The sequence below is a fragment of the Pezoporus wallicus genome, unplaced genomic scaffold (assembly GCF_028554395.1).
Source record: "Pezoporus wallicus isolate ANWC-B61680 ecotype Strahan unplaced genomic scaffold, APGP_CSIRO_Pwel_v1 scaffold_7402, whole genome shotgun sequence".
NCBI classification, from domain to species: Eukaryota; Metazoa; Chordata; class Aves; order Psittaciformes; family Psittacidae; genus Pezoporus; species Pezoporus wallicus.
Window position 1 is genome coordinate 2,621,284 of NW_026641037.1, and position 144,179 is coordinate 2,765,462.

A 144,179-nucleotide genomic window follows, 5' to 3' on the forward strand; every position below is an offset into this window, starting at 1 on the left:
TCCTAGACTGATAAGCTTATTTCAAACTAACCTTTACAAGCCTCCAGTTGAAAATGCAGTATGACTAAAACTCTGAAGGTGGAAAAAGTGTGAAAGTGTTTGACCTTAGCCACTGCTTCACCTGGTGGCAACAGAACTAGATTCACTCTTTTTTCACCTTATTTTAGTCCCAAAACAGCCTAGCAGCAGTAGAAATGTGAAAAGGACATGAAGGAGAGAAAGCTAGATTTCCCTGTGCTTGAGGAGATAAAACTCAGCAAAAAAAGTTACCCTGGTTAAATTGGATTATAAATGATGAACCTTTTTCTTCAAGCCTCCGTTGAACCTTAAGAATCACTCCTAATAGCATTTTTCATCTCCTTCCAAAAAGCGCTTAAGTTGAATTCATAGAGGTTTTTCTACAACTGACTGATCTCACCTGGAGACAGATGATACAGTAAAAGATTAAAGGTACAATAAAATTTGAGTAAAATCTACTGCTTTTCTTTGCCAAATTGTGAGAGAAATATAATCCCCATCTTAATTATTCACAGCTCCCAAGCATTACAGTCTGATGTAAACCCAGAGGAGAAGGAGCCTGAGCTAACGCAGGTCACCCTCCTGTGAGGCTGTCCCAGAGATGGGTTTCTGCTGTCTGTGCTGCCTCTCCAGGCTGGTTTGGCAGAATGCTGTGAGGTCCACGTTTCTGAGTAAATAAGAAGACCTCCAGATATCACCTTGGCAAACCTGCATCTGATGCTGTTTGTCAACACAGGTGAAGTGCCAGGATATGGCATTCTGCTGTATGCAAAATTATCTACACAACTGCTTTTGTGAAAGGAAGACAACTTTTATTCTTTTCTGTCACGTGAAGTATGTATTAGGTGTAGGACTTTGTGAAATTGTCATCGCGAGCCTAAATTTGTTCTCATTAGGTGAATGGCAAGATTTGTATCTGTGACTGAGAATCGAGCTAAGCAGCAATCTGAGTTTTTGAGAAAATCCTCCTCTAAAAAAAATTAACGCACACTATTATGAGAATTGTCCATATCGCGTCTTATCCAGTACACACTTCTATTCACTTCTCTCCACAGGGTGAGGTTATAAATCTGTCAATGCAAATAATTCACAGGTTAGACAATCATGCATTTAAATTTCCTTACCTATCCTTTTTCCTTGCATTATGTAAAAGGAAAAGCACATGCTTAAAAAAAAAAGTTACAGATGACATTTTGTTCTCATTTACATCCACACAAGTCCCTTGACACTGTTCCTTTCAAATCTGCATACAGCTCAGCTATAAGAGTCCGTCAAAGAGTCCAAAAACCACAGTCTTAATTAGGCTAAATTACTGCTGACCCAATTCCATTTAAATTACGCCCACATAAAACAGAGCTGCAGCTAAGACATCTAGTGTGATCATTGCTATTGGGCAGTAATTCATAGTTATTTTGATTTACAGGTCAGAATAATATTTACATGCTAGCTTACCAGTCATATTACTGCAAAATTAACGCTAGATATTTGAGGCTTAAAGCAAATAATGCTTTAAACTGTGATTGATATTCAGTTACAAGCATTTATCATAACAATTAAATCACTTGCAAAAAATTGGTAAGAAATAAATTAGTTTAAACAGATCTAACCAGCAACACATGCATTATTCACAATCGTATCAACTGACCCTGAGCTCCAGACACTGTTTTTACTCACACTGCCTTTGACTCCTGAGCTGCCTCCTCTGCACACTGTCCTTATCTATTACAGCCTTCCATCCTGCATTCCTGCTCAATATTCCCTGGGTTAATGCTACCACAGAGCAGATGTGAAGGAGCGGTGGATTTACTGATTTTCACTTTGCATACTGCAGCAATTACATTCACTGCACATCCTAGTGCCCTGTAACTGACTCCTCTTGAAGAACATACGCAGGCAAACCTTCATACAAAATCTGTTGTGCCATCATATTTCTCCCTTCAACACAATTCAGTTCAAGGATCTTTCTCCTTGCTCCATCTACTATGGCTGCTGCAAAGAGCAGTGATCCTCAGCAGACTGCTTTAAATATAGGCATTGCTAAGTGACAGCTATACTTATATTAAGGTATCTTTAATACAAGAATTTAAGGAGCAAACAAATGAAAAGCAGTTTACATCACTGGAGGACAGTACCCTGAGATTTACATTTCAGTCTGCACTTAAGGCATAATTCTTTTGGTATTCACTGCAGTATTTTAGCTGTGATGAACACATCTAGCACTAGTAAGAAACATACCTTAACAACAGTCCCACTGCTGTCAATTGCAACTCATGAAAGTAAACAGAAAACAGTTATTTATAAAACCACTAAATCAGGAAGAGAGTTTTAAGAATCTGTAACAGACATCTGTGTGGTTTATCACTACGCGTCTAGTTTATATGAACCCTAAGGTGAAGATGAATAAACCTCCTGGCTATATGAACCATGGCACATTACACATGTGCACAGGGCAGGCCAGACAGGGCAGCATGACTGCCACAGGCTACTGGGCCAGTATCATGGGCCTGCGCTGCGGGGTGAGCTCACGGAACCATCATTTGCCCCCCATGAAACTTGAGCTACTGGTGAGATTTCAGCTCAGCGAAGGACAGTGACCGCTGCATGAAGGATGTCTGCTCCAGCAAGAAGGGCTGAAGGTTCAGATACAGCATGCATTAGCTTGTGAAGGCACTCAGTGTGGGAGGGTTAACACCACCCAGCTTCCGCCTGTTCCGGAAACAGCAGCCCTGGGAGTGATGTCAACAGTACTTTCTGCCTGCACAGAAACCATGCACATAGAATGAAATTTGTGTTCTTAAATACATACATACACATGTGTATGTGTGTATATACGTGTAGACATTATTACCCAGGTGATCTGATGAAGGTAACATTACTAAAAAAGAAGTTAGACATATCTAATCCATTAAAAAAAAAAATAGTGTCTGACTTAACGTGATCAGTCATCTGTGAGTGATCAATATGATCCAAATTACTATGCAAAAGACCCATAGGCAGAAAGATTATAAATATATCTATGATAAATATGAATACAACTTAGTTCAACTTCTTTGAAAGACTTATAGCTCCTCATTGAATTAAACATTATTTTTTTAGTCCAGCACATAAGTTTATTCCAATCATGCAAATGCTCTGCAGAAGTCAGAACTGAATTATCACATGTAGAAAGAAGGGGCTAAATTTGCAAAGAACATTCACTAATGGATGTCCATATGGCCTATTTATACAAATGTATAAACAGATTAATGCATGACACAATATTCTAGCCTTAGGATGAGGTGACAGTTTTCCTCTCTATTCATGTATGTCAGTATGTGATTAATATGTTGGTTATAATTGGCAAATACGACATGAGAAATTACTGCCTTAAGATTACAGGTTAAAAAGCAAGCCTGCAACAAATGTTCATCCAGCTGCTAAGTCTGATATCAAGTTCTCATGCAGATTGGAGCACTTCATGTATGGACTGGCAAGTACTTCTGCGAGCCGAATGTATTTCTAGATCCACAGACTTAATTTCTTTCTGTACCCGTTTTCCCAAATAAAAACAATGAAAAAGAGAATATGAGAGAGGGATTGTGACCATACATGATCATTTGTGGGAAACACCCTTAAACAAAAATAAAAAGAACAAAATAAAATTGCCAGAAATGCTACCTGTCATCTCTTGCTTTCCCCAAGTTGGACCACAAATGGAAGTGTTTAGCATATGTAGATCATTACAGAATATTAAAACTTTGACCCTGCTCTTTAAAGAGGCAGCTGAGAGACCCTTGCACTCTGAATACCCCCCCCCCCCCCCCCCCCCCCCCCCCCCCCAGAGCATATTTAAACAAATCTCTATACTACCCTTCTGAATTCAATATGCTCCATGTCAGGTTGCAAAAGAACATTCTGATTTTCCTTGTGCCTAGAGAAAGTTCAGCACAGGGCCAAAGGAGAAATTGTTAGAAATATTAAAAAAGGTGAGGAAATAAAAAAGGAAAAAAAATCTCAAGAGAGCAGATCCTAGAAATACTGAGGTTTAAAGTCTGAGAACAGGCAGGCATCCAAGAAACATACTGAGTGCAGGAGACATGGGGACTGAAGGGAACTGGCAGACAGACATCATGGGAGATGCCAAAGGAGTACACAAAAGAGAGTGAAATGAGTCAGAACCTAGAAAACAAGATACAAGAAAGAGAATCCAGCACAAAGGGAGAATGGGAAAAAGGAGACAGGATCCAGGACTTGCAGCTTTAAAATGTTAGTAAAAAATAACTGAAAAACCTAATTCGCCAAATTCAAGGCAGCAAGCTGAAGTGATGGAGCATTCAGTGATAAGCCCTTGCTGAGAAGTGGGATAAAGCAATACTCTGGAAAAAGCAACTGAATCAAAGTCCAGAATTCTTTCTGGGTAGGGCAATTTACAAACTGCAGTTTCTATCACCATTTCCCTCTCCTTATCTTCAGTCTTTGCTTATGAAAAAGCAAGTCAAGGCTGCAGGCTATGTTGCTGAGTGGAGGTGTTGCAAGGGAGGAGATAGCTTTAACAAGAATGCACTCCTTTTATAAAATTCTCTTGGCTTCATTGGAGATTTCAAACAAATGTGCAAGTTTAGACTTCATATTAAAGTTCTGTTGCACATGACTTTCAGCTAGTCACAGCTTTATTTTTACTTATGTATTTTTACCTGCTTGCCATGATTAAGAAATAAAGCCATGCCTGTCTAGGAAGAGTCCTTGTTTCAAGTGAGTTTTATATATAAAAAGGATTGTGCCACTTGTTTTGCAATCTGTGCAGCATCTGCTCTTTAACTCTAACCTCTTATTACAGCATGGACGTGCTGTCTGCTCCATTGTTGTTGGATATTCAGTTCATCTGAAATCTTGAGCAACTTCCAGGGAGCTATCTTCCATATTTTGGGCTTTGACCTTTGATCTTCCTCTAAACTTAACTCTTTAGACAAGAATAGCATGATGAATCTTTACCCGGAAATGCTTTATGCAATATGCAATCTCTTTAGTACTTGTGCTTACTTTGTTTAATTTATCAGAATTAGCACAGGCAGCTGTCTCAGATCTAGGCAGCACTATGCACAGATGAATATTCACATATACCACACAAATATACAACTCAATTGTAATTGCAACAGCTTCGCTAACTTCTCCCTTCACACCCATTCTCCCTTTTGATAGATATTTTTTTACCATCAGCATCTTAAGTACAAGTATGCTTTGAATCATTCTTGAAGAATCAAAGCTGTTCAGGAGTGGGCAGTGTAGAGGAGGGCAGGTAGGCTGGCTCTAGGTTTCCAAAACCTCTCATCTTGAAGAGCACACAACTCAGTATGACAGAGCAAGAAAAGCAAGACCAAGTAGATGTGTGTCAGGCTGCTAAAACTTCATAGACCAGAGAGAACACCTTAACACCTGGGAGCTGCTGAGAACCAACCGCAAGGAGTATATGCACGGTATGCTGCACTCCAGAGGTAGTACTGACACCGACTGTGAAACACCACAGTCCAAGCCATCTCCATGAGAGTGCAGGTATATTTCAGCCAGATGTTCGGTCCATCACATTTCTTTAACTGAACCTCAAGATACTCAAGCCATAGTGTCTGCATTCAAAAACTTGGGATACCCAGGTCATTTGCAAATTAAGTTAGCATTTGCTGTCCTCTCTCACCTTCTATCAAGTGGAACACCAGCCACTTGCCTTCATGCCAATCTGAACAAAACCGAAGGTGCAAACTCTGAACTGAAGGAGAGGGTGATCACCACCACACAACATTGCAGCTGCTGTCACCCGCGTGTTACCTAACCATGCTGGAATGAGCCTCCCTGTGACCAGCACATCACGGAAGGTGACTATATATTGCAACACCTCAGATAAAACCACAGGCACAGAAAACTGAAGGCATGAAGTAGAGGAGGCTTTCATTCAGATGCAAAGGTTTCTCTGCTTTGACTATGTTGGCATATTTCATGCAGTATAAACCTCAGAGGAAATAAACTAAAGGGCATGAAAGTGCTTGCATCAGTGAAATTACTTTCAACAGAGGAGTATGTTCTGTTTGTCTAGGCCCATTTATACCAGTATAACTTCATCCACGTGAAGGAATGAATCCCTAGAAGAATCATAGAATAGTTAGGGTTGGAAAGGACCTTAAGGTCATTTAGTTCCAACCCCCCCTGCCATGGGCAGGGACACCTCACACTAAATCATATCACCCAAGGCCTCGTCCAACCTGGTCTTGAACACTGCCAGGGATGGAGCATTCACAACCTCCCTGGGCAACCTATTCCAGTGCCTCACCACCCTAACAGGAAAGAATTTCCTTCTTATATCCAATCTAAACTGCCCCTGTTTTAAGTTTTAACCCATTACCCCTTGTCCTATCACTACAGTCTCTATTGAAGAGTCCCTCTCCAGCATCCTTATAGGCCCCCTTCAGATACTGGAAGGCTGCTATGAGGTCTCCACGCAGCCTTCTCTTCTCCAGGCTGAACACCCCCAACTTCCTCAGCCTCATATGGGAGGTGCTCCAGTCCCCTAATCATCCTCGTGGCCCTTCTCTGGACTTGTTCCAACAGTTCCATGTCCTTTTTATGTTGAGGACACCAGAACTGCACACAATACTCCACGTGAGGTCTCACAAGAGCAGAGTAGAGGGGCAGGATCACCTCCTTTGACCTGCTGGTCACGCTCCATTTGATGCAGCCCAGGATACGGTTGGCTTTCTGGGCTGCAAGCACACACTGCCAGCTCATGTTCATTTTCTCATCAACCAATACCTCCAAGTCCTTCTCCACAGGGCTGCTCTGAATCTCTTCTCTGCCCAACCTGTAGCTGTGCCTGGGATTGCTCCGACCCAGGTGTAGGACCTTGCACTTGGCATGGTTAAACTTCATGAGGTTGGCATCAGCCCACCTCACAAGTGTGTCGAGGTCCCTCTGGATGGCATTCCTTCCCTCCAGCGTATCGACCGAACCACACAGCTTGGTGTCATGGGCAAACTTGCTGAGGGCGCACTCAATCCCACTGTCCATGTCAGTGACAAAGATGTTGAACAAGACCGGTCCCAACACCGATCCCTGAGGGACACCACTCGTTAATGGTCTCCAGCTGGACATTGAGCCATTGACCACAACTCTTTGTGTGTGGCCATCCAACCAGTTCTTTATCCACCGAGTGGTCCATTCATCAAATTCATGTCTCTCCAATTTAGAGACAAGGATGTCGTGTGGGACAGTGTGGAACGCTTTACACAAGTCCAGGTAGATGACATCAACTGCTCTACCCCTGTCCATCAGTTCTGTAGCCCCATCATAGAAGGCCACCAAATTGGTCAGGCAGGATTTCCCCCTAGTGAAGCCATGCTGGCTGTCACCAAGCACCTTGTTGTTTTTCATGTGCCTTAGCATGCCTTCCAGGAGAATCTGCTCCAAGATTTTGCCAGGCACAGAGGTGAGACTGACTGGTCTGTAATTCCCTGGGTCATCCATTTTCCCCTTCTTGAAAATGGGGGTTATATTTCCCTTTTTCCAGTCATTGGGAACTTCACCTGGCTGCCACGAGTTTTTCAAATATGATGGACAGTGGCTTAGCAACTTCATTCGCCAGCTCCTTCAGGACCCCCAGATGGATTTCATCGGGTCCCATGGACTTGTGTACATTCAGATTTTTAAGATGATCTTGAACCAGACCCTTTCCTACAGTGGGCACAAGGTCTTCATTCTCACAGTCCCTGTGTCTACCTTCCAAGATGGGTGGTGCTGTCAGAGCCTTTGGCAGTGAAGACCGAGGCAAAGAAGTCAGTCAGAACCTCAGCTTTCTCCAAATGCTGTGTAGCCAGTTCTCTCAATAGCTTCCTGAGGGGGCCTACGTTCTCCCTGGTCTGTTTTTTATTTGCTATGTACCTGTAGAATCCCTTCCTGTTATCTTTAATACCTCTAGCTAAGTTTAATTCTAACTGAGCCTTAGCTTTCCTAACTTGGTCCCTAGCTTCCCGGACAACATCTCTGTATCCTTCCCAGGCTGCCTGTCCTTGCTTCCACCTCTTATAAGCCTCATTCATTAATAAAAAAATCATTTCCTACTTTGAACTTATTAACAGATACGATCTTTTCAAAGAAAAATAATTGTTTTCCAAACTTGTATGTAAAAAATTATTAATGAAAATATCTTTCATCTAAAGCTTGCAGGGCTCAAAGTGTTTCATTACAGCATACCACTCTGAAAATTGAGACACAGTCTGAATCTATTGAAATTGAGACACAGGCACAATCTAAATCAACACTGTAGAAAGGGTGACTTTGCATACTACAGAAAACCTGAGAATATTCCACAAGGATGCTACAGAAAAAAAATTTTTGCTTTTCTTGCCATAGAATGTTGTCACTGGCGTGATCTTAGTCTCTGGCAGCTTCAAATGCCTCTGCAAAGGTTCACCTGGACTACCTTGCACTTAGCCTTTTTTTTTCCCACAGGACCCATGGTCTTAAACAGAACAGTGATTTAGTACTGATGACAAGCAGTGGTATCTATGGATGTGTCTCATTAGCCTGTTCTGAATTTACAGATGCATCCTTTGAGATAGGAATCCCAAACTGTTAACAGAATAGCCACCAGGCAATTTGTGTGGTTTTGTTCCTATTCCATACATCATAAAGCACCAAAATCATGAGGTTAAATGAAATTCTTTGAAGAATGTTTTTATAAACCTTTTTGATATTTTAGGAAAAAAATATTTCTGAGGTTTTGGAGATGTGATTTAGAATTTTTACAGTGTTTTAGAATCATCTTCATACTGTAGTGAGTTATTCAAAGGGCTGTCCTGAAGAATGCACATCATTAGATTCACAGTTTACTCACTGTATAAAATAAACAGCCCAGTGACAATCTACTCTTTAGCCACAACCTTTGAACATATGTACTCGTATCTAGGATCCTTCTACAGAGAGGGGCATATTAATGTCCTGTTTGTAACTGGGTTTTTTTTTTGCCCCCAATATTCAAAAGCAGCTGGAGGCAGCCCTTTCCCCATCACACTCTACGTCCCCTTGGTGCCAGTCACTCTGAGCCTGCTGCTAGGGTAGGAGAAGCAGGTAAAGATGCCGCTGGCAGATGCAGAGGAGCGCTCCCACCTGCTGGGCATTACCTTCCATCCCAGCACTGGAACCACCTCAACTCTTGACCTTTTGGCATACAGAGAACAGAGTAATGGTATTTAAAGATCACAAAAAAATACCTATACTTTTATAAGTATTACTTATACTCACATCAGGTGAGTGCACAGCTAGCCCAGAATGGGGAGTTTCCCACCTCCAGTTTTTTGGCAGGGTCCAGAATAATTTACCCATTTATGTGGTTTTGTTAAGAACTATGCAGGGAAGTACCATGGAACTTTCACAAAACCTAAACCAGAATGACATCTGGTCCTGCAAGGGTTCCAGCACAGTACAACAGGATTGTGAGCATGAGATGATTTTTGAACATCAAGCACCAAATACCATGGGGGATGGGGGGCGGAAGGGGGAGGAAGGAAAGTGCAAGGCCTTACACATTACAACTACAGGGGTGGAAAAGCATAAGGGATTTTTGTTGCTCCAGGTGAAAATTAAGTAAAGGCAGCAAATCTTTTAGAAGAACTAGCAGAAGATGCATGGCAGAATATGGCTTCACGTGTTTATCCAGTGTCTCTCCCAAAGTACTCAGAGCCTTTGCCATGTGCAAAAGCAAGCCAACCATCTATTTTTAAACTCAATTGATTCAACACATGTGGGCTGAATTCTGTTAGAAAAAATGACCTTCTGATGCAGTTATTGAAATTGCCACTAGACAGAGCTCTTCAACTTATTCTTGACTTCAGAAATGTTTAGAAGCCCAGCAATGTGCTAGAAATCCAACAGCAGTTTGTATTACAGACTCCTTCAGAAAAATGGCACGTGACTGTAACAACTGCAGGGCATTTGCAGTCAGGGTGTAGTTTTTGCACTACACTATATATAATCTCATCACTGGAGCTGAGGGCTGCATCTGTGTCACATAAATTCTCTAGTCATTCACCAAGAGCTAGCGATAAAGAGATGACAGATGAAAAAAAAATCTGTTTTTTCCTTGATTAAATGACAGCGTATGTGTTGAAACTGAAAATAAGCAAAACATCTGGAGATCTAAAAGCACTGTGACAAGGCTCTAACTGTAGAGTTTACTGTCAAATACATTTTGTCAGAGTTCTGGAAAGGCGCAAACAATGGTACCTTTGAAAAATATAACCATTTTGATTCCAGGTAGGTAACATGCATTCAGACAGTCATTAAGGGTGAATGACAGCAGAGTGGATTCAATAATTAAGACAACACTAACTTGTTAAATACAGTATTGGAATTTAATCATCGAGTAATGATACTGCATATGCTTTAGTATCCACATGCCTTACTGCCCATCACAAAGCAGCAGTTCCTCCTGCCAAGCAATGCAGAAATTACCACATGAATTAAATGCTCGCTGACATCCATGGAGCTATGCCAGTTTATATCATCCAATTATCTGATCTTTTCTGATAAATTCAGGGTAAAACACATTTTGTATAAAGAAAAGTGAACGCTCCTTTTGGAACAAGCAGAGAGAGGTATCAGTATTAGCACTGGTTCTCCTGGGCTCACACCCTGATTTGCATTACAGGCAACCTGGAGCAGGAATTTCTGGAATTTCTGCAGCTGTAGCTACAGCACTGATTTCATCTTGTGATTGTGACTTAAGTAGCTGTGAAACCACAGCCAGTTCTTGCAGACCAGCGTTCCTGTACAGCCCAGGAACAGGGTTGGTATAAACATTATCAGCCTTTAATTCATTTCCCTGCTTGGTATTGGGTGTGGGCTTTTAGGTTCCATTTCCATGTCAGGCACAGTAAATGTTGAGGCAGGTAATTGCCTCTGCTAGGCCAGGGACTCTCTCTAAGACACATAAAGGCTACAACAGGACTTAAACTCTCTACATATCACACTTCAGGACCTTAGGTAATGCATTTGTTGCTTAAGACTGTACCTGTGAAAACTTGGCTCTTTCTTTTCACTTACTTAGCTAAATCTTACTTCCAGGTTCTTTTTTCTATCAATCCTTGCCCTGGTGCCAGACCAGTGTTTCCTTCATGTGCCTCTGGCATGGCTGTATAGGGCAGCTGCACAGCAACCCACATGAATATACCATTAACATCTAATTTTTCTCCCAAACCATCACTTGCTGACACCAGGAGGCATAGTGACTTGAAAAGAATGTTGAAAGACAAAGTTGGAGAACGGCAAGGTCTGTTGTGTGAAAACAAAACCATGGTGGCAGAGCTTCACCAGTGCCTGGTAAAGTGCTCTGCCCATTCTTGGAAGGCTGCCTGTATTGTGTCAGACACACCATGCTGACCGTACCATGGCAGGCCCTGCCTTTGACACTGTCTGTGTAACTTGGAGGGTTCCTGTCAGCATTAACCACTGCCATTTTTACACTAAATTTATTTGGCAAAAGATGGCAATTAAAGATAGCCTTGAGATTTTTAGGACTCTAAAATACTACTGTATTTTTAAGCAACAACTGAATATAACATCAAGGAAATTTTTCTACAAAGCTTTAGTGTAAAGTTGTGTGGATTTTTGAAAGACACTTTTTACAAATTTAGTATTTCAAATTGTATTTCAATATGAAATGCCCAATGTATTTTAAAACCCAGGCTTCTCCTTATTTGTCGTCCTATCATACTAAAGTCATGCTCAGCAATAACTAGATGTGAGGTAAAAGTACGTGGTCTGACTCCGAGTTCCTTATTCACCTTGAAAAATAAAACAGGCACTGAATACACAGTTTGGTTTTGCTCTGTCATCATTATTTCTCACCTCAACCACCCCCAAGACCTGAGGCCAGGACATGTACACCCTATGCCAGTATTGATGCACACAGGCAGAGGGGTCACGGAGCCACGCTCACTGCTGCAGGGAGCAGCAGGTTATGGGGCACCTGGCAAGTTCCTGCTCTGTGCCCACTCCACCTTCTGCCTTGGGCAAAGTACAGGGGCACAGCCTAGTTATTAGTACATCAAATGAGTGTAATTTAGTTTTTGCAGTTTTCAGCACTAGTTATTTCTGTAAAGCTTCTGAACTGAGATGCATTTCTTGCACCTGTTATTTCTCACCTGAACTGAAAGCAGTAAGGGACTGGTCACACTCAGGTGGAGATTGAAAAAAAGGAAATTATGATCCCTTTGTCAGTTCCTCTGATGATCTTTGGACAGTGGCAAAGGGTTAGTCAGATTTTGAAGATGTGTAAGACAGAAAGAAGCATCAGCAGGTGTGGAAGAAACACTGCAAGAAAGATACAGACAGGGTTATGTAGCCCATAGGATCAGAAGGCAAAACTGTTGGAATGGCCAAAACCAGGAGCTGGGGCATTCAGGGTAGACAGACTGACCAAATGAGACAGGATGAAGATACAAAAGCAAATTTGTTCTGCAGCACTAGCAGAACTTCAAAAACCTTATTAAAAGGCTTCACAGAGCAATATGAACTTGTTTCTAAATGGATGGGTTTTACTCCCCAAGAATTTGAAGACTAGAAATTAACACCCTCTTCTGTTTCTTTCCTTCCTTTTCCCCAGATTCCAGCAAAAGTCTGTGGTACTGACTTGGAGTTTATTCATGTTAAAGTATAACATGACTTAGAAACTGTGTTTTCACTTCGGCTGGCTTTGGTTCTCATATTACCAAACTGGCACAGCTGCCATGATGTACAAGTCTTGCGATCTTCTTTGAATACAGATGATCCAAATGATTTTGCTACTTTTGCAACTCAAAGTATGATTTTTTAAAAAGCCTTCAAACATCTATATTTTTAGAGATCTATTACTTGTAATAAAATTAGAAGCCAAGGCCAGATCCAGTTCTTTCATATTAATGGGAGACCTTTCCTGAATGTGGACTGTTCTGACATGATGTCCAGAAACACCAGCTAGAAGAGATACAGAGGACAGAGGCCCTGCTGCACATTTTCTTTTCTATGAAACTCTCTTTAAAGAAATAAAAAAAAACCACCAAAACAAACAAACAACAAAACAAGAACCTCACACATACACAGAGTTTAACTGTGCAACTTGCTGTTTCTCCATAAGGGACCCCAGGTTTCCACTCAGCTGTTTCCTGCCTGGCTTTTAGCTTTCCCTCTGTAAATGAGTAACTGTCTGTCTCAATCACCTGTGCAGATGGATACTGCTTGCAGGGATGGAAACATAACTGTGAGAGGCTGAAGAGACTGAAATAAAGTCCAGCCTTATTCAATCAGAAGGATTGTTTCCAATCATTCTGCATTCTGTCAAAAGTTTTTACCTTTGTTGCCATACTTTTGTGGAGGTTTGTGAAAATAAAATTTAAAACTGCTAATCCTGGTGCCAGAAGCATTTGCACATATAACCTTTTGGAAAACATACTTGCAAAAAAGACCTTGGAATGAAGGTTAGATTTTGCAATATGGACACAATGAGTTTATTTTCTTCATAGCTACCCAAGACATCAGATGTTCATGAACCTCAAGGAAGATACAAATCTGGGGGTATTTTGGCTCTGTGACATAGCCAAAAATGTTGAAACAGAAGGTTGTTTACTATCATAATTTAAACTAATAACTCAGGAGTCAGAATTAAGTTAGCCTGGAACATTTCTGATTTCTTATTTGAAATCAAGCTACTGATGTGTTTCTCAAAACCTGATCAAAGCACAGTTGCCTAGCATGTTAACTAGGGAAGAAATGTTTCACTTTATTGTAGCTTGTTCATCCTCTGGGACAGCTCAATGGAACTATGTCAGGAATCTACCATTACCTTGTGTGCCCAGGACTTGCTTTCCTAAAGTTCAATTCTGCTGTGGGACTTCGGTGAGGACGCAAACTCCTGATCCTTGGATTTCACTCACAAGGAAGCACTATAAAAGCATATGAGGAGATTAAATCAGTAGCAAAATGGAATTATTAGAAATACCTATCTCAATTCCAAGCATTATGGTGACAATCTGACTTAAAAAAAACCTTGCAAATGGTTTATAAAGATACACATTCACAATCTATCGGGTTATGGCAGTTTTTTTGCATTAACATTATATGTGTATATGAGAAAATCTTAGTCTCAGCAACAAAATCTAGACTGTAATATAAATATATATTTCATTATCATCTTCAGTGAAACTCTGCATTTCATACTAGGTCAGGCCTTGCTGAGAGTATGACGTAGCAAAAACCAAAATCTTTCACTGAAGTCTGTCAGCTAATTGCACACATGACTCTCTTGATGTAGGATTCAGAAAAACAAGAAAGAATGAGAATTTTCCAGCAGTTTATGTGTTTGTGCGCATTTGACAAAGTTAAAGATTGAGCACACATCTGTATGGACTATGGGGGCTGTACTCTTCTGCCCACTAAATTATAGGCTATAGGACCCAGATCCAACTAGTCACTACTGCACTGTAGAACTGTTGGGTAATTCTTAAAGATAAGACGTTTCTTTGTGACAATACAAAATTAAATTACAACATCCAACTAACAGCCTCCTGCTTTTTCTCTAGTGTGTGCTATTGCCCCATGCATTCTCCCAACACCCCCCTCAATGTATGTTTTTGCACCTGCATATCTACCATGATATGTAGTTGATAACTAGACCTTAGAGTCATTGAGACGAGATCAGTATTTGATACTCGCAAAGACCAATATGGGAAAGCAGCATCTCTAGATTCTCCTATAGCCTCTGGCAAGAAGTAAAATACAATTTTCACTTTGAACAGCCTCAGCAGCTATGGCTGGGGATTGCTGTCCTTTGACAATTAATCTCGGGCACTTTGTTCCAGATTTGCCAGCAATCAAGACTTGATTTAGGCCACTTCTCTTTGGCCATCAGACTACAACGTATCTATCTGGTTGTTTTCTGTATCACCTATGTTTTAGCAGGCTCAAAGAAGACCCAATTTTCTCCCAAGGTATGACTGTGAAAACAGGGCAGTGCACTGAACTTTGCTTACTGGTGCCCTGAATCTACCCATTCAAAATGACATTTGAATGCTTCTGGAGAATGTAACAAAACAATGAGCAATGTATATGGTATCTAATCTGAAAGACAGATTTCACATGACTGGAAAACAAACCACTGAAAGCAGAGTATTGCCATGAGAACAAGCAGTTCCTCTTTTTATTGTTTTAGAAGCCACCTGAAATGGCTTGGTGGCTGAGCTAGATCAAACTCTGCTGCACATATGAGAGCACAGCCCACCAGTAATGCTATAACATTTATACTTAGAGGAAATGAGGCAATTTGATCTTCTTAGGAAATGCACAAGACACACTTTCTATTTTAAAACCTAGAAAGAAGGCAGTATAATGGACAATCTGCTGGCACCTATCTCAGCACAGTGCTCCATGGCATCCTTCTACTCTCACTTCATAGTAATGGGAGGCACTGAACACAGCAAAGTTCATGCTGCTCCCTAGAAAAGCGACAAGAAGAGAAAGTTGTGTACAGGGGGTACAAAAGGAAAAATTTTATAAAAGGTAAGAAAGAGTGCAGAGAAGGCCACAGAGATGCTCAGAGGAGTGGAGCACCTCTCCTATGGAGACAGGCTGAGAGAGCTGGGGTTGTTCAGCCTGGAGAAGAGAAGACTCTGGGGAGATGGTAGAGCAGCTTCCAGTGCCTAAAGAGGCTGACAAGAAAGCTGAAGAGGGACTTTTACAAGGGCATGTAGGGATAGGACAAGGGGGGAATGGCTTTCAACTGTCAAGAGTGAAGACTGAGCTTAGATATTAGGAAGGAATTCTTCCCTGTGAGGGTGATGAGACACTGGCACAGGTTGCCCAGAGAAGCTATGGCTGCCCCATCCCTGGCAGTTGTTCAAGGGTAGGTTGGACGGGGCTTTGAGCAACCTGGTCTTGTGGAAGGTGTCCCTGCCTGTGGCAGACGGGTTGGAACTGGATGGTCTTTAAGGTCCCTTCCAACCCAAAACATTCAATGATTCTATGATTTGGCCAAAGTGCCTAGAGATCATTCACCTTCTGGCCAAAGATGGTGACCTTTCTCAGTGCAGACCTAACATCAGGGGAAGGGGAGTCACTGGGCTCAGAGATTAGGAGCATCAGGGTGCCCAAGCTGAGCACAGTTAAATCACAAGTCAGAATCTCAGCTTCTTGTTTCAGTAACTGTTTAAGTGTAAAGTTTATGCGTATCTGTTTCTCATTTTCACCACAAAGTGGCACTACAGCAATTGCCATTCATTTCAGTGTGTGATGAACTTCTGACAGCCAGGTTTGTTAGTTTTTTCCCCTGCACTGAGTCACCACTAATTACCCTCTGCTCATACCATAATAACTCCTATGCATATGTACATATATATACACCTACATAAATACACAAACTTAGTGGCTGAGCTCCAATTACTGTTGTATCTGGGCTATAATGTGTGGTCGCAGAGACATACCTGAACTAGCACTGGTAACAGTATAACTCTGTGGAAATGCGGAGCTCGAGAAGGGCTCTGTCCTACAGGTACCTGAGATAAGAAATTTAAATCTGAGCAAACACAGAGTTTGGTTGTATACCACAGGTACCAAGTCCTGTAGTGCTTTAGACTCCACTCTACTAGAACTATCCCTGTGCTGGTAGGGCTGTCAGAGCCTGTGCAAGTGTCCAGCTGGCAAATACCATCAGCTGGAATCACCCCAAAAGTGAGGAAAAAAAAAAAGCAATTTCTGAAATAGTCAAACCCATCATACCTTTGTTCTTATTCATTTCCAGTTTCAAGGCAATAATCAAGCAGTCTTTTTGAAGACCTTGTCAGCAATCCCAGATTTTACTGGAAACTTTGAGCTCCCCTTGGGAATTTACCATCTTCCAACTACCCTCATACGGGGTAGCTCCCCTGAACTGCTAAATTACCGCAGCAGGGATTTTTGGCTTGGGCTTCACTCTATTCTGTTACCTTCCTTACTGCCGATAGCTGGAGATACAGCTAACTGTAGCAGTCCTGCTCCCCCAGGCCAGCTGGCAAACATAATTCCCTACCAGCCTGAAGTTATCTTCTCCTTCTCATCCAAGAACTGGTTTTGGACGAGTTGTTGCCACTGAAATGCTGCTGCTCTCAGCAACTGCCTGCCCTATCGGTCAGCCGGGGCCAGCCTGGCCTGACAGGCTGATACAGTCCAGGCTTGGCTAGGGGACCCCAGCAACGCAGCAGCTGTGATCCCAGTCACAGTCTCCCTGTAGCCACGAGAAAATAGCTTTCAGTTGCAGGGGGGAAAGAAGTGGAGTGAGAGCTAAGGAAACTAAAAAAGGAATGGAGAAAAGGGACAGAGAGCACATGCCAGGTGTCTTCAGGAAAAGTTCCCAATAAAAGGAAGAGTTTATACTGAAAAGAACCCAGAAATATGTTGGGTTTTTCAATTGTGTGAGATGGCCCATGGGAGAGCTGCAGGGCTTGAAATGCTTCCCAAACAGCACTGCTGTTCACTTACATTTAACTATTTTCCAGAAGTCACCGTAAGCATTTGGCACCCCTCTTGGAGGCTCTCTGCTGGAGTGTGACTTTACATGTGGACCTCAAAGCAGCTGTTCAGCTGTAGCATGTCCTATCAGGCAGAAACCCCACACACAGTGCTGCAGCAAGAGCTGGGCAGCCCCATAGCTGAGGGAGCAGGAGGAAAGCTAGCCAGCATCTTCAGTGCAAAGCTCAGTGGGGAAAACCAGAACAAAAGCAGATGCTGCCCAGGAAAGCCCAGCAGAAACTTCACCTGGTAGCCTCACTTCTTGTACACTGTCTTATACACTTCCTTTGGGAAAGTTTTCCTTTATTGAACCTTGAAATAATCAGCAGAATTCAGAGGTTTGTGATGTGTTGGAGGTGTGAAATCCATAACTGCCCAACTGAGTACCAACTTTTCTTTCTCTGGCAGAGAGGGACTATTCTCACTTGTCCTGGGTTCAGCAGTAGCAGCCATGTTTTTTCCTTTGTGTTAACTGGTGCAGTGCTGTGTTTTGACTTCTAGTTTGAGAACAGTGTTGGTGAAGCCGATGTTGTCGGCTGTTGCTAAGTGATGTTTACCCTGACCAAGGACTCTGTGAGGCTCATGCTCTGCCAGGGAGGAGGGGAAGCTGTGAGGAAGCAGAGATGGGGCGCCTGACCCGGGCTAGCCGGGGAGGTATTCCATACCACAGCACGTCATGCCCGGGGGGGGGGGTAACTGGGAGTTACCCGGAAGGACAGGAGCTTCCGGGTGGAACTCGTTTTCTTGGCCGGTGGTATCGTATTCTCTTCCCTTGTTATTTTCCCTTATCATTGTTTTAGCTGATAGTAGCGGTGGTGATTTGTTGCTGGACTGTTCTTGTCTCAACCCGTAGGAGTTGCACTCTCTCGATCCTCCTCCCCGTTCCTCCGGGAGCGGGGAAGGGGAGAGCCCCGGCGCAGGGGCGGGGGGAGAAGGACACGGACCTTGATTGTTGTCAGCTCGGCACCACTCACTGGGAGTGAGTGAACAAGTTACCTGACTGGGTTTAAACCACGACACCACTATAATATCACACCGATATGGGTACAGTACGCTTTTGAGGAGATAAGTGTTATACAGAAGTGCTGTAGACGCTGTTCAGAGCTGGTTCATTACTGAGTTGTAAATAGGTAAGACAGCGTAACCAGTTTTATGTTATTAATCACCCTATTGTAGTAAATAATCCATTTTTGCTATATATGAGTAAAGTGAGTGCAAGCTGACCCTTACTCCTCAGAACAACACAGTGTCTGAAATAAAATCATATGGCTTTGGATGCTTAGGCACCTAACTAGTAGCTCAATTCACACTCCCTCTTTCTAGAGCTCACTGTTTTAATAATTCCAGTTACACTAGTGGCAATTTATCCCCAACCAGTCATTTTATAATTGCAGTTGATTAAGATTCATGGTTAGAGTTACATTATGATGATAGTGTTATGACAGACTGATATAAAATAATTATGTGAAAAGAAAGTTTATCTCTAAATAAGAAAAAAAACACCCACTATTAAAAATAAATGCATTAAACATATGTATTTAAATAGAAACCATTTTCAAGTAAATCAGAACATTTAAAAATTTCAAAAATACAGCAGGTACGAGAAAAGATTAATATAAAGGCTACAGACACTATGAAGATAATCTAAAACTCTGTTGCTTATACAGAATTAATGTGAAAACAGTCATATGAGGCAATAATTGCGAGTGAAAACTGAAGGGACAGGCATCTATACAAATTCTCTGAGGGAAAAAATGTGCCGATGCAGTTTCTAACACTGTCAATATAAGATGACACAATGCCTTTTGAAAGTGAAACAGGAATCAAGAGATCGCCTTTAGGTGACTGATCTTTTGATCGGACTGTTCTGGTCTGTGAATCAGATACCAATTAATCAGTACCAGGTACTTAAGTACCCTGTAAGTAGTTGAAGAAACAGAACACAAGAAACGGAATATATGTTCAACTGAGTGGGGAGAAAAAGCCCTTTGACAACTTCTGAGAAGACAGCAGGCAGAAAGACAGTGACACTTTTGGGCTGGTGACCATTTCTCTGTTCAACTTCGTACAGCACCTCACCAACTAGCTACCTTGTCTGGAACTAAGTCTTCCTGGATCTCATAATTGAAATACACACTAAAATACAATTATTAACTAAGGAAAAGTGCTGTGTCTAACATACCTGTTTACTGTCCTCTGAGCTAAAGCAACTGCAATGCAGACAGTTCAAGAATATTACAGAAATTTATGATGGAGAAATACATAAGAAGATGTTTGAGCAGACTCTAGACTGTTACGACTGAAAATGCTCTATAATTAGTCTGAGATAGAGAGAATGAAAGAACCAACAGAGTTCAGCAGCAAAAAGTGATGTATTTCATCCCACCCCATGTTCTTCTAATGCTTTAGCTTGCTCTGAAATGTATGATTTAATTTATCTGCAGTAGCAGTTTGAAATGACCGAAGTGTTTGAAACAGAAGATGAACTGTGTGGGCTCATCCTCCCATGCTGCAGTTAGAATATAGAAACACAAATGGAGTGATCTCCTTATGAATGAAATCTAAGTCTGAAACCAAAAGGCCAAATAACCAGTAAAGCAAAAGAGCCAACAGACTTATTGCTGAGGAATATCAAGCAAGAGCAAAGTACAACTGCTTATTCAACCTTACTATTTATTTCATACACATCTGTGACATACATCACTTCACAAGTAAGCAACATGTTGCACTGTATATATAATGAATGTGACAGACTACACTGCCCTGCACAATGCTCAGTAGGAAAACTTGTCTTCCTTGAGATTAAACCTTCACTTGAAGTCACCCTTCAGCCCGCTGCCCAGCTGTATGCATTGCCAGGACAGGAATCTGCAGGGTTGACTTCAGGAACAGAAAGACCGATAATAATCTCTTGTGGAGATTTATCCTAGGCACCACCTTACTGGCTCTTAATGGCTCCCAAGTGGTGAGGTGAAATTCTGCATGTACAGCTGACGTGAGAATCTAACCCTTGATGTCCACTGCAGGGCATACCCTGACACTATGGAGAAACAGCCTTCTGGTTCAGAGTCCTACAAAATGTTTTCCAATTGAAAACAAAATGCAGTAAGTTTTGAAAAACTCTGCTTAGATTAAAGCTTTGTATTGCAACAAACTGTCTATGGGCTACAAGAGAAACCTTAACTCGGAGCTAATCTGTTTTTCTGGGTTTCAGATCCCAGATGTTATTTTTATACTTTAGTAAACCTGGATGCATTGTGGACATTTGTGTTATGTAACTGTGGCCTTGCTTGGGTAATTATTTGAACTAAACAAAAATTAACACAGAAGAACCAAGTAATCGATGTGCCCATTAGACCTGTCCTTTGGCAGGCTTTCTGTCAATTCTGGGTTTTCATGGGAAATTCAGTTTGTGGAGCCAAGCAAACCTCCTGCTCTTCACAAACCTCTGGCCTGCACTGGCCTTCTTTTCGTTAGAAAAGTGAAGAGAGATTAGTGACTCCCTGAGGTGCTGCTCTCCCTATTCAGAAAGCACACACTCAGTTTTGAAATATTAGATCAATGGAAATGGCTGTAAACCTAAACGGCATCATGCCAACTTTTCCTTTCAGCTGTAACTAGCTGGCTTCCTGTAGCAGAATTTTATATTGCAGTTACATATGAGTATCACCAGCTGAAATTCTAAATTCATTTTAATACACATAAGACTTGATTTTTCCTGCTTTCTGGCAAGAAGCCATAGCTCCCACAAAGTGTAAAGCTGGAGCAAAGCAACATGATAGCAGATTACTCACAAACCACCATCTATACTAAACTGATATTATTATCTTTTTTATGAATGTGACACCTTTATAATTGTATTATCCCGGATTAAATTTTACTCTGTTGGAAGATACTTGAATTTTTCTTCAATTCATATATGCAGAATGAAAACAGTGGAATATCTGACTAAAAGTAAGCAATTTTTGTAACCTTTATCAAACAAGGTCTTCTCAAATGAATCCCAAATTTACTTTCCAGTTTTTCCTTGAGTGAGACCCCATCTAACACTTCACTTAGGAATTCCTAGCATGTAATAAATACAACAGTAAAATAACAGTGCAACTAACCTGGCGTAAGATTTCTTACAGGGTTTTGACCTCTCTGTCAAGCTAATTAGGAAGATCAGCCAACATTAACACCACAGTCCAGCAGGATCCAGGACATGTTACTAACACTGTATGATATAGGTGCGTGCAGTGGTGTGAAACTCTAGAGCGTATCTCTGTACCAAACTCCACTGAGTGAGAAAGCAGCTCTAAACTTGTTCATCATAGGCTGCACCTCCCGTGTCAATCAAGATGCCGTACAGAATGAATTACTCAGAATCAGCAGCCCAAGAAAAGTAGTCATCAACATCCATTCACGTTTCATTTGTAACTACTAACCTTATCCTCCCAAACAAGGAAGATATGCCCTCTGAAATTCTTGCAGTTGGAAGTGTGCTAAAACACTAAGAGCTTCAGGAACTGAATGTGATCACCGTGAGGCTGTGGAAGGGGAGAGGGAAATGACACCTATGCTCTCTCTCCAGTGTCAGCTAGCTCGCGCACCTCCAAGGCTGGGTATCCTGCAGGGCAAGCACAGGAAAATATGATTTCTGTTCTGCCTTCTTTTGCCAACCCATGGGATCATCTCATTAAAACTTAATCTAGGCTGTCTCAGATCCATCTGGAGTGGGCTCTTCCACTCCTTCGTAGCAGTAGTTAAATGGCACCAAACACTGAAAGGACAAAAGAAGAGGTGCCAGAGCAAACATTTATTAATGAATAGTCCCTAAGCCTAACTGCTACACACTTGGAGGTTTGGACACTGGAATGGCTGAAAGCTTGACATGTTCCATTTACGGGGACTTTTTGGTGATGATGTAAAGAACAAAGGATGTTGGGGTGATTCTGCCTGCAATGGTAACTCTGCAGCAGCCAAGCTGCTGTCAGAGCAACTCGGCAGGCAGAAATGTCCAGGCAACCAGCACAAGTGCAAGCAGTGGGGACAGAGGCACTGGGAGGTCAGGACTGGATATGAGAAAGTGGAGAGAAGCTTTGGGTGAGCTCTTAGCTGGCATCAAAAGCTGCTGTCATTCAATATGCTTTGAAGCCCTTGGTGTTAACTTTTTTTTTATTAGGAATGAGAAAAGCAATATTGTTTTTACTTACTATTGCTTTGTTACATTTGCCATCTACGCTGATTCATGGTAATCCTTTTACTACAGCCGTCTGCCAATTTGCAGTAAATTACTCAGACATGCTGAGCCTCTTTGGTCACACTAGAATGTTAATCTGAACCATCTAGGCCTGCTTTTCATTAGCCAGAGCAGTCTGTGCCCTTTCATTGTCACTGCTGAGTACACTTCCCAAAATGGACCAAAATGAAGGACCTACTGTACAAGGCTTTCCTTTTGATATAGCAAGAATGCTTTATTCTTCCATTCTCAATGATTGAGCAGACCCTGGGATATGCTATTCTGACTTTTTAGCTCAGGTTAAATGTATTTTTAGTTTCAACTTACTGTAAGTTTCTGTAAATAAGCATCCTTTTGCTTTAGTTATTTTCTCCATGTCATTACAAAGCAAGATTGATCTCCAAAGCTTTGAAGACAAAAATGATAGTGCTCTGGATATTTAAAATCGTTTATTGTTCAGGTAGTTAATGAAAGTGCAGATCTACTCCTTAAGTTGAAGTTGTTCAGGGCCTGCTATGTCTTTGCCTTCTCCCTCGTTTGGAGAGACAGGTTCTGACTTATATCCCTAGAGAAGTGGGAAAGATTTTTTTTGTCATATTTTTATCATCAGCAGTTGAAGACCATTGGGAATTGCACGAACCTTCTACAGAAAACAAAGGAGATTTCTCACGTCAAAACATGGCCAAAACTTTGCTTCTGATTAAGAAGATGTCTTCCACATGAAGGGGGTCTTCAGAGATGAAGTGGGAAGTGAAGACTGTCTTGTGCAGCAGGCACGCCAAGAACAGGGCTGACATCTGGAGCTGAGCTGTGAGGGGCAAGCTTTGTTCTGTCAGCAAAATTATATTGAAATGTATGTCTGTATTTCTGCGGGATCAGAAAGCAAGGACAGTTATTATTCAATGATTAGGGCCTGCAGAGATGGGAGGGGAGATGGAAATCTTGTTTTATTTTTCTGATTTAAACTAGTTTAGTATAGGGTAGTGCAAAAGAGACTGGCTTCATTTAATCCTCAATCAACACTGAAACTCCAGTGATATTTGAATAATTCCATCCTCTACTAAGTTCCCACTCAGCGCAAAGGAAGGTTTTGGGCATTCGAAAGGAGAAAAGCAGCTCTGGCCCAACATGTAAGATTCATTAGCTGTATTTCTGTGTATGCATGTAATGATGAGTGATTCCTGTACCAAGCAGTATCCAGGGATGCTGTCTGAGACTGGAGGGTGGGATTAATCTTTAGCTGCCTTCCACCAGCTCTGGTCAGGAGGTTCTATTCACAAAAGCATTTCACTTCCTAATAAAGCAATTGCTAATCCCAAGCAAATCGAACTGAGTAGGCAAGAGTGCCTGAGAGGCTTAGCAGGAGATGCTGCTCCACTTTACTTCATGGGAGGGATTACTGACGCATCAAAGTTGTCTAAATGGCTTAACACACCCTAATGCCACTCAAACCTCCAGATACATGGAACACTGCAAGACCTACACAGATGAACATTATGGGATTTTCAGTGTTAGAGGGGGAATAAAAGGAAACAGCAAATGCTTTCCAGCTGGCATATTTAAATGCTCTTCATCGTCCTCTGGGACCTGAGCAGGTAAACTTCAGCTGATGACAGATCTCTCATCTAAATATTGCTCCAGATAACATGAAGTTGTTACACTTACCCTGCAGTGAACCTAAACAGGGGAGCATTCTTAAAGTCCTATGTCTGTATGACTGCAATCATAATTTATTTAAACATTTTAATTTTAAATACAGAAACAAGGCACAAGGTTCGAACCCACTGCCTTAAACTAATTACACACTTTGATAAAGAAAGCCTCACAAGTTCAGTACTGAGAGAGTTTGCACTTTAGAGACCAGCTGGTTTAGGTCATGCTATCTACGCCCTGCTGCTTATGATAACAATAAGAAATCATCTGGCTGCTAGAGCAAAGTGCCAGATATAGACCATATGGCAATGACACAACATACGATTAAGAATAATGTATACACAGAAAATTAATGTCCTGCAATTGCCAAAGGCTCCCCACACACTGAGGAGGAAACAAAATGGACCCCCACAGCCATTCAGTCCCTTACATTATGTTCATTCTCACATTTTTGCTAGCTGTCAAGCTGTAAGTTCAGTTGTGGTGTTGACATGTTGGTTACCCTGTGACAGAGGAACAGCCAGGGCTTCCAGAACTGAGTCTGTACTCTTTAAGCTCATGAAATTCTTCTTCAGCAACAAAGTCAGGACCAGACACCTGTGTGGCACCTCAAAGCCCTGTGTCAGGGAAAAGGTCCTATATCACACTGCATTCACCAAACCTGTACAGCCCTTTGACCAGTGATGGGGCTTCAGCACACACAGTGGAAACCTGGTGAATTCACAGGGATTAAGAGCACTGGGAAGTGAAGCACATAAATACTAACCTGAGAAAACAAAGAAAGTAAGACCAACTAGTTCTATTATTTATAAGCATTATTTTAAAAAGTTGTAAACTTTTAACCAGCATTTAAAATGGAACTTTCAGAAACTACAAAGGCTCCTGAGACAAATCCCTCTGAGATAAAAAATACAAGGTAGAAACACAAGGGGTTTTACTGCGTTCTCTAGTCAGAGAGAGAGGCAGGTTATTTATTTTTTATTTTGCTCGGGAATTTTTACCTTTACACTTATACTGAAGATGAAAACATTTTCAGCAGTCAAGGGGAAAGAAAGTTATAGTTTATTAAATATGGGGTTGATAAGTATGTTCCTGTAAGAAAATAAGAAGTGCCTTGAAAATTAATGCTAAATGACCAAATGTTTGTGCTGGGACACACCTATAGCAGCAGCCACAAGAGAACTGTGACCAGTGTATTGGCTGTGAAGGCTGCTCAGGCCCTAGAGCTGTCCAGGTGAGGACTCTCCAGAGGATCTATTAGCCAAAGATCAACTAAATGGTCTGACTTAGATTCACAACTTAAACTTCAGTCACAAGTCTGAGTCTACAAACTGTGTTATAAACCATCAGCTGTATATTTTCATAAACGCATCGCATCATAAGAGGTAGATAATAGAGGGTGTTTTCGGCAGTATGATTTGAGGTATTCCAAACTCTGAAGCAGATGTCCACAATTAGCTGCAAAATGGCTTTGCTGCACATAATTCATTAAAACAGACATGGACTAGTGCAGATGAATGTCTTCTAACTCTGAAAAGAAACGGTGTTCTAAGCTCTGTGCTTGCCTTGAAGGAACTGCAAGAAGACTCTCTGTTGCTATGTATGTACTTTCATGTGCTCAGTAGCATTCAAAATCAGAAAAGGTGACACTGTCAAGAGCAGCACAACAGGAGCATGGCAATCCTGTGTAGGCATGACAATTTTTAGGAAACCTCTGCCTTTGTTTCACTGTCATGTTCTCTTCTGTGAGCCAGTTTAGGCAAGAAGCTCTTCAACACACGGACATGCAATATCCATCAGTGCAGCTGGGATATCATCATGTTTGTGTAACAGACATCAGTGAAAACAGCCAGTTCCTCCCAGGACAAACTAATACCTGTTTGCTTCCACCTACAAAGAGACTGATGCATCACATCATATATCCTGATATATGCAACTGCTGGTACAGATCTCCTCTTTCAGTGTTTTCCTAATGGAAGTTTTTCTAGGTATATTAACTTTTCCAGCTATTAAAAGGCAGAATCAAGATTTATCCTTACATAAAAATGAAAGGTAGTGTTCTTCTGATCATTTGTCTAAATAATAAATATTAATAAATTGATCTTAGCCTACAAAGATAAAACCTCTAATTACAAGAAATAACACACAACAAAATGCAACCCTGTTTATCAACCAGTTGCAGACTTTTCAGTAATGCTGTAAACTATGATCCATCATGTGCCAAACCAAAGAGCTACTGTAACTAATTCAGGTGAGGCATCCACTAGAAAATGTATGGAAAAGAACTGAAAAGAGAAAACATGAAAAATGTTATTACTTTCAAACTGAGCCCACTCACATATAATTAAAAAAACCAAACTCCAAGCGGAATGTAACCAAAGTACATAGACAGAAACAGAAAAAGCAGCAACGCAGAGACAATTTTATATCTAGCAAGGTAGCTAAGATTAGCTAGCTGAAAAGGAATGTACTCCTGGGGAAGGAGCAGCTTTTACAATTACCACTTTGTCATGCTCTTCGTTAAATAATTCAGAAATGTGTAACGCCATTTGTTTACTTTAAGATTAAATTAAAAAATAAATCCCTGAGGCCAAAGCAATCACCCATGTAGCCCTATAGTTCCTTTTATAACTCCAGGGCATCAGATCTCATTATAAACAGCAACATATTTTTAAATGGTCCATCAAAGTTATTGTTTCATAAAGTCTGACTAATGACTCCATGGTAATAAGTGATGTGCTCCAAAGAATCTGGTGTCTGCACAAAGGAAGCAGGACGAAACGTCTTTCTGGCTGCCTGGGTGAAGACAGTACCGGACATCCTGAGGAACGCTAGGGAATTCCCCTCACTGTAGTCACACAGGAGAGCAAATGACATCATTAAGAGAGATGCAGATGTAGCCCTGAATGGCTCAGGGGCTTGAGGTGGAGGAGAGTGACTGGGGTGATGTTCCCAGTGCTTCACCCACTGCCAAGCACTAATGATAAGGAGAAAGAGCTGGAGCTACACTCCATTAGAGAGAGGTGAAAAGGGAGAGTAAACCAAGTTCCTAAGAGATTAGTGGACAAGCAGCTGGGGTTGGTATGGCTGGCAGTAATGGCAAGGGAAAGCAACCCAGGCCACTGCTAGATTTGACATGACAAAAATGGCAAAGCTGACAAGGGGAGGTGTCCAAGAGCCACCCTGCTGCTGCTGTGGTGTGGGGAGCAGTTCAGCATGAGTACAGTGCTGTCCTGATGGCAGTGTCTCCACTTTGCCCAAGCGCTTGCCCATATCCTATGCTGGGTGCTCTGAGACTCAGTCAACATGACACTCTCTTTGCCTTTCGTGTGCCCTCAGTCTCACCATCAGCTGCTGCAGTGGGTGCGTGTCTCTCTGCCTACCTCCCAGAGAAGAACACTAACAAAGGAGGTCTTGCTGCCACTTCTCCCCCAACTGCTCCTCATTTCCCACTGCCTCACATTCATGCAAAATACAGGTCTCAGCCTCTTTGCTTCCTGCAAGGCCTTCAGGTTCTATACTACACAGGTTAAAACTTTCCTTTCTAAGTTTAAGTACATCTTTGTTTAAAGGGGCATTGTGGAATTACTAATTGAGCAGTGAGTGGTATTGAAGCCTTCCAGAGGAGACTTTCCTCAATGCCTCGGTCTGTGCAGATCCAGCCTGTCAGAACTGAATCCCACAAGGCCTTCTCCACTGCTCTATTTCCAAAAGGACAGAGGGCTATTACGCACTGCTTCTAAAGCGACCTCAGTGCTCTCATTTGCACAATGCTCTGTCGCTTGCCTGACCAGCCCACTGTTAGAGCTCCAAAACATTTGAATCCTTCAACACAAGGCTACAGGCAAGCATGCAAATATGAAAAGGGTCACCTGTCCTTATTGAAATAGGCTAGAACAGTACTATGTACCCTGAAGTCATGTGCCGTTAAATACTGTTAATAACAGAATGGCTCATGTCATCAATCTTTATGCAGTGTCTAATACTATTTCTTTGAAAACCAAGAATTAAATGGTGTCCTGGGTTCAGCAGCAGCAGTCATTTTTCTCCTTCTTAGTAGCTGGTGCAGTGCTGTGTTTTTGACTTTCAGCCTGGGAACAGAGCTGATAACACCAATGTTTTTAGTTACTGCTCAAATGCTTAGTCTGACCAAGGACTTTCCGAGTCTCATGCTCTGCCAGGGAGGAGGGGAAGCCAGGAAGAAGCAGAGACAGAACACCTGACCCAAACTAGCCAAAGGGGTATTCCATACCACAGCATGTCACGCCCAGTATATAAACTGGGGGGAGTTACCCAGAAGGGCGAGATAGCTGCTCGGGTCAGGCTGGGTATCAGTCGCCGAGTGGTGAGCAGTTGTATTCTCTTCCCTTGTTATTTCCCTTATCATTATTATTATCGGTGGTAGCAGCAGTGATTTGTGCTATACCTTAGTTACTGGGCTGTTCTTATCTCAACCCGTGGGAGTTACGTTCTTTCAGTTCTCCTCCCCATCCCTCTGGGAGCGGGGGGAGGAAGAAGGGGGAGTGGGGGGAGTAAGCAAGCGGCTGCATGGTTCTGAGTTACCAGCTGGGCTTAAACCACAACAAATGGGAACAGTGAAAGATGATGAAAATAATTAGCTTTACAATATGTAAGTAGCTACAGTAAAGCATATGTGCTGTCGTCAGTATGAAAAAGTAGTCTGTCTTCACGTACTGAGTATGAGCCAAGCAATAGAAAATTTGGATTGTGGGGTTCCATTTTTCCAAGAGAAACCCAGAAACACAAGATACATAGAAGTGTTTGTCATGTATTGTCTCTGCTAGTATAGATCATGTGGGCTCTTCGTCTGTGCTCTCTCCTAAGGGACTAGTGATCATGAGACTACATGAAGCTGAAACGCAGGTGTAGCACTTTATTTCTTGTAGAAATGCAGAGCAACAAGAAAGTGGAGCAGAGAGACATGGGCTGCACTTTGGGTCTTCATTAAATTCAAGAGGTACTGAGGTCCAATTCACAGAAGGGCAATATATCAGTCACAGATGTCTCTATCTGTTATGCTAACTGTGGAGATTTGGTAAGACCAAGAGGAGCGTTAACGAGGAAGTCTAATGTGACCCTGTGGCAGAAAAGGTGCCGTAGCTGTAGGCACCAAAAAAAAAAAAAGGCAAGGAGATGGTTCTTTCAGAACAGGAAAGGGAAAAGAAAAAACTGTATTTGTCATCAATTTAACATTAATCCTAAACTCAAACTGCCAATTAAATATTTTTAAATGACTCTTCAGTGGGGATTGAATGTCCATGGGGAATAAGCAATAGGATTTGTAGACTACAGAGTGACATTGTCATAGTCTGTCCCAGGGGGTAGTAGCAGAGAGTCATTTCACAGCTGTGCAGCAATCTATTTGAAGTATCTATGACTGCAGATAATGGACCAGGTTTAAAGTGAGTAAACAAACAGGCCCATACAGCGGTGTGATGCATCACATAAGATGGGAGGGCTCCTGGGAGGACATTCAAATGTAACATCATGATGAAAGGCACCACAGCAACTCTACTCCTGGATATTTTTATTACAGTGCATTTGGACAGAACTTCATGCTACCCATTTGATAATTGATACATAAGGCTTTATGACAACAATATCTACAATAATGATTGCTGTTGTATTAGTCACTAAACAGAAGCAAATGAGAAGCCCACTGTATTTCCAGAAGACTTCACTGTCTGACTTTATTTCAACACACATAAAATTATGTACCCAGGAAACAAAGATTTTTTTAAGCAGCATATTTTAACAGAGAAACAGACAACTGCTATTAAATGTACTCTTCATTATATGTCTTCTTTAGTGTTCAGTGAAATCAAAGACACAATTCCTACTCACTGCAGCAGACAGGATCATGCTCTCACAGCCCAATCCAAAGACAACAAAAGCCAACAGAAGATGTTCATAGATTTCATCAGACTTCAGATCAAGTCAGGATCTCAGCCACTAACCATTGCATATAAGGGAATTTTGTCATCAAAATGGAAATGAAATCTCTTTTCCTTCCATATCATCAGGGGAAATTCACAGCATAATTGATGAAAAGGCAAGATTTAGTCAGAAAAAATATGTTGTCTTTCAGGGGGGAAGAATGGTATCTTGGAAACCAAAACTCTAACAAGAAACATCCATAAGCAAAGCACTTGAAAAGAAATTTGACACTAATTATGTGCTAAAAAAAAAAAAAAGCAATAAGGACTAAACCCCTCCTGTCTATGCACTTGCTGACTCATATAAAAAGCTATGGTAAGATGCTACAGTATTATTTACTGCGTGCTTAACTGCAGCGTACAGAGTCATCACCTAAATAAGCCTCTTCTAAGCAAAAGACTGTCTTTGCACTTGACTGCTTTGTTGGAGAAGCAGCTGAATAATTAATACCAGAACCAGAGGTACTACAGTGTTAAAGGAACTTCAATACGAATAATGAAAAGCTAGAGAATTATCAGAAAAATTGAACTACATCTGAGCACTTTACGTTTTCTTATATAGTATCTTAAATCGTATTTTATCAAATAATAATTTTATCAAATAATATATTACAAATCATAATTTATCCTACAGCTGTACATAAAACACCAATATAATGTAATATGGATTCTGTGTCTCACTTAATCCCTAAAGGATTCACAAACCTGTAGCATTTGCATCTTGACAGCACTCTTGTGTTTGCATCTGCCTCCCCAAAACTTTCATGTCATTGCTCCTCAGACAACTGGTGCAACAAATCCTGGCAACCTTAAAAGGAACTAGTGCAGAAAACAAATTTCTCACCAAAATTATTTGATATCTACACCTAAAGATTATACTATAAACTCTTTGCTGCTCTTTAACTGCCATGTAGCTAAACATTTTGTCAATGTTGTCAAATATAGGATAGGACTGTGAAAGGTAAACCCCACACAACCATCACCAGTGGTGCTAGGCTCAGGCCCCTCCTCATTTTGTGCTATTTGTATTCTAACTGAGTCAAAATTCATGAGCAGATCTTCCACACTTAAATGCCCATGTTCTCATCTATGGCCATGGGACACAGCTCCCCATAACAAGATACCCTTCATGTCTTCTCCACGTGAGGATGCGTTGACAAAGTACTAACAAAAGTGTTGCTGAAGCTACTGTCTGACCAGTACAGACTAGGAGGTAAAAGCTAGATGCTAATGAAGTTCATTAAGAGGAGGAACTCGGTTAGATTAATTTCTTCATAACACTGATTGACTTGGACAGCACATTTCACTAACATTTATGCTACAGTGAAACCTAATTATGATTCCACTGAGTGACAGGATGACACAAAACATACAACCAAATTTTGAAAGGGCAAATTAGCTCCTGTAATTGCTTGATAATTGCTTTTCAGTGTTACTTGAGCAGTTCAATATATACGCAATCAAACGAAAATCTGAAATTGCGTCAATAAACACCATTCAAAGGACCTTCTTGCACCTCATGTCACTGTTTCCACTGTTTGGAAGTGATAACAACCTGGAGCTGTAGATGGCTCATTTGGATCGCCCCCATGGGAACTTGGCCTGTGTTTGCCTGCCATGGAACAGTCACCTGTCTTTGATGCCCCAGGGCAGCATTCTAATGTATTCCACACTACCAAAGCTTTTACTCCGCTAATGCTTCTGTGTATTTGGCTCTGTCATTGATTAAGGGATTTAAGGCACAATTTTGTCAATCTGTAGGCTGGCAAAAGGGACTCCTGTTTCTTAGGGCTGACACTATTTTCTACTGAGTGGCTCAAAAGAGAATGTGAATGAGTGTGAAACATTCAGACATATGTGTCATCTTACGGTTTTGATTTCAGCTGTAACAAAAGCATCTGTGAATATAACAGAGGGATGAAGAGAAACGTAAATGTCGGCAGGACTAAATAATCTCAAAGGGCACAAACCAGCACAGTTCTCACATTGCACCAGATGAAAGAATGGCTGCAGAAAACAGCTTTTTACTACACCTCTTGTCCTACACATATTAAATGCAGTCAGTATCATCATCAAAGAGAAGAAGAGACAGAACAGCAATACAAAACTATATGAACTTTTTGTTACTGACTGAGCTAACAGTTGTCCTTTACATTAATTGATAAGAAAATATTCTCTTACAGATAAACTTCTGGCTTCATGGATACAACGTACAGGATTATGATATAAAACAACATCAAAATTTAATGCAAAATGAGAACTGATTAAAGAGAACTACAGAATAATTGATCAGGTTAACATCTACAAGGGCAATTTATGTCAGACCTCAGATGCCACTGAAAGACTCCCTGCTGCAGCTGAGGCAAAACAAATCAGGCAGAAAGATGTTTTAAGGAGGCAGCAGTGGTTGGGGACCCACCCTGTGCCCCACTACCCACCTACTACCCTCTCCATGTGGGGCAGAGGCCGGGCCCAGGGGAGCCGGAAGAGCTAGGCAGGGCTATGTAGGAGGAAGCAGGGAGCTTTTACCTGCTGCCCAGCTGGGGCAATCCTCCTGTGGGCTCAGCAATACTGTTTCCTGGATGCTCTCTTCAGCTCCAGCATTGCAGAATCCATGCTAACACATCCCAGGATATTACAGTTCCACCCCCACCTGTAAAGTCCTGCTACATTTATGTGTTTGGACGAGTATTTTAATACTATTCCTACAAATGGTCAATAGTGGTTTGTTTGGTTTACATTTAAAAAGTAAAACATTATAAAATGCATGTGAATTTAGCACCCAGCATTAAAACAGTATGTATTTGATGGTGTTTAAAAAACTGTCCCTATCTCAAGTTCAGAACAAAATCTGAAACCAAGGGGGTTTGGGATCAGCAAGAGCACTGGCTTGGAGTAGCTGATTTGTAAAATTCAATTTTGACAAACATTACCCTGTGAATCTGCTTACATTAGAAAATTTACTTTAGTACTTCTTCAAGTATCACATCAAGTACTCCATCTTTTCAAGTCAAAGTCATGCACATCTTGTCAAATAAATCCTTATGCATCATGAGCTGAATTTGTAATAAATATTCTAAATACTGCCTTCTGGGCAAGCATTTGTTTTGTTTCTTACAAACCTACCTTCTGAAAGGCTTGCTCCTCCACCAGAACCCTGGCATTTTCCATGGTGACAGCTATGCGGACTGGAGCAAGGCCACAGCCAGCAGCCTGCCAGGTCAGCTCACGTTCCTGGCTCCCTGAGCAGTTATCCCAGTGGCCAGGATGCCAGCTGGCCTCTGACTTTGGAAGAGTCTGAGCTTTGGGAAACCCTTGGATATTGACTGAAGACTGTGAGTGAAACAACCGGGAAATCTCTTGTCTCTTTTCAGGGTTGCTGCCTCTCCACAGCACTAAGGGCAGTGAAGCTATTGCATGCCACCTCAAAGTACCCTTCACTAGCAGTAAAACACACTTTCAAATATTTTCTGTTACAGGATGTAGTAATAAAACATTGAAGTATGTGGACACCTGTTGCAGAACTCTTCTCTTGGAATAGATCTGTCTCAAGTTGCTCATGGTTTAAAGAAAGAAAACCGTATCAGCTTACAAGGAATTCCTGCAATGTGTCTGCACTTAGGGCTTGTCTGAGTTAACTGGTAGCACCAGGCAGCACTCCTACAAAAGGGGACCCGTACCAATGCACTTCCCCCGGGTTCAGGCAGAGTAATCCCCCTATGGGGTCTGCCCTGCCTCTGTTGTGCTAATACACACACAGCCCCACAGGGCACCAGCCGCTGTAGCAGCAAGTTTTTTTTTAAGTATTCATGCACTGTCTTCCCATCCTTCTTCTCATAAATCACCAATGTTAATGCATTTCTGCAAAGGAAATGAATATTCTGGGACCATCAGATAATGACAGAAGTACCCAGCTATTTGAAAGGTATCTTGGAACCAATGGAGCTAATGTGCATTTTAAATAAAGCAGTAATCAAAAAAAAAAATCCTTCCCAATTTACAGTATGCTCACTCAGAGTCCCACTCATTCCTTCACCTCAGCCTGCTTGGTCTGTGAGTTGCCTTCCAAACTCCAGTAAGCTAGTTCCCAGAATGGGGTTTTCTGAGAAACTATTGGAATAGACAGAAGAACTGCTTCCTGTGGCTGAATTCCACTCTTCTTTGACTAAAGCTTGCAGAATTGCCAGTAACAAAGGAAAGCAAAGCTCTTGTGGCTTTGCTTTCCTGCATGTGTCTCACTGCTGTTATTTGAATGCAGCTTTCCAGCAACATTGAAGAATATATTGCAGAAACTTTATCTGCTTGCCTTTGGAGCAGTGCACAGCCAGGCAAGAGCACTGACGCAGGTCAACATAGAGAAATATAAACATATTTTAAATACACCCATGTAAATATAAATATATGTAATTTAATTTTAATTTAACCTCATGTATTTAATAAATCAAACAGTATTATATCAGCAGTTACATATTATAAAAATGTTTAAGAATGTATTTTAAGGATACATATTTAATGTCCAATAGATTGTTGCTTGGATGAAAACAATATCAAGTTCATAGAGTCTAGGAAAAAGAAAAACGTAAAATGCCATAATCCTGCAACATCTGTTTAATTTGCTTTGCAAAAGGAAAAACCCTTTTCATAAAGAATGTCATCCAGACTCCTCTGTGAATCTCACTACACCTTCTACCACCAAAGCATTGTCAAGGCTATTAGAAATGTTTAAGTTTTCTTTTTGGGTATTTTTGACCTGGGAAAATGAAATTTTCAGTTGAAGGGATCTTTCTAGATCAACCTGAAATTTTATATGAACATAATGAGTATCAAACTTCCAAGTACCAATCTATCTTTATCCTTGAAACTGACCTCATCATTATCATGGATTGCTGATCTTTAATATGCAAGCTTCCTAATTTTTGAAAGTCATTGAGTAGTAATCTGCAGATTACAGAATATAATAGAACGGATACTATTTTAGTCCTTCACATATGCAAGCCAATGGAAGATGAAATAGAAGATTCTGCATTATGAAAGGATGAAATCAAATGTAAACAGACTTTATTAGATTATTTAAAAAAAAGGGCAAAAATTTCATTTTAATCTAAATCTTTATTAAAGGCAATGTTTGGAAGCCTATGTTTAAATACTGCTTAGCTCTGCTATCTTGTAGGGGCTTCCAATGCTTTAAGGAGTATCCACTTAAAAATAGAATTAGCTTAGTTCTGTAACCAGTAGAATGTAAATTTCATGCTTTCACATCAGTGAGATCAGGCCTTTCAGAGAACTACTGCTCTCAAACCAAAGCAGAGGAGGATGATAGTGTAGTTACTCCAGGCTGCTTATCAGTGTGCTCCTGCTACCTGTTAAGAAGTCAGATTTGCTCAGAAAAGCTTCATGTGGTAATGTACGTGCAATGACAGAGGGAAATAAAGGAGAGATTCCTGCTGTGGTTTGGGTTTGATCAGAGGGAACACAAGCCCTGTGGGAGAGCTTAGCTTCGCTGTCTTCCTGTGCTTCTCTGGCAGTCAGAGTGTGCAGGGGCTTTGAAAGGGATTTACAGGGGACTAGCAAATAATATTCCAAATTTTGATTTATATTGCCATTATGTTAAAAGTCTCTGGAAAAGTAACAAAGATAGCAACATATTTTGTTTTTTCATTCCACTTACTGATTTACAAATACTGAAATCTGCAGTTCAACTCCGATCTCATCTTTCTCAGAAAAAGCATTTCATATATATGGTTCATGGTAAAAACACTGATATTTTAAGAGAGGTGCTGTTCTGAGTCTCTGTTACAGACTGGAATTATATCAATAGTAAAAAGCCTTTATCTAGAATCAATGTGTAATTTTTTTACTGTTTCGAAAGGAACAAAAAGATGTCAAAGAGAGTGGATGTTAGATTATAAAGTCATGCTATTTACAATACTATATAAATTTTGGAGGAATATGAACTAACCTCATCTTGTGATGGACAAAGAGAACGACTACAGATGTAGATGCCCACCTTCCAAAGGGATCAATGACTTTAAAGGCTTCAGTTAAGGCCCAAAGCAAAGACCTTAACAGACTTGGCTTAGCATACAACTATAAAGAGCTGTTTTAAAAAACAGGTCAATATCAGAAGTGGTGTCCTTTAAGGTTGAATGTGTGATTCTTATTAATGCTGTTATAAGAAAAAATTAATTTCAGGCAGAGTTAGACAACGGCTGGAAAGGAGGACTTTGTGTGCCAAGGCAGAGGTGGAGCTCCGCAGCTCTCCCTCTTCCCCTAGGTAACTATCTCTGTCTGGGAGTGCATTCTTTCAAAATGTGCAAATGAAGATTATGCAGGTTCACTCAATGATTTCTGGCCTCTGAACTGAGACTGTTTCCCCTAATCCACAGATTCTCTTCCACCAAAGACTTTTTTTCTTTCTTTTCTTTTCTGGCAGATGTTGAACAGATGCTTTTTATTATAAACAGATGGGGAAGATTTTTCAATTACTAATTATTCAAAGTGACAAAAAGGCTTGTTGCATAACTTAGAGACAATATTGAAATAATAATTATGCACATTCAGAAAAACATTGAAACATTATTATTAATATGGATATTAAAATTATCACTTTATTTATCATGTTTGAAATTTTATAATACTCTAGTCTAATGGAAGTGGAGTACTGTACAGGATGATGATACTTCCCACTGCAGCACTGCTCCAGTGTCAGCCAGGAACAGAAATTACTCTTGGCTCTTCCACAAACTCCTGGCAGTATTCAAAAGTCAGAGGGCTTTGGTTTAGAAGCAGCACTGCTAAACATTAGGACAGTATGTACTGACTAAATCTGCAGTTCCTAAGTACAAGCTGAATTTCTCACATCCCAATACCCAACATTAGTGGTTCTGAGGAGAACAAAACCCTCACTTAACATGAAGACAGCACATTGCTCTTATCCTTTCATGGCAAGCAGCGTAAAGGAGCAGACAGTGTGCCATATCTGCCCTCTACACTGGAGGAGGTCAGAGGTGCCAACACTAAACAGAGCACCCACCATTCTGATCTGATTCCCATTCTGATGGGAAGCCAGGTTCTTGGAAGAGAGCAGCACAGCCCATAATTTTTCAGCACCACTGCCTACAGTAATCAGTATGAATTACATGGAAAAAAAAAAAAAAACAAGAAAAATTAAAAGCACTGGCTTGAGTATGAAGAGAGAAAGAGGAGAAAAGATCACAAAACAATTAGAAAACATCAATCAACAAGAACTTGCCAGTACCTTGGCAAGCACACCCAATGTACCTGCACGGTAATACTGAATCACAGAGAAGGGAGTGAACATTTTAAATCTCATGGTCATCTGGTCTAACATTAAACAAAGCCTTTGTTTGTTCATTAACCTTGGTGACAGAATGGAGGAAGAAAAGGCAATGTAACAAAAGCACCCACAGGGCCCAAATCTAACTGCTCCGGCCACTGCAGCTGCTCTGTGCCGATTCTGTAGCAGAGTAAGTAAGGTGGGAACTGGACTAGACAGAGTGCAACAGGAGAGCAAAGGGGAGCTGCTGTGAGATCACTCACCTGCAGAATCAACTGCCCATAACCGAGAATGTCCTTCAGACTGTGATGTTGTTCCAGGGGAAGTTTTCTTTTGGCATTCTATTTAAACAAATGTGCTGCGGCAGGTTTTTTTCTAGCAGCAGAAGTACTTTCATTTTAACTACACAATCCCCATACAGCTCAGTGATTTTATAAAGCTTATGTTACAGCACTGCTTTTTTCAAGCTTCTCCAAAAAAAACTTCCATTTTACAAAATAATACTCTGACCTTGATAATGCTTTGAGAAGAATGAGGAACTAAAACTTGTTCAGAAGCTAAATCAATAATTTTACTTTCAGTATTGCCATAATTGTCTCTGCTACTGTCTGGAGTATTCTGAAGAGGAAAAAAGAGATGATACATTTCCCTGTAACCTCTTAGCTCCTGTTAATGAAATTCAAATATTTTAGTACTGTAGAAGCCTGTAAGATTTTACAGGCATTGAAAATTCAGTGTATGCTCCCTCCCCCCAGTCACTAGTGGGAGCAAACTTCCAAAAGCTTCATGTAACAGCAAAGGAAAATCATAGAAAGAGACTAATCGCTTAGTTCCCAACCATTTTCATCAATGCCTCCGGCAACTCAAATTATTTGATTTTTAGCAGATTTCTTTTTCAAGTATTAAAACAAGAACAGATTTTCCTCTTGATTTCTGTTTGATTGCAGAGGGAATTCATGTGAAAGGATATTCCTGGATATTCAAATGAGCTGTTAGAAATGATGTCTCATGAAGTGTTTAGAAAACATATAAACAATGTGCATTCTTTGGAAGTCTTTGTCAGGGCAGATGCAACAATAGGCCTTAGGAAACATGAGCAGATGTTATTCTGCACAGTCCTCATTTCAGAATCTTTAGAAATTCATGAGGTCTTTTTGTAGGTTTTATGAATCTTCTAATAACAGTGCAGCTGTTCAATTCAGAACTGCAAAGACGTCCTCAGACATCAACTTGAATCTGCTAATGGCAAACGCAGAGCTGGAATGGCCACGTTTTACAGGTTTTCAAGGTATTATCTGCAAAGGTCAACCAGGTGGTGTTTGTGAATGCTGTGTTTGTCTTTCCTTCCATGACCGGGATAACTGCCATGCTATGGCTATCAACCCTTTGGCAATTTTAAGTGTTGCTTTGCCTCCATCCCTTTCAAATACACATCTCAGACAATTCAACTTTCTCCAAATATTCCCATTTTCTACACAGGCATCACTTCAATTATTTTCTGATTTTATGAAAAGCATCACTTAAGTAATCAACAGTAGCACAGCAGCTCAGTTACTGCAACACACCAGTGTATTTTTATTATATTCTGGTCAGGCAAGACGCAAATCACATTGCAGACAGTTTTACTGCAAAATGTGTATTTGATCCACAACAACTGCACTATGCTAAACTTGATTTCTAAGAGTCAAGCTGTTTTACACTAACCCCCTTCTAACAGAGCTGCAATACCTTCTGGATTGCAAATGTCCTCACGGAATGGCTAGATCTTTGCTCATTCTCCATTTTTGTTGGCTCACCTTGCATGTATTTTAAATTCACTCATAGTTTAATTTAGCTCTTTATTCTTCTGCTAATTTTGAAAAATGTTGCTTATTCTTACTCATGTAGTAACTGATATAGTAATTGAATGGTCCACAGAAGAAAAAGATATTTTAAATATTATGCTTGGCTACTCTCCAAAAGGTAGGACAGTGCACCCAAAGCTTTCATTCTTACTCTACTGTCTGAGAAATATACTTCAACTACCTTTAGTATTCCCTGAACATGGCAAATTACCTCTCTAAATGCAAAGCATCAGAGTGGTAATTCATCAAATATGGTAACCACTCAGAAGAATTCCTTCAGTATATGGTAATATGAGTTTAACAACAACATTTATTTTACCAATAGTATTGAGAGTCTGCATTTAATATATTTATCCCTCAAATTAGAACTAATCTGCTTCATGTAAAATATTAGCAGCAGAAATGTACAAATACTTACTAGTAAGTTTTAACTGAATTTGATACTCCTAAGCACAGATGAGAGACATGAAAGAAAATACATAATTCAGTTAGCAAGAGTTACTTAAAAATATAAAAAATGCTCTGAGGTGTAGCAGAGTTGAAAGCACAGAGACAATTAGATAATAAATCAGATAATTAGATAATAAATCAGATAAATAATCAGATAATAAAATTGTGGACGATCAGAATTTCATAAAGGAAACACTTTTACATCAGCCTGTAATTCAGAAACTCACTGTCAAAGTCACTGAAGCCAAGAACAGACAAACCTGAAAGATGTGACTTAAAAAGAAAATGCTTATTTAACTACCAGTATCTTGTTACCCTTAACAAAAACTAACTTAGGAAATAGCAACCCACTATTTAATGGTTTAATAATGTTTCTAAATCAATAGTTACTAAACTGTAGCCAGCTGGCTCTCCTCTGTCAATGGAGCTGTGGTAGCTGCTCTGCACCTGGTTTAAGTATCACCATTACACAAAACATTGTACGAGCTTATCAGGTCCACGTGGCTGTGCTGTTGGTTCACCTAAAGTGTTGCACCATTAGTCCAAAAATTTATAGCCACTGGTTCACAAATAAGATGAGAAAAGGCAGCACACGGTCCTCAAGCTGCCTCCCAAGTGCTTCTGCCTCTTACACGCTTGGTTCCAGCCAGCACAAGTCACAGCTATGGGAGAGGATGGCTGGCACAGGCCATTATTACCTGCTTACATTGTCCTTTGCAGACATGCATCTGTATATGCAGTGCATACAGCTTGGGCATACATATGAAGTGGAGACAGTGCAATATGAAAAGTTATCTTGCTTCTGTAATTTGGCTCCAAATACATCCAATGCAATGAGAGAAAAATCAACCAGCTCTGTACATGTGCTATTCTAAGTGAAGCATGCTTAGGGACATGGTTTAGCAGTGGTCTTTGCAATGCCTGGTTAATGGTTGCATGTGATGATCTTAAAGGTCTTTTCTAACCTAAACTGTTCTATGATTCACTACAGACATATGACACAATTCAGACACAGGAGGCTTGGCATCTGCTTAGCAGATACTATGATGAAAGAATCACAGAATCACAGAATCCTAAGGGTTGGAAGGGACCTCAAAAGATCATCTAGTCCAACCCTCCTGCAAGAGCAGGGTAACCTAGAGTACATCACACAGGAACTTGTCCAGGCGGGCCTTGAATATCTCCAACGTAGGAGACTCCACAACCCTCCTGGGCAACCTGTTCCAGTGATCTGTCACTCTCACAGTAAAGAAATTTTTCCTGATGTTCACATGGAACCTCCTATGCTCCAGTTTACACCCATTGCCCCTTGTCCTATCACTGGACATCACTGAAAAAATCCTAGCTCCATCATCCTGACACTCACCCTTTACGTATTTGTAAACATTGATGAGGTCACCCCTCAGTCTCCTCTTCTCCAAGCTAAAGAGTCCCAGCTCCCTCAGCCTCTCCTCATAAGAGAGATGTTCCATTCCCTTAATCATCTTTGTAGGTCTGCGCTGTACTCTTTCAAGCAATTCCCTGTCCTTCTTGAACTGTGGGGCCCAGAACTGGACACAATATTCCAGATGCGGCCTCACCAAGGCAGAGTAGAGGGAGAGGAGAACCTCTCTTGACCTACTAACCACTCACCTTTCTAATGCACTCTAGGATGCCATTGGCCTTCTTGGCCACAAGGGCACATTGCTGCCTCATGGTCATCCTCCTATCTACCAGGACCCCCAGGTCCCTTTCCCCTTCACTACTGTCCAGCAGGTCAGCCCCCAACCTGTACTGGTACATGGGGTTGTTCTTCCCCAGATGCAAGACTCTACACTTGCCCTTGTTGAATTTCATCAAGTTCCTCTCCGCCCAACTCTCCAGCCTGTCCAGGTCTCGTTGAATGGCAACACAGCCCTCTGGTGTGTCAGCCACTCCTCCCAGTTTAGTATCAAAGAAATTAAGGTTTTCCACAAGAAACAACCCCCCTCCAACTCCCCCCACCCCCCCCCCCAAAAAAAAAAAAAAAAAAAAGGGCAATTAAAGCCATTAGAAAGCTACAAAGATTCTATGGCTTTAAGAAAAACACTTCTTTTACTTTTCTTGTAAGCCTGGAAGTTTAGACAATAAATACAAAGACGTCGCTATACTTACACAATATTCATCCTTACTGATGAATGAAGTACTCTTTAAAGCTAGTAAGTTTGTGTTGATTTATTGCAAAACCAAAAAAAATTAACCATATAAGTCACCAAGGAAGTTCCATCCAGCCTCTGTCACAGTCTTCCTGTGTCTGTGGCTAAGAGGAAACACTCATGGATTGCTTGGCCCATGTCAGGGCTGGAATGATGTAGTGATTTACACCTTGTTTGTTCAGGCTTAACCTGGGGAACTAAACATTGCCATATGCTTATACTGTGTGGCAAAAATGTCAATCATGGCAGAGTTCTATGAAGTTTGTAGGGTTTACATTAGTTAAGGATTAATTTTTACCATGAAAGACAAAATGACAGTGCTTCACCTTACATAAGAGAAGAATTAGCACTGTAATTATCGGTCTATGGCAGCACTGAAGTATGCAGAAAACATCAAACTTGGGATTGTGTTAACTCCTCTAAGGTTATCTCAATTCAACACAGACCTTAAGGATAAAAACTCTCACAGAACAATTAAAATAGTGGTTGGGCAGATCCCGACACAACCTTAATGTACAAACCAACACGCTTGAGTGTCAGTAAATGAGAAATCTCATTATGTCTTTCCCTAGCAACCTTCCTTTTTCTTGTACTAAAATAACAGGACAGATGAGTGCAAAAAATGAAGCAATGGTTCCTGTGCTTCCTGGAGAAGAAAGCTTGAAAAGCCTGCTGATTAAAAATAGAAGAAAGAAGCAGAAAGACAGAAAAAGAGAACAATCTAGGACATCAGCCAGGTGCTGATCAAAGAGCTTAACTGAGTTTTGGGGCTATCAGAGGGCAGATTCCCATTCTTCCTGCCTCCAAGCTAGTCAAAGATGATTTCCACCCTGTTACACTGCACTGACAGTCTCCTATCTTGCTGTCCCATGGGTAGGTCATTTTTGTTGCAGTGATTTCTCAATTAAGTTTAAAAAAGGGAAGTATGCCCTGCAGACAGGTCACTTATTTCAGGTCACAACTACCCATATGTCAGATAGGTTGCAGCACACTGCTTTTTTATAGTACAAAGCTAAATAGCAAAATATCTCACTGAACAGCTTATTAAAGGGAGCAGTGTCCCAAACACTTCAGCTATGTTGATCTATAGGAAATGCATTTACATGACTGAAAGGAAATCTGACAATTGATACCTTGCATTTTCCTAGACATCCCCCCCCCCCAAGAGCAAGCTCCTAGGTGCATGTTGGATTGTATTAGTGGTGCTGATGTACAGAAGGGAATGGACTGACACGCTGCTATTTGTGGTCCCCTGAATCCTGATGGAGGCTAGCTGAAATGGTAGCATTTCTGATTAACATTCATTTCATGATTACAGAATGAGAGGAAACATCTTTTCTTTCTCCTCTAAAGACAATGCCTGCTCGTTAGAGTTTTTGATGTCCATATGCTTTCAGAACTCAGGCCGCATCACTGCATGTGGAATTGCTGATTATAGCTTTTATATCTAATTATTTGAAGATGCTTAGGCTAATAAAGAAATTAGTTTGAAGAGATTGCAGACATTGTGTCACTGAGGTGGAAGGTGAACAGCTGAGCCACCTCACAGCAGGTCCCATGTAGAGACTAGGAATTTGAGAAAGGACATTGAAGGCCAGGCAATCAGATCTAATTCAGGATGTCCCTGATTATTGCAAGTGGGTTGAACTAGATGACCTCTGAAGGTCCCTTCCAACCCAAACTATTCTATGATACAGCATACACTAATGCTTAAGGACAAATACCTAAACTCCATGGCATTCAAACATGACTCAACAGTGCAGCGTGTGACCTAGCCTCGGCTCATCTCTTTTGGGATGCATGTATGTACACAATCGCCAGACTGCAGGGAGAACCAGCCCTCAGGCAGGCTCAACCAGGGCTGAGGCAGGACGAGGACTCCGACAGGACAACTCTCAGGGCAGCACCCCTCTCCTCTGAGTTGCTTACTGATGTTCCTTTCACTTCTCCTTGTGAGGAAAATAGATGAATTTTTCATGCTTGGTATTAGTACCTGTATACAGTAGGACTGTAGTGAACTGGATGACACCTACAATTTTTCTCAACTGCTCACATAGCATTTATGTCTTTAACTGACCTTAATGTGTCCACTGTGCAAATACCAAGAAAGTACATACTCCTGTGAAAGTTAAAAAAGTTTGCCTCATAAGATGACATGCTGAAAGACAAGTTAAAATACTGTCTTGTCCAATAATGTTTGAATTAGCCTATGTCAATATATAAAATAAAACAAAAACCCAAACTTAGTTGATAATCAAATGCAAAGCCATAAAGCAGTGAGAAAACTTAGAAAGCTTTTTCAATATGGCTTTAGAGGAAATAATATTGCCCTTGAGGATGAACGACTGGCACAGCTACTACTGGAGCATTTGTTGGTTGGTGTTAAATATTTTTCAGTGAAGGAAAAAGATGGTCTTTTGACTTGTTAATTGTTACGATTATTACTGGCCTCACACATACAACAATTAGTTTCTAGAGCTCTACACATTATTTTATGTGAATAAGACTGTTCACATAAACAAATACCTGGTTATTTCCACTTGTTCTGTTTGTTTTACTTACAGCTAAACAAATAACATTTAAAAATACCTGTAGGAATATTTTTTTAAGCTAATAAATGTTTTCCAAACTGCTTTCATATTTGGCCTGTAGAGGTACACTGCTAACAATCTGTGCTTACCACAAAGACGACAAAAAGAAATTCTGCAAGGCACAGAAAATGAGGAGGATGGAGATAATGTGAAGAGATAAGTAATGGTTTTCAGTGCTCAGAATTTTTTAACAGTTTTTATGCACTTATGTCCCTTTTTCCTGTATGTGCCATCAGCACAGAGTACTTTGCAGCAGCTGAAGAGGATAAAATAAATAGGTGAGCTGTCTTTTAAATTCTAGATGTGATGGAATGCTTCCAGAGCTCAGTACGAACAGAGATGCAGTTTCAGGTATGTCCCTCCCAGATTCCTCACTATGATGCAGTCCTGAAAGGTGCAACTCAGACTTGGGTTCCCAGCTCTGACAGTAGCTCCCAGGCTGTGCTCTGGGGAGAAAGGCTCAGGGCCAGAGGGTTAGGGAGGTCACAGTAAACTCACCTGCTTTTTGCTGGAAAACTCAGCAGCAAGCACCATGTCACAGTTTTGCTGAATCTCCCATCAAACAAATACATCAAAAAATTCAGATCAGAACACCCAATCCCATTTCCAATCTCACCACAATTTAGCAGGCTTTCCGCTGCCTTCATCCAATTCAGAAAAGATCAAGTCTATAAAAAGATGTGTTCCAGTTTTCTAAGCAACAGGAAGATCAGACATGATTCACTAGGTGGCCATGATTTAACATGAATGTTGCAGCAAGCAGACTCATCAGCATCCTAGTTTCATCTGTACTGAAAGTACATCTCTTAAGCCCTTCACTAACAGTAATAACAGACACAACAATCTAACCACAAAAACTTTTTGTAACTTTGGAATTATTACAGAAGACATACTAAAGACCTCCCTAAACTTCAGGTTAACCTGGGAAGCTTATATGGAGAGTCAGAAGTAAATTCTTAACCCTTTTAAGACTGTGAGACTTTTACCATCAAATAGAAAAGACACTGAATTTAATGCAGCCAGGATCTCATTCCTGTAAATTACACCTTGGCACTCTGACTGCAGTAAATCCAACCTGAATAGAAATGAGACAGGGTTTAAAGCCTCTAGCAGCCTGAAGCTGGCAGCTGCCGTATCAGCAGGTAATCAACCTGATAGTTTTGGGCTATCAAGCAAAACTAAAACTCAAGAAGACAGATATAAGTACCAGCAATTCTAAGAGATGCTTTTCAGTCAGTGCTGACAATGGGTGCAAAACTGATTTGAGGGGCCTACTTCACACTGCAAGAAGCAAGTTGCACAGGTGAAACTGAAGTAACAAGTTTAAAAGACAGAAGAACTGTAATTACCACAGAAGTGGATCTATATCCAGATAAGGTGATCTTTTTACTCAAAATCTTTTAAAACTCCCTGTGAATTGTAACAGTTTGACATAAAGAATCCTGGCTCTGAAGTTTAAGCAAACATTTGTCAGCCATTTTTACAGTCAGTAAGATATAAATAGAACAACTACACACACACACAGAATACACAAGAATAGCACAAAGCTCTGGAACTGGCTGACACTCTTGTGCCTATGCACATGACGACATTTTTCACACTGCTGTGAGGTCACGAAGATATGCAAAGCATGAAGCTGGGGTCCAAAGCTAAGCAGGCAAGAGGCAAATGATGACACCAAGCTGCGTGGTTCGGTTGATATGCTGGAGGGAAGGAATGCCATCCAGAGGGACCTCGACACGCTTGTGAGGTGGGCTGATGCCAACCTAATGAAGTTTAACCATGACAAGTGCAAGGTCCTACACCTGGGTCGGAGCAATCCCAGGCACAGCTACAGGCTGGGCAAAGAAGAGATTCAGAGCAGCCCTGCAGAGAAGGACTTGGGGGTGTTGGTTGATGAGAAAATAAACATGAGCCGGCTTCAGTGTGCGCTTGCAGCCCAGAAAGCCAACAGTATCCTAGGCTGCATCAAAAGGAGCATGACCAGCAGGTCGAAGGAGGTGATCCTGCCCCTCTACTCTGCTCTCATGAGACCTCACCTGGAGTATTGTGTGCAGTGCTGGTATCCTCAACATAAAAAGGACATGGAACTGTTGGAACAAGTCCAGAGGAGGGCCATGAGGATGATCAGGGGACTGGAGCACCTCCCCTGTGAAGACAGACTGAGAAAGTTGAGGCTGTTCAGCCCGGAGAAGAGAAGGCTGTGTGGAGACCTCATAGCAGCCTTCCAGTATCTGAAGGGGGCCTATAGGGATGCTGGGGAGGGACTCTTCATTAGGGACTGTAGTGACAGGACAAGGGGTAACGGGTTAAAACTTAAACAGGGGAAGTTTAGATTGCATATAAGGAGAAAATTCTTTCCTGTTAGGGTAGTAAGGCACTGGAATGGGCTGTCCAGGGAGGTTGTGAATGCTCCATCCCCGGCAGTGTTCAAGACCAGGTTGGATGAAGCCTTGGGTGATAGGGTTTAGTGGGTGGTGTTCCTGCTCATGGCAGGGGGGTTGGAACTAGATGATCTTAAGGACCTTTCCAACCCTAACTATTCTATGATTCTATGAAGTGGGACTTGTGCTTGGTCAACCACACTGAAGATGTGGAGTCAGCAACGGAAAAGTACAGATGAACAGAAAGTTTCATGGAAGCGCATAAATCTTTGCATTGAATTCTTAAGGTCCTTTCCAACCCTAATTATTCTATGATTCTATGATCTTAAGGTCCTTTCCAACCCTAACTATTCTATGATTCTATATGCCTTTGTGAAGGCAAACTGTGTGCGAATGGTAGTCTGGTGAAGGTGAGGACCATCTGCACTGAGGTCTTGCCTCCTTACTTCTGTGCTCTCTATTAAAATCTTCTTTATGGGGTTTTCAGTAGATTAACATCAAAGGAGAGAACCCCTCAGTAAAGGAGAGGCTGTCCCATGAACCTGGCTTCAACACTGAAATTATAGCAGTTGGCAGTGCTGGAGTGGCTGCATTCCCTTTTTGTCAGCTGGATTCTGATGAGATAGAGAACATGAGGGGCAGTAAGCAGAGCAGGTGCTCTTTTCCTGACCTACACTTGCCCCCTACCTCCTTGGCCATGATGTGGACACACTGCTGTCCGTTAACTGCTGTTTCCAGACTCTCCATGAAGTTCTGTGCTTCAAGACAGGATGCTACGAGGGCAGATGAGACTCCCCTTCTTCACATACATTGAAAAATATCTCACAGACATTCCTCTCCAGAATGGGACCCAGCTTGTAACATTCCATTATGTATGTGCAATCTCTTGAATCTGCAACATAATCTAAAAGAAAATCTGAATGCATTTCCAGGTAGTAAGAGGAGAGTCTTCAATAAAAATGGGTTGGCAGTGTTTCAGCTATAAGAGAAGCAGAAATTAATACAACCAAGCTGTTACATGCTAAGCCTCTGAACAAATTAAAAATGTTAGTGTTCAATGAGAGCACAACAAGCCCTAAGATGTTCAGCCAATCTATTAGCAGAACAAGCACTAACCCCATTAGGCTACTTTAAAATTACCAGGGCCTAATAAAAACAATCTACCAATTCTCAAGCTGATGAAAATGAACCAGCCAGTTGAAGCAGTTTAATATTCTTTAGCTAAGGAAGAGGAGTACTAGCTAAAGCCCTGGTGTGCTGACTGACCTATAATCTGTTCTTACCAAAGACAGATGTTACCACTGACTGCCTGAGGGAAGAGTAAGAAGAGAAAAGAGAAATTTGTAATACTCAAATAATGCCTTTACTTATATTTTAAGAAGGAAACGTTACCTTTGTGCTCCAATGCAATTTTTTTCTTTCTAAGAATTAAATCCTCAATATACTAATGAAAGGCATGAGAATGTTTGTAGTTTTAAAGGGCTTTGTCCTGACTTTATTTCTGTGTAATAAGTACTGGCAAAGCTGCTCTATGATTTTGATTAGAACAAAAAATATACCTATAAATAGACAAGGGTCGTTGATGAAGCAAAACTGCATTTTCAGCATAGACACACAACCACAGAATAATAAAGAAACAAAAGACTTCATCCAGAACTTTCCAAAACATGCTGTCATTGTGCCTAGGGGCTTCAGCTGCTGGCTTCCAGTCCTCTTTCCTACGCATTCAGCTTCAGAGGAACTCCACTCTTGAGTGCAGGAACCCAGCAATCAAATCCAGATTGACTGGTTTTTGGAATGAACTTATTTTTATCATTCGCTTTCATTTCAGCCATTTCCCCCAGTCACAGACTCTACGTCTCTACAAAATGGGTCCCATAGGAAAGCCCTGTCCTTCCTGTGGTGGGCATAACCTATCTGCTTTGGACGTGGAGACATGTCTGCTGTTCCATGTGCTATTTTTAGATTCAGTCTTTCTTGAGAAAATGCCAGAAGGATTCATTAGGACGGCTCTTCATCTCTGATTGTGCTTCCACATCAGTTGTAGCTGAAATGGGTATCCTCAGAGAGTAGGGCTCCATCCAGCGTCTGCTAGACGAGTTACCCAAATCTTTGCTTAAGTTTATGAATTAAACCTTAGAGACTTAAGCATATCCTCACACTCCAAAGGAAACTCATAGTCTTTGGTAATAAAATCTAGTAGTAACTAGTAATACTGGAACAGAAAACAGTACGATTCCCAGCTCTTTTGTATGGACAGGCAAGCATTCTGGGATTACTACAGCTTTTCAGGACTCATCCTCTTGTCAAACAAGGATAAGAGAAAAAGCATGATGGGTGAGAGAGAGTATGATGGCTAAGAACAATAGCTGAACAGACATTTCTCAAGTAAGTCTCTGAGAAATAGACTATGGTGAAATCCTTGAGTTGTTGGATATTTTTTCAAGAGGTTCCTATTGACCTCATCAGAACCAGGATTTTGTCCTATTGCTTTAAAGAAGTGAGTAAGGATGTGCACAGTATTTTTTTATTATTCTTTTTTCTTTGTCATTTTGGTATGTAAATGCTTGTTCCCAGACTGAATACTGGAATGTTCAAAACTGTATTCAGGTATAATCAAATATGCCCCAGACTGTGACAACTCTGCTGTCAACAGAATAAAAATGGATATGCATATTTATCTACATGAAAAAATGCCCTTTAATCTAAGTTCAAACCTGTAAAATGCAGGTTGCATCTTAAAGTGTTCCATCCAGCTGAAACAGGTTAAAGAAAACTCCTTTGTACTCTTCATTTATCATGCATACAGCATTATCACTTACAATTAGGCATGACATTTCAGTAAATATTGCTTGTGTGGAGTTAATAGACAATACACACAGGAGACAGCTATCAGCTGAAAAGAAAAACAAGGGAAACAAAGCACTGATGAAGCAGACTTTTATGCTGACAGGAGAGACAGAGAAGTATGTGGACTATCATTTCTACCTCCACCCTGAGATGTTGCCCAGCTGTACTTACTAAGAACATTAAGAGACTCAGCCGTAGAAAAAAGCATTTACTAATCCCTTTCATCTAAATTTGTCAGTCATTTTATAAAAAAACTTAATTACCTATGGATTTTAGCTTCCTGAATTTCTTACCTTGTATATTATAAACTCTAATACTCATTCACAAATTTTATTTAACACTGAACAATTCAATAAAATCTTCCTGTTAAACATGGGCTGAGAATGATGATGTTTCTATAAAAGTATGCACAGTGATAAAACAAAAATGCAAAAATATTACCTGTATTAAACAGATCTGCTGCTAGGCACCACATTGTTTTAAAGGCTGTGAACTCTGGTAAAATCATTTCACCACTAAGGGTAAGGCTATAATCCCTTCATGCTAGATGGGAATTTACACCCTGGGGATTTTCTGCCATTAGTTACAGTTCAGTTAGTCACAGCATAATCATGCTATGAACAAGGCTACGGGCATCAGTTGTACTCAGATCTAGGTTATGAGGGCTCAGTTTTAAGGTTTTGTTAAAGAACAGAAGATACAGGTTGCACTCAATTCAGAACTGAGAACTGCTTTCTTTATCTTCACAAGTGACACAAAGAAAGAATACTTTGTCTGCACATTAAGAAAATGTCAAAACGTTCCCCAGAGGTATTCAAATTAACATGTATGCAAATTATCTGTCATTTTGATTGCTCATAACAGTCAGTGTGCATGCAGCACTAACCACTTCAAGAAGGGACATGACCCATACTTTGTCAGGCTGGCAGTAAGGGAAACCATTAGAAATAAACACTGTTTTTTTAAAACTGGACCAGAATATCCAGTGCTGGAGTTATAGTGGGAATCATCTACCTTCCTCCTTGCTCACTTTTAGATACTGAACTAACTCAAGCCATAGGACTATACGGATGTGTAGCTGCCTTGCAGCAAAGAAATGACTTAATTTTAGAATAGCATCTCCTTTGGTGACTACTTTGATATTCCTAAGAAAATGAGTTTCAAAGAATCATTTAAGCACCATCTGGACAACCCATTTATTCACAGAATACACAAACCTACAGCCTTTAAAACTTAATGCAGCCAAGACAGTAGATTTATTAATTAAACACATTATTTCCTTTGTAGTATACGCCCAATCCTGTATTTTTTCAGAGTTCCTTAATGTGGAAATTCTGCAGCATTGCCATATATAAGCACATTGCTATAAACTCTTTCACAAGACTTTCAGTAAAAATTCAGCTGTTTCTAAGCACAATATAAACCTCAGCAGGAAAAGAGCCCTGCAGTGCTCTGAATAAACATCTTGATCCGCGTCCTCTGTATATACTCAGCATGCAATACACAGTTGCTACCTCGTATTTCCAATATGCCTGGAAGTTATTGCTTAAACAAAATAGATGTAGTAAGAACATGCAGTTCCCAAGGGAAATACCCTGACATCCACAATGTTGCTCATGAACGGAGCTATTACTATGGAAAACAAGCATCAGCTTTTAAAAGGGGATACTAATTTACAGTTTAGACTGCTGTCATAATACACAGCAAAGCAGAAAATGCCTGTGATATTTCTAACATTTAAGCTCCTTGAAGGAGCATCTTTATCTCCTAATCAAAACTTAATGAGCATCCTCTCTGAGAATACAGTTGCTTGTATTTCTGTTTAATTAGGGTCCTGCCACCATCCCTTTCAGGATGCATAACTGCACACAGACACTCCAGACTAGCCTGTTTTTATCAGAAAGAGAATGTAAGCTGTTATGACCAAACACCAAAAAAAAGTAAAAGGAACTTGTGCTTCATCTCGATACTGAGCAGTTATGACATCTGGAGTTTTGTTTCCTTCATTAGCAGCTTTTTAAGGAAGGGTTAACTTTTTCCTATGTTGATCTTATGAAACTATGTGAAATTTGACACTGAACAGTCTAAAATGTGCTGTTCAAGTGGCTTCAAAGAGGACCATTCATGACACTGTAAAGCACTGCCACTGTGGCCAAAGACTGACGTGGTCTGTCAGGGCCTAACCTTTCATTTACAATGTCTAATTTGAAAAGTTGTGCTCATCTGGACAAGGAACTAAGCTATTCCTTTCTTTTGCAGCTGACAGATGTTTTGGGGTAAGTTTTGAACATTCCATTTTATAGTCTTTAAAATAAAAATATTTAAAAAATTAAAAATAAAACTTCTTGCTGGATGTTGGAGATTATTAATATACAGTTTGTAAACATCACACACATGCAGAACAACATATAATGGGCTAATGTATTTTATTCCAGTCAGCTGGTCTTGCTTAAACAGTGATTCTGTAATCTGGCTCTTTGCTTTTAGCTTTGTTTTAATCAGTTATAAATTTTACATTTTTTTTTTTATTTTTCTATTGGTAAAAGGAAGCTCCAGCACCAGCACCACCACCTTTATCTCCAACTGCTGAGATATAACACAATCATCTACATCCTAGACCCAGGTGCAGTCCCAGGGTGTGAGCCCTAGCCATCATCCCTGCAAACAGCAAAGCCCGGGTGTGAATGCACTGCAGCCCACATAGAAATGCTGCCTGGGACAAACAGCCGTGCCACCAGCTCTGCCCTCTCACATGGTCTCCCCCATCTCCCTGTCCTGAGAATGTGCAATGCAGAGGCCTTCTCTTAGGTATTCGCAGAATAACTTTCAATAAAAACCCTTTAATCAGATTGATTCCCAACAACCACTCAGCTACCATTTCCCCTCTAAAATTTCAGACTATGTCCAGGGTTGCCCAGAACACGAGCCAAACATTTGCCTAAGATCTTCCCACTTGAACAGATGAGTAAATTTTAAGACTGCGCTGTATTTCTGCTCCTGTGAACCAGAAAATACAGGAAAGACAACCAATTCCTTCACTCAAAATGCAGATGTCACTCTGACCCTAGTAACAACCAGTATCACAATCTCATACTGATTTTAAACTGTAATGGAAGGAGAAAATGACCAAAAAGAAAAATACATCTTATTAACATTTTATTTCCTCCTACCTCTCCTACCTAATTCCCTTCCCAATTAAACATAAGCACATTAGCATTAATAGAGAAGGATTTGTGTTGGAAAACTTAAGCTCACTCAGATATAATCACATTCATAAATGGTAGGTGTTTGAAAGACATAAATCGTTCCTGCTGAACTTGGCCTAGAATGTGAGGAGAAATGAGCACTGCCAGCTGGTCACACATAGGTATCACACAGGGATGGGTCAACAAAGCTTTTATAAAGGAAAGCCACTCTTCACATGCCTGTTTGGTGTATGGGGATTTTTATCAGTACCAATGTAACACAGACAATAAAGTATACATGCATTTTCAAAACACTTTTCTTCAGATCCTTCACCATATTCTTAAGAAACCTATCATGCAATAAGATTAAATGCAAAAAAATATATAACTCTTGATTCTTACTTTTTGAGCAAACTGTTCTCTAAGGGTGAAAACAAACTTGGAGAGATTTAATTTCAAAAAAGTTGCTCCTCCTAGCTTTCACATCCTTAAGAATGTTTAAGAGCCATTTGATAGATAATACCAAGTCACAGCAATGAATGAGTTTAGGATTAAGACATAATTTCACCTTGTACTGAACTCCTGATCCTGATTGTGGGGTTTCACAGGTGTTCTGAGATTTTTCTGGACTCTCAGAATGAGAGTAAGAGCAGTGTTTTCTGCAAACACTGGAGAGTTCTGATATGGATCCATTCAAGGTGCCACAGTTAAAATGTACTCCCATTTTCAGCTGATTTGTCTCTGTTTAGAAACTTGCATGTGCAAACCTTATACATGGCACAGCTCCATTACCATCTGCTTCAACGTCTCCAGCGCACAGACAGCGAGGAGCTCTGACAACTGAAGCTGGAACATACGGAGTGTTTAAAGCACGAGTCTTTACATGAAAGCAGACCTTGGAAGAAGGGTGAGACGAATTGGACTGTCCTTTCACATTAATTTCCTTATCTTCTGCTATTTTAGGTGAGTAAATTGACAGCTGAATTTAAAATCCAGAAAAAAGAAAATAAATCCTTGAAGTTTTGCTGAAAAAATGACACACATTTTCAGGTTTCCATTTTGCGGAAGAGACAAACAGGGCAGTAGAACTACCATTTTTAATGACTGAATCTGTACTTTCAAATTGTTTTGGCATATGAAATTGTTTCAAGTTACAGAACATTTGTGTTGTGTAGTATAGAGTTCTGCCCCAGCTGTGCATCTGCATGTAGCAGAGGCAAGAGGCTGGACTGTATCTCAGCACTGTTATCTTGCTTTTCAACCTCTGGAAGCAGATCATGGTAATCACTGCTGCATACAGAAGTAGAATATTTTTAGGTCAGGAGGGACCCCTGAAGGTCATCCAATGCAACCCTGTGGTCAAAGCAAGGCCATATGAACCAGTTATTTTCGTTTGGTATCAACAAATAAAGCACTCAGAGCCCCTTACAGTATGCCCAACTTGTGAGCTCAGCTCTGCTCTCTCAGAAGAGTGCTGTGGGCTGAAAAGTATAGGTGGTACATGATGAATTAAATTTCTTCCTTACAGAGAATGCCCCTTAGAGGCTGACTGGCACCCTGCTGAAGACCACATTTGTTCTTCAACAACCACTGTGGAATGTTCCCTCAAATGTCAAGCTTAGGAGCTCTGGAGCGAAAGAACCTAATGTGAGAATGATCCATTCTGTTAGATTTTCCAGAGCTTCTTCCATAGTGTTCGTGACTCCAGCATTGCATAGATTCTTCTGGAAAACACATGACCTCCAAAACTAAAAAGAACTATTTAAAGAAAGTTGGGTTTTGATTCTACAGTGGCCACTGCTGCCTCAGCAGTTATCTTGGAGCCTCCGAAAGTACACTACCCATTTTTACTTCAGTTGTCATACATGCTGACTTCACAGCACATTAATACCCTTTGCAAGATATTCAATAATATTATTTTCTGCTAAAAGTATTTTCATACTTTTCAGCATTGTTCTCATAACTGTTTTATAAAGGTAAGCAGGTCTTGCCTGTTCTTTGCACACAAAGGAAAGGTGATGACCATCTTAAATTCATACAGCTAGTTGCATGCTTTAGCCCTGAAAAGACACTACTTCTTTCTGTACATGCAGACAAGCAACCCTAAGAGCACGCAAGTTTTGCGGCACCCAGGAGCACAGGCAGGTGCTTTGGAGCTGGGCTCCCCTGGGGTTCGTTATACATCAGCTGTAGTAGAAGAGGGTAAAGTGGGTTGGAGAAGTCAGGTAGAAAGGAAAGGCAGACAGCAGCTACACAGCCAGTGCTGACAGGCCAGGACAGATTTGGCACTCTGTTAGCATCTGAGGGCTCACAGTAAGCGCTGTCTCCACAAAAATTCTGTACCTACCACATAGAACTGCATTCCAAACAGTGAGCAAGATCTGTTCTAGCATGAAATGAATAAGAAAACCAGCAGAAAGGTCACTTGTGTACATGAACTACCTATGTATCTGATACCTGCTCTTAAGGTTGGCCAAACCCATTGAGAACATTGAGCAGGGAAAAACCTGCCAGTATTTATAAGCTTCTGGAACAGCACAATTTTTTAATCATTTCTAAGCTCCAAGTAAGCAAGAAAGGACAAATGAACAGTTCTGACAACATACTGACTGACAATGTGTTAACATTTTTAAAGCACTCCTAGGGTGCTTTCCAAATAGGTTTTGGAAGGTGAAAGAAATGAACAGAATGTGGTGTGTGCAGCCAGAAGTACTGTGTGATGGCAGTTTCAGCAATTTTTCTGCAGTACTGAACAATCTTTGATTTGCAAAAACTCAAACAATCTGTCCTTGAAGAAATAGCTCCAGGATATTGCAACAGGAAGGAAACTTATTCTGTAAATGCCGGAGTATCCCATGGAAAGAGATGCTGTGTCTAAAGAAAAGTGCTTAGGAAATGCTTAAGTAATACACATCTAAAGAACAGGACTGATATGCCCTGAAACACAGAAAGCTGATAAAGTTGAAACTGCAACAAGACATGTCTGTTACCCTGTGCTCATTACAAAAGTCATCTGACTTGTCATCTGGTTTTTTTGGTTGCTTTACATTACCTGCATGTCAATGACAGAACAGCACCAGTATACTAAAATTCTGATTCAAGAATGAGAAATGGATTAAGTTGGCAGTAACGTTCAGTTACACAGGAACAATGAGCCCTAGACAGTTCTTTCCTGCAGCAAGCCAGCCTTGAAACAAGGCCTCGCAGCTTCCAGATGCCTTATCAGGTAGCCACAGCAACCTGATGGTTCAGGAAATTTAGCCATGTATTCAACTGTAAGAATGACCGTGCCAGCTCTCCTGAGGCAGCAGGCACTCAGGCAGCCCTTGGCACGTCATTGCAGGGATTTTGTCAGCCAGAGGGTCACAGCAGGAAAAAACAACAAACAGGAGAGAACTTCCATGCAGGACCTGCATGCTGATCTATGCCATTCTAATCCACCATTTCCTTCAACAAAGATGAGCTAGCTGTGTGTACCAATTACTGGTAGGAAAAGCTGCCTTTTGACATAATGTACATTCTATACACACATTGCTTAAACATTACTGAACACTTAGACCAGGGTATTCAAATACGTCACAGAAATTCGCACCTCAAGTGCTCAAGTCTTCTAACAATGGGACCGCCATGAATTTATGCAGCTTAACTTTAAACACATTCATTCAAAATGCATAACCAAAATGTAATGTATTCCTCCACACAGCTATATTACTATGGAAACATTGCATTTATCAACAGCTTTCTGCTGTGATATACTTGGATTTCAAATCCAGACAAAAGTACTGTGTTTAGAATAGTTCATAAGATTATTTAATGCACTGCAGTTTCTGTACCACTGAAGACATGCAGCTCTAACATGAGAATTGTCATAAAACATGGAAAAATATGTGAATGCTTTTCACAGCATCCTCATCTACTTTGTACACAAAAGTGACACTCATCTGTTTGGTATCTGGAAATCTGTGGTGGTCATATTTCAACTATATGAATACTGGTGAACTATATTCCTGTTTCTTGTACCTTTTAGTTATTTTACAAGCATTCTTGTGTTAATGAGTGTTTCCAATAAATCAAGTAATACTAGCATACTGATTCATTGTGGATTTCTTTTTTTATTACCAGTCACAGGATGTTATTCCATATATAATTGTGATTAATATTTAGGATTTATTTTGTATCTATGTAAGGAATCCTATATAGCCAGGCATGGGCTACCCACTGTGTTGGAAACGGCTCCAGAAACAGAGATCTCTCTGCTGAAGCTCTGCTTTATTTGCAGTGTGAGCTGCAGGGATGATATGGCAATAAAACAACAAGCAGACCCTTCACTGTGTCCCACCATTACTTTTTATGTTTAATCCACCAGTGCTTAATTAAGATAGCAACCTTTCTAAAGGGCTTTCCAGGTTACTGAGTTAAGCAGAATAAGAAGTAAAGAGCCAGTGCTTCATCAGCAGTTCTTGGTCTTGCCAAGACCAGTCCTCCCTACACTCAGAGCAAGGAATAAAATAAAACATCAGATGCAGTTCATATAAAAACCTAAGGAAAGAGCTGTTTGCAATTACTGTCATGTAATAAGGCTCCCATTTTCTGAAGGGTAGGGCACCACTGCCTCTCAGCAGGGCCACTGAGAGCAGCCCTTGGCCTGCGGACACTGCCACAACCACAGGCTATTTCCAGTCCTTGGAAACACAAAATAAGCAGCCAGTATCACAATTTGGCATCTTGGTGTAAAATCCTGTGTTCTTTTACTGTAATAAACCACAGTACACTATCAGCAAAATAGAAGATGCGATTTTTGACTGCCTTGTCACATCACAGTCCCAAATGAGCATGGGGGGTGGCTCCCCCTCACTGAAAAATAAATACTGCATATATATGTTACTTAGAAATTTTCTTTCTGACATTATTCTCAAATATCAGCACTTAACTGTATATGCAGTGTAGAATGACATTATTCCTTCAGGATGTTTTTTCTAGACAGTAAGAGTGGAAACATTTTACATTTTGAATGTTACTTTTGTACTGTTTCAAAATCCATCCCTGTGGCCTGCTGGGATGCTTGAATCCCACTCTGGTGACTGAGCCAGAAGGCATGAACTCTTCTCCAACCTTTCCAATTGGTAACTCTGGTAAATTTTTTTTTTCCCCATAGCATGACAAAAGTCAGATGTATGCATCAAGGAAAGTATCAGGAAGGTGAAGGAAAGATAGTGACTTCAAATACGCAGCAGTGCTTGTAAAGGCAGTTAGATGGCTATAAGTGCTGTTCTGTGAAAGCTGTAATGTGACCATTTTCACTGTCCCTAATGAAAATTCTGAACTTCTTCTGAGTGTTGAACTATAAATGTTGAAAGCTGTTTTGAACAATGGTGCCCAATGAAAAGGAAGTTTATCCACTCTAAGCACCAGCTGAAGCCTGTAATTCTTCTTCAGAAAATTTCCTACTGATAGCACTCACAGGCGCTTTCCCACCATTGGTATTTTTGACAATACCGCTTCTATTATCAGAATAACAAATGCAACCACTTTTGCTCTTGTGAGTGTTGCAACCACTGATTTATTCTATTAAGCTGTCGGTAACTTTTCACTGGAAGTGCTTTCATCTTCCAAAATCTGGCTGACTTCCTCCAAGTTGAGAAATGAGGGAAAACTAACCATTCAAACTCTCTGAAATCACTCACTTGGTAAATAGTTTTCATATTGTGTAACATTGGTATGTCTTCAAAATTGCTTAGCTTACTTCCCCCCTTCCAAAAACACGTGTGGAGGACTATTTAACTTTGTATTATAGCACCATCCACAGTTTTAATTACCACACTTGAGTCAAACTGATGCAAGCATCCAAGCAGCAAGTTACTAATACCTGCACTGTGCTAACAAAACCGACAAAATGGGGGTCATATTAGAATCTCTCTTCTGAAAGAGGTGTGACTGATATTCTAAAGCAGGGCCTGAAGCCTATCCACACCTACCTTTGGGTTCAGCTTAGCTTGGTGTGGCTTTTGCAGCTCTTATTAGCATTTTATGTTGTTGACGTTTTCTTACTCATTATGCCTAAAAATGCTGATGCAGAAAAGTTCTGGAATCACTTGGAAATCAGACTCTGGGGTGTTAAGTAGGAATTTTAAGAGCCAAGTAAAGGAAATCTGAGCATCATGAAAAAAACACATAATACCCGAGAGTGAAACCTAGTAAATAACAAGGGATTTTGGTAAACTAGATTGAGCATTAGATAGTGCGGCAACTTCAGTAGGGCTATGCCAAGCCAGTGTCCTGTACAGAAATCCAGGTTATATTTAATGAGTATAATTCAGACATCATATGTAGTAAGCAGTGAGTTGCATCTACAATAGCTAACAGACTATAGAAATGGCAACCTGATACACTGGTGGAAAATGATGCCAAAATAATAAAGAGGCTACTACAAAACGAGCAAAGTCAGACCTTCATCTATATTTAGCCGTTAAAATTACAGAGTCATATGAAAAAATGCCAGGTTGTCATCATTTTATGCTTCACTCAATGGAACACTGACAAGAAGAAAGCCTGCGTTGCTGGCAGCCATAGCCAGGGTCAGAGGGTATTACAGATGTTTAAAAAGATGCACAAACCAAAACTTTGAACTCAGTACAATTGGAAAGTCTGGGAACTGCCACAGCCTCCCAGGAGGCAGTGTGCACCTCTGATTGGAAGGTGTTAACACAGACAGCTAGGGTATTCCTGAGGCAGCCCCCAAGCAGGGAAGGCTATCCAGCCAGACTCAAACGCACTGTTGGGGCCCGTCAAAGTTCCAGGAAGGAGATGGGTCAGAGCACTTTCTACAGCCTGCTTGTCTGAGGATGTCAAATAACCAGCACAACCTCAGGGAAATCACTTTAGACAAGCAGAACTAATGAAAGAACTTATCGCTGGCAGACGATAACGGTCAGTCCCAAGGTCTCTGAGGAGAACTGCACATCTGAGACACTCCATCAGAAAAAGCAATTATGTGGCTGAGTTGACAGTTTGTAAGACTCCGAAATTCTTGTATTACTAGAGATTTTTAATCATCATTTAATGCTGTATGGTCTATATAAAGAAAAGGGAACTGAATCTTCAGATGGCTCTCACAAAAGCCTTTGGTTATGGTACCATGTACGTTACATCTGGTAACCACAGGGAACCATTTACCAAAGATAATTAAACCTCTTCCAAACTCAGCTGATCACTGAACAGACAGGGTGCATAAGGCAAAGTTACACCAGCTCTGCAGATGACTTTGTTCCCTCCTTTGCTCTCTACCTGTTGTCTAAATACAGCGTAAGTAAAAGGCACTAACAATCTGGCTTTATGCACGCAATTATGCACTGCCCTGCATGTTGGCCTCAAGGAGTAATATAAAAATAAAATAAATGTGCAAAACTACGTTAAGCAGAACTCAACAGTACAGATACTGAAAATTAATTTACAGAATGTGTATGCGCACTATAGTAATATACATTGATATTAATTAAATACTAATACACTTATCTGGAACCATCAGACTTTCTGTAAGATCTCAGTAATAGCAGCACTTCTCACATCTTTAATTCAAAGACTTGTAAATACTTTTAAAGTCGCAGTCCCATAATGCCCCTGTGAAACAGCTATTACTGTATCTACTTACAAAAGCATAAACACAGATTATGTGAGAGGAAGAGAGAAGTAGAATCAGAAAACAGAAGCTTAAGTTGGGACTGCTAGTCCCCTGTAGAAAACTATAAAAAATACAGAACCCCATCAGCTTAGAAAGCAAGCTGCTTTTTAAGCCTTTTCACATTTGGTATCTCTAGAACCTTGAAACAATTCTAACTTATTTTTACACTGCATGCTTCACTCTAAATATTAATAATTCTTTCATACATAATCACCTGTTACATAGCTAATACATGTATTGGGTCCCATCAAAATTTTTAAACAGCTGAGAAAACTTTTTGGGTCCATTTTCCTGAGCCATTAAAATAAGAGCAGATGACAGAAGACACAGTCTTAGTATGGCAGCATTTGTTTAAACATCAGCCTGTGAGCAAGATGGGTATATATAGCACAGTAATCCATAGCTTCATACATTATGAGATTGCAATAAAGAGGATTGATACTCAGTATTTTTCCTTTACTTTTCATATGTAAACATCCATTTTATCTTAAAAAACATTTCCTTATTTGTATAAGATTGTTGCAGTTGATGGGTTAAAAAAAATCTACCCAAATACAACTAATACCATGCCTTTAACATTGTGTTGAAAAAAACAACTGTGCAATGTAAATTACTCCCTGTTTTAAGATCACCTAACAAATTCTATTTTTAGGATCTTTATTTTTGACAGTAAAATGTTATTGGCAACTGTATCACCTCTTATTCCTTAGCATTAACACCTCCAAAGTTTGCAAGAACTCTTTGGTGAATGAACACAATTAAAACCATTCAATCTAGTGGCACAGTGCAAGTGGTAAAATCAAGAAACAAAGAGCTTTTTTGCTACCCTGATATTCCAGTGCACCAAACCTACCAGCAAGTCTGGCCTATCTGCTGAAAGGGAGACATAACAGAAGTCTGTGGTCAGTACAGCTTGAAGAATGCCCAGTCAGGCATTAACTTCAGATCATTTCAAGTTCATCTTGGTTACTTGCTGTCTTCCAAACAGCATATTCCAAGCATGCTATTAGCATGACTCATTAATCCTCACATCTACTGTGACAGCAGTCATATCTCTGGGTTACACATAAAGGAGCTGCAGTAGTCATTCACTTTAACTCCAGTAAGAAAATAAAGTAATATAAAAACCAAAATTTCCAGCTGTTTAGCCACTTAACTACCTAAAAACCTATAACACATGGCTTGGCTTGAATCTTTAAACAAGAGAAGGTATGGGAAACAGGCACTCCATACCAACATTTTATTCAAGATGAACGCTTCTGTACCCAAAATGTAGCCTGCTATGCAAAATTAACTTGGTGACTGCATTCCAGAGCCCTTCACAAAACTGACCCTTTTCAAGAATGTTCAATTGTCCAAATGAGTAAAGGATCCGAAGGAGGAGGGTGCTGAACAGACAGAGACCAAACACCTGCCTCAGAGTAACATTTGGTAGGAAATCGCAGAGAAAGTGTCACCCTCGAGAACAGCCAACAGACCTGTGGTCAGAGTATAAACCCAGTAGGGAACAATTTTAAGTCCCTGCTCTGCTGCAGTTTGGTAGATTCCCAGTAAGCAATCGTGACCATCTGACTCTTCTGGAAAGCATCTGTTCCGCTCTGCTCTATTGGAACTAAACAACAAAGATCAAATGTTCCATGTGCATTAATCAAGATAACAGCTACAAGTGGCGAACACTTAACAGGATTGCACTGGCTCTATTTTGGCCTGATTTTATTGATCACCAGAAATAAAATTTAAATGGCAGTTTTTTATTAAGATACCCTTAAGCAGCACACACAGATGGCCTGACAGTCTTGACTCCTAAGCTTATGCAGAGCATAGCATACCAGGATCCTGATCGAAGCCTCTAGACGTTATTGGGATATAACAGTAGACCTATGCAAGGCAGACACAGTGCTGAAGGTTTAGTCCATCACAAGATGAAGACCATAAGAAATTATTAAGAAATATTTTGCTTACTTCGTTACAGCTCATTTAACTTTAGGCTAAAATATGAATATTATCTCCCAAGGAGAGTAGCAATTTTTTACTGCTGCTTATAACAATAATAATAATAATAAAAAATGAGCACAGGCCCATGTCTGCATACATTTAACTCTGAAAATCTGCTTTAAAAAAAATCAGTCTAACATACCATCAAACAAGTGAATGGAAATAACGGACATTATCTCCACCATTACCCATGTTTGATTTATCTTCTAAATCAAGGTTCATAGCCTGTAGCAAATAGTTTAAAATCCACTTCCATAGCTCACGTGAGCCACCAACAACCTTATGATCATTTTAGGTACTATAGGAAGTATATAAGTTCATTTGGGAAGAAAAATGTCTCAGAATTTAAAATCTATTCACCTTTTCTAAATGAAGCAACAGTTGTTGTCAAAGAGTTTGAATGCTAACTTGAACCACAAAGGAAAATGTTAAACTAGTGTTTTAAGAATCCAGTAAAATCACAGCACAGCTATGATATGGAATATAACATGTTTTCCTGTTTCTTCCCCAAATCAGCTGCTGAGGCTTTGGCAATAACAACCATTTCAGCAGAGGATGAAGCAATGGAACCATTTTCCCCACTACCCCACACAAAATGTGGAAGCTGTTGCTTTTTCAGACAAAAAGCCAAAACCAAACAAAAAAAACCCTGCTCCTTTCAGGCAGCAGTGTTTTTTTTTCCCAGCAGTTCAAAGGCAGCAAGCTTCAGAAGCACATGTTGGACAATCCTCTGCTCTGTAGTGGGACTGTCAGCACGATCCACATGCTGGACAGCATTTACTTCAGACTAGCACTAAACCCAAGCAATCCCAAGCAATGGAATTTAAAAAAAAATCAACTAACATTGTACTAATAGACGTATGTGTGTATGGAGGAGAATTAGTCCTTACTGCAAGACATTCCGGATGTCCTGGAGCTCAAGAATCTTGCTCCCTTCTTCCCATCAACTGGACCCACAATGGATGCCATGACTTAAGAAACAGACCATGAGCTTATGGGCCCTTCTGTGATTACTGCAGACTTTGCTACTGGTTCTCATGACAGAGGTTAGATTATTTTCAGATCTAGAATTAATAAACACTGGTAACACTTCTGTAGATCTTGCTCACTTATGCCTACCATTCAGTCCTCATACACAATCACAATGTAAAAATCTTTTGACAAGAAATTGTTGACAAGAAAATGTTACCAAAAAAAAATAAAACAAACCAAAACAAAAAGCGCCTTTAGAGAAATGACAAGTGGAAACATTTCTATCATATTTCTGAATATACAAAATTGTTGTAGTTTACAGTTCTACAAAGCATATTATAGAACTATTGTACCTCTCTATGCAACATCTTGGTATTTTGATATCTATTCTCAGAAAGTTATGGGGTTTTTTTCCTTGCTAAATTCACCCCTTTCCATTTACATCACTTTTTCACCTGTATCTTCATTCATTCTCTTGTTCCAAATTTCCAGGACAATTACACTCTCTCCTACCCTGTAATAATCCGTCTCCACTGCATTCTTTCTCCCAGTGACTCTCCTCCTCCTTTTGGGTGTTTGCACTTCTACAAAATTACTCAGTTTTCTTTTCTGGCATAATTACATGTTTTTAATGCATCTCCCTCTACTCTGTGTGACAAGTGTTCCATTTCTGCCATGGCAGTTACGCTGATGGGGAAAATGCTGAAATGGAGCACTGGATAGCACTGTCCTGGAGCAACTTTGATTTTCATCTCCTGTGCTAGTTAGGCACACCACAAAAGCTTGTTATGGGAATCCAGGAAATAATGGCCTTTTCTTCTCTTGCTGAATATCTTGCAGACTATGAAAGGGCAAGAAGCATTTTCTTCAGTAGGTTATTCATTATTTTCCTACTTCAGGAATACATGAAGAATACTGCTTACTTTTTAAAAAACTCTTCTTGGGACTTATTGATCTATTTTTGACCCGTTATAAACAATCACATTCACAACAGAAAGCTAACATGTTAGGATAGTGTATGCTTAGCTATCCAATAGAGGATATCTAATCCACCGTTACACAGGGGAGGTCATGTAATGGCCACTATACACAGAAAACCACCAGTTTATTTTAGACCAAAGCCCCCATGCAGCTGATCATGGATGCATCAGCAACGTGCATACATCATTCAACATCATCAACACCAGGGTCAAAAGAGCTATTTGCACACCAAATTCACAAATTAAAAATCGGAACAGATGACAACAGAACATCTTGATTCACACTGTGCTTCTCCCGCTTGACAGTTTCTGGCAGTTACAAACAGGGACTTTGAAAAGTGCTAAAAATAACACAGATTCAGGCCCTGGCTCAGAATTCTTTTTTTTTAATCTCCCATTTTGCTTTGATACTCTGCTTGATACTGCTAATAATAAAGCTAGTATGACTCACAAAACCATTGCTATGATTTTAGAATATAAGAAATACATATTACCTATGAGAAGGGTAACAGTAACATCTAGAACTCATTTTTACAAATCACTGGCAAACATAAACAATTTATAGCAATACATCCAGCATGTATGCAATTGCAGAGGTAATAACTGCATTTCTGGCAAATTTTTTCTAAATATATGATTTGATGCATACTAATAAAGAAGAAATTAGAGATTGTTCATATACCTTCGAGCTGAAAGCAGCCTTCAGTCCTACTAATTTTTGATTTGTAATGTCATGCTAAGCACAGTATTCAGTGAACAAGCCAGATAAAAATCAGTTTCAGATGGACTTAGGGAAATGACCCTCTTCCACCTTGCAGAGCTTGTTAGCATGGTTAAATTTTGTCTCCAAAGAATTCAGTCATGGAAAGAGTAAGTATTCCAAGAATGAAGTAGCTTAGTTCTAGCACTGGATTTAATTTGAACAGAAAAATATTAGGTGAATAAACACCTCAAAAAATCTTAATGGTGTCTGCACCAATAACACCTCAATATAAAATCGATGTATCTTAGAATTTTAAAAAATAATTGGTATGGGAGGAGACAAAGCTGCAGTGCATTTGGAACACCAAGCGGTTTCTTGCAGAAGCAATAACAGTAACATCCCAGCCTACAAGCAGATGGGAAACAGACACAGATGCAAACATCTAGGTAAGACACGCTGTGAGCATGGACTATTTCCTCAGGTGTCATCAAGACAGTATAAAGAAGCATGAAACTACAAAGGCTCAAAGCTTTACTTGGGATCTGAGTCCTGCCAGTAAGAAGTGGAGACCTAATTCTTTATTCATAGGGTTAAGAAGAGGTGGTTCAAAGTTCCTTCAGTATTTGTCACCATTTTTCTCCTTTGACACAGAAGAGGCCACTCAAGGTGATACATGCTGGAATCTTTCACATTTTCTCTACATACTTCTAGAGTTTCTCCCATCTGTAGCAGTTTCCCCATCCCCTCCTCTCTTTGGATAACAGCCTCCACTTCCTGGCACACAGAAAACACTCTTGTGACCTCTGCCTTTCAGCACTCTCCCCACATACAGCTGTTTCCTCAGCTCTTTCATTTGAACTATGGAGCAGCCTGAGTTCCATTATCTCCCCTCTTCCTTCCTGCTCCTTAGGTTTTTACAGATTAAGGCAAGCGGTCATAGCTTCCCGCTGCTTGGCCCCTGGGTATGCCCCATGGCAAATGCTCCACTTACTCTTCTGAGTTCCATGTCATGGTGTGGCACAGCTTGTGAGGTTCTGCTGAAAGAAGTGCAGCAGGTTTCCAGCAACCAGGAAAATCAGTCCCCTGTACACAGCCAGTACCACACTCCAGAAGAGCTGCACTATGGAAGCTCAAGAATTATCAGCTGTGAAATAGAACTGCCACTGAATTAAGCCCAGCTGATTCTCAGAACTTCCGATGTGGCTCTAGAATCTTGGTGTTCTGCCATACAACAAATGGAACACAAACAAGTTGGGAAGAATTAAATCAGTCAAAACACTGTGTGTTCAAAAAATACAACCACTGAAGCCAAAATCACTGGTAAGAAGAGCAAATTATTAAATGGGAAGGTCCTTTCCCAAAAGTGACAAATCATTATTAAAGGCTGTCTGAGGGAATCCTGAACTAATCTTATTGTTAAAGTGAAAAAAAAACCCACAAGGCAGATTAACAATGTCTCCTAAACAACATTAATTTTGGAGGATGATGATAATTCAGAATAGGGAAAGGGGTTATCCTGAAGAGCTTTACTAGCTGCACACTGTCAGCTTCTGAGTGTAATTAACAAGCTATTAGCATTTCTATGTGTAAAATTCTTGTCAAAACACACTTCTGGTTCTTGAAATATTTCCATGCAGTGAAGTATTTTCTAAAACATCACAGTTAATACAATGTGTTAAGACTATATCCTGCTCTGCACATGACACTTGGTATAGCAATTTTATTTAAAATCACATGTAGCTCACATATTCTAAATAGCAAAGAGAGAATGGTCTGTAATTTTGAAGCTATTGAACATTTCAATTCCTACCCAGTTAACCAAAACCAGACTAACATTTACAAATTGCCATAAGCACTGTTAAGGTGAGAATTTCAGAAATAATTTAATTATTAAAATCAACTAAATGAGCAGTCCATTAATGCAGTGATGAATACCTTGGTTTCTTTCTATAAAAATACTAATACGACTTACAGAAATTACATTGTCTTAAATCTTCTTTAACCATAGCTCTCACAGAAACATATTTGGAAAGCATATTCCAAAAAGCTTGAATGACAAGAATTAATTTCTGTGGATTTAGGTGAAAAGCCACTCTGTATCAACCTGCATAACCATCCAACAGCATCTGCACCAATCAACATCCACAGCCAGATTTATAAAAGTATTTTGGTGCCATATAGTGTATACAAAAGTCACATGGAGTTTCCAAAAACATCTGTGCACCACAGTCATGGTGATTTTCATGCGAAACAAGTGCCATGTTTCCCATGGAAATCACTCTATAAATACTTAGGGGTGGTAACCCACAAAATCTGGTATCTAATTGCTATTTTTAATACTTCACCACAGAACCAGAGCTCTCCAAACCAGTAATTTAAATAAAAGATCCTAGTGAACAGTGCCATACTGTAAACCCCACTTCAGTTCTAACCCCTACACAGTAACAGCGTCTCCTAACTGCTCTGTCTGTACTGCTATTACTGGTCACTCCCTGATGTCTGCTAACACAAAGCACATACAGGCAATGAAGTGAGATGCTGGAGAACAAAGATAGTCAGATTTTGAGAATGGCAGATGTTACTGTGGATATTTTGCACATTAGTTTCAACTCATCACTAAGAACACTCCAAAAGCCATAAATTTATCACTTCCAAAACTATAAGAGATTCATATAAAATTAATTCTCTTGTTCTGATCTTAGGACAACCTTTGTTCTCCTAGAAACTACCATTAACCATGAAAATTAAAGTATCTTAACAATAAATGTAATGAGTATTTATGCCTGGTTAGCTCCATGTCTGAAATTCTGTTGATTAGTATTTCTCTTTAATTCTGCAGGTGATGGCAGAAAGGAGGCAGATGATGGCAGAGAGCAGGCAACATGTACATGTCCTAGTAGCAATGGGGTGGGAACAGGTGGCAGGGTCATTAAACATGGATTGCCAATTTGAAATTAAAGCCTACCAAGTGCTTCCTTACTTAACTGTGGTTACAACCCCCTTTCCTCTTTATTCCCAATTCACAGCTTCTGGTTTCTAGTTGGATCATCTGTTGCGAAGATGCTCTAACCCCACTTTGTCAGCTGGATCACATCTCTCACCAGCAGTTCTCAGTCCTCAAAGATGATCCTCCAGTCATAAAAGCCAACTCCCTGGTCAGAAGAGATAGTTTAGAGATCCAGTAAGAGTCTTTCTGAAAGAAATACTGCACTGTGGTAAGTTATCAACCTTCCGCAATTTTTTCTGCATTTTTTGGGCTTTTTTCCCCACGACAGCTTCATAAGATGGGCTGTTTTGCTGATAAGCTACACAAGTATTACTGGTTTGGATCATTTCCCATGAGTTTTTCCTCAGATGTTTCTTTACAGAAAAAACTCATTTCCATCAAAAAGTGCAAACAAACAGGTCTGTTACTGCTCTGAACCTCTCCCAGCCTGAACAGTCATGTCAGAAATGTCACTGCATTTCCTACTTTCCAAAGGAAAAACATCCAAAAGAGGAACTTAAAACACGCAATTTATCGTTCATCTCAAAGTTCTAACTTCATGCATTATTACTCTCTCACCCAGAGGAAGAGGTTTCATTAAATAAATACGCCAGCAGCAACTATTTTGCACAAAGAAAAAGTTTCACAGAATTCTTGTCACTGTTTACAACCAACCGATTGGTTTAAGCTGAATAGACAGCAGTTTTTACAAAACCAGGCCTAAACTATTCATTGCTTTGCATGATGACATTACATTGTCTAAAAATAGTTTCAGAATCTAGAAATAATGCTGTGAAACCCCAAAATGTATATTATAAAATACATTTACCTCTTTCACATTTAAAAATACCTTGAGCACATGATAAGGTAGGGAAAGAGCTCAGTGAACTCAAGAATTATTCCAGACATATGTAAACTGTTACCACCTCGTGTTTAGTTCAGAATCTCAGCTGCACATACTCACAGGTCTGTTCCATACCCACTGCTCACACTGGTGACAGTGGTCATGTCGCAGGAGCTACATGATCAGCTTTTCTGATCTTTTTTATCCTGTTATTGTAGAAGCACAACTACAAATCTATGACTTAAAAAATATTTAAGAATATTTTAAGACCTGGCCCTTCCACTAAATTCAGCAGGAATTTTACAAATCACCTCAAACATGCAAGATGAAGTCCGTGACACTGAAGTACAAGCAAATTATGAGGTGAAAATGAGATAATTAGCTCAATCTAGAGACAACAATGGCTGGTGAAATTAAAAAAACCCACATAGCTATAACATTCATTTTATAGCCTCAAAATATGCAGTGAACTAAAAGCAAGAGATTAATTAACTATGAATTACACAACCAGTACTGACTCTTACTATAAGATGTAAAAGCTACTATAGAAGTTGATTTTATAGCTATTATTAAATTTGATTTCACATGTATTGTTGCTCCAGTGTCATCAAGCAAATGTAATGTAAAATTCACACAGTGCCTTTTATGTTTAATTATGATAATGATAATTTATACTAATGGCATACAGACAAAAGAGAAAAATATCAAGAGACTTTAAACTGAATTTAGTTCTTTACTTATCCTGTTGCTGCTACTTTATACTATAGGTTTATGTTGTATTTGTTAAAAAGCACACAAGATACCATAGAGACACCTGGTGGAATTTGACTGGCTGCTTTAACATGAATATACCATAGAGGGCAAAGGACAAGTAACATCTAACCACAGTACACAGTTCAGTACTTCTTGGACATCTTTACATACCCTTATCCTGACTTTTTGCTACCTAAGATTCTCAATAAAAGCACAGGATCAGGTTTTGTAAGATTGTTTGTTTGCTGGTCCCCTTTTTTAACTAGTCTTGCTCTTAGAAAAGTCATCAGGCCCACTGGCCTCGACTGTGAAAGATCTTTTCACATAAAACAAAGCTGGTAGCTTTGTTTTTCCAGAGAATTATTAACACATTCTAATAGGTAAATGGCACTTCTGATCAGCTAACTTACACTTTCCCTTGATTAATATTTGGGTAGAAATGCTCATTGTGTGTTTCATGACAAGAAATTAAAACAAAACATACGGGTCTTTAAGTCCTAAATTAATAGTTGTGTTATGCACAGGAAAAACCCCAACCAACATCTCTATCAATAATAGTAAGTAAATCTCATCATACGAAATCACTATGAAGAAAACAGGATGACTAATCTCTCCAATACTGCATTTTTTGATTTCTAGATCATTTTTTTTTCATGCTTTAATGTGTTAATGAGGAGATTAAAACAATTTGTTCTGCTATCTAAAGAACCTGGGTACATGAGGTGTTCAGTACTGATAGACCAGGTATGTCCTGCTTAGACTGCACTGCACACACCTCCAAAACAAGCTGAAGGACACACTGGTCCTAAAGGTTAATACGGATGGTGATCTCTGCTAGACACGAAATGTAGAAAGCTTAATATATATATTTGTTATCTACACTAAATTAAAAACTGTAGAGTAAAGCCTTTACACTGGCCTTTGCCAAATGTAAACAAAACACAACAATAAACCCATCTGACTTACTCATCCTTGATGTTTTTAAAATGATAAACAGTTTAGAAACATGCTTTAGGAAAAGAGCTCACATAAGTATTTTTGGCATCTTGGACAATGAAAAAAAAAAAAGAAAAGGGTGAATAACACTAGCCAATGAACCAATAATAAATTAAACCTCATCTCTAGTGCTTCAATTCACCATATATTTCTAACGAAGGATCATCATAAATAGCAATATAATGTAATAGAGCGGTGGAAAAATCAGTCTCAGGAGATTCGAATCTTACATTGTATTCTGCCATTTCTTTCTTAGAAATTTAACTCTTTCTTGCTTTGTTTCTTCCTTTGCACCCTGGGAATGAAATCACAAACCCTTTTTCTTTTGTTACACATTATGATATCTCCTGAGAAAAGCATTACCGAAAAATCCACTGGCATCACCCCCCATGCACAGTGAGACCTGTGGTTTACATAGTCACAGATCTGTGAATGCCCTGGGTCCAGGAACAAAGAGTGGGGCAGCAGACCTTGCTACATGATGGTATTCCCAGGTTTACTGCTGTGTCCTGTGGCTTTCTTTGTGGCATGCATTTTTTAAAAGAAAATACATTTCCTTTTTAACAGAGATACATTTCTTATGAAGGAAACCACAATGTCAAACTTTTCCTGAAAATACAGGAACAGAGCTACACATGTTGAACTGTACTTCTGTAAAGATGAAACCAGTTGCAGCACTGCTCAGAGATTTTTAATTACTGTTGGGGCAGCGGAAAGGGGCACTGCATCTTTAAAGGAAACAGATTTGCTGCAGAAAGGGGCAAGTTGAAGAAACATCTGTAAAGACTGATAATAGATTCACTTCCTGAAATTCTTCTAGAGCTCCTACTGTGAAAAGCAGGAAATATAGGCAAGAGAGAGGAAAAAAGTTACAGACGAGAAAAGAAAGCTCTCTCCCCAAAAAACTTGGACGGAATGATGAATGCTGCTCTAGATGAGTCTGAAGGTGTCGTTAATGGCATCTCTAGATCCTGAGAATATAGACAAAAGACATAGCAGTATTACTTCTGCCAACTGCCAGTTTTTCAGCTCTACTTTAGGGACCACAGTACAAGGAAGTGGCGATGAAACACTCTTCCTTCTCCCTGAGTCAACACCCCTCCCCATGCAAGCTCATCCTCCTCCCAGTAACAGAAAAGGTGATCTGCACCTGGGATGTATCAAACTTTTGCCAAGGTATGCCTGGCGAGAAATAACATTTAACTTCAAAGAATACTAACTTTCTGAAGCAATAACAGATTTAAGTGGATCAGGACCTGTCCAATAAGACATTACATGCCTATACTTCAGAATATTAGATAAAAATAAATTTTAAATAAAAAGCCAAAACATTTATCTCCAGAATAATTTGAAATCTTTGTGATTTGCTTTGGAAGCAAAACTTGGTTAAAATTACCCTCCGGGGTTTTTTGGTTGGTTTTTTTTTAAACTTTTGGTTGGGATTTTTTGGGAGGAGGAGGGTGGGGATTTTTTGTTGGGTTTTGATTGGTTTTGGTTTTTGTTTGGTTTGTTTGATTTGTGGGGCTTTTTTTTTTGTTTTGGTGTTTTTTTGGAAATACAAATATTCTTCTATTATTAACTGTTACATCACAAACCAGACTTTATTCCATGCTCATAGACAAAGCCGAGTTTAAAAGCGATCCCAGTTGCTTTCCTAATAAAGATCTCCAAACAGGTGGTTTGACTTTTCTTCTCCTGTGCTTTACGAAACTTTTCCAAATCCTAACTCTGAATAACTACTTCAAATTATTTCATGATGCAAGCTGTAAAAAATTAATTACAAGTGTTTCATGATCCAGGTCAGTCTTTTTTGTTGAGGTGCCGCTGTGAAGGAAAAGCATGGCTTGTTCTATCTTCCTTCTCTGGTCACTCCTGCTCATCTGGGCAGAGGGCACTGAAATCACTACCTCAACTGAAACAAAGCAATTAATTTTAACAGTAAAGTCATAAAGCTGCACCAGAACATCCTTGAAATAAAACAATCATCCTTTCTGTTCCAGAATAAAACATCCTCGGTTTATTCTTCTTCCCTTTCTTTACGTGGAGAATCAATAGACTTCTCTACTGAATAAACCTCTGCCCTAATTTTGCTTTCTGCTTCCTGAAGATGGTGGATAGATTAGTCTTAATGGTCTTGAGCCATATTGACTACTATATTTTAACAGAAAACCTCTGCAATAAATACCAAGAATAAAAATAAAAACTAATTAAAGCTTTCTCTGCATTTCTGAAGGAGGGGAATTGATCAAATATACTTGAGCCAGGAAGAGGGAGATTTACTTATTTATTTCCAATTTAAACAGTGTGTGTGCACCATGACTTCTGTGGAGGCTTTAGCATTCCCATTTTGAAAGAATATTAACCCAAAGTTGGCAAAATCAGCTGCAATAAAGATACATCTTTCTTCAAAGAAAACTGAGATTTTCCCCAAGCCTCATAATGTTTTGTGAGAATGAATAATTCTGTAGTCCTACCATGCTAAGGGAAATACATTCCTGGTGAGAAGTCTTGCTCTGATCATATCAGGAGACCGAGGGGCCCAGAACTGGGCTCTGCCAGCACCATTTCACTGCAGCGCTCCTGAACAGAACAAAGTCCTAGACCTGCACACCCAGACATGCTCAACAATTAAGATCCTCCACAATAAGTCAAAATTCTTGTATCAAACCATAACCAGAAATTAAATAGTAGCCACTACTGTCTATTAAGCAGAGACAGGCTAATAGCAAGGAAAACAATTAGTAACTATTATGCAAATTCTGAATTGGCTTTTCTACTCAGCCACTTTTCTTTGGCATCCGTTAAAACTGCTTTTGTTCACACTAATATTTGGGAAAGAGGTTTTATTTATGCAAATACATGCATTCCTGAAAAAACAAAATTGCATGTAAATGAGCATATTTGTGCATCAATTACTGAATTTGAGTTCTTCTTTGCTGCAAACACATTTCAGATGGTCATAAATGACTAGTGGGAAGGAAAGAGAAAACAAAAGTCAATTTTTTCTGAGCATTTGACAGATACACAAAATGCCTATTGTAGAAGAGACTGGGAAGCTACGCAAATGTATAAGGACAGCAGTACAAAGCAGTGTAGTCAACAGAACTGTAATTCTTGGTCAACCTTTTAAGTCTTCCGAGATAGAAAAGAACAAATGGCATTCTGAAAAATCAGTCTATTCTATCTCCATTCTGCAGGCATGTTAAAAATACTTCATTGGAAAGGGCACCAAAGATGTACCCAGACAGATATTCAGAAAGTGATAGTCAATGGAGAAAAGATTACTAGTAAGACCAACCCCCATTAATGGGATTTCTCTTCCTATCAATTAGAAGATACAACAAGCCAATAAACTGAGGTGTAGCAATGAGTTTAGGAATAAATCCCATTAATTTTTAACTTCCTCCTGAAGAGAGGCAAAATGCTCCTTCCATTGGCCCAAAGGAGATCAGAAGATTGGAATACATCTCTAAGGGCAGACATGAAGAAGCTGGTAATACGGTTTACTACTTCTGTTTTCCAAGGTCAACAGCAAGTTCAGAAGTTGCATCACAAGCCTCACACTGCTGCCTGACCAGCAGACTGGCCAACATACTCAGTTACCAGTGACCTCCCAGCTACATACCCTTCAAAAACATACTACTTGTAATTGAGACAGCCAGCCAGGATGAGGCAAAGAACTCTCCAAATGCAGCTATGTTGTTTCAGGCACCTTCAGCTATCAAAGATGATATATTAGATGCAACATATAATTCCCTGCTATCACTCAAAAGCAACTTCTAAGAGAAGCGGTAGGAAAAAAAAAAGCCCTAAAAATGAAGACACAGCTTTTCCAAATTGTGCACAATTAGCATTCCCTTACTCACTCTGATTACAGGTGCAGATACAGTCTGATTTCAGAATTGACAGAACTCTGCTAATCCTAGCTAGGTGGAACTGCCAGCTACTGTGTGAACTTTGGTTCACAGTGGTACTGTGAACTTTGAAACTCCAAGGAGGATTTTCCTACTAGACATTCCAGTCCTCTCTCAGAAGTACAGATTTCTTTCCAGAATTTCCCCATGCACTATGTTAGGATGAAGTTATTCACTCTATTTTTTAATTTATTCCAACACTGTGCCCTGCACACATTCAAGTGCTAAAGAGGACTGTCTCAGGAAATTTGAGAAAATTTGCACTATCAAATGCTGGGAATTCATCAGACTGATTTCTATTCCTCAAACTATGAGCGAATTTTGACTGCAGAGAGTGATCTTACTTCTCCTTTGTTTAAGTAGAACTTGCATAAACAGGATTAAGGCACATTTTTTCTAAATTTCACAGACCATTTGTCACTCTGATCAGAACTCAAGATCACAACAGCTTTCCTTATGTTCTGCTTCCACCAATTATCTACCATTTTGAAACGCAAGATCATGTGAATATTAAGCCACGTAGAGAACTGCACTGGATAAAATTATGCTGTTTTCTTCAACTGTTACATGAAGGTGACGACGGACAAAATGGTTGGACTCTATCTTAAACGTCTTTTCCAATCTAAATGATTCTATGACAACTAGACAACCTATAAATACCACTAAATTAACATATTCAGTAGAGAAAAATGAATGTGCCTATTACATGTATCTTGAAGATTTGAAGTTTTGGGCATACTCTTAAAATTCTGCTCTGGAGATTATTTTGTTACCTAATCGCATTCTTTCAAGTGTTGCTCCATGTCTTGCTTATGAATAAAGAAAACTAAATGCCATCAGTAGTCCATTTAGTTAACACCCCTCAGCCACAGACAACATCCCATGGTTATCATAGCAGGCAAATCCTTTGAAAAAAAGCACCACAGGGATTTGTGAGGATAAATACTTTATACAGAGCCAAGCTTCTAATGAGAGCTATACAATTATCTCAGTTGGTGGCCTGTTAGAAGCAGTCAGCTCAGAGAACCCTGCAGAACAGCAGTATCTGCCACACCGGTCTCCCACCTTGCACAGAGTACTTCTTCAGTAATCGTAGTAACTCTACATAAACAGTAAGCCTGTTCCCAAAGCACAGCACTGCTCCGCAGAAATTAGACCAATGGAACTAGCGCTACGTGACAAATGGCTTCTGTATCACAAATATCAAGCATTTGCTTTTTTTTTTTTTTTTTCAAGGATGGATGAACCAAGAGGTTGCTGCAAGAAACATGCTTCTGCAAAGTGGGCTGGGGTGACTGAAAAGAAAAGAAAATATAAGAGGTCAAATCAATTTCCTCAGGATCAGTTAAGTTGATTGTAAAGCTCTTGTCCTGACTAGGAACATGTATGTATGGATTTTATCTACTACTGGTCCAAACCAGAATTTCTCAAGTACATCAGCACAAAGTAATGAAAATAGTAGTTATTTAGCTGTTCAAAGCTGACCTCCAGTTTGCATTCTAAACCATTCATAAATGCTGAGGATTATCTTTTCCATTATCCATTGCTATTATTAAAAATACTATAAACATATTAACAGATTTCATCCAAAGGTGATTTAATGTAATTCATTATTCAGCTGGTTTTCAGCACAGATTTTGTGGCTGGATGATTCTCTCAATTTGGGATCATCTTTGCCTCAGCTTGTTCCCCAGTCTTCACAAAGACATCATGAAAAAAAAAGGGAACACACAAAGCTTTCTGGCTTTTTGCATAACAGTAAATACCATGTGCCTCTGCCTCAGTGTGAAAATAACTTGGGCTTCCCTTCTACTGCTTCCCTGCTAACTGAAGATAGAGGAAATCAGTTGTTACTCTTACATCTTGGGAGACCTTCCCATCACATTCAAATCTAGAAAATGTATCTGCATGTAAACACACATGATAATCTTCAGAGCCTGAGGGACTGTGTGTTTTTAAAAAGGTATCATCAATGGCCTTTCTTGTTTCTAGAACACTGAATGAATGCTTTGGTATCTATAGTATATATCTCACACGTGCTCAAGTAGAGGTCGTTATCTGTCACTCAGTGCTGTGACCTGTAAGATGACAATGAAGTTTCCTCATTCATCTTGTCACATTAGCTATCAGGCAAGATGCCTGCTCCTTCTTTGCTTAATCTTTTATAATTTCCTGTCCCTTTGTTTTGCTTTTCTATGCAACATTTTGCATAGAACTTAAATGAAATGATTTGACTGAAATTGAATTGTTTACACAGAATTCTGCTGCTCATGAACAAACTGGCAGTCACTTCCATAAATCAGTAAGTCTTGGAAACCACCAAGAGTAGTGACACTTTAGTTTTCTGCCAGAAGTCCTTTCTTCAGCACATTCGATCATTGAACTGATCTCCTTGACTTAACCAAGAATGATAGAACACCAAGTTAGATGATACATCACGGATTAGCTGGTCCAACCTTTCTTGGCAATGCATGATTTAGACTAGATGGCCCAGCACCCTGTCCAGCCAAATTTTAAGTTTCCAACACTGGGGGTACACCACATCCCTGAGGAGATTATTTCAATGGCTAACTGTTCTTCACGTGAAAAAAATTCCTCTTGTGTCCAACCAGAACCTCCCCAGGAATAACTTGCATCCAAAGCGAAAGCAGGTATTTTTGTTTGTTTGTTTGCGAGATATTAAATTTAGTGAGCAGCTATGGTAATTCCTTTTTAGTGAATACACAGTTTTGAAAGAGGAAACCAAACCACAGAACAACTATGTTTGGAAGGCACCCCTGCAGATCTGGACCACTGACCTGCTCAGACAGGTCAGCTACAGCAGGGTGCCCTGGCCACATCCAGTCAGGCTGTGAATATCTGTAAGGATGGAGACTCCACCTTTCCGGATTACTTGTGAAAGTGTTTATCAGCCTCATGGTGTTTTCTTCATGGTACTTTCTTATGTTCACATGGAACACAAGATGTTGGTAATTGCTTCTGCTCACTTTCCAGGAAGTTCTCTTTGGAAAATGAGGAGCCTTAGCATGCACAAAAGACAGGGAGTCCCTGTTTTTTGCCATATTATACTTATATATTCAGTACAGACAGCAACAATTATCTTGCCTATTCTTGTTTGCTAATTTAAGCAAAGCCCTTCACTGAAATGGAAGGTGCACTAGACCACTTGCTATTTATTAGCTACTAATTCATCTATTCCTCCTGCCTACCTTTTTGCCTATAACAAGACATCTCTTCAGGATGAAGCTGGAAAGAAAAGGGAGAGAAGAAATTGCTTGTAAATTTGGATGATAAGACTATGGCCAACCCATGTCTAAACGGAAAAAAAAAACAAAGCCCCAAAACCAAAACACCAACCTCCAAATCATGTCCTGAAAAGCCCTCAGTAACAACTATGGCTGTTACAGTAAACAAAAATGGAGTTTTTCTTTGGAGCAATTTTCACTAGAAAGGGATAGCTACATCATGCATTTGAGAACACCTATGAAACATGCTCATTTACAACTCAAGTACATGTCCTGATTTCCCACAGGAAATCTTTCATGCACATGCTACCTTTGCATGTTGACGGTCCTTGAAATCTCTAATTTTCAGCTGATAATACTATACTCCATATGCCATGTAGAGATATAAGCCTGACACAGCAAGATGGCTGGGGTTTAGGCTGCAATATATTTTTGTCATCTTTCATTTCAATTCCAATAATAAGCACAAACTAATTTGATGGAGATGATAGATATGATTCAAAAACGCGTTGTCTCATAACATACAGACACACACTCTCACTTCATCATGAGATGAAATGGAAAAGCGGAATTCAAAAGACTAGTCTGAAAACACAGAAAAGCAGGACTGACTGGGAAAAGCCATCAAAAGGACTGTTACAGGAAATGGCAAACTTGAGCACTCAATGGTCATGCTAGAGATGGGCTAAAGGTAGGCTGCCATGAGCATCACTATGCTACTGGTACCAAATCATCTCAAACCTGAACCATTCACTTCCATGTATTCCTTTCCATAGGTTAAATGCCTCAGAAAAGACATTGTACATTTACACTGTATGTATAAAAGTACTAGTGCAGTCACTGGTAACAGCAAATGGCTTAAAACTGCACGGTTAAACTGCACAGCTGATTAACAGGTAGAAATGGCAGCTGTTGGCATGCAGTAACTATTCCACAAACACTGAATAATGTATTGAATCCACAAATCTATTTTTTTTGCCTCATTTACATCACCCCTGCATATTGGTAAGCCTTAAAAAGCTAAAAACGTATCTTTTAAAAGTCAAATATGGCAGGATCTCTATTCCATTATGTTAGGACATCACTTAATTCAGTGTTATTAAAATTCAGATTCCTTCTTCCAGCTGAATGATTTCAGCAGAGATGTTTGTCTTCGTCAGTGAACTGAAACTGATCACAAACCAAGACACCAAAACTCAGAATTCTCTTCACAGAGGATTTTCCACCAGTTTAATAAGTATAGGAAATGCATCCGATTATGGCTAAAGCACGTAAATTTCAGTTCCTTAGCCAGTCTCAGTAATTGCTTCTTTAAAGAGATTCATGGACAGCACAGGTGATGAGTGTGCCCACAAGCCAACTGTCATTATTTCAGAGTGGCTGAGAGCTGTCTTCATGCTGACAATCAGCGGTTCTCCAAGCGGGCACCGTGCCTGCTTACATTAGTGAGTCTCTCCTATGGAAATAAAACAGACAGTGACTCTGCCTGACACTGGATTGGAATTACGTACTGGTGCACACAAAGTGTGGCACATGGAGATCAAGATGAACAGTCACAGGAATTGATGGTGAAGGATGGAAACATACTTCATTAATTTCCTACCTACTGAGAGACATTAGATTAGGCATAAGACACATGAAAACATTTATTCCTTGAAATAAAATGTTCTTAATTTTACAGTGGCTTGCTTCTATACACTGTAATTGGACCAGTGTGGCTGATCTATGTTTCAGCAAATATTCAGGTGCTCCTTCATTAGTTTCATCCACTGTCTGGTGGGGGGCTGGGGAGGTGGGTTGCCAGGAAAAACACCCACATTTCTTTAGACAGTAACATAAACCCACAATAAGTATTTGAAAAAAATCAAAACTGTTCAGTCAAGAATATTCTCATCTGATCTTAATAGTGACATTTATGCAGCATACATAATTAAAAGCATTTTCAGAATCAGCTTAATTAATCTCAGAAGTTCAATATTCAAAGTGCAGAGGAAATATGCGTTTACTACTCATTATATATCATGCAATTATATAATGAAGACATTCAATCATAATTATGTGCCACAGTAATAATTCCAGGTCAGAAAAAAAAATCCATATGTCTAGAACAAATATAAAAAAGCATACCTTAAACAGTTTGCCTCTAGGGCTAAAAGGATGATTTTACACAGGCTCTAAATGCTACCGAAACCCAAGGAGAAAGAACCTTGGAGCAAGGAGGATGAAGGGGGTGGAGAATCTTGCCTCAGGGAGAAAATAAAAACCCAGTATTCCCACTGACAAAATTCCCAGGTGGTCACAGAGAAGCACAGACAGAGGACAGTGACAGACTGAGCAGTGGGGTTGCTTGCAGCTGTTGAATTTCTTTTTTTTTCTCAGTAGGTAGCAGAACAAACAGCATTGCATTTGGGATCCCCACAAGAAGACTCTTGGGCCAAAAAAAGGCCTAGCACTTCCCCCTTATTCCCTCAAGAGATAAATGTACTAACAATTTAAACAGAAATAGAAATGGTATCTAAATCCTCTCCATAGATTTAAGTAGCACGTCTGCATTCTAACCTACCTTTAAAACTCAGGAGTGGGAAATCAGTCAAAGCAAACGGCACCTCATGTTACCTGTGTATCAGCGAGGAACAAGTTCATACACCAGTGGCAGCGTGGGGGTAAATCTCAACTGTGGGAGGGGAGCATAGCTTTCCAAATGACATTCTCTTGGTTCACACTCTTTAGAGCAAAAGCAGTCTTCAAACCTTTTCTCAATACTCTAGATAACACAATATCCTAGCATGCCTGCACCTCCTTACCTATACAGATTTTTTTTTTTCTTGACAGAGGACTGACATGGCTGATGAAAAAGTGACTCTTCTCCCAGAAGATACTGTCTTGTGACACTGAGGTCACTTGCTGTTTTGGTCCATCACCCAGAGTCATTCAGAAACATTATAAATGTTTAATTTCTAGTTTCCTATTTGGTTATAGCTGTGGTTTGCAGAAAGAACCAACATATCCTAATCCATGAATTCAGTATGACATGTAAATTGCCCTTTTTTAAAAAAAAAATTTATTATGTGTCAATATATGCCTAGTTAAACTGTGAGGATCTCTTAACATCATCAAAATAATCAAAATGAGATGCATTTTCAGTAGCCAGTTATGTGAAATAATTACATGACTTTACAAACAAACTCATCTGGGAACAGGTGTCTATCTCAGACTATTTTCATGTTGGCTAAGCAACTAAGTGCTGTAACAGAGACCAAGAACAAAATAAACTTGTGTACAGAAGTATGATCTTTCACCAAGTGTTGCCTCTACATGTTAAACTCAAAGCATTTCCTCAGGGCAGCAAAAGGCCATCCACAGCTTAGAGGGCCTTGTCCAGCACAGGCTTGACGAGCAGACAAATTTGGAAGCTGGATTAAAACAATGTGTATCCCTCCCTGTCATGCAAACACAGATTTCCACAACAATTCTAGGTTTGTTGCAGTCTTTAAGCATCCCAGTCTTTAAGGAATGTTTGCAAGCATGTGAAAAGCAAAGCTGCCAATCTAATGAGTAGGATAACAACTAAGTAGATTACTACAGTCTCCAGACTAAGGCTGGAGTGGTCTTGGCAGTCCTGGGGCAATAGTTGATCTTGATGGTCTTAAATGTCTTTTCCAACCTAGCTGATTCTGTAGCGCTATGAGTCTAAGTCTGAAAAAGTGAATGTATAAAACATGGCAAGCACACCAAACAATTCTTTTCCATACACCAAAACCCACCAGTACACAATTAAAGTAGGCTAATCCACAGCTCAGAAGAGAAACAATGAAGAACTTCAACTGAAGAAACTTCACAATGAAGAAACTTCCACTGAAGAAACTTCCACTACGCTGAAGTTTACAGGAAGCTCACCTGGCAGCTGACCTGCTTGCATCAGTCCAGGGCTGCTGCATTGGAGGGCAGCTTACAGACAGAACCTTCTCATACAGAATCCATACCATCTTGGGAGAGAACCACTTGGCATTCAGTGTGGTTTTTGGTAGCCTACATGAAAACAGCTCAAGAAGAGCAGCTGTGAAGCCAGAAAAATCAACAAAATCAAGGCAATCACAACTGCATGGCTACAAGGCAGAGTTCATCCAGAATTACAAGTTTCAAAGCATTTTCATGAAGTATGAAGATCAGTATATCAGATACAATAAGTCTATACAATTCCTATACAAGACATCATCAATAAAACCTCAGAAATCTTACTTGCAAGTGAAGACATTTACACCAATAACAGGTAACAAGAGTGAACACCATGAAAACATTCACAACTGCTCATTGGTTAATTTATCCTGCACCTTGTAATGTATGACCGCTCCAGACCAGAAATTGCAAAATATTTAAGGACCCCATCTCAAAACCAGGCCATTTTAACTGAAATACCTGACATCCCAACTCATACAAAGCAGCACATCAGTTACCTTTGATATGCTGTGCAGCATCTCACAGAAAGATTCTCAGAGAAAGAATCTGGATTATTTCAAGATTACAGCAGTTTTAATACACCACCATGAAAGGTATCTATGTATAAAGTTTAGATTATTTTGATTTCTAATGCCTTCTGAGCATGTAATATTGATGGAAACCATCACTAGCTTTATGCAGTGTCGAAACATTCCATCAACCAAATGTTCCACCAACACCAAGGGAGTCTCATCTCTTCTATTGTAATGGAAGAAAACCCACACATTTAGATATATAGGAATTTTCCTTTAAAACAACAATTCACATGCATGACAATTACAAATGACTGAAATTTGTGAACTAATCATAAAATGGATAAACATACTTTAAAGCAGCAAGAATAACACATCAAAAAATTCATATGTTAACTAATTTTGGCAACCACATGTTAGCTATTTATTCCAGCAGCTACAGTGGACTAATGTACTGCAGCATATTTAGTGAATAAAAAGATTTAAAAGAGACTAAAACATGCAACAGCTTTTTATATATTAGCTGTATGCTGAAAGGTGAGAAAGAGCTGCTGACCAGTTTATTAGGCCAGACATCACTCAGAGCAGTAAACAGAGAGCTAAGATACTATTGTGTTCTGTAATTATGCACATAAGAAAAATTTGAATGCAGGTTACTAATAAAAAACAAACTCCTGCAGTTATCCACACATTATCCAATTATTTATCTGTTTCTCTTCTTCTAACATATGACACCAAGTAGCATGCAACTGCAGAGAAATTAATAGTCAGCCTTTCATGTTGTGCTGATCTGGTTGATCCCTGAATTAGAATGAACAGAAGCCACTTACCAGGCTAGATAATTAAAACTGTCAAATTTTAAACTCTCATATTTAAGCCGAATGCTCTCCACAGCCTCTCCAAAATTCTGATGCAAAATTGTGATGGTAAATTAAATCTTTCAAGCCTACCAGTGGGCTTCAAGAGCCAGGGAATCTATCCAGGACTCTGCAGGAGCTTACTCTTCCTCTACCAAGGAGCTAGGTGTTGGCATAGGAAGTAAAAACTGTTATAAAACCAAGAAAAATGCAAGAGAAACAGGGTGGAAAATAAGACTGTATACAATTCCAGTATATAAATCTACAACCAGGCATCTGAAATACCAGGTGAAACAATTGCTTCATCTTAAATCAAAGTTCAGAATACATAGTTAAGGACACCAAAAAAAAAAAAAAATGCATCTAAAAACCAGCACTGACAGCTCCTGAAAAAGGGAACAAGCAGGTCATGGACAACACTGAAAGTTCGCTGGAAGATCATAAATGGGAACACTTTCACGTATGAGGTACAGCCAGCCTGCAATATTTCTAACTATATGGTCATAAAATGGTTAGGGTTGGAAAGGACCTTAAGATCATCTGGTTTCAACCCCCCTGCCATGGCAGAGATGCTTCACCTTTGACCACATTGCCCAAGTCTCTGTCCAACCTGGCCTTGAACACTGCCAGCGATAGAGCATTCACCACTTCTTTGGGCAACCTGTTTCATTGCCTCACCACCCTCACAGTAAAGAACTTCTTCCTTATATCTAACCTGAACTTCCCATGTTTATGTTTTAATTCATTACCCCTTGTCCTGTCGCTACAGTCCACTGAGCTGAAGATTTTTCAAATGTAAAAAGTAAGATCAGTTATGTAGTTAAATAATAAACTAACCAAAATTATAACGGCTTACACAAGCAAAGTTTGGAACGGTCAGTAAACAACGTATTTTACGGCAACCCAGACTCTAACTTTTCAGCTATACAACTTCTGTATCAGCAAGATTTATCTACTACCAATCTACTACCAGCCAACTTGATTTTTCTTACCTCTTCTGGTGAAGCACTTGTCAATGTTCGAAGCCCCTGTCTTGCAAACCAGTCCAAATACTCGTCGAAATGGACTACAGACACACTGGAATAGCAGCTCCCTTATTCTCTAGCAGTATTACCCCAAATACCCAATCCCTTTTTCCTCATTGTTATGCAGTACCAGCCCACCCTTATAATTAAAGTGTTATTCACTCAGAAAAGGAGAAGAACATGCCATTTCATAAGAAGCCAGCAGAAAACCAAGCAGAATTCATACTTCCTTGAAAAGCCATAAGTGCAATAGTGACTTTTTCTGTAAAGAAGCCATTAAGTAATAACCATCAGATTTTATGAATTCATGCAGACATAAAATCTCCCTGGTTTCTAGCCATTATAGCAGCCTTTGAGGTGTTTTGTTGTGGTGTTTGGTTTTTGGGTTTTTTTTCTTTGTTTTTTTTTGGTGTGGTTTTGGGATTTTTTTTTGGGGGGGGGGGGGTTTACACAGTGCCTTGCCATTCAAGCCCCATGTACTGTAAAGGGCTGAAAGTGGGGGTGGGGAGGTAATGCTTAGTTCCCTGTAGCTAAACAGCATCTTAAAAGTACCCCTAAATTTCATATGATACTAACTGTTGTCATAAGCACAGCATGCACAAGACACATTAGATAAATTAATTAAGCTTGGCCTTGGGATTCTTAACTATCTAAGCACAGCATTTGGAAAAGCAGTTACCCATAAGCTCTCTCTAAACCATTTATATATCCTTTTAGAGCCCATAGCTATGCTAACCTGAAGGCTCCTTTAGCCCAAGATTACTATACCACCTCCATACAAAAATAGACTTCTGCTGAGGAAATAAAGGACTATCAGTGCTTTCTTTGCAGTAAAAACTACCAGTGTCCACAGGCAGTCTCCAGGGTGGTAAATATGCTATTTCAGTATTGTACTGCATGTACTGTACCAAAACCAAGCTCAGTACTCCCACAGAGATTTCTGTCTAATACATCGATGTCTAAAATATTTCTCTAGTCACTAAGAGCTTTCTTCTTTCTTACTGGGAAATTTCAGGAGGCAGCAAACCATTACTGGTTAAATACAGGTTTTGCACTTGCTGTAGGTATATATGAACATTCTTATCCACAAAAATGCACACGTATCTACGCAGATTATCTGGAAGCTGTAAGATCCCACCTGCTTTGCAAGGAACTTCCATTATGCAGTGTCAATGGACTCAACTGTATATGAGGGAGACCCAGCACCTTCCCTTCTGCAGAATTTACTGACTCTTGAAGAAGTCCTGTACCTCTAAGCTATTCTGTCCTTTCAGGGCACTGAGATGATTGAGGAAAAGGAGGGAACCAGAACCTTTCACCTGGCTACACCCATTCTGGAGAGCAGAGAGTGCTGCGGAGCCAGGATCTCCCCACGCTGCAGAGCCTGGCTAAAGACACATCGTAACCACCTTGCACCTGCTACTCCGCTAACGACAGTCATTGTTTTCTGGCCTTGCTCTCTCTTACACGCTCAGTTTTGCTACCTACATCACTATTTCAGTCCAGGGCTAGTTGTGGACAGCTTGCTGGATGTCTTTACTCCCACACATAGTCATTCTCATAGTTTCATTCTGTAGCAGTTTTACTGGAACCTCCCAATGCACTGCACTTTCCTCAGTGCACAGGCAACAGTGCAGCTGTATGCAGGCCTTTGGGACTTCACTGGGAACATTTTTCTGTTGGGTGAGGTATTCATATTAGCAGCACTGCCCTGTCCTTAACGGTTATTTACGGTAAGTGTGAAAGGAGATACAAGCATTCAAAAGCATGAGCACAAGACATGTATGTGCCATTAAAAAGGTGATTAACTGCTGCACACATTATTCTACTTGAACATACATTACAATACATATTCTTCCTCCATAAGCACATTATTTCTTGAGTCAAAACAGAAATAGGTTATCCTTCCAAGACTTCCTTACTGTCACTAAATCTGCTTGTACATCTTGGAGTGGGAGTAGAATGGGGGAGGAACATGATGCAGTGCCATTTGAGGAGAGAGCTACACTGATGTGCAGCAGAGGGAGAAGACGGGAAAGAAGCCAACCACAAAACCTCATGTGAATGCCAAAGCAAGCCTGCATCAAACACTTCCCCCACCCCCCCCCCGCCCTCCACTCTCAAGAATTCACTATAGTTACTAAAATTTTAGGCTCCCCAAGTCTGCATCTACCCAAGAAAGTACTGGGAATGAACATCAAAATGCCAGTGACGGTAAGGATAGAAGCCCAGTCCTAATGTAACTCAAGTGGATCTCTGGAGGGAACCCAAAGTTAAATGGCTGCTGCACCACACCAAGGTCCTCAAGCAGCATCTACAGGATGCTGCCCGCATCCAAGCAAATACTGCTGAGAAGAGTATCAGCTGTTGTGGTTGGCTGCGTTTGGGCTTGGTTTTGTTTGGTCAGTTGTTTATTTTGGGGGGAGGGTGTTTTGGCCTTTTTTTTTTTTTAGTAATAAAAAAGTACCACTGGTGCTTGGCTTGGAAAAATTCTTCTTAAGGAAGTTTTTATAATATAAGATGGTCTTTGTATCAGAAATTATCTGAAAAGGGGGGATTTTCATCATGCACCCATCACTGTGTCTTACTAAGCTGTCTGCAAATACACTTTCATTATCAAAGCAGACATGTATCTTCTCAAACAAGTACCATTTGTATGTTTGCTGCACCAGTTTCTTGCTTCACCTAACACCTGAACATGCCCAACCATGTATTTTACTCAAGAGCCCAAACACTGCAGCATCGGCAAACCTTCCAGTCCTGTAGTATTTAACCGTAAATTTATCCCCACAGCAGGGAGGTAAATTCTGCCTTCTAGAGCTGTTGCTGTGACTACCTCTGCTGCTACCATTGCCAAGGCTGGGTCACTGCAGCAACAGTCATCAAAACAATAGTCATCAACCATACTACAAGGCAGGGAGTAAAAAAAAAAAAAAATAATAAAATGATGTGTTTTACTGAGATCTGGTTCAGCAAACTTTTTTTTTTTTTGGTTCAGCATTGAATTCTCAGTGCTGAAAAGGCAAACTTACTAGTTTATTTCAGTAAATTTCCTTCAAAAAAGGCAAAAGACCTGCAACACTTTCCTATCTATGCAGTATCCGAGACTCAGATTGCTGAAGACATAGGCAAAGCTAAAATGGAAAATAAAAACAGAAAATACTTTGCAGTTGTTATACAAAGATTGACTGAGCACAGAAAGCTATGCTCTTATTTCCTAAAGTATTCTGAAAAATTCCTAAAACATCTCCCATCCAATTGAAGAGAATCTGGAATTAACAGTTGACATGTGCATGATGTAAAGAGAAAGAATCTTTCATTTGTTAAATCACTAATAAGCACATTTAATATCAAACCAAATGCCTTTCCACTGAAAGGCACAGCATTTGTTTACATCTGGCAGACACTATGGAATTCACACTATGCAACAGGTGCTTAATCTGGAATACATTAGATGAAGGGACCCCACCAGAGATAAATCTCAAAATTAAATGGCTTCCTCTTTTGTAAACCCTATTGTCTCTCACTAATGTCTCTCTTTTTCCTCCTTCTTCTTAACAGTTCCAGAATGCTGGGAGACGTGAACATATCAAGTCTTTGACAGAAAAATGTAACACTTCTAAATCTGGACAGGTCTGTTTCTGGGAACAGAAAAAGACACTTAAATGCTCCTTCCCCTTTGCAATACGGGCATAAGAATGTGTAGTGGCTAAGAATGTATAGTGGTTAAGAATGAACAAAGATGCTTCTCTTCCACTGACTAACAGGCTACTAGGGCAGAATACTGGTGAGGTGCATCATACTCCTCCAGTGTGCTTGACTCGTAGGGGCTATAAACAATTACAGGCCTTGCTATTATTGCCTACTTGGAAGTCTAGGAAGCAGTAATATAAGCTCTACTAGAAAAGAAATCTTAAGTAAACTCAGAATCATCTTACGTCAGGAAAATCCTCAACTATGCTGATTACATGGAAGATGGCATTGGAACCTCAAACATAATGCTTATTAACTTGAAGAAAGAGATGGCGTACCCATCTGAAATTCTACATCAGAGCCTTTCACTCTAATCCCATTGGACTGAGATGTAAACCAATTGGACTGGATATATCACCTAAAAGGTCTCTCTTTCCTGAATTACAGGAGTTAAAAGCGTTATCATGAGTGTGTCAATAGGCCAAGTTCTCCTCATCAGCCAAAGAAACAATCTTTCTTTGTAATGCTGCCCTGAATCCCCTTTCCCTCCTAGACAGAGGCTTAGCTGTGTTCCAGGTCAGATCTGATCCTGCACATCTGTGTGACCCTGCATCAGACTTTGGTGAAAACAGCTAAATTGTAAAAACCCATTTAAAAATCACCAGATTTTCCTTTGCCATACACAAAGCTGTACAAACAGTGGAAAATTTCAGAACCAAAGAATTACTGTCTTTATCATCACGATCTTCCAGCAAACATAAGCCAGATTCTGGTTTTACAAGAAAATCTCAAGCTCTGTACAGAATCATGTGAAATGTGATGATAATCTTGTCCTTCTCTGCCATGAGCCATCCTCATTTTTCTCCTGGTTTTAATTCAAGTATTTTCCCAGAAACATAAAAAAAAAAAAGAAAATTTTTAATAGACAACTTATTACATCTGCTTCATATCCCATCTTCACACATTTTCTACCATAACTCTTCTCCATTGAGACACAAGAGACATAAAGCACCTATAAAGATTCCACTCAGAAAGCTTTGCCAGTCATGCACTCTAAAGTCCCATCAAGAATCCAGCTCCTCACCAGAGACAAAGGTCTCCTGTCAGCTGGTTCATTTGCATCCTAGCTGACAAGGTTGTTCGCTTGGAGCTTTTGTTACATACTACAGCATCCTTACAGATTAACATAGAGATCACTGGCACCTTTCTGAACAAGGGCTGTGTTCTTGCTTGCAGCTATCTCTGAGGTTGTACTTGGAGGCACTTCAACAAAAGCTGTGACTGTTCAAATTATTTTCTACCAGCTACTGTGTATGGTTTTAAAACTTTTCTCTACTAGTTTTAATTGATAATCAAAGATGTATCAAGTCAAGATACTGGTTTTGTCTCTTAAATAAAAAACAAAAATTGGCATATTTAATGGCATGGACAATGCCAGCACCAGTCCTACTTTCACTTGTGAATTCAGCCTATGCAGATGAAATATAAAAGCTGCTCTAAGTCTATGGAATATTATAATTAACAATAATTTCTTTCCCCATTTTACAATAGTTAGGACCTTTTCCTAAGCCAGTGCCTCACTAAAATTTAACTTCAGCAATTGCTCTTCCTATTACAGAAAGACTCTCTGTTAATGCTCTGAATTCGGGGTGTATTTGAACATCTAAACATGGCTGTGAATACCATGATGTGACAACAGAGCTAAACTTTGCTGTATTTTGTAGCTTCGTTTTCAGATTTTTCAGCATGTCAATCCCAAGCATTTAAGAGTCGCATCTTGTAAAGGGACGGTTTAAAATAACCAATCTGAAGTAATTTTATATTATGGGCCCATAAATAAATATTCTATCTAGAAGCCAAAAAGTTTTATTACTACATGCTGAGCTCCAAAATTAAAGTACCTGCTGATGCAGTTACACAACTTCAGGATTTCCTTGCTTCCAGCCATTTGTGATTACAGAGAGAAGAGCCTGGGTCTAAGGCCTGGCTTTATTTACTTCAAGAAAAACAATTAATTACCATGTTACTGGTCATGCAAGTCTTCTTTTCCTCTTCCTTCCCATTCTTCCTCTTGTACTTTATACACTGCTGGTCTTCCATTCCCCAAAATACAGCAGCAGAACAGAGAATAGTTCTCTATCCAGGTAATTGGTAGCTGCTGCTTTCAAGATTTTCCTGGAGTTTTTGTCATTCAATTCCTTCTTATTTATAAACTGGAAGTATTTTCTTCTATGACTACAATGACATGATGTTCTTTGTAATTTTTAGTGTTTGAGACAATAAAAAGAATATTTGCATTTCAGTAATGCTAGTTCCATGAATTTCTAGTGGGAATGGATCACTTTCTAAGTTTAGTAACAAAATTCATAGATTTTGTTTGCAAAATTTGTTTGCAAAATCCATTTAAGTTTCCTAGTCACCATCAGAGTGATGGATGGACTTGCATTTGGAACCTTCTTTTAGGGGATTCCTCATGTTCCTCCTATTCCAATCAGATAATCCAGAACATCTCTGAGCAACCTGCTTTTAGCTGACTGAAACTAATGCTTTTAATACAGCACAATTTATTATATTTTCAGCAAATACCTGCTCATCTTCAACTACCCTGAACCACAGTACAAACAACACTAATAATCACTTCCACTCTCAGGGTTACATTAGTACAGAACCTTTTGTATGGTGTAATTTGGTTTGGGTTGTTTTTTTTTAAGATGCTGCTACTAGGTCATTATTAAAACTGCAGCCCAAATATTAATGAGCAGTAGAAGGACCCTCATGGTTACACTTAGCACAGAACCTTTTAGATGGTGTAATTTGGGGATTTCTTGAGACACTGCTACTAGGTCAGTACCAAGCCTTCAGCCCAGCCAAAACAAGTAGTGCTTACAGCTGCCCTGTTACCTTGTACCATCAGGCTTTACCTCCAAAGGGTTAATAATTTCTATTTTTCCTGGCATAGCAAAAGCTTACTTACAGGTTATTTTGAATTCTGTTGCAGAAAGATACAGAACACGAAGTACACTTGTCTTTAAGTTGAGACAGTTAACCACTGCAGTTCAACTCTGATGCTGCTCCCAGCCACCTGAGTGTTACCATGACATAATTTCTATGGGAAGAAATAAAATCTAGTAATCAAAACTTAAAAAAAAACCAACCAAACAAAATCAGAGCAGTTAGTCTGAACAGTACAAATTGTAATAACAACTCTTACAATGACAGAACTGAATCTGTCCCAGACAGCATGTTAAGTCTATACAGTCCTATGAGATTTTCCATTAGGGAAAACAAACAAAGAAAAATAAGCTTCATTAGAGTCTAATGGCATGCCAGAGGCTTGCATTCTTGTGACTCTTCAAAATCCGTAAATTCAACCTTGCTTTTCTGAAAGCGTATGCTTGCTGTCAAAGCAAACCCTTTAGTTCCTAAATAATCTTCCTATACTGCCAGTAGCACGCTTTTCCAAGCATACCCTTACCTTAACTCCTGGACCTGCATCCTCATCAATGCTATGGAAACAGAAGTCTGAAAGCAGACTCGGCTCATGTAGTAAACACAATAAGCACAATTATTAGACAAAAGAGATCAAACCTGAAATGGATCAGGTACTGTTAGCATCTATGTAACAGACTATATTGCAGAGAGACGCTTCAACACCTACCCCACTGAAATTGTGTTTCTCCTGGGGTTTTATTTGATCACCAGGGTTACTTACTGTAAGAGTGTGATGAAGCAGCAGAAAAACTGCTGGTAGGGAGAAGAGGTTGTTAGCTTGGGTGGGGGTGGATGGTAGTGGTCCCCCTCCCTCCTGGTTTAAAACCAATAGGCTCTGCACAGCTTGTTCAGACAACAACTTTTCTCAAGAAGCATTCATGAATTCTACAATCCCTAGAGATCGCAGATTGGGCCCTGCAGAAATGTGTTTATACCCAAAATTTCCATGTTCATTAGTCATTAAAAAATTAATGTCACAGACTGAGAATACAATAAGAGAAAATTATTGTATTTTGGAGAGGACATAACATGCAAATCTGCAGAATTGTTAATTTAAATTAGAAATAGCTACCTCATTAATCAAATGGCAATCTGTCGAGCTTCTGTTCATCTCCTACACATCTAAACTGCAAGAAATTAAAATTGATCAGCCAGTATCCATAGTAAGATTTCTGCATCCAAACCAAAGGGCTTACATTGGTTTAAGATTGTGTAGGTAGGAAACACTAAATCAAGGACTAGAGAGTGTATTTCAGCCTTAACAACTGATTAACTAAAAGCATGTGTTAGCTTCCTCATTGAAAATTTTCCCCACAGCATACCTTCTATTCTGGTTCTCCTAATGAGAGCAACAATACCAGCTGCAGGCTGGTTCAGCAAACAGCATGCAAGTCAAGTCTGGTTCTGTGTCACAGCAGTGCAATCTGTTATTGTGTCTTTGCATCATAACCATAAACAATAAGACTATAAAAGCATAGGGCAAATTAAAATTATTCCTTTGCTCTTCCACTTACTGCCTTTAAAGAGAATGGTATGGGATGTCACAAAAGTCAGTCAGTTATTAATTCTTGGATTATCCAGTTTCTAGTCCTTATTCATCAAGATTCCATCTTCTGTCTTACTAAACCAAAAAGTCTGAATTCAGATGCTTTTGTAGAAAACACGGATAAACTTGGAACGAATTACCCTTACAGAAAGTGTGCCTTTTGAAGAGATGGAATACCGGAAGCACTTCCTGAGCAGGCCAATACAGTTCAAGTATGATGTCAGGGTCATTATTCCAAATTTTTACCAAAACATCCTGGATCAACACTGACACAGAAAATTAAAACCTGTATCAGGAAGGCCTGACAGAGGTCACAGCCTCTTGGCTTTTGTGTTAACATCTATAACTAAGAATTACCTACCACTGTTATCTGGAAAACTATATTCTGTCCCATGCAAATCTTAAGATGTTTTAATTGTATCAATTAGTACCATTGAAATGGCTGTCACATGATGTCAAACATTTATGAGCTTGGTTTTGGCTGCACCCTCAAAGCACTCCAAACAAAATTCAGCATTAGTTTCATTTTAGTTTCCTAAAAGCTCACTCCAGCCTTTGTGACTATTTCTTCACTGTGCAGCCAAGCAACTTCTAGATTCACAGGTAACAACATTCCACATAATTAACTGCAAGCATGTTAAAATTAAACAAGTTAGTCATAAAATGCATACATAAATTCACTGCAGAAATGAGGAATCCCAATCTCAATCAGCACATATAGGTGGCACAGATACACAATTCCGTTTCACCAGCTACAGTAGTTGTATGTGTAATGCCGTGGCCACTGGAAAAAAGATTTCCCATCTAATAGATTACACTTTTAAAAAATACCTTTTAGAAAAGCCAAAGGAAATTTTACTTGTTTCTAGAATCATGTGGCACAAAGAACATTTGCCTGTTAGAGTTGTACTGTCCTTGCTCCAAAGATAACATAGGGGCACTGCTATCCTACCACTGACAAAATACAGGATCTCAAGCAGCATAAAGGAACTGCTCCTCTTGCTTGTCCTTAATTAGTCTTTTAAAATAATTTTACTTTTATGAGGGTAAGAAAAATTAGCATTACAGCAGAAGGACTGCCTTCCAGTACACATTTCTCAGTCTTCCCTCTGAAGTCAACACCAGTCTTCACACAACCCTAAACCCATCCTGAATTACAGCCATTTCCATCCTCAGCATAAACTTTCCACTCAGGATCCATTTGGTGGCACAGCTATTCAGACATAATTGAAAAAATATTCCATACAGATATTGCAGCTATTCAAGGTCAAATTCTCAGGTTAGACTAATCATAATAATTCCCCCAAAATTAGAAAGGGAAGGGACAGCTCTTTCATTCTCATAAAGAGAATGAAATTCTTCTCATAAAGAGAATAAAATTCTTCATTCTCATAAGAGTTTGTCTGGAAAGTCTGAGCACAGCAGTTAGACTGCACCTCCTTCAGCCCCTCCAGAATCCACTTTTGCATATTCACACTGTTATCAATTACTGCTATAGCCTCTAGAAAAAAATTTTACTTTCTTATAATGCACAGTCTCAGGCTCAACAAGAGATGCATAATTAATCCTTGTGATATCAAGGTATTTTAAGAAAAAGCTATATCCTCCTTGTGCTTATCCTTTAATATAACAGTTTTAATTAAGCTTCAAATGTGAATGTAGTGTATTTTAAAACAGAAAATACACATAATTAAATGTAAGACCCAAAGTGAAACTCTGTGTTCTCCAAAATCCTTCAACTGATCTTAACAGAGCTGCAATTGCACTTGTAAGACAAGTGCTCTTCAGTTTGCACATCCTTGGACAGGTGTGGATTCATTCTACAAGGTTTTGACCACTAGTCAGTAAAAAGCAAACCTATTTTCTGTAGATCTGACTTCACTGTGGACCACAGCAATATCTCTCAGTAGAAAATTTTCATCCCTCTATAAATCACAAAAGGCAGCTTTTGCTCACTTGACCGCCATGCTCCAGCTGGTTCCTCCCCTGACTGAAAGGAAGCTCAGAGCTACTGTCCTCAATCCCAGCTTAAGACTCTCCCTAGAATTCCAAGGATGGGGTGGGAGGCAAGATGGCTTTAAAACAGGGGATGTCTTCCCACAGACACCCTGGTTGTAACTCCAGAAGCCTACAACTCAAACACATTTAATTCTTCCACTCCTGAAGAAAGTAACTCTGCAGGGTTACTGCAACAGACTTGGCTTTAAGGATCAAGACTCTTTCAGTTAGATGACTAACACCAGTGTTAGAGTTAAACTACATATGGGGCATATACAAGCACAGAGAGAGAAATTTCTGCATATCTTGTGATCTGAAGAGTCAAGGACAGGCAGGACTTTACAAAACTCCAAATGTCTCTTAGGAAAGGAAAGGTCCAGGAAAACTGCCATGTTCACATTTTTCTTCCTCAGCTACCAACCTCCCATTAAATCTGTCCTTTACTAAAAATACAACATAAGAAATCTCAGGAGAATGAAGAACAATACTGAAAAGAGGTCCTATATTCAGCCTGATAATCAGTTGCTTTTTTTTAAAATGTGTTAGAAATGCTGCCAGCACAAGTATGTCGATATTGAGGATCTGAGAATTAAAAATAGCAATATAAAACTGGTATGCTTTTTCTCCCCTTTTCTTTATGCTTAATTTCTCTTTTCCAAATGTACTTTGCACATTGTTAGGTAGGTATAATATGTGTGGGATGTATTGTTGAAGTTACCATGGTTTCTCATTTTTAATGAGCTTCGACACTTTATAATCTAACCAAATACATTCGTAATTACTACATCTCTTTTTTTTCTCCCTTTCCCCCTCCCTCTAAAACACTCCAAAAATTACTGGTGGTAAAAGTAAAACTAGTGATTTGAAAGACAATAAAACATCAAAGTAAAAGCCCACCCTCGAAGAGTCGGCAAACAAAAGCTTAGGAAAGTAACAGGAGAAAATTACCACTAGACTTGGGGATCTGTTCAATGTCCCTATATCTGCTCTTAACATCTAAAGCTGGTGTGAGATTTTCTTCTGTTGGGTGCAAAATTCCCCAAAACACACAGAAAGCCAAGTCCCTTTTGCCATCAGGAGTGATGGTGAATCACTGAACACTGGCTACACCACCTCTGATGCTGTTTGCCAAGTCTGCTCTATGCATAAGGAGAGTCTTGAGCTGCTCAGACTGCCCATGAGCAGCCATCTCCTGGGAAATCCCCAATTACAGTGTTTACAGCGTTGATCTAGCAAAGCAAAGGAGCCTGACTTAGAAACAAGAGTCTGAATAGGACATTTACAGGCCAAGCCACTTTTAACTAATACACTGAATCGAAGTAAACAAATCTGAAGAGGAAGAAACACAGGGGTGAAAAAAAAACCCTCAAAGTGTTTTGCTTTTATACTATTGGAGCAAGTACACAGAGATAAATAAGCTTAAATTTAAAAAACAAAACAAAACAAACCCCCTGAAAACCGAACCAACTCTGATTGTCAAATATACAATTAAGAAGAAAAGTGCTCGATGCTTACGCAACCACAAAACCACTTTTTGCAAGAGTTACTTGTCAGCTGAACCCATTTACTATCACGTAATTTTGGCTGACTCCTGATACTGATGAAATCAGCCAAGGTGTAGAAGTAGTCTAGGGCTGGGATCTGTAAATAGCTCTTTGTCCCAAACACATGAGCAAAGGTGTATTTGCATTTACTGCCACTGTTAACCTTACATCAAGAAGTGTGGAGTAAAATAAATCCTTTCCTTCAATTTTTAGGTAGATCAAATACTCCTATCATATTTTTATATAAGAGAAAGTAATTTTAGCCTTCAAGAAACTAGCAGATTGGAACCGCAGTGTTTATATAACCTACAGTTAGCCAAGCAGCTGTGGCTGAGAGTTCTCAAAAGCAGTCACTGCAAGGACAGAAGATGAAACATCTGAGGGCTCCAGGTGGAAATGTTAGCACATGCTGTTCTAGGACCTTTCAAGGCACTTACGCACCTAACCATCTCACTTTATAGATATCTAGACACAGAAAGACCAGTAAAGCACAGACAAGGTGACTCAGCATTTCACATGAAATCTGTGCCAGAGTGGGACACTAGATCAGCTTGCAAATTCTTGAGATTTAATTATCACTCCTGGCACTTCATCCAGAGACCACTCCTCTCTGTAAGAAAAAAAACCAAACATCAGCACTATCCCTGGGTAAGATGGATGATTTCAACTCTGCTGCAATTCAAGAGATTAAAGAAGCCCTAGCATATAAGTGAAATTTGGCAGAAATTTGTAAGGGAAAGGAAAAAAGTTACTTCTGCAGTATGAATCAACATGAACTTAAACATTGTGAAATAAACTTCTGATGCCAACTTCCTGTATAAAGTATCTGAAGATGCACACTTACCAGCAGTACTTTCTTTCCGATAAACTCTTACAGAATGAAAGAAAATTGCAACCTAAAAATTTCCATCCCACATCCTACAGTGAATCAGAAATTGCTGATTTCTCTTGGAAAGGTCATCAGCATATTACTTGACAGTTTCCAGAAGAGCAGTTCATTTGAGCAGTGCTTTGCTGGAACATGGTGTCACATAACCATACTGCCATCTGTCCACTAAAATCACTTTGATTCCATGCAGGAAGAGGCATTCCTAGGCTTATGTACAGGACAGAACAGCAGACTGACTCTGATCTACATGAGAGACTACCTGGCACCTGGCACCTGGCACGGCCAGAAAAATTAGTGCCATTTAGTAAAAATGAACAGTTCTCACTAAGTCCCTTTCAGCACTTGCTTATATCTTTAACAAACCTTAATCACCCTGTAATATTCTTCCTGCTATGTGGCTTTCCAATCCATAATTTTATAAAAAGGCTATAAAAAAAAAAAAAACAACACAAAAAAGGACAATCAAACTCCACTGTGTCTGCTTCTTGCAAAGCAGGCTATCAAAATGCTGAGTACTACAAAACCACTGAGTATTCCAGGCTTTAAGGATACGCAGTATGACAATCAATATTAATGTACATTCACTACATAGGTTCAACCAAATAACAATACTATCTTCAAGAAGTATCAAGAGACTGGAAGGATTCTACAGAACTTCTGTTTCCTTGATTTTCTGGCTTTAACCTCTTCTTATCTCTTGGTCTTGACAAAATTAATTATTTTCATTTGGAGTCACAGTTAAAGCATTTCAAATGATTAAATAAAGCAATGTCATCATGTGCCTGTATGTCTAGGAACTGCCTTTCAGTGACCAAAGAAACCCCAAACTTGGATGAGCCATTCAGCATGAGAAATTACCACACCTTTGGCAAAGAGATCTATATTTGTATTATCTAATGTATGGTACAGGCTAGGAGACACATTCACTTTGTTGTTCACCTAAAACAAATGAGCAATTCCTTTCTACAAAAGGAACAACCCCCCCCAAAAAAAAACACCAAAACAAAACAGAAAGTCAAGGTCACGCACACCCTGCTTTGAAGAGAGAACTGTTCTTTCCCTGAGGACGCTTGTCTCCAGTATTTTCAAAATATTATTTAGGAATCTGCCTCCATTAATTTATTTTCATGGCCTCCATAAAGACTATCTCAAGTGATGAAGTGTGAAACCCCAAAATAATTAGGGGAAAAGTCTACACTAATTTGAGGCATCTGATTTGAAATTACTAGAACCTTGTTTCATTAGACTACAAAGCACCATAATTTGAAAATCAAAAGAATCACACTGGTCCCCCTCCCCGGCAATTTCCTTCCCTTTCACACAAACATTTGGCATATTTTCCACCTGTAGGTATCAAGTATTCCACAGCAGGCATCTATTAAAATGACCGTTAATGGATGATCGTAGCAACTTATTCCAGGTGAGTTTCTTGGAGACACAGAGCAAACCTACGGCAAAGCAGAACTCTGTCAACTATCTGAAGAGCGCCAAGTGCCAGAAGGCTCCATCCTGATTTCTACCAGGAATATGGCATGTGGAGAGCCCTTGGCGAGCTTCAGTGGTAGTGTAAGATTCAGCCTGCTCACGTATTTTCAGTGATGTCTACCGGAGTACCAGTGTCCAAGAAACTCACAGTTGTTCCACTAGTGTGTAGTACTGGCTACACACAGGTACTCATTCCTGCTCACTGAATCTTACTTTAGCAATCGCTGCACAGTACCATGCAGCCATAGCTGAACTCACAAGGCTTTGACAAATCCTGCATCTTCATCAAATTTGGATTTTTTCTATAGAGAAACAGCACAGCACATCCTTGTCTACAGTAATTCCCTAGACTAATAGAAAGTTCCTTCTCCAAAGCACTAAAATGTGTCAACAGAACTACTGTTGTGTTTCTTTTCATGTGGTGAACTGAATTAATTTCCTTCCTAGTCTCATGCTTATTAATGTCTGATAATACTAGTACTAGACATCAAAGTGGCTATCACATGAGAGAAAGTTGTGGTGAAATGCCCTATTATCTAGTTATTGAAGTCAGGGTTGTAAAATACAGCACTTCAGCCTAACCTGAGGTAGGACATTCAAGTTTATGCAAGACTAGGAAGGAAACTGAAACCACTGCTTCCACTTCAAAGCAGAAAACAATCTTTTCTAAATGTCAAAATTTTATGTTTACAGTATTGTCAAATTCAAGCAATGTAAAAATCACAAGTCAAGCAAAACAAAAGAACCCAAAACACACAAAAAGAAAAATCAAATTGATTTGTCTTATTCAGCATCACAAGTTTTTAAAATAATCACTGCGTTCTTTGGGTAGTGGCACATCAAAGAGTTGATGAATAAACAGGCATTTGGACTAAAACAGAAGATAACTTTCCACATCACATTCACACAGACTTCCCCCCTTCCTCCTTCAGATGCATTAACAACATCCAGATTTGGGTTACGCTATTAATGCTGCTCTTTAGACAGGGAGTTTGGAAGACTTTTCTACTGCTTCTAAAACCAGAAAGCTCTCACATGTTCACATCATGACAGAAGATGGCCTTTAAGAAAGCCAGACAATACTGCCAGACTTGCAAGACAGTCAGCATAGTTGACAACACTGTTTAGTCTAAATGCTGGACTAAAATTATCTTGGGGGGGGAATAATAATAAAACCTAGCTTACCTGTTTCTCATTTCTATTAAAATAAGCTACTGGCTTTATGTTTAAAGTCAATCCTCCAAAAACACTTTTGAGAAAACATGCTGCAATGCAATGCTGTGAACCAAACATGACTGAAACTGTTACTTCATTAAAGGCCTTTTTTGTATGACATTTGCAGAACTAGTTCTCTAATTATACTGCTACCCATATGAGAAGCTTTTTCAGGAACAGTTCATTCTCCCTTGCAAGGAGACAAAATTTAATTAGAGAGGAACCTTTAAATAATGGTTACATAAAAAATAAAAATACTTCTGTAAATCCCTTTTAGTTTAGGTTTGTAATTCTTAAAGGTCACACTCTTAAAAACTCTGTAACTTAAAAAGAGATCATGACTTAATTATATAATGCTTCAAATTTGTATTAATGGACATGGTTCATTCTCCTTTGTTACAAATTCTGAGATATGAAAATAATTAAAGATTGAAGATTGCCAGATGATTTTTTTTTTTGTTTGTTTTAATTCAGCCGGTAAGGTTTCCTTTTAAAAGGGTAGCCCACATATATATCAGTCTTGAACACAGCAACACATCAGTGCATCTGTTGTAGTCATTTTTGCCATAGACATGTATGCTTCATCTGTTCTGCACATCAGAAGCACAGTGATGGGGGGAAGAAAAAGAAAAGCCAAAAGTTTGCATAAACCACCTTATTTACAATAATGAGGTTGCAAAATAAAGCCCTTAAAATGTAAAGTCAGTCAATAAACAGAAAGATGTTTAAGTATATACACTCTAATTCTGTGATACTTCTTGCTTTTCTTACCCTCTACTGACACCTTCAACCACACAGATCTCAATTCTGTAAGAGATGAAAAACAGTAACAGGATTTTAGTCATGGAAGCACACGGGTTTTGTACCTCAGCTTGTATCAGCTGCATAATTCAGACTTTAGGTACCCTAGAATTGTTTAGAAAGCAGTATCAGGGAACCCATTTTAGGACCAGGAAACACAGAACAGTATTTCACATCTATTTTTAGATGGAAAAAGAATGGTCTGATTCAGGATCCAATACTACACTAGAGAGCAAAATGAATCTTCATTGTTACCAGGGAGCTGCACCTATGGCTCTTAGCACGTCCACTCTCTCCCCTTTTACACCTCTTTACTCCAGAAGAAATCTGTTCCCTCCTGTCCTCAGCATTCTGCAGAACTGCTGTTTTGTTGGGGTATGCCGAAGAGATCAGCTGATAACACTGATGGCAAAAGTGTTAAATTCTCTCACACTGTGAGAGATTTCAAACTGCAGTTAAGACCAACTTCAACTCAAAGAATGAATTGGAAATGTTTGGAACTGAGGAAAGGGCACATACAATGGGGATTACAAGCTAGTTTTCATTTATTTTCTTTGAGCACTGTTAACTTTACAGTATATGGTGATCAAATCAAAGACATGAGTGCTGTGCCATTCCCACACATTTTACATATGAATTTGTAGTGGAAATTAATTTTATAAGAAAAAAAAAAGCATAGAGAGAAAAAATAAAACTTAATTAATACTTTTAAGTCATCTGTTTCATCCCCTAATTCATTAAATTCTCCCTTTCACACTTTTTTTTCCCCAGTGAAGTTTGTGACTTTTGCCCAGTTTAGGACAAATCTTCAATTAAAGTTTTCTTTAGCTTACAAACCTATTAGCATCTGGGTCACAGCTAAGCCAGTCACTGCTTGTCATTTTAACACTCTATGACCTTTGAAGATTGAGTTAGTAATTCCGAACTGTAACCAACGAAGAATCCAACAGCAAAAGCATGTTCACAGAAACATAAGTTTTTCAATAAATGCTTTTCCTCTTTGACAGTAGTAGTATCTGTTACTCTACCTACTTTTTGGATGATCTTAAAATTCAAGATCATATTAGATTTTGCTAAAAATAAAATTGGCTCAGTGCAGGAAATGAGGGTGCTCTTTGCTTCTCTTCTCTTTCTCATGTTCATGTCCTCTTTCATGTAAAGCAGGAATTGGCTAACTTCCTTTTCAAAATGGAGAAAATTCTCAAGAGAACTTGGATAACAAAATTAACAGGCGATTGGACTGAAGACCATCACTGTCTCCGTTTGTGTGAAGAAGAGGAGAACTAGAAATACTCTTTGCCCCAAATCAAAAAGTATATACAGATTCTAGCTAACCTCCTGAACCATAAAGGTTATGAGATGAATTAGTTTTCATGCCTTCATGAACAAGGGACATCAAGAGGTAGGAATTACAAACTAAAGTTGACAACTATCTTCTGGAAGGATACACTGGTATGGCAAGAACCAGGGAGAGGCAAGATCTTATGATGGTCACAGTAACATAATTGTCATCCTTGAGGATGGGGCTCTGAACTCATAAAATTTCAGCAAAGTCAAATTAAAACAGAACTAAGTACTTAAACTTAACCCTTCAGGAAAGATCTCATTAATTGGATGTTGCCAGTGGCTGCAATCACCTGTATCACCATACTACCATTTCTGAAAAGGATCACATTTGACTTGTCTATAGTAAGATACAGAACAGTATTTTCAATGTGTTACTAAAAACTAATTTGAATCTATTCTACCTCATTGAGCAGTAGAGCCTTCAAAATCCCAGCCATGGGGGAGACAAGGGTACATCTGAACTGATGAAGACAACTGCTCATGGGATCTTAAACATCCGTCTCACACAACCAGCACACAAACTGTAAGTTTTGTAACTGGAAAAGCCAACTTCTACATTCCTCTCATTCACATTTTAAGGTGGTTTTTTTGGTTTGGGTTTTTGTTTTTTTTTTTCATTCATAAATGCATTTGAAAACTCCTTTCTAATCTCATCTATCACTCTCTTAGAGCCTGGACTAAATTGTAATTGACCCTTCCATCAGTCAACTTCACCTCAATCTTAAGGATTTCCTCTTTGTTTCTGCAGCACGCTTAGGCTTTTACAAAACATTATGCTAGCAAGGGAAGTGTCCCATGCTTTCCCTTACTGTTCATCCACATGCTTCAAAAAATAACTCTTCAGAGGTTTCAATTCTCTCCCGGACTGTTGTATATTCTTTAATCTTTTTCTATCATATGACTATCATACTATTTTAGCATCTCCAATTTTAATACAGTACACAGTCGATATTGGAAAGGTGGTTTTGTTTTTTAACCTCCCTTCCCATAGGTATGGTATTAAGTACACAAAGTCCAGAAATTTAATCAACAAAGAAGAGTATCCAACTCCTTCCCACCTGAATCACAGAGGTGTTTAGAAATACAGGGCTCTGTATTGTTAACTGTCTGTTAATGTGGAGTTACTCAACAGGAGAATTCTTGTGTGTTCATTAAATGAAATCCCACGTAAGTTACGTTCTCCCACACAAGGTTAGAAATTACACTCTTACCTCCAAAACCAGAGGACAACTGTATACAATGGGTCTTCTGAGACACAGGTGAATCTGCAAAACAGAAAGAATGCAGCTATAGAAAGATAAAACAAGGCTAGGCTGAGCAAACTCAGAAAGTGGGAGGGCTATGGCAGTGGTGTTCACTGTATTTACAGAATGATAATGTGTTTGCATTATTTTCTGCTCTTGCTTGGTATCTCTGAGCTTTGGAACAGTATAGCCTTCAGGAAACCTGCCAGAATGGTGTATCTACAATCCCATACAACTCTGGAAGGCAGTCTCTGTCCTGTAACATTTCTGCTTTTCACAGTGATTTCGGTTGCTCCTCCAAAAATAGTTTTGTTATATATTTTTCTAGGTGCAGCTCCAAAAAGAGTTGTATTAAATCAAGACATCCATATACCAGTTGGAGGATTCAGTGGTATGAGAAGCAAAAAAAGCTGTTCTGCAAGAGTAATAAAATGCAGGCTGAGCTCAACATGTATTGTTTTGCTACATGTCTTCTATTTTACTTTTATTCTCCATAGCTGTACATCATCATCTCTGGAAAAAATGTTTCTGTAATCAAGACAGGTTCTGCAATCTTCTGGTGGTACATTAGGCAGAATAAAACTTTTATTACACAAAATTAGTTCTTCAGAGATCATAATATCCAAGTACTGCTTATGTCAGTGAAGAGAATGCTATGATGACTTGGAGGCACATAAGAAACCCCAAGCTCTAAGACGATGGTATTCAGATTTGTTGTCTGCACAGCTGTCACATTGAGCAGTCAGTCACCCAAGCACATGAACAAACACAAAGCATGTGAGCTTTCCCTGGGTAATTACTGAAATGCTAATACTTCCACAGACTGAGACAAAACACAAAACATTCAGCTGCTGGTACCACAACATAACTACAATGGATAACTGGATACTAGCAACAGCTATTAACTGTGTAATACTGTGTAAAAACCCCGTAACATTTAAATACTATCCCTAACAGCTCCCCAAAGCCTCACTGTATGTGATACTACTAGGATCACAAAGATTTTAAATGTAAAGATGCTAATTTTTAGTTTAAGTAAGTACAGCTAAAGTAAACTGTAAACAACAGTACTGATATCCCTTTTCCAAGCACAGAAATTGTTAATAACCAGGGCCAAGAAAATGGATGACTTTCCAGAAAGGCAAAGCGTGAATTAATAAAACACCTTGATTGTGCCATGGTACCTCTGAGGAATCATTTAGGCTGTACAGGAAGGCAAAAATAAAAAACTTCCACTTTTTACTTCCTTTTCCTCTACAAACTCACCTAAGGGTTTTTTCGTTTTTTTCTCCCCCCCCTTCCGTCCCCCCGTCCCCCCTTTTCTTTTCTTATACATTTTAATTTAAAGCGCATTATTTCCTACCAAAGCTTGCTGCATCAGCCTGGAAAAATCTTTAGAATACCTAATCAGCTATTCTTCAAATTAGTCTGTAGTCTGATTTGGATATCACTATCTCGCTTCAGCGGACCAGGAAAGAAATACTGATTGTGAGTGTATCTGATTAAAAACCTCCTCCTCCCAAAAGCTGGAGAGCAGCAGCTGTATTTCAGCTGTATTGCTAATGAGCTATTCAGAAACATTCTTAAATGGAGTCTCTCAGAGCTTTTTTATTAATCTCAAAACCACAGCCATTTTAAGATTGTTTTAGGCATCTGAATAGTTCTCTGTATTTTTGATCACCCATGTAGATGGGATTCCACCAGTATATATTTGTTTCACCATCTGAAGAATATTTCATTTATATTCTAAAAATTTAAAGGCCTGAGACAAAGTCTCTAAGCTAGAACAAATTTATTGACTTTAATTCACTTCCTGACTTATTCTTGCATTTCTAGATTAGAGTTTTGATTTTGGATTAAGCAGAAAATTCCTCAGCGCATAATCACATCATGCTGAGGCAAAAAAACAATACAGGAAAACTTTTTTCTTCAGAGGTGCAACAAATGTAGGGCACTGGTGGGAAAAATTGGGAAATCGGTCTGGATAGACAACTTCAGCCATTCTAGACCACAAGATAGTTTCAACCAAAATTAAACATTTTTATTGCATTTCTATATCTTAAATGAGGCTCAAAACAAGGATCTGTGAATCCAGAGGCATGTCTTTCCTGCCAAAACCTCAGAGCAATCTTCCCATTAGGCCTCACATCCTGTTAAAATGTCCTCATCTGCAGTGTATTAGAACTGCCAACTCTCATGCCAAGTTGTGAGCTATTCTGTTAACCAATCCACCTGAAAACCAAACCAACCTAAGTGCTTTTTTACAGTGTTATTTGACTTCTTCCTAGACAAATCAGTTCACTAATCTGATTCACCTTATGTACCCACAGACCCTCTACTGGCACAATGCTGTGGACAGGAAAGAATGGCCACAGGTGGAAGCAGACTGTGCAGGTAGACACCATGAAGGGCACATGGAACCACAGCCACAGTTCCTCAAATTATCTCAGAAAACATAATGGAAAATACAAGCAGCTTTTTCTCTTTGAGTATCTTAACACTCTGTGTTATGAGGTTAAATGATTTTATTATAAAACAATTACCTGTTCATAAACAGTTTATACCAAATCCAAGCACAATTTTCAAATGCAAATTTCCCTGGCTTCAAGATGTCAGCAGCAGCACATCTGCTATCAACTTTATCTTACATTCCTATTTCTGCCTCACACAGTGAAAATTATCTTCATGCCTTTTTATATCCAATTCAATTTTGATTCAATGTTTGATTTGAAGTCACAAGTCCACATATTGTAACAATCTCTTTTGTAATACATGTTGTTCTTTCAGACCTTCACTCATTTCCAAGCCAGCAGTTTAATATAAACCCTTTGCTGTTGTTCAGAAGCTGAACACACACAGCCTGCAGACATACCCCATCAGTGTGCCTGCAGAAGAAAAAAAATAAATAAAAAAAGAAAATAAAAAGAGAAAAAGTCTTGCTGGACTGGTGACATCCCCTGTGTAAAGGAAACCTGTCAGACTCAGCCTGTTGCCTGGGAAAAGGGTCTTTCAAGTGCTGATGATTACGGCTGTCCCATACCGCACGCACACCCATGTACTGGGAGGGCCTGTAGAGATTTTTTTCAAGTGGAATTAAAGCAAAATTGCCCTAGATTTATATCACTAGCCGGTACAAAGCTGGGCAAAGCAAGGAATGCTTATATTTAACACTCAACCTTGACAAAATCTGGAGCGAGAGGGATGAACTTGCTGCCTTTGTGTGTGTGTGTGTGTGTGTGTACAGAGACAATGTTTAATCTTCAGATACATAATAGGGTATCACAGGGTTACTTTTAGGACATAATACAACATCTACAGCTGCAGCTGATTGTCCCAAGTTTCAATTAAAGTAACAGCCTTGAGTTTCAACAGCAATTCAGTACAGAGAGGTAGATTTTGAATGTGCTAGGTAAAGAAACCCGAACAAACCCAAACCAAACCTTTCCACAACAAATCAGCTCTGACGCTGATTTAAATGAATTGAATGCAGAATGGGAGGGTTTATAAATGCTATTAACATACAATCACTTCAGTCTTTGTGGTATTTTTTCCTGAATTTTAGAAATAATGTGATTAATTTCCTTGCACTCATTATTAGTCTTGCAATAGATTCATGATGAGCAAGAAAATTAATCAATACCAAATAAAATGGTCATATGTGACAAGCTTCCAGCACAAGCTGAGAATCACAATCCCACTATTAAGAGAAAAATCACCTCATCTCCACTTCAATGTACAACAGACTTAACTTTTTAAAAATATAAAAAATAAATTAAAAAAAAACCCTATCATGCAAATAATTGACTTAATGTATTAAAGCATCTGTAGAGAAGAGGACCAAAAAGACTACAACTTTATTAAATGGAAAAGGGATGCAAGAGTTATATTTAAACATAAATTACTGAATTAGGTAAATGGGCAATGCAGACTGCAATAACTACTGGACAAAGATATTTTTACATGTAACTATGAAAGTGACTACTGTTTCTAATACCTGTGAAAATGTTATTCTTAATATACTGATTTTTTATATGTATCATTGAAATCACTTTCACATGATAGAGCGTCATGGTTTAGAAATAAAGAAAATCAAGTATGATTGCACTCAGGAAAGCACATTTGAGGTCACTTCCCTGCTACTGGTGCTCCTTCTTAGATTAGAAAATAAAATTAACTTTTGTTACTGCCTTTTATAGAAAGACATTCCAAACCAAGATTTCCTCTCTGGATTGATCCTGTGGAAAACCACAAACTTTTGGGGAAAATTTTATCTTAAACACAGTCACAAAACAGAAAATTTCAAAGAGGACGCCTTGAGATACCAGAAACAAATGCTGTCATACCAGACCAACCTGGGAAGCTGCTAGAAACCCAAGAGACCAAATTATATTATAAGATGAACAAAATGATAAAAAAAAATAATCTATGATTTAAATGACAAAACAAACACACAGGACATTTGACCCATGCCAGAAAACAGATCTTTAAAAAAATTGTAAGGTCATAAAAAGATACAGAGGTGAGGACATTTAACTTTTTTATTGCTCCCCAGAAAAACAATAAAACTCCCTCCAGGATCATACTGGCTCATGGAGTTAGCTGAAATGATGAATGTAGCTTTACAATGCATCTTCACATTGTTTCCTTTAAAAAAAAAAAAAGGCTCCCCATTTTCATGCGCAAGATGAAAGAGCCTGTCGTCTACAGAAACCTAAGTCAAATTATTAGCCTGGTGTACCCTTTACACACATTTATGAACTGAAATGTTGCAATTAGACTCCTCTGTGGCAGAAGATGAGCCAGTGGAGTTTGTTTCTTTTTCTACAGATAAAAAAAAAGAGAAAAAAAAAGAGAGACTTCAATAAAAATCTGTTGACTTTCATAAAAGACAAAATAAAGGTCAGGGAAAAGGCTTTAAGTCTTCTGGGAAATAAGAAGTTAGTCCTGTTCTCAGAAAGAAAGATAATCAGTGGCAGGCATAGTCTGTCCTGCACTATCTTCCTTGCTCAAAAAGTTTTATTTTTCCTTTTTTTTATTTTTTCTTCCTTATGTTAGGAGCCACTGAAGATTTAAAAGGTGTTCCAAATATTTTCCACTTTGTTGCAATTTGAAATACAGGAGTGGAAAATGTCCCCCGAACAGTGTACAATGGCAATGTCTACTCTCACACAAACACACATCACTAAAACTCCTGTTACATTTTAACCATCTCTACAAACAGAGTAGTTATCTTCTTGCTTTATAGTAAAATAACCTGAAGACACATAACAAAGGTGGAATACCACTTAAGTTGCTGGGTAATTAGGGAACTGAATGCGAAATGCCCACCTTGACTGGGACACCACATAGCGGGCTTGGTATGCACAAAAAAAAAAAGAGATTTTTTGGGGTCTTAAAGGCAACAACTGCTAAGGCTCTCACCTTCTGATGTATGAAAAATACTGATGAACTCAGTATCTAAAGAGAGATTTACTAGTGAAAAGCTCATACATCCCATGGATGCAAGTCATTCTGTAGCTTAGTAAAACAAGGCCCTTACCATTTTGCAAGAAACTTCATTAGTAAGCCTCAAATTTAAGAGCTGAGCTTCTATCACATAAGTAAAACTTAGACACAGTGGTGTTGGAATAGTGTATTTAGTTGAAAGTCCATAACACATACAGATTTGATTCCACCCAGTTACCATCCACCTTAAGCCTTACACGGCTTCTCTCTCCTATATTGCAGTTGAAACCGAGACACTACTTGAGCAATGTAACCACAATTATTTTAAAGGCTGTTCTTCTGCCAAGGGGTTACTCTTACCTACACCCTAGAACATAGCAGCTTTGCTTGAGAGCATTCCTGAGAGACCACAGGACAAGAGTTCTCAGGAGAATGTACTGCAACATTCTGAAGTGGGCTCAGGAAGACTTGAGTAATGAAAGAGAAAGAACTCCACACCTTGTCCTCTTCATTTGTGCAGTCCATAAGGACTGAGGTCACAATAATCACATGAGAAGGCCAGACAAATTCCTGCCAATTGTAAATTTACAAAACATTTTAGCTTTCTATGTCCCAAAATTGTATATCCGCTACATATCCACAGGGGAAAGGAAGGAAACGGGCAAAACACAAAAAGCAGGATGAGATTGATGGCTTTCTCCTCGTTATCCAGTTCAGATTTAAGTCTCAGCTAAAACTGGGAGGCTCTGAACATATTCTCTTCATGGTTAGGACACCACTTAGAAGCTATAGAGTACAGGTTTTGAAAAGAACATGACTCCAAGCCTACTAAATCTATGAGAAATACTGTATGTTCGTTTTCCAGAATTTGACTCAGAACTTTAAATAAGACACAAAGGTGGAAAAAGGATCTCCATCATTCCCCTCAGCTTCAGTGAAGAATCTCAGAACTTGAACAGATTAAACTGCATTCTGCTTCTCTCCATATTCATCTTTACTGATTATTTTCTTATCCCAACAAGAAATACAATTAGACAGACACTGAGTCATACAATGTAACAAATTTTAATTAACAGAGGAAAAACAGAAAGATTTAAAACCCAATTAATTTCTTCTTTATTGCTCCAGAATCTATAACTTCTGTTCAAGCAAACAGTACTACTTTTCACCTGGAAGACATTTCAGGCTTCCAACTTCTGTGGTTTATTCTTTTGTTTGCAGATACTCAGTGGTTTGTTAAAGTAATGACACTTTCTAATTCTTTGGGTGGTGATTCACCAAACCTAAGGACTGCTACCACCTCCTCTCCAAGACATATGTGCTGGCCTACAATGGTGACGAAGAAAGCAAGAGCTATTTTGGAAGAGAGTAGCACTAAGTTTGCACCTAATGCAAATATTTAACTACATATTTCATTTTGTTCCGTTAAACAACAACTGATCTTTTTACTTAATTTTAGAAATGTATTCAGATCCCTAAACCACATTTAGTCTCTTTTAGAAATCAAGCTTTTCTGGAGTTTGGCCAAGAGGTTAAAAATTTTGCTGTGTAACATTTCTGCTTAGGCTTCAGCTCCTCACTCTAACAGCATATAGGTGCGAGAACACCTAAAGTATTTAATGATTTGTACTATGATTCTGAAAACTTCTGATGGATTACATGATGTGCCTTAGCCAATCACAGAAGAAGACGACACCAGTTTTCCTATAAGTTAAATCTTGAAAGCCAATAAAAATCCCTTCATAGAAGAGAAAAATAAATCTCTATGAACAAATACCAAGCCTACTGGTCCTCCCCACTTCCAGTGTGGGTCAGCCCTTCTCAAACATTTTCCTGTCTTTTGTCTATATTGGCCAAGGTAAAGAAAAGCAGCTCCAGCCTGACTGTTGGACACAAGGCAGGAGGAAAGCAACTCACTACAGCAGCAAAATTGAAAACCAAGAATATAATTGTTTTGAAATGGTCACCATAGCTTTGCTGAGCATAAGTAAAACTATGCTTCATCAGGTCCGATGGCTCAGGCAGTCACTAATTTGTCTATGTTAGATGGCCCAACTTCCATACATTCACTGGTTTTCTTTGCTTTTATGTTCTCCAAGCCAAAACTGCAGAAAAAAAAAAATAAGGCACAAGACAAAATCACACTCCATACAGTTTCTGTGCCTGTTAGTAGCATGCCTAAAATCACTAAAACCTTGTGACAATCAGTATCATCAGTAAATTGCAGAAAAACAGCAGATGACATAACATGAAGGCTGAGCTGCTCTCCAGCTTTCTGCAACAGGAGGAGACATCTTAGCAGCTTACTGTTTTGTCAGCCTGGCACGGTCATCAGAACTGCCAGTCCTACAATTTTCCTCAATACAGAAGGCTTGTCTACACAAGGAAACAATGGCAAAATAAACTAGTGCACAGACTTAAACGCTAGTTTCTATTCTGGTCTCACATCTGGTTCAGCAGACAAACTACCAGATAGCTAGCACACAAAAGTCCTAATTGCTACTAAAACCTGAGAATAGAGGCTTCTAAATATCTTTTTGAATATGACTTAATTTACCTTTCAGATATTCATACTGCGCATTAACAGGACTTGTTTAAAACACAAAAAAGTTCCCTCAGTTTGGAAGAAGTGTGTCTATGTGAGGGCTAGCAGAGTTTAGTGTAAATTCAAAAATAAAGAATGACACCTTTTTTCAAGGCATCACAGATATTAACACACAAGGAGTAAAGTAACACTAGTAACAAACGCTGCATGGTTGTCATAACAACAGTCATGCAGCAAGACACGGAGAGCTGAAGTGAGCTGTCAGGATTTTGGAGCAAGTAAGAAATCCATTGTTTCAAGTGATTCAGGACTACTGAGCTAGTTTAATGGACATGCCCATTTGGCCACAGCAGCTTGGAATGGAAAGATTCTAGTTCTCAGTAACTGTACAGGATAAACAAACACAGAGTTCAAACATCATGTGAAAAGATGGCAAAAGCTATGTGCACAGAAGCAAAATAATAAAGATCTTTCTCCACTGGTCAGTCTGCACACCAAAGAATCGCTTACTGTTAATGCAGATTAGCTGGTTTTATGAAAAATTTTAGGGGATATGGCCTTTACCATATTTTCTTCAAGCAATACAAGCCTTTTCTTCACACAGATCAATGTCCCTCTGTCAGAGGTGTGCTCTCTAAGCAGGTTATTCTATACATTTATACTCTAGGCTTTATTACTATTAATATATTATTAATTTCATCTGGAACATTCAGCTATACTCAGCAGTTTTTTAGAAAAGTGTGATTTCACAAAACAAGAACTGAATACTGAGGGTTATTAGGAAATCATTTACCAAGTGCAGCACACTATTATTCCCAGTGATAATGCTTTTTTAAAATTATGAGTCCTTATGGAAAAGCATTTCTCATAATAACAAATAAGGCGCTCTGGAATACATATCATAGCAGCATCCTCCCAGTATAATTTACCATGGAAAACATTAGAATTCTGGCTGCATTACACCTGAAATACTACTAATAGAGATGGGTATAATATAATAAATAAATAATACAAAAAAATGGGTATTTTGCTGTGTTCTTCATGCCCCCCCCCCCCCCCCCCCCCCCTTGAAGGCTGACTCAACTGAACTACTTCTGTTCTATTATTTGGTATAAGGAATATGGACTCACAGGTCAACAGTAGGGATATGAAGCATAAGGATCTACTAGCGTACCAGACAGGTTGGTATCAACTGAACCAAGATTAATCCATAATACAGTGAGGAATAGCAGGATTTCAGCTCCTTTTTACTGGCTAATAAAAAAATATTTACCTAAATAGTAACAATATCTACATCAGTCTGTCTTTTAGTAATACTCTCTTTTACATGCTATATGATTTGGGTTCAATCATTCAATTTAGATATCAGTACTTCTGCCAATGGAATACTAGTCAGATGAACAAATATTGCCCCACTGAAATGTAAAAGCCTAGATCTCTCTTAAGTTTTGACAAAGATACTCCTTTTGCTAACAACCATTACGACATTATCAGCATTTGTTGATTTGAGTACCACCAGCTACAGCCATCACTGCCCAGATTCCTTGGTCACAGTGGCAACGCTCAAGATGCCTGCCAGGTGCACAGACCAGATCTATAAATTCTGGTAACAGCTGTAGACACCAGCACCAGTTTCTCTTCAGACACATTTAGCTCCATGCAACTTCATTCACATAATCTTGTGATTGCAGATTATGCTATTAAGGAAACCAACAGTTGAACTGATAAGAGAAAGACATCAAAAAGGTGACAGCCCTTATCAGAAACTTCCTCAGCACTGCAGCTTACAGAAGAGCAAGGCAAGCGGCAAGGAAAAAGGAAGTTTTCAGAATTACAACAGGATTTCAGAGACTACTTTAAAACCTCTTCCCACACATTTTCAGGAGCCCCTTTTGCTCACAATACTAATTCTCTGTACGTTCCAAAGAGGAATCTCCTTCTGTCAAATCCATTTGGGATTCTAACTCACAGGAAAAGCATACTAGCCGTGGATGCTACAAGCCTTCTGGTATTTCCACGTCTGACTTATTTCTATCTTCATTATCTGTTCTACAGAGATTGTTTTCCGCTGCAAACACCTATCCCCCTACAATGGAAAGACAGGCACATTCATATATACTAGCAGGCTGGAAAGAGGTTGCTTTGTCACAACACAAGAATTCAGTGCCCCTCAACATAATACATCCAAGAGTTGTAGTGCTTCGATAACAAATGGGAGGGGCAGAAGAAACAGAGGCAGCACCAGCTTCTTATCAGAACAAATCCTCCTGCAACTAGCAGAAAAATTAGCGCTTTGCATTCACACAAGCACTTTTGACTGCTTGAGTGTATCCATGGCAACACCCATCTTCCAGAAATTCCAGTATGCAAGTACACCCTCCTTTTTTACATTCTACCCAAAAGATGAACAGAACTGAGAGAACTGAGAACACATCTTTTCCATTAGTCTGGTTCTACTTCAGCTGCAGAGTGCATCACAAGAAAAAAAATAGCTATTCCCATATCTACCCTCTAAACCAAATTCCTCCAAAACATGCCGCTGTAATTTCTGGATTACTCTACTCTTTGACAACATTATTCACTGTCCTCCCACACAAAGACAAGCCCTGCAGGATTCTGAGTAGTTTGAATGCATTGTTGAGTACCATTTACTAACATCTGACTGGTAAATAAACATTTGATTACATACTTTTAGGAAAAAAAAAGGTGAAAACATATTCAAATATATCAATAGCATTTTAAAATTCTTGGTAAGAATAAGGTATATAACATTTCCCCAGGAAATCTGACAGAATTAATAACTTTTCTAATCCCAATTTAATCAAAGGCTTCTTAAAAGAAAGATTTTTAGTATATTTGTGGACTTGGAAAAGAAAATTACATTGGAATTTCAGATTTCTTTATAATAAAGTTAAGCCTCCTGATAACTTGCTATTCTTGGATAATTTGCATGATTTCTTTTAGCAGCATATCAGCACACAAGAATCTGCATTCCCTAGAATAAAAACCAATATCCTAAACAATAGCCTGTGATGATTATGATAAAGATATTTAAATTGCTGAATGAACAGAACTGGGGTGGTGTTTCACTGAAACACAACAGTGTATTTCACAATAATGTCATTACAACTGTCAGTAACTGAAAAAGGAGAAAGTGAAACAATTTCTGCTTCTGAAGCAACTGACCTCTATGACGCCTTCTGTTCTCCTAAAACAACAAGACCGTTGTCCTAAAGCCAGCGTTTTAGGCCCAGCTTCTTCCTAACAACTGTTAGGCTTCACTATCTGGCATTCTCTGGCAAAAGCCTGTGTAGAGTCACACAAGACTCTACCTCTCTTATTTGCTTCACCATATCAAAATTCCCTTTAAAATAAAGAAGAAAGTAGACTGATTCAGGCTTAAAGCCAACAAACAAACAAAAAACCAACCCCCAAAATCAACCCACAGTGGGTAAGGAACTGCTCGATTTCCTGAACTTCATTTTTGTACTGTTCTTCGTAATTCAAATTCAGCTACAGTGTCAGAAAATGGAAGACATGTCCTTGGAAAAAAAATGCATGCAAGATGGGACTATTTTTATCAATTAAACATTTCTAGTGCTACCTTTGAAAAAACTGGGGCGACATTGTATTGGAACCAGGTAAAACCAGTGGAAATCTCCTCTTGATCCTATTTCAGCACCTTTGAAATGTTGCTTTTTCTGGTGAAAACAGGCGGAGTTACTTGCTGGGGTTTTTTTAGTTATTATGTGAGGAAAAAAAGTGAAATTACCTTCAGAATGACTCTTGAATGTATGCAAAAAGTTAGTACAAGCTCTCTGCAGAATACAAATGTAACCTGCCAACATATGAATATGTCGGCATATGAATCTTTATATTTTATTTAATTTCAATGCCTGAAATTCAGAAGAAACTTTTCTTGGGAGGACTTTTGTTCAAGAGAAGAAATCAGAGTTCTGCCATTTGCTGCAAATGCCATCCATTTTGCAGCATTTTTCTTTCTAGCTCTATGGTCTGACTGCTGCTACAATTAACTCTAAAGAAGCTTTCCTTTCATACTACTTGGTCTTACAATATGTACAGAAACTCGAAGTATTCAAGGTTTGATGATTTTTCTATTTAAATTAGCAAAATAAAATAGACAAAAGCATCTTCTGCTTGGAAAAAAAACAAAAAAGAAATCTTAGTAAAGAGACTGAAGAGGCTGTAAAATTCTACCTCACCCTCTTCACGTGTCACCTTGGTACAGACTTATACAAAAAGATACTAACAGATGAACATATCACCCTGGGCAAATACACAGTAAAATGGCTTATTAGTATCTTACCTGCAAAGTCACAGCATCTGCATCTCTTATTAGCAAAGTACTAATTAATTTCCCTTTCTTCAGCTCTTTATTAGAACTCTAAATATCACCATTGTGCCCAGAATACTGGGTGAAAAATGCTCTGATGTCTGAAAAGTCAAGGCTGAAACTTGAGAATGCTTTTGTCTTCCAAAGTTGCATAAAAAGTAAGCATAATACAGAAAGGGAAGCTAAGAGAACATGAAAGGAAATACAAAAGAAGAATTTAGAAGACTTAGAAATGTATTTTAATTACAGAGACTGTAGATAAGGGTAAATTTGACAATTAATTCAGGGTAGACTCAAAAGATTCAGCCAGACTATGAATCCTGACAGGCTTCTAGATAGCTCAGGCTTACTGTGCAGAAGGTAGTGAATATTTCATGGTATTTATTTTGAATATTTTTACTTAGAGTCAGGTCTTTCTGGTTAATAAAAATCAATAGTAAGTTAGAAAAAAGAATGTGTGTTCACAAATACTCATGAGAAGCCAGACTGAAAGTCCTATTAAATTGGCCAGTCCCATTAATTTCAATTAGCTGTCAGTCAGCCTGCAGACCTGCTAACAGGATACCTTCAGTCACCTCCTGGTACATGGAAGCACATAAGGGAAAAGTAAGTTCTCAACAGAATACATTATGGCCAACCAACCAGATAGGCTCCAAACATCGCCAGAAGTGAGCGGTGGGATATATCGACATCAGGACCAGCCGCTGAACTAGCCAACTGCCCTGGGATGTTAAACTACAGTAAAATCCTTTTTTTTTTTTTTTGGGGGGGGAAGGAAGTGAGGAAGGTGGGGTAGGTTGGAAATCAAAGACAATGTTAAGTTTTTCCTCAAATAAGTGAAGAAAAAATCCACAATTCTGCAGCAATTTCTTTACAAGTGCAGGTTATGTCCACAGATCTACATAGCAAAGTCAACCATAACCTTTTGTCAGGTCAGAAAATCAAACTGAAGAAGCATATCAATCATCTGCTACCAACTGATCCCTAAATAAGAATTTTACAGAAAAAAATGAATAATCAAGATAAAAGCTAAATGTCACAGTGGCAAACAGTCACTGCCAAAGTGCCCCTCTGTGATTTACAGAGCTGAGATCTATTCCACCTAAGTTCTAGGCTTTAAGACTATTTGTACTTCAAAACTCTTCCCCATGATACACAACTTTATTTCTTTCTAAAATACAAAAGACTGACCACAGGAAAAGGCAGGATATTGAGGGTGTGATGGTGCCTCACTTTGAATTAGCGTATCTTAGGGATAAGGAAGCCCTTATTTTGGAGTCAAGAAGGAATTTCTCCCCCACCAAAGACTGGTAGTGCTTTCTTGTTTTCCTGGGAGGAAAACTGCATGGGAGCAGCAGGGTTTTTTCATAGCTTTAAAGCTATTCATCATGACACAGCATGAAATATCAACTTTGGAACTCTAAATATTCCCAATAAACACTTGCTATACCATTCACATTCTGAAATCAAAAAGAAAAAATCAAATTAAAACCAGCAAAAACTACAGCATTTCACATCCTGGTTTAAAAGATAAAAAGATGAAATGAGATTAAAATGTTTACGCCCTCTACCCTAAAGACACATAGATCATATTTTATCATCCCTGAAGGGATTACAAATAGTGCGTTCGTACAGCTATTTTCATCTCTACTGAAACCTTTCTGAAATAATATCACACACAGATGTTTGCCTTGCTGTGGGTGGTGAAATTTCATTCATATTCTCCTGTAAACAACTTAAAAGTAAATTACCAGTGCACTTCAATCCCACAAAATCTCCTTAGCAACCCCTGAAAAATATCTTTGTATTTCAGAGGTAACAGCCACATCAAGATTTGCAAAGCCTCCAAAAGAAAAATACAATCTCTGGTAAAAAAAAAAAAAAAAAAGCTTTTTGTTTTGTGACATAGTATTTTATAATCCCTAAAAGACGGACCGACGTTGTGAGCAGCAACTGACTAATGTAAAGAAGCAAACATTCCCATTCAGAGCAAAAATTTCTGTCTGGGACACAGTGCTATTACTGGACACCTTGCCTAACATGGTTCTGAAGCTGACCAATTTAGTGATGGTCAAATTATCATCAGAATGAATGTTTCTGTTTTAAATCCTGATGCGATTCTGGTCAAAGATCTTACAGAAGAGCAGCATTCTTTGCTTCAGAGAAACTGAGTCTGAACTGGACCCAAACCAACGTCATTCTGAATTTCTCATGGACTGGAAATGTTGAGAAAATTCAGCAGAAACAACATACATGTCTGTATTTGCTTCCTGGCTTCTCAGGAAGATCTATGCTTTCGCTAATTTCCTATAGCTATTACATCCCAGTCTCTCTTTTCTCCTTCTTCCACTGCTCATTCCAGTACCAACTTGCCACAGGTCACATCTGCTTTTTTGCCCCTCAGCATAGTGAAGTACAAAAATGACAGGACACTTCCATTAAAATACTTCCCTTGAAATGCTCCATATTTCTGATACCCCAAATGAACTAATCTTGTTATCCCCACAAAAAACTCTGCTCTTACAGGGACTAACCTACAGCCCATGCGACAAAAAAATCCAGCTGGCACAAAACCTCTAATACCTGGCAGGCTATCTAGCATGCATTAAAAAGAGATATGTGTGTATATATTTTTGTTGTTGTTGTTTATTTTGGTTTGATTTTTGGTGTTTTTTTTTTTTGTTACTGTATACTTGAGGTATTCTTGGGTCTTTTGCTAGACCCCAAACTGGCTGCAGCTGATTTTTGCCATTTAGTAGTCACAGATTTCGTGTACATCAGTGCACAGCTAGGGTTAACCAGTATCCATATTAGCTGACATTACAAAAATTTCGAAGTTATTTTACAGGGTATTCAAAGAACCAAAGTCCTATGGCATATTTAGCTACTTCTGTCATTTTCCTATATTACACATTCTCCAGGAATCTCATACACGAAGACCAATAGGGGCTTGCTCATTGTGAGCCACAGAGCCCAGATCCTCAAACAGTTCATTCTCAAGATCATGCAACAGGGTTGCCTTACGTTTTTATCACCTTGTATAGAAGCACTGTATTTCCACCAGAATATTCCAGCTTGGAATATTCAGCCAGCTGCTCCTAGCAACACATTACTTGAACATTAGCCATCACGTGTGTTCCACTTGCCATAAATATGGAGGTCTCTGTGGGGAAGAGTGTTTTAGTCAGGAATCCAAAGCACAGCACCACACAAGCTGCTGTGTAGAGTCCCCATCCCCACCAGACTCAGGTCAAACACTCTGACATACCACCTCATAACCAGACATTCCCAATCTATTACAGAAGAAGTCTTATTTATAGGATTTTTAACTCAGACTAAGGTAGATAATGCTTCTAGCTCTGAAAATCCTTTATCAATGAAGCAGCTGTACTGCCAGAACGTCTATTGTTATGACAGAACACAAAGAAATGAGGATTTCACACACCTATGCATGCACACGTGTGAAGTTTTAGGAATCTCACAAGCGCATTTATCTTATATTTCCCTACCACAAACCTCTAGACCAACTGTAGCTTTAGCTCTTTGATCACAATTTTCTTAGTTCCTCTGGATAAAGAAGACAAAATCTGAAGGCCAGGTCAAAAATGCTAAGGCCAAATTTATAATGAAACAATTAATTTCCAAACCCCTAAAAGCCCTGATTATTCTTTAAATATAGGTAATGGGAGATAAGCTAGCTTTTAATTCATATCTTAAATGGAATTTCAGGAATGCACATTTATACATAACTAAAAAAAGCTGCAATAATTACAGGAGAACGTGCTCTACCTGCAAACAGCATTCATTTGCTGCAAAGTCACAAACAAGATACTTTGAAAAGACGAGGTAGGTCAGTCTAACAGATATGTTTCAATTACAGATCTAACTAAGGCCTGTTTCTGCGAAGTTCCGAGCAGTACTTTGAAGTCAGAAGGATGAAAGGCTGTTCAGTGACTGCAAGCCCCAGGGCTCTGCAACAAATGAGCAAAATGACCAACTCCTTATTGGCCACAGCTGGCACTGGCTGTAGCATCCCCCACCTTTAAGCAAAAGGTCCACTGTCCACTCTCTCATTCTCAGGTATGCAATGCTGCTTAAAAGAAATTCTGACTCTAGATAATGACAGACGAGATCAAGGATGGTTAAACACATTTAAGAAAGTAAGTTTAGAAAAATCTATCTACAAGAACATGGAAAATTTGCTTGACAAAAAAACCCTGTCCATTATTACATTCACAAGGCTACAAGTGGCATTTAGTAGCAGTACTATGATTCTGTTTCTACCAGCACAGGCCAACACAATCAGGCTAACAATTCCCACAGACATTTAGCAAGCTAGACAACTGGGGTTTTACTATCTTACCATCAAACTGGAATAACAGATCAGATTATCCCTCCTGGTTTGGAAGCCTCAACAAGAAGATGAAATTTAAGTCACTTGAGATCACCAGTGCTCTGTAAATCACTTTATTTAAGAATATATTTTGTTTACTCAATCACCAATCGCAAAAGTGAAAAATATAATCAATCTGCATGGCTGGTCCAGTAAAACACTAATACCAGTCTGACAGATGCAGGGTGAGTGGTGCTTCCAGGTCTGTTTATAAAGCACATGGGATTCCCTTCCTCCTCATTCCACAGGGTCACAGTGACATGATGGGCTTTCAAATATTCCTGCGGTGAATGTATACACAGCTCAATGCAAAGAGGCAAATCTTCATGTTTGTCCAAGGAACAAGCAGGATCTATCCACCAAGACACACAACCCCCAATGTTTCTCTGGACAAATCTGCTACTGCATTTGCTGGTCCAGCCCACATTTCATTTCAGTGCCACTGAGAATGGTTATTGTTTGGTTTCTGTACAGTAATGAGACAGACCTCTCTTTGAATAAGAACACATTTCTTGTGAGTCAAAACTACCAAAGGGTTTAACTTCCCTCCCCCATTATTTTTGCCCCCACCCCTAAATTCTGGACTGCAGAAATACATCATAATTATACTGAAAGCAGCAGAGGGAACATGAGCAATGAGGGAGTTGGCCTCCCTTCTTCAGAATTCTATTCCTTTGCTTTCTGATCATGATCCAATGAATGACTGTTGCCATAAAAGACTCCCTTGTTATCGGCTTGCAATTAAAACATTCACAGAAACATATTCAGATTGTATTCAGGCATTAAAACTTCATGAATAAAATCTTTGCTACGTACTTTAGAATCCATGCTTAAACATCCTGTAATTTCATTCCTTTCTAAAATTTTGGGAAGGGGATAATTTTATTCTAGTAATAATGATATAACAGATAATGATCCAGCACAGCTTTTACATTTTATATGGAAGGTCTACTGAAAACATGAAAAATTAGGCACTTAAGATGGCTGGGAAAAAAAGAAAAAAAAGCACAGGTGTTACATCCATGGGATGGTTTTTAGTTGTGTTTTTTCATGTTTTCAAGCAATCATTAAGTTTCTCTTTTAATATTCTCCTGCAGCATCTACAGTACAAACATCACAACACTGTGCTAGCACATAGCAACTTAAACCAAACCAAAACTCTCCAGAACAACTTCAAAGCAAAACTCTCCAGAACAAGAATTTATCTTCCTCTTTACATCTTAGTTGTTTCTCCTCTGTTCAGTACCTAATACTAGAGAATTACAAGAAGAGTACACAGCACAAATGATGATCAATTTGGTTGTCTTCATGACTGGCAAATTCATGATAGTGCTTTCCTTTCCATTCTGCAACTGTGAGATACTTGAGCAAACAACCACCAGATAATTAACAGCATGTTGCAATAAGCTTTCCCTTTTAATCAGCAGCCTAACGTAAGCCTGATCTCAGCCTCACTCAGCTTCATGCCCAACCACGATTCTGTGAAAGGCCTCATTTACAAAAACTCATTATGAGATCAGTCAAACAGTTCGGACCTTATGGAGAAGTTATTATGTCTCTGCAACCTAATCTACTGTATCTGGAGTCTGCTTTTTTTCATATAGTCCATATATATATTTTTCGACAGTGGAAAACCACTCAGTAAACTAGACTGCAGGAGGAGACGTACATAATTTGTGGTGAGGTTGAGAGTACAGCTAGCTTTGGAACTGGTAAGAAAAGTACAGCATGTAAATTTGTGTCCACCCAAGGAAAAAAAATTTAAAAAATGTAAATAGATAGCTTCTTTAAAATCATCAAATATTGCACACTGAAGTAGAAGCAGTAAATGTGGTATGATATTGTAAATACAACATGATTTCCAAAAGAATTATAACTATGTCATCATCTTTCAAGTCCTACAAGGTCTTTTTCATCATAACAATACTACTGTTAGTACAACAGACTGAAGAAATCAAAGCCCAGACTTCACACAGTAGCAATAAGGCCATACGTAATAGCTCTGAGCACTTTTAGCTGGCAAACAGAATGCATATTATCTTGTCTATCTCTCAGCTTGTTGAATCTGAGAGCAAAACATACAACCACCACTGTTAATTGCTAACAACTAGCCTCTTTCCCAAACTGCTTATATTCACACCTAGTAAGCAGCACACAGTTCTTCAGGCATGCTCTGTTGTAGATGGAAGCGAACAATTCCTAATGAGGGATTTAGATAGACAGCCTCTCCATTCCATTTATTCTGAATTCTCACAGCAAATAAGGGTATTTCTTTTACTTAATGTTGCTCTCCCTGAAACACTTCCAATATTTTCTTCAACTTCCACTGTAATTCACTGTAATAGCCTAATTTCACATATTTCTTTGTGGAGTACCTCAGAAGATTAATGTAAAAAATGAAGAGAACAGCAAAAAAGCTAAATAGAAGGAAAAGTTACACTAAACAGGGATGCAAGTTGGACTAAGTACTGCATGACATTACACCTTTTGTACTACATGCAGCCATAATCTCTAGGAAAAAAAGCACAGCCATGCAGACACATGCACCTTATCCTAAAAAGACAGAATTTCTCACAGTAACTGGGAAGAGTCAGGTATTTCCCAGAGTTCCTACTTTCCAAAATAATTAAGAACCACAAGCAAGAAAGCTCAATCCTTCTACATTACTGTTGCTGGTCATGTGTTTATGTTAAACACTTTTTCTGCAGAAAGAAAAGAGCTAATACTGTATTACAGAATTATTTTGAATGACAGATAAATACTCACTCCTGACTTGGCCAACAAGCAAAATAAGCAAACATGCAGATCAGGAGAAGACAGGCATCCAAAAGCCTTTCTTCAATGAGGATCCCTTCCTAAAAGTTCTTTCTCCAGTACCGTCTGGTAACAAAAAGACTGTCACCTAGCAAACGCAGCAGCAGCCCTTCAACTCTTAGTGAGGCTCTTCTCCATGCTCTTGCTCCCAAGGCAGTTTTAATAATACAATTTAAAGCAAAATTATTTTTTTAACAGGACAGATGTAGCAGTATTTGGCTACTTTTCTCTGTTGCAGATTCAGCACACAGTAATACCAGCTGAACCCCAATGATGTTTTAGGCAGAATAACCACCTGCAGAAAGGCATGGGAAACAGCTATGGATGAAAACATTTTTACTGCTCAGGGTAAGACTGCCTGCACAGACTCAATTATTTTGAGACACGAAAGATGGAGCCTGTGTTGTTACAGTCCCACTCATTTCCCTGGTCACAAGTCTTATGCTTCATGGAAAGCTGGATGTAAATTTCATATTAGTGTCCCAAGTTCTCTTACCCTGAGGTACAAGAATGCCATCTATACATTGCATAACTTCTTACACAAAATAATTACATCACTCTTCTGTAATTGACAAGCATTTCAAGAATTGAGGTTAATGGATAAAATAAGAATATATTCCTGCAGAAAAGCAGTCACCCTGTTATTCTGACACAAAACCCTGTGCATTTTAAGCTATTACTGAAATACCAGTTTCCACAGCGCTGCAGGACAGTGTTATCCACTATTTTCCTCAGCAGAGCAAAGCCAACAGAGGTAGTCACCACCAGAATTTTGATTACCTGAAGAGGAGTAACAGCCCTCAGAGCTCATCTACTTTCTGTAACAACTCACTTGCAAAACCAAATCCAGCTGATGACACTGGGTGATCCACCTCAGTTCTCAAGCAACACACAGCCTGAACCAAAGGTGCTTCTAGATGAGGCACCAGGCAGCCATGCTTCAGCTGGGCTCTTGTGGCTGCCTGCACCTGCACTCTCCACAGTAAGCACAAAGCTGTGCACGCAGACAGCCCAGACGAGCAGGGAGCTAACCCGTGCTGAATGACCCCAACGTTATCCCAGATTCCACATAACCCTCACCTGCACCCCCCCTCCCATCAGTTCCTACACCGAACCTTCCAGAAGGGCAGCAGCGAGCACCAATCACCTGGCGCCGCGGGAAAACAGACCAATCACAACCCAGCATTCCCGGGTGCTCCCGCTCCATGTCGTCCCTGTAGCTGCTCCACCTGTGCAGTAGGGGTGCGAGTGGGGATGGTTCCTCTGTATTCATTTCTGAAATAGACCCCCAACCTTTGCACAGGCTTCTGACTGAGTTAAAAATGCTACGAGAGAGCAAAAAGTACTCCTCAGGACTCACCTGTTTATGTGTGTCTCTAAATCATGTAATACCCAGTCAGAGCAAGCAAGCCCTGGCGTGCGTTGGGCAAGCTACTGTGACAGCATAATCACAAATACCCACCTGAATAAAGGATATTAATTCATCTCAATGTCAATACACAATACTGTGTACGTCTTGTAAAATAAACTTACAAATACCAAGACAATTGTGTTTCACAACACAGCCATTTAAAAAATTGTTTGGGTTTTCCTCTGCTGTTTAAAACTTTCCTCCTCCAGACTAGTAAATCTGACAGAACTGTGTTACTTACGTGTATTTATTCTGATGTACTTACACTGGTAAATAGCTAACTTTCATTAATTACACAGAAGTGATAACTTTTTCTCAAGCGCAGGAAGTCTGCTCAGAGAGGGGAGAGAGGTTATCCCAGCACCAGTTTCGCTATTAAATTATGCCACAGCAACTCGTCAGGTCCGTTTTCTTGTGTAGACACAAATACAGTCCAGCTGTTTTAAGTACCACACATACAACTTGAATGGGAACTGACGCTATGCATGAACTGTGGTACGCTGCCAAATTGGTGTTTAATATAGTTATAGATTAATGGGACAGGTTAGAATTTCTAACTATCTTTTCTTTTTGCTATGTAGAAATTTGTTTATATATTTGTCTGTCTGTAGGAAAGAGGACAGATAGAAAATGACAGTGAAGCGTGCCCCAGACTGAAAACTGCAGCCTGCCTTCCACAAATATAAAGGTTACAAGAAGAATAAACTGCAGCATTTCATAGTGGTGGTCTATTAATGTATTCTGCTAATAAATATACAGAAAACTAGAGCATGCACAATCTGGAAGTGATTATGTACTCTTCAGAAAACATGCAATTTCCATTTTTTATTGGTTATGTCTTCTCACACTTTTTCTCATTAGATTACCACAGGATCATTAATTTTATTGCTGCTAGCTTATCTTAATTGCTCTAAAACAAATGTTTCGGATATCATGAACCGTTACAGTAACAACTTCCTCCAATCTCTGTTTCCTTAATCTGCTTACCCACAGAGATGTTTCAGAGTTTGCTTTCCGTAGTTACTATGCTTGGACATCATTAGTGTCATCATGCCTAAAGGCTATCACAACAACCTGCATTGTCAATTGAAGCATATTGTCTTGGATGCGAGATGTCAAAACAAAACACGGACATGCCTCAGCATTTGATCAGTCTTGCCGAAAAGAGATCTGAAAGAAAACCTATTTACTGGGTACACAGATTGCATGGCGCATCAATGCATAGCTGTAAAATCAAGCAGTGGGCTATGTAATTGTAAATCACTTAGCTGTCATCTGCATTACTTCTAACAGTAATTGCCTGACCCAAAGATAAATATACATGACAGTGTTGCAAAAGCTGTGTTAACGTGTAGGATATGGGCTTAAGGTAGTAGAACAAATAATAAAACAGATGCATGCATGTCCACAGAGTCAAGCCGTTAAACACTGTGCTCTTTTGGAAGCTGGGACCATAATTGTTTGTATTTTTTCGACATTAAACATATACAAAACATATACAAAACATAAACAAATAAAATTAACCACATACAAAACATAAACAAATAAACATAACAGCAATACAAACTTAAACCTCAAGCCGCAGAAAGAGTTTTCAGTTACACTTCATTTTAAGCCGATTTCAAGAGTCAAACTCCATTACCTCTGAAGGAATCACTCCTAGGTTCACCAGGAGGCAAGTGCAGGATGGCTGATCTTGTATCTGGGGAATACAACCTCGGTATTGAGAAGAAACTTGCAAATATCAGGGTACTTTTTAATGCCTGATATTTTCTGTAATAATTAACCAATATATTAGGGAATCTTCTTTTTGTTACCTAGCATAATTGTTTGCTTCTAGGCTAGTTTTCTGTAAACACTATTAGGAGTCTGACAGCATAATGTGCCTTATGGATTAAAAAACACCACCAATTTAGAGTTACTCCCAATGAATTTATAGATGTTTGTACTTAAGCACCCCTCCCCCATTTTTTGGTGAACCCCTGGCAGTTTCTAGTAGGTACTTCCCCTTCCTGTCTACCATAAATATATCTGCATGGAAAAAAAAAATAAAAGAGCATATTTTTTCAAAATGTAAACCAGATGTATGATCAATTGTATTTAGTGATTGAGTTTGTGCTTTCATTTTAATCTCCTGGAAAGTGCTCAGTACAAAATTTTAGCTTCCAGTGGGTACCTTTTTGCATTCTTCCTTCTTACCTGAAACAGGACTTGCAGCCAAGCTACATACAACACCTCATGCTTACAGATGAGTTCTAAAAAGACCTTCAAACAACTTTCTCTATACTTATCATTACCAGTAACATTCATAGCAGTGATCCAAATATTTTAAATATTGACATAGACTTATGCAGGGTTCGTATGCATGAGAATTTTGTGCAGGACAAGCCTGACAAAAAGCCACCTTCTTCCTCAAATTCAACATACACTTAAACAGGTAACTTCCACCAAGTGAAAGCTCCTCAGTGTATTTTCTGTTTTCAGTGTTTTTAGGATATTTATCTGGACCAAAAAAAAAAAAAAGAAATAGTTGCAAAATGAAACAGAAAAATACTGAGAGCCCTTTCTCCATTTAATAGAAAATAAAATTAAGGAAATAAGTACTTATTTTTAATGCATTTCCATTAGGCTTTTGTGGCTCACTTTGTTGCTGGAGCAGCTGACTGCTACCCCACTATGTGTTTCTGTGCCTCCCATGTTTCTCTACTTCTTTGAACTGATTTCTCTTCGTTTTACATCTTGTTCAGATCGCTGAAGGGTCCAGATTTATATCTTAATCTTCTTTACTAGTTCCTTCTTCAAATTACTCTTTTTCCACTCAGCTGAAACCCAAAATCCCATTGCACCCACTCTGACCCCCACCAATCCAGTACTTGTTTGCTCATCTCCTGCTCTCCCACCCTTGCTCTCTCTCAGCTTAACTCCTGCTGTCCTTTTCCTGACCTTGGTTGGTAACCTCTTAATCAGCTATGACTCCACTTTCTCCATTTCTTTTTACAACTAGGCATTAGCTAATTCTCACCCTCATTCTTTAACACCGTCTCTCAAAAATTTTTCCTCCTAAGCTTTATTGCCAAAATGATCCCCACTTGTGTTAATTTTTTTGCCTCATTCCCTGCAATGCCAAAATGATCAACTGGTTTTTGCCTTATTCCCTGCAACTCTCTTCCTATGTGAATCTTGGCCACACTGTCTCTTTTCTTAGGTGCATCCAGATGCAGCTGCGAAATTATTTTGGTTTTGTGCCCTTCTCTTTTGTGGCTTCTCTTACTTCCTCCAAAGAGCCAGTAAGATTCTGTTTGCTGATTATGCCTTACCTTTTATTTCCTGACTTGTAAAGCACTGCAAAATAAAGTAATAAAAATGAAATTAAATAACACAAACATTCATACACATTCTCAGAATCCCTACTCTTGAAAAGTGTGGATGCCCACAGGCAGGAAGTTCAACATCCTGCCGTGATATCTATGTTCCTGTTCTGGGTGTTCTAGCCTAGGTGTGGGGAGGAAATATATAGAGGCAAAGAAAACTCCACAATAAAGCCTCCTAGTTTCATCAGGAAAACAGGAAAAAAAAAAAAAGCTTCTGTTTTGATCAAAAAATATTTTACTTTTTTAATGTATTTTATTAAATTCAGCTCAATATCTGGAAGTATTAACATAATTGAAAACCACTGAAATTAAATGTTAGTTTTAAAAAACATTTCTCAGCCAAACTTTAGTTAATTCAACTTTATCCAAACCCATCTCTTTTGTTGAACAAACTGTTCACATAAAAAAAATCTATCCAGAGTCAGATTCTCTGAGGATGTTTCATACGATGTTTTCATCCGAACTAGAAGGAAGTGCAGCAGGAGGGCCAGGAGACCTCCTTGGATGGATAAGGAGCTGCTGAGAAAAATTCAAAGGGAAAAAGAAGCTTATAAAAGGTGGAAGCAAGGACAGGCAGCCTGGGAAGAATACAGGGATGTTGTCTGGGAAGCTAGGGACCAGGTTAGGAAAGCTAAGGCCCATTTAGAATTAAACTTGCCTAGGGATGTTAAGGATAACAGGAAGGGATTCTATAGTCATGTAGTGAATAAAAAACAGACTAGGGACAATGCAGACCCCTCAGGAAGCTCTCAGGAGAACTGGCTACACAGGATTTGGAAAAGGCTGAGGTACTGAATGACTTCTTTGCCTCGGTCTTCACTGGCAAAGGCTCTGACTGCACCACCCAATTCTAGGAAGGCAAACGCAGGGACTGTGAGAATGAAGACCTTGGGTTTGAGAGCATCTTAAAAACCTGAATGTACACAAGTCCATGGGACCTGATGAAATCCATCCGTGGGTCCTGAAGGAGCAGGTGAATGAAGTTGCTAAACCACTGTCCATCATATTTGAAAAATCGTGGCAGTCAGAGGGAAAAAGGGAAACCCATTTTCAAGAAGGGGAAAATGAATGACCCAGAGAATTACAGACCAGTCAGTCTGACCTCTGTGCCTGGTAAAATCTTGGAGCAGATTCTCCTGGAAGGCATGCTAAGGCACATGAAAAACAACAAGGTGCTTGGTGACAGCCAGCATGGCTTCAGTAAGGGGAAATCCTGCCTGACCAATTTGGTGGCCTTCTAAGATGGGGCTACAGAACTGATGGACAGGGGTAGAGCAGTTGATGTCATCTACCTGGACTTGTGCAAAGCTTTTGACATTGTCCCACACGACATCCTTGTCTCTAAATTGGAGAGACATCAATTTGGTAGATAGACCACTTGGTGGATTAAAGAACTGATTGGATGGCCACACACAAAGAGTTGTGGTCAATGGCCAATGTCCAGCTGGAGACCAGTAACGAGTGGTGTCCCTCAGTGATTGGTGTTGGGACCGGTCTTGTTCAACATCTTTGTCACTGACATGGACAGTGGGATTGAGTGCACCCTCAGCAAGTTTGCTGATGACACCAAGCTGCGTGGTTCGGTTGATATGCTGGAGGGAAGGAATGCCATCCAGTGGGACCTTGACACACTTATGAGGTGGGCTGATGCCAGCCTTATGAAGCTTAACCATGCCAAGTGCAAGGTCCTACACCTGGGTCAGAGCAATCCCAGGCAAAGCTACAGGTTGGGCAAAGAAGAGATTCAAAGCAGCCTGGCAGAGAAGGACTTGGAGGTGCTGGATGATGAGAAACTGAACATGAGCCAGCAGTGTGCACTTGCAGCCCAGAAAGCCAACAGTATCCTGGGCTGCATCAAAAGGAGCATGACCAGCAGGTCGAAGGAGGTGATCCTGCCCCTCTACTCTGCTCTCATGAGATCTCACGTGGAGTATTGTGTGCAGTTCTGGTGTCCTCAACATAAAAAGGACATGGAACTGTTGGAACAAGTCCAGAGAAGAGCCACAAGGATGATCAGGGGACTGGAGCACCTCCTGTATGAAGATAGGCTGAGAAAGTTGGGGCTGTTGAGCCTGGAGAAGAGAAGGCTGCGTGGAGACCTCATAGCAGCCTTCCAGTATCTGAAGGGGGCCTATAGGGATGCTGGGGAGGGACTCTTCATTAGGGGCTGTAGTGACAGGACAAGAGGTAGTGGGTTAAAACTTAAACAGGGGAAGTTTAGATTGGGTATAATGAAGAAGTCCTTTACTATGAGGGTGGTGAGGCACTGGAATGGGCTGCCCAGGGAGGTTGTGAATGCTCCGTCTCTGGCAGTGTTCAAGGCCAGGTTGGACGAAGCCTTGGGTGGCATGGTCTAGTGTGAGGTGTCCCTGCCCATGGCAAGGGGCGTTGGAACTAGATGATCTTAAGGTCCTTCCCAACCCTAACTGTTCTATGATTCTATGATTTTCGCCTTGAATATAAACATTAAAAGGCATGGAAGTTAGGCACAGAGGAAAGTATAGTATATTCTCATCTTTAGGTATTCACTTTTCAGTTGAAATAGGAGACAGACTGGGGGAAAAGAAAGTATAATACCTGGTTCTCTATTGCTGGTCTGTTACCAGCAGATATACTAGCCACTTAATGGGTATTTGATAAGGGAAACAACTACAGCAGGTCCTGTAATGGTACTTCCCAAGGCATTGTTGATTTTAAACACAGTCACAGTTTGTCTTCCACTTTTCATGCTGTTTAACACATATTAGATCAGCTGCCTTCCTGAGTTTGTCTGTCATCCAGTGAGGGCACTCAGTTATTGCACAGTCAGAGCTGAAGGGTGTCCTTGGGTGCTGGTGAGGCACAAAGCCAGCTGGAAGCCAGACTGTACACACAGGGAAGGGGCTGCAGCAGCTTATTGCAGCGCTGGCTGGTTCCATCTCAGCAGCATTTGTTTAGCCCCATGGAATTCCATGAAAGGAGACAGAGAATCGAAAAGGAGGAATTAGCTGGAGCAATTGCTTGAGAGTTACTCAGAGGTCAAACATACAGACCAGCAGCCTGATTCAGTGTGTCCAGAGCTAAAAATCTTCGACTATCACCTACCTGTCTTCACCAGCAATTTTAGTAGAATGAACCTGCCTGGAATAGGCTTTTATACACTGGAATAATTTTTAGGATTTTTGTCCTTTATTTCAGTTATATTCAACCTTTCAAGTATTGTGCATCAATCCTCAAGTGTTATCTTCGGTCCTTTCAAAGATGCTTAGAGTAGCATGACAGTCTGCCTAAGTTTAATATAACACCTAATTAACTCCATGTGTAAACCAAATGCTTTTCTTTTTTTTACTCAACATGATTTTAGTCTACTACGTGTTCTTCCCAATAAGCTATCTTTATTTCTGCCATAACCACATGTGTGATTAGCATTTCATGCTTTTCAGGCATTTCTTCAGTGCTTTCTAAAAATTGACTGTAGCTGAGGTGTTCTCTATTGACTGGAATGCTATTTCTTTTTTACAAGTCTGAGACATTTCTACAGATTTATGTTAAGTTTTTTAAAGCTCTGCACAGCTCTCACTATCATCTCTAGCAACCCAAAAGTTTCCCAACAGTATTTTGTTACATCTGTTAAAATTAGGCCTGTGTAACTTTAATTTATACTCCCAGCCATAGTAAAACCTGCTTTATGAGCACTAGAATTATAAATGCTTTCACTTCTTAATCACACTAGTCTCAAATAGAAAAATAACATATTTTGATCCATGAAGATCTGCATAAAATGTGGGCTTGCCCACTGTTTGCTTTACAAAGCAAGAGTATCTTAGCTATTCTTCCACTAAACTTTCCAGAGGCAAAGAAAATTTTGCTGGTACACTCAATAAGTACTGATATGACTTTAAACATATTTGCATTAACTACTGTGCCTGAAAATGGTGTAGTAGTCGTTGAATGTTGTTTAATGCAAGTGGCTGAGGATACACTGATGAAACTTTCATTTTTAATCACTTAAGGACCAGCAGAAGAATGAGCGTGGTGCTCTGCATCATGCTGCCAGTGGTCACATCATGAGTCCACATGTTCACAACACAGATGCATCTGCTGTAGTTGTTTCATAGGCTCATCTGACACTCGTACTGCTGAAGTCAGGAGAAAGACTGCAAAGCACGAAAGCTCATGTACATGTTAGAAAGTAGTGTTCAGCGATGGAATTAAACATGAATGCACACCCCACCCCACCCCCCTTAACTTGGGTTGTTATCACTTAGGAGAAAGAAAAATATACTAGATTAGAATAGAATAATTTCAATTGGAAGGGACTTACAATGATCATCTAGTCCAACCACTTCAGGGCTGACCCAGATTTAAAGGATGTTGTTAAGGGATTGTCCAAACGTCTCTTCAATATTGGCAGGCATGGGGCATCAACCACCTCTCAAGAAAGCCTGTTGCAGAGTTTGGCCTCCCTGTTGGTAAAGAAATACTTTCTCATGTCTGATCTAAAAAAGCAATCATATTTACTAACTACTCTACAGTCTTTGTGTTCTCACAGGCAGGCGGGTGACTGGCAATGAAGATGCCAGCTGAATGCTCAAATCCATTTGTCTTGATGCAGTATATGCTAAGCAAAGAGGTCAGACTCCAGTGCAGCTTAAAAAACAAACCAAAGCAAACGCTCAAAAAATATTTTTCTGCTCTTCTTTGAACCCCTAATCAACCACCCAAGAGAAGGGCTGTGGCTATGCCAGCGTCCCGTGCTAAAATCACAATAAAGCTTTACAAGGACAAGTGGCTGATATGCTGCAAGATATATGGGGTTGGTTGTTTGTTTGCTTGCATGTTTGTTTTACAGTAGGTCACCCTCAGCTTCTTAATCTGCAGCATTTCACTGATTCCAGACAGTGATCATCAGAAAAAAAAAAGTCCTGGGAGATTTAATTCTGTTTTTAACCATCAGAATTTAGACAAGTCGAGGTGGGAAGGGACCTCTGCATATCATCTGGCCCTGCATTCTCACTTGCAGATGTGCATATGAACTGATTTTGGCAGAAGTCCAGCTGTGGAGAGGGTATGGATTCAATATTCTTCTAAGACAACAATTCTGAGCTGATAAAAATTATAGTTTTTCTGAAAGAATTTGCTTTGCAATTGATTCCCAGTGCATTTTTTCTGCTCTGTGTATTTCTTTGTCTGTGACTACTAGGTTCTTGAGTTTCAAGAAATTTCTATGTTTCTTAAACTGTTCTTAGTCCTATATAATTTTGAACTTAATTTGAACCATGAGCCAGTATTTCATGGTGAATTACACATAAATCAACTATACATGTCATCATAAAAGAAATTTAAGGCTTTTTGTTCAGACTGATTTTCTCTATGTCTGAAGAAGAAAGCACAACCATAAACCAAAGTTTCATCCAACAGGGATTATTTCCAATAATATTAAAAATATTTACAATAATATTTACAATAAACTTGATAGAATTTTCCTTTACGTGTAAATGAGCAAGCACTCCAGAAGCAATCACAAAGTATGTAATCCCCCTCTCTCTTATACATATGATTAAGGATTGGTTATATTCCAGACTGAAAGAGCCATAACAAATTAGAATATTTCTCAGCAGGATTTTATGCCAACACCATTTAAATAAAATGATATTAATAAATAAATAAATAAATAGCACCACACTATTATTATAATTTGAAATTCTTATGACAGGAACAGACATTATAGCTTTATGAGGGTCAGTAGTAGAAACTTATTTTTTCTTCTGGAATGTTTTTAAATAACGTATGAATTTTTTTTAAAAAAGTGACTGCAGTTCTGAGACTTCACAGGAAGAGTAAGGTACTTTACATAAATCTAATGCTGCTCCAACACCACTGTCTTAATGGGGAAAAAAAGCTTCTTTCATTTTGAATGTTGGAAATGGCCTACTAGAAATATTGAGGCTCAATTCCTTTTTCATTCTGAACAGACAAAATCTCTGTTAAAATGCTCTTTAACAAAAAAAAAAAAAAGAGAAGTCTATAAATATTTTCATTTTTAATATAAAAGGGATAATAGGCTTTCTTAAACTGTTATTTCTAGTGAAAATAACCCTCCCTTTATTATTCTCTTGTGTTTTCTCCATCAGATCCCTGTTACAGTGAAGCAGGAATTTGAATAAAGGAAAATGTGCTTTGTTATACAGTGAGCTAGAATATTAGCAAGATAGTACATCTTTATGCCTTACATTCCCGTTTTTAATTAAGATATGCTTGGGTTTTATTAAGTTTAAAGTGAAAGATTTTTCCATAAAGCTTTAAGCATAATAAACCAACTTCACTGTGCCTTTTTTTTTTTTTTTTTGGCATGCATAATGCATTTTGAAATAGTATTATTGTCTAGAGACTTTTATAACCTTTAAAACATTTTAGAAACAATTAAACATGCCTTTCTTAAAATAAAATCTTTCTTGCTACATTCAGCACAGGACTGCTGAGGTCTCAATTTTCAACACTACAACATTTGCTTTGAGCAATAATTAAAAGCAAAAAAAAGCTATGAGGCAGCCTGTGCTTGCCAATTGCTGTTTTCTATTTCATTTGTTCCCCTTCTGTTTTTCCATTTGTTTAAAGTTATTTTATGGGGAACTGAAAGCAGCACCATACAGTCCACCACTGCCACTGAACACATCACAAAAAGAAACCTGTGTAGCAGTGGTTGTACAAGCATGCCTACCTGTGTCCCCCCCTAGCACTCCAACCACATCTGCATATGGTAACACTACAAAAGCAAAACCTAAAAAGCATTCTTTCAAATCGGTTACATATCCAAAAGTCAGATTCAGTCTGCTGCCAGGCTTTAAAATATTAGCCATTAAAATCATCAAGGCTAACCAAACAAGAGATGAATTTCTTGACATTTTGTACTGTCACATCATCATGTCTCCTAAATGTACTCTGAAGCCCTCATGTTTTACCTCTTGAAGTAAAGTGTAATGTTCAGCTGATTAAATGCTTAACATGTATTGTCAAGAAATACTTGACAAAACTAAAGTTTAGTCATAAACATTCATCTAGGCTGGATCAAAGGTCCTTGCTTCCCTCGAGCAAAACAAAGTGTGAAAATCCTGGTTCTACAGAAATCAAGAGGAACAATTTTGTTATTGATCTCATAGGAGCTAGGATTTTATAGTAAGTAGCTTGGCACAAAAATACACACCCCCAAAGCCTCCCACCCTGTAACCCTTTCCCTCCTTTCTTGCTCTCCCCAGCTAGGACAGTGCCAGTCATAGTGTGACACCCACAAAAAGCTGCCCCTCCACTCCCCAGAAATTCACATTCATTCAGTTTGGCTACATCTGGTTAAACCCAATTGGGTTTAGTCCTTCTCCCATGGAAGCCCACAGAGCATCTTGCAGGTGAGCAGTGGCAGGAGAAGTTCCCCATTGCACCAGGAGATCCTGTTCACTCAGCTTGGCTCAGCATGAACCCACTGGGTAACAATTGTTTCCTAAGGAGTCCCACTGGCATTAGTTCAAAGGGGCGAACATCAAATTGGGGCAAAGGTTGTTGTGTTAAACAAGCATAGAAGGAAAGCTGAAAATACCAGACCATATTCCATGGACATGGGAGGCTGCATAGGATTTAAATGCATTTTCAATAAAACATAATTAAAACATGATACTTTCATGAGCACATATAAGTTATTTAACTTACCTTATTGAACTTAAACTGCATGCAACTTTAAAGAGTAGTCCAACTACTCTTACTGAGTCACAGCTCAAGAATATACTGCCATAAATCCACAAAGGTATTTCTCTCTGTGTGTTGCAGGGAGAAGAGGAGATCCAGAGCCCTGAGCTGTCCTTGCTACTTTCTTGCTTCCAGGTGTTGTGCAGGAACATAGGCAGATCCCTCCATCCGTGACTAAAAGACATCTTTGCAGGACACAGCATTCTCAATACCTCAGGATCTGCAGTGCTGCCTTTTTTGTAACACGCTGTATGCCATTATAACTTCTGATAATAAGAGGCTCAGAATTTACCTACTGACACATAAAATTGTAGGCATTTTATACAATCTAGATGAAACTTTAAATACCACTGAGTATTCTTATTTGCTGTTGAAACAGAGGCTTTGTTGAGCTCTAAGTGGGATTTCTTTCTAACAGGTCTCAGCAAGACAATAAGGCAGTGCACTTTCCCCCTCCAAACCGAGTTAAAACAGCAAGAAATCACTGACTCAGGTTTAGTGCTTCTGGTCCTTTCCTACAGGTTCAGCAAGGACTATAAATACATTTACAAGGTGCATGCTATAGAAACAGTAGGCAAAAATGTTTATTTAAAGTATTTCTTTATTAGGGGTACAAGCTCTGAATACCTCAGAATACCTGGCTCTATCTTGGCTTTTCAAAATACGTGTTGAACACGCACAACTACTAGAAAAAGCAATGTTGAATTCAGGCGTAGCTTAACAGAAAGGCTGTTAAGACAGGGACTGAGGCACAGCCACTTCTGACTTTCAACTTTGTTTTTACTTCAAATTTTGCCTTCAAAACCCAGATAACCCAGGCAGCAGAACACGTGAACATTCCTGTGAGGTCTGAGTGCTGTACAAACACGTACTCTGTCACAAGCCATGACCACAGTGTTTTGTCCCGCCTCAGGGAAGAGCAGATTGCCAGCCAGCAGTGCAATCTCAGAGATAAATACTGCTAATTCTATTCTGTAGGTTTCAGTGGTGAAACCTATAGCAATGAAATTTTCTATTTAGCAACAAAAGCCTCTTGGAAATCACCAAGATGTGTCATTAGCCAGTGTGGCTTGCCCTCCAGGGAAGCCCCAGCACAGGGAGAGATTTGGCATATGCTTCTCTACACACAAGGAGCAACAAGGTGACAATACAGAGCTGGACCTAGGGTCTAGGACATGCTTACTGACATGGTGCTGTCCTCACTGTCAAAAGCACTTCACACCCACCTTTGTAACTAGGCCTGTGCTAATCATCTGAATCCATTTAGTAGGTTGTTCAGTACCTAATTTCTGAAGGCAGTTTAGGCAAAATCCTCCTATTGAAACTCGTAAGAGTGGGGGAAAGATTGGCTTGAAAGAATTGTATTGATTGTGACATGACAATCAGCAACAGAAGTACAGTAAACAGATGCTAAGGTCTTCAAGATTAGGTCACTGAGGTCTGTATATCCACCAAAACATACCAAATATTTCCATTTCATTAGGCGTTTAGTATTTTTAACATCTTGTCAGATTAGCTCCTGAGCTGATAACCAGCCTAATGATATGAAATTAAACTTTATATATTTAGAAAAGTATATTTTTCACTTATATGACTACAAGCCACTTTGCAGTCTCCTTAGGGGAAATCTATGAGGATTAAGAAAATTAAGTTATTAGAGCAGCCAAAACCTAGACATTTTCAAAATAATATGAGGTGTGTTTCATAGATCCACAGGGTGGAGAACATTAATCTTTTGCTGCCATTCCTTTAAAAAGGATCAGCCTTCCCTGCGAGCCCCAAACACTTCACATAGCTGTTACATTCCCTAGCCAGACTCCGAACTTGCACATGTGATGGTGTGGATACTCCTCCCTGTTCTCCAGGGCTCACAGACCTTGGATCAAGGTCCTTAACCTCTCTGTATTATGTCCAACATCCCATTATAATAAAACACCATTGTAAAGAATATCATCAGATGATGAGGTAATGTTATTTACCATGTCCGGAAGGAAGGTTTTCCTGTTTGTGTCTGAAGTACACCGGAAACATCACCATTTGCGTATGGAAAAATGATGTCGGGCAAGCACTGCAGACACAATTGGTCTGTAGTAAACCTGTCGCTGCCAGAGTCTGCACCATGGTGTTCCCTGATGCAGCCCGGGACCATCGCAGCCACATACACCTGCATGGCCATGCACTGATTCTACCGCTGTAACCAAGGGAGGGGTTGGTAAGAACTTGTTCTTACAGGGAAATCCTTGACCGCAGCAAAGGGAGGACAGTAAGTGAATCGGATTGGGCAGTAGTGCTTGGTGGCAATTTATAGTCTCTGTGGTCTGCCGGACTCTGCAGAGTCTGCTCAGGGCTGGGCTGGGACTGAGAGGGAGGGTGTGAGGGAGGCTCCCTGCCTTCAAGCACTGCTGATGGGCTGCAAAGCCAGGAGGAGGGAGAGTGTGGGAAGCTGAGCTAGGCAGAGGTGCAGGAATTAGAGGAGTTGAAGAAAGAATCAGCAGTAGCAGAAGAGTTTGTTGGACTTTATCCTTTCTTCTTTTCAATGCAAAAAGAGAAAACAATGAAGAGAAATCCTGATATTTACTAAAGCAGGGGTGTAATATAGCTCCATAAATGAAGGAGAAAACACAGCCAACAGTGTAGAAGCTGTGGGACATGCACTAGCTATGAAAGAACACCTAACAGAAGTTATTTATGTGTGAAGTGAGCTCTGACAGAGCTCACAGGGGAGAAAATCAGAGGATTAAAAATGCATTCAGAAACTAAATGTTAGAACTAAGCTGTGAGAGAGGAGTGGATGAATACGCTGTACAGAAACATCAGGAACTGCATGTGCAGTTCTAAGAAGAAGACTCATCTGTAGAAACATAATCACAGAGAAAAAGCAGTATTAATCCCGATTACGAGAAGATTGTGCATTTAAATGAAAAGTTAAAACAAGTAAGTAAACACATGCCTGTAACTAAATATTTTGTAAAGTAAAACTTTTGAGAAGTTAAAGGGAGTAGTGAGTGAGCAGTGCCTGTAAGGGAGTTACACGTGGAAGAAACTCCACATTTTTTGCATTAAAAAATAAAAAAAAACCACACCAAAAAATGCTTTCTAACTTTCCCCCAAAAAGGGAAGCTGAGGGGAGACAGCTGATGAAGAGGGGAGGGCTCCAGAACCTGACTGGCTGACCAATGGGCCAGCATGAAGACAGATATTTAAGAGAAAGTAGAGAGCCATGAAGAATGGAAGTAAGAACCCATGCCAAATGACAACAGTAAAAGTGCTGGAGGTGTTGTGAAGTGAAAGTATACTGTGAGGATGCCAAAACCCAAGCAGAGTTTCACTTTATTCTAAAAAAAGTATTAAAAAGTTCTTCAGTTTAACAAACATTAGAGGAAACAAGGGAAGGCGGCCATGCTGCTTGGTGGATGAAAAGAAATTGTAGCATAACATAGTTTGTCTCAAAACAGACAGCAGTCACTCAAAGAGGTTATCATCCAGAACACAGAGCAGAGGCAACAAAAATCACCACGTATAAGCTAGAATTCAGAGTCCAAGAGGCACATCTCCTCTTCAGAATGACAAGAGATTTGCCATGTAAAATTGGCAGGTCCTAGACAAAGTGTTTCATGTTTTTTTTCTTAAACACACTTTTTTTTTACCTAGAAGCTTGGGGTGAAGGTGATACTGTAAATTATCACCAATGAAGGAAGAGAACACGAGTGCTTGAGGGCACACCATGCAACTGCATCTGCTGCTGCCATCAGGCAGGTGCTCAGGTAGAGAAAAGTATGACAAGACTGTATGGATGATAATTTCCTCCTGCAAATGGTGGATGAGCCAACCAGGAGAGGAGCACTGCTGGATCTCATCCTCACTAACAAGGAGGATCTGGTCGAAGCAGTAAGGGTTGAGGGCTGCCTTGCTTGCAGTGACCACGAGATGGTGGAATTCAGGATCTTGTGTGGTAGGACCAGTAGAATAGCAAGTAGAATTGCAACCCTGGACTTTAGCAGGGCAAACTTTGGCCTTTTCAAGCAATTGCTAGGGGAAATCCCATGGGCAAGGCTGCTTGAAGGTAAAGGGGCCCAAGATAGTTGGTTGGCATTCAAGGATTGCTTTTTCCGAGCTCAAGATTGGAGCATCCCGACATGTAGGAAGTCAAAGAAGAGGGCCAGGAGACCTGCGTGGCTAAATAGGGAATTGCTGGGTATGCTCAAGTGGAAGAGGAGAGTTTACAGGTCATGGAAGGAGGGGCTGGCCACTTGGGAGGAATATAAGGCTGCTGCTAGAGGATGTAGGAAGGCAGCTAGGAAGACTAAGGCATCCTTAGAATTAAACCTGGCAAGAAGGGTCAAGGACAGCAAAAAGAGCTTTTTCAAATACATGGCAGACAAAACTAACACCAGAGGCAATGTAGGCCCACTGATGAACGGGATGGGTGCCCTGGTGACAGAAGATACAGAGATGGCAGAGTTACTGAATGCCTTCTTTGTCTCTGTCTACTCTGCTGCAGGCAGTCCTGAAGAGCCCTGTACCCCTGAGACCTTAGATGAAGTCAGGTCAACGGAGCGGTTTGCCTTAGTCGATGAGGAATGGGTTAGAGACCAGTTGAGCAATCTGGACATCCATAAATCCATGGGTCCAGATGGGATGCACCCGCGGGTGCTGAGGGAACTGGCGGAAGTCATTGCTAGACCACTCTCCATCATCTTTACCAAGTCTTGGGAAACGGGAGAGGTGCCTGAGGACTGGAGGAAAGCAAATGTAACTCCAGTCTTCAAAAAGGGCAAGAAGGAGGACTCGGGTAACTATAGACCGGTCAGTCTCACCTCCATCCCTGGGAAAGGGATGGAACACCTTATCCTTGGTGCCATCTTAAGGCATATCAAGGATAAAAGGGTTATGAGGGGCAGTCAACATGGCTTCACCAAGGGGAAATCATGCTTGACCAATCTCTTAGCCTTTTATGAGGAAATAACACAGTGGATGGATGATGGTAGAGCGGTGGATGTGGTCTACCTTGACTTCAGCAAAGCATTTGACACAGTCTCCCACAGCATCCTCACAGCTAAATTGAGGAAGTGTGGTCTGGATGATCAGGTAGTGAGGTGGACTGCGAACTGGCTGAAGGAGAGAAGCCAGAGAGTTGTAGTCTATGGGGCTGAGTCTAGTTGGAGGCCTGTAACTAGTGGAGTGCCTCAAGGGTCAGTACTGGGACCAGTATTATTTAATATATTCATCAATGATTTAGATGAGGGAATTGAGTGTACTATCAGCAAGTTTGCTGATGACACTAAGCTGGGAGGAGTGGCTGACACGCCAGAAGGCTGTGCTGCCATCCAGCGAGACCTGGACAGGCTGGAGAGTTGGGCAGGGAATAACTTGATGAAATATAACAAGGGAAAGTGTAGAGTCCTGCATCTGGGCAGGAACAACCCCAGGTTCCAGTATAGGTTGGGGAACGACCTGTTAGAGAGCAGTGTAGGGGAGAGGGACCTGGGGGTCCTAGTGGACGACAGGATGACCATGAGCCAACACTGTGCTCTTGTGGCCAAGAAGGCCAATGGCATCCTGAGGTGTATTAGAAGGGGAGTGGTTAGTAGGTCGAGAGAGGTCCTCCTTCCCCTCTGCCCTGGTGAGACCGCATCTGGAATATTGTGTCCAGTTCTGGGCCCCTCAGTTCAAGAAGGACAGGGAGCTGCTGGAGAGAGTCCAGCACAGGGTGGACAGACGATTAAGGGAGTGGAGCATCTCCCTTATGAGGAAAGACTGAGGGAGCTGGGTCTCTATAGTTTGGAGAAGAGGAGACTGAGGGGTGACCTTATTAGTGTCTATAAATATATAAAGGGGGAGTGTCACGAGGATGGAGCCAGGCTTTACTCAGTGGCAAACAATGATAGGACAAGGGGTAATGGGCACAAACTGGAACACAAGAGGTTCCACTTAAACTTGAGAAGAAACTTCTTCTCAGTGAGGGTGACAGAGCACTGGAACAGGCTGCCCAGGGAGGTTGTGGAGTCTCCTTCCCTGGAGACATTCAAAACCCGCCTGGACACATTCCTGTGTAACATTATCTAGGTCTTCCTGCTCCGGCAGGGGGATTGGACTAGATGATCTTCTGAGGTCCCTTCCAATCTCTAGCATACTGTGATACTGTGAAGACAAGCATCGCTGAGAGCACAGTGCACCACACTTAAAGCTTTTCCTTGAAAAACAGGCCTCACACCAGAACAGACTCACAGAGAAGTGACTAGGATGACTGTAAGAACTGAGAGCCTGGTTAGCTAATGAAGGTGAAAAAGTACTGAGAATGCAACTGCCATTTCAGATAAGCCCGAGAGGAGTGATAGTGTGGGGGGTATGCTGTCCAGGCTGGAGGCAGTGCTGAGCCAGAGCGAATGGGCAGCGAGTGCCTTCTGCCTGGATAGCCTACTGACTGCTAAATGTTTTCTCTGTATTGCAGGATGAAGCTCTGGAAGTCAGCAGCATTCACAGCAAGACTCAAATGATCCTGAAGAGCAGCCTCACTGGTTTATAGAGAGGGTTGATTTTCCCACTGAGGGGTGGCTGTGTAAGTGCACCTGGCCAGAGCACCTCCACTTTACTAGCATTATGATCATAATAACTTTCTTATAAAAACAAATTTTGACTGTGGTTCCAGAGCCACAGGTGTTCTCAGAGTAATCTTTAGTCACCAGGCTTTGTCCATTTGCCAACATCAGTGCCAACAAGTCTCAGCCATAGGGGTATTTGATACGCAATGCCTGAGAATTTTCAAATGAGGCATGGAGTAACACACAGATAAGAAATCTGTTTCCTCACAGATACTGGGATAAATTGGAATAGACAAAGGCTTTTCAGAAGAGCTATTTTCTGTTTAGGAAATTGATTATAATTGAGATGCATAATATGAATTATCCTACCACACTGAAACATCAAGCTGCCATTCTTTTTTAGTGGCTTGCAGCAGAATTATGTCTTTGTGTGCATACACAATACATAACTAACTGGCCATCCTACCACACACAAAACACAATTTTGACTGCAAACCAGTAAAGAACTGGTTGCTTATTTAATGCTTTATTTTATCTAATACTGGGAAGATTGCTATCAATTAAATATTCTTTACATAAACTGGGAAAATGCATCCTTCAGCTGTGTTTTCTCTGACAAAATACGTGAGGATGAAGCCTGGGCTTGATCCTGTTGCAGCCAGCAACAAATTTCTCATTTGGCTCTTGCTATCACGTAAGTATACATTCATTTTATTTTCACCAGCAGAAACATATCTGGTTTATATAACATTAAAAGTAAAGCTGCCAGAAAGCATATTGATTAGAAAAGGCAAAGATAAACAGCAGTCATCAGATCCAAACAAAGGCCGCAAGAACTCATATTTTCTTTGTCTTCCCTGCTGCTGACTGGCTGCCTGCAACTTCTGAAGCAAACCCAAGCACTGGGAATATCACGTCTGTTCTGAGAGCAACTAGTGCATCTACAGCTAAAACCTGGCAAAACATGCTGTGCCACACAAAATGCTTTGCTAAAACCAAAGCAGGTTTCCATGTGGCTTTACAGACTCCACAGTCACAAACCTAAAGATGGTGATTTGTTTGAGAAGTAGATGACACAGCAAAAATGGAGGAAACCAATGTTTCCCCTGTCATTCCTGGTTCATTGTTCTCCAGTACCGCTGTACACCTCAAGGAGAATCAGGGCAGTCAAGTGTCTCTTTTTTTGACCCAGAAAATGTCTCTGCTGCTTTATGTGTATTTGTAGAATTGTACTGCAAAGACAGAACTCCTTCCATTGGTCTGGTAAGATCCATAAATGTGGTTGTCACGGGTTGTGAGTTCTGCAGAAACCCTGCAGATACTCAAATTGCATTATGTAGACAACCACACATTGAAGCCAACAACTGAATAGCAACCAAGGCACAATTTTTGATTAAATATGGTTGGAGATATACAGCTTTATTCTGGCTTGATAGCTAATTACATTCTCCAAACAGTCTAATAAAGCAAAGCACGCAGCCAAATGGGGTCTCTAATTAGCAAGCAGCCATTGGCTTCCTATACTCTCCTGAACAAAAACAAAAACCGAAATCCAGCAATGCTGCCCTGCAGTGCTGGAACACAGAGAAAAACGGTATTGAACTGTAAAGCGATCTTAGCTGTTTTTCTATAGTCATAAATAATAAATAAATAAATTTAAAAAAAAATTAGAAATTCGTATATCCTTCTATCTCCCGAGAGCAGCTGGCGTCCTAGCACTTCAGGTGCCATCTTGCATGATGTGAAATGACATGAAAGCAATTTATGCCATCTAAATGACTTACCATTGACAGTGTATATCAGCAAGCACGTATTTATAGCTGGGACAGGCACATTCAGTTTAATTAGCAGCTTTCCCCAAATGAAAAAGCAGCAGCATTTCAGACAGACCATGTTATTTGTGAACTTCTGGGAAAACATATTTTAATAGCAGTGTAAAAGGAACAAAGGATTTACTTTAATGCAAAAGGTGTTGCAAGGACCTACATAAGGAGCTCAAATCTTTGGGGAAAGTTTCAAGGATACAAAATGCAGCTCTCATTTTGAAATGCACTGGGAACTGTTCCAGCCTACTCAACTCCCAACAAATATTTACCATATTGTTAAAGGTGAAGTATTTTTAGAAAATAAGCAAGATAGAAATAAGTATTTTAGACAAAGGAAGTGTGCTTCAACAAAAATTAATGTTATTGCTGGTGTTCCTTAGTTTTAGCCTCTTAAACTGCAATAGCGACACTACAGTTCCCACCTTCCTCCTTG

General features: G+C 39.6%; 2 long non-coding RNA genes across 2 annotated transcripts; both read right to left on the reverse strand.

Moving 5' to 3' along the window:
* Positions 1-11,090: 11,090 nt before the first annotated feature.
* LOC130605981 (uncharacterized) lies at positions 11,091-101,081 on the reverse strand. Its single transcript, XR_008973846.1, has 3 exons — positions 100,994-101,081; positions 13,859-13,958; positions 11,091-11,170 (listed from the first exon to the last, which is right to left on the reverse strand). It is a non-coding gene; the product is annotated as an uncharacterized LOC130605981 (long non-coding RNA).
* Positions 101,082-120,124: 19,043 nt separating this feature from the next.
* Positions 120,125-123,834, reverse strand: LOC130605980 (uncharacterized). Its single transcript, XR_008973845.1, has 3 exons — positions 123,661-123,834; positions 122,969-123,175; positions 120,125-120,532 (listed from the first exon to the last, which is right to left on the reverse strand). It is a non-coding gene; the product is annotated as an uncharacterized LOC130605980 (long non-coding RNA).
* Between the last annotated feature and the right edge of the window lie 20,345 nt (positions 123,835-144,179).